Genomic DNA, 144,179 nt, shown 5'->3' with positions numbered 1-144,179 from the left:
AGGCAAGATAGCAAGTGAGTCAAAATCAAAATTAAAGTCAAAATCAATAAAGTAATATCAGAGGCAATGCTATAGCGTTGCCTATAGTAAAGGCCATATGGCTCCAATGCTTTATTATTTATTTTTTTCCCAGAGGCACTTTGTATGGAAGGGGTCGTCACATAAACTTTGGAGGGGCTCATTCGATTGAAAATTGAGAGTTCTAGTGCCCTTTTTAAGGGTAAAAAGTGATTGGAAAGGCAACTAACACCCCTTCCATCCCCACTATTTCTCCAAACACATCGAATCAAAATTTTTGAGATAGCCATTTTGTTCTACATAGTTGATTTCCAGATACAAATTATGTTTTTGAGGAGGACACTGCCCCTACAGCCCTCAGGGCAAGGGTTGTAACTTATGCCCTGGGAGCATATAAGCTTTTTATAGAAAGCTTTGTTGTAGGAAGTTCAAAAAGGGCTCATTGCCCTTTTTAATAGTCAAAAGTGATTAGAGAGCAACTAACCCCTCTCTCACGCCCACTTTTCAAGTATTTTTCCTGCAGCAGAGGTGATACTAATTGGTCTATAGTTTACTGCCTCATCTCTGTTACCACCTTTGTGCACTGGGGTAATATGTGCTAATTTTCATTCTGCAGGTATACACATTAAATCTAGAGGCTTCTGGAAAAGCTGGATAAAAGGAAGAGACAATTCAGCATGTGCATCTTTGAGAAGTCAAGGATAAATGCCATCTTGTTCAACTGATTTATTTGGGTTCAGATCAGAGGCAATGCTATAGCGTTGCCTATAGTAAAGGCCATACGACTCCAATGTTTTATTATTATTATTTGTTTATTTTTTCCCAGAGGCAATTCATATGGAAGGGGTCGTCGTAGAAACTTCAAAGGGAGCTCATTCGATTAGAAATCGAGAGTTCTAGAGCCTTTTTTAATAGTCGAGTGATTTGAGAGCAACTAGCCCCCCCCCCCTCCCAAGCCCATCATTCCCCCAAACACATCCAATCAAAATTTTGAGATAGCCATTTTGTTCAGCATAGTTGACTTCCAGATAGAAAATATATTTTTGAGGAGGACACTCCCCCACAACCCTCAGAGCAAGGGTTTGAGTTATGCCCTGGGGCCATATAAGGTTTTTATAGAAAGCGTTGTTGTAGAAACTTCAAAACAGGCTTATTCGATTGGAAATTCAAAGGGCTAGTGCCCTTTTTAATAGTCAAAAGTGATTGGAGGGTAACTATCCTCCCCACGCCCATCATTCCCCCAAAAACATCCAATCAAAATTTTGAGATAGCCATTTTGTTCAGCGTAGTTGATTTCCAGATAGAAAATATGTTTTTGAGGAGGACACTTCCACACAACCCTCAGGGCAAGGGTTTTAAGTTATACCCTGGGGGCATATATGGTTTTTTATAGAAGGCATTGTTGTAGAAAGTTCAAAAAGGCTCATTTGATTGGAAATTCAAAGCCCTTTTTAATAGTCGAAAGTGATTTGAGGGCAACTAACCCCCCTCTCACGCCCACCTTTTCCCCAAACACATCTAATCAAAATTTTGAGACAGCCATTTTATTAAACGTAGTTTTAAGTTATGGAAATTAGGTCTTTGAGGATGACAACTCCCCCACATCCCTCAGGGCAAGGGTTGTAAGTTATGGCCTGGGGGCATATAAGGTTTTGTATAGACAACGTTGTTGTAGAAACATCAGAAAGGGCTCATTCAATTGGAAATTTAAATGGCTAGTTCCCTTTTTAATAGTCAAAAATGATTCTAAGGCAACTGACACCCTTTCCTGCCCACCATTTCCCCAAACACAAACCCATCCAAGAAGAACTTTGAGATAGTTTTTTTTAAATAGTTCAAAGCCCATATAAGAAAAACTCAGGAGTAAACACAGCACCCCAGGTCCCAAGGGCAGGTGTTGTAAGTTATGCCCTGGGGGGATATATGGTTCTTATTGAAGGGATACTTGTAAAAATTCAGAGATGGCTCATTTGATTGGAAATTGAAAGTTCTAGTTAAGTTGTTTAGAGTCAAAAGAGATTAGAGGGCAAAAAGCCCCCCCACGCCTGTTTTTCCCCAAATATATCCAATAAAATTTTTAAATAGCAATTAAGTTAAAATTTCTCAAAAGTCAGACAGCAAAAACTCAGGTGTCGTCACAACCCCCCAGGGCCTGGGGGAAGGCGTTGTAATTTATGCCCTGGGGCATATATTGTTTGTATGAAAGGGATGCTCGTATAAACTTCAGACAGGGCTCATTTGATTGGATATTGAAAGTTTGAGCTCACTTTTTAAAAAGTTAAAAGAGATGCAAGGGCAGCTAGCCCCCCTCCCACGCCTTCTTTTTCAAAACCCATCTGATGAAAACTTTGAGACAAACATCTTGTTAAAAATAGTTCAAAGGTTGGATAAGAAAAAATCCAGTGTTAATAGAACCCCCCAGGGAACAGGTCAAGGCGTTCTAAGTTATGCCCTAAGGGCGTGTAAGGTTCTTATGAAAGGGATGCATGTATAAACTTCATAGAGGGCTCATTTGATTGGAAATTGAAAGTTCTAGTTAAGTTTTTTAGAGTCAAATGAGATTGGAGGGCAACTAGCCTCCCCCCCCCCGCCCATGCCCCTTTTTCCTAAAATGCATCCAATAAATATTTTGGAATAGCAATTAAGATAAAAATTTCTCAAAAGTCAGATAGAAAAAACTCAGGTGTTGTCACAACCCCCCAGGGCCCGGGGGCAGGCATTGTAAGTTATGTCCTGGGGCATACATTGTTCGTATGAAAGGGATGCTCGTACAAACTTCAGAGAGGGCTCATTTAATTGTATAGTAAAAGTTTGAGCTCACTTTTTATTAGTCAAAAGTGATCCGAGGGCAGCTAGCACCCCCCCCCGCCGTCATTTTAAAAAACCCACTGATGAAAATTTTGAGACAGATATCTTTTTAAAAATAGTTCAAAGGTCGGATAAGAAAAAATCCGGTGTTAGTAGAACCCCCCAGGGCACAGGGGAAGGCATTCTAAGTTATGCCGTAAGGCCATGTGTGGTTCTTATGAAAGGGATGCTTGTATAAAATTTATAGAGGGCTCATTTGATTGGAAATTGAAAGTGCTAGTTCACTTTTTAAGAGTCAAGAGAGTTGAACTAGCCCCCCCCTCCAGGCTCTTTTTTCCCCCAAACCTGTCCACTACAAATTTTGAGATAGCCAGTGTTTTGTAAATTGTTCAAAAATTAGATAACAAAAACGCCCCCATAACCTTCAGAGGGGGCTCATTTGATTGGAAATTGAAAGTTCTAGTTCAATTTTTAAGAGTCAAAAGATATCCAAGGGCACCTATCCCCCCCCCCCCCACACACACGTCCTTTTTTCCCCAAGCCCTCAATAAAATTTTTATAATAGCCATTTCAGTAAAAATTGTTCAAAAGTCAGATAAGAAAAATTCCTGTGTCAACAGAACCCGCCAGGGCCCGGAAGCAGGCATTATGAGTACTGCTCTTGTGGCATATATAGTTCTTATGGAAGGGATGCTTGTATAAACTTCAGAGAGATCTCATTTGATTTGAAAGTTCCTGTTAACTTTTTAAGAGTAAAAAGAGATTGGAGGGCAACTAGCCCCCCTCCTCCATGCCCTAAATGCACCAGATAATACTTTGAGACAGACATCTTGTTAAAAATAGTTCAAAGGCTGGATAAGAAAAAATACGGTGTCAATAGAACCCCCCAGGGCACAGGGGAAGGCATTCTAAGTTATGCCCTAAGGGCATGTATGGTTCTTATGAAAGGGATGCTTGTATAAACTTCATAGAGGGCTCATTTGATTGGAAATTGAAAGTGCTAGTTCACTTTTTAAGAGTCAGGAGAGTTAAACTAGCCCCCCCCTCCATGCTCTTTTTTTTCCCAAACCTGTCCACTACAAATTTTGAGATAGCCAGTGTTTTGTAAATTGTTCAAAATTTAGAAAAAAAAAACGCCCCCATAACCTTCAGAGGGGGCTCATTTGATTGGAAATTGAAGGTTCTAGTTAAATTTTTAAGAGTCAAAAGATATCCAAGGACAACTCCCCCCCCCCCCCCACACACACACACACGTCCTTTTTTCCCAAAGCCCTCAATAAAATTTGTATAATAGCCATTTCAGTAAAAATTGTTCAAAAGTCAGATAAGAAAAATTCCTGTGTCAACAGAACCCGCCAGGGCCCAGAAGCAGGCATTATGAGTACTGCTCTAGTGGCATATATAGTTCTTATGGAAGGGATGCTTGTATAAACTTCAGAGAGATCTCATTTGATTTGAAAGTTCCTGTTAACTTTTTAAGAGTCAAAAGAGATTGGAGGGCAACTAGCCCCCTCCTCCATGCCCTAAATGCACCAGATAATACTTTGAGATAGAAATTTTGTTAAAAATAGTTCAAAGTTCTGATAACAAAAAACTCTGGTGTCAACACAGCCCCTCCAGGGCCAGGGTAGGCATTGTAAGTTATGCCCTGGGGGCATATATGGTTGTTATGGAAGGGATGCTTGTATAAAATTCCTACAGGGCTCATTTTATTGGGAATTGAAAGTTGTAATTCACTTTGTAAGGACAAAAGTGATTGGAGGGCAGCAAGCCTCCCTCCACACTCTATTTATTTTTTTTCCCAGAGGCACTTCTTATAGAAGTGGTTGTCATATAAACTTTAAATGGGGCACATTTGATTGGAAATCAAGAGTTCTAGTGTCCATTTTAAGAGTCAAAAGTGATAAGAGGGCAACTGGCCCCCCAAGCCCTTTTTCCCCAAATACATCTGATAAAAAATTTGAGGTAGCCATTTTGTTAAAAATAGTCCAAAGATCATATGAGAAAAACTCCTTTACGTATGGTTATTTTGTTTAAAATAGTTTAAAGGTCAGATAAGAAAAACTCCAGTGTTGACACCCCCCCCCCCCAGGGCCAGGGCAGGTGTTTTAAGTATTGCTCTGGGGGACTATATAGTTCTTATGGAAGGTATGCATGTATAAACTTCAGAGAGGATTCATTTGAATGGAAATTAAAAGTAGTAGTTCATTTTCTCAGAGTGAAAAAAGATCAGAGGGCAACTAGCCCCTCCTGCCCTCTACACCTTTGGGTGTATCAGATGGATAAACCCATCCAATAAAAATTTCAGGAGACCATTTTGTTAAAAATAGTTCAATCATCAGATATTAAAACCAAAGGGTCAACACAAGACCCCAGGGCCCAGGGATAGGCATTGTAAGTTTTACTCTGGGTATATATATGGTTCTTATATAAAGGATTCTCGTATAAACTTCAGAGAGGGCTCATTTGATTGAAAATAGAAAGTTCTAGTTCACTTTTTAATAGTCAAAACAGACCAAAGCTTAATCTAGTTCCCCCACGCCCTTTTTCCCCAAACCCATCTGATAAAAATTTTGAGATAGCAATTTTCTTAAAAATAGTTCAAATATCAGATAATAAAAACTCAAAAGTTGACACAAACCCATTTTTTCAATTTGATATTGTTACTTTGATATAAGTTTTGATACTTTGATGAATATGTGATTTTTTTTTTTAAGTTTGATTTTGAAATAAGGAATTTTTAAAAACTTGAAATTTTTTGTAATCAAAAACGAACAAAAATTAATTAAAAAAAACTTTCCAAAAAATCAGTTTTTTCAAAGAAAAGTAAAGGCCATTTTAAACTTAAGCTCAGCAGATACAAATAGCTTTTAAAATTCAGACTCAAAACGTCCAGAAATTACTATTAAAGAATAAATGAAACCCAAAACGAACAGATATTAAATAACCAATCATAGCAAAAACATACAACAAGTAATAATATAAATGAATAAATAGATCTTAAAGCAAGTAATGCTTAGATTGAATATGAATATCAAGCTTAAAACAAAAAAAATATTTTCCTATTGAAGTATAAATGAAACTTAAAGCAAACAGAAATAAAATAAACAATCTATGCAAACAGACATACAATAGATATTAATGTAAATTAATAAATAAATCTTAAAACAAGTGAAACTTCAATTGAATATGCATATCAAGCTTGAAACAAACAAAAATCACTACAAACAAGAGTTTGGGTATGACCTCCTTCTCTTACTGTAAAAGTCTAAAACCTACTGCATCATTGGTGCTTTACTGAAAACTATATGCATCTTGACCAGTCTTGGAAAGTATAAACAACAGCAAATTGAATACTTGATGTAGGCCTATAATGATATTAATTGTTGAAAGATCCATCAGTTCCAAGAATTTATTTCACTGTAATTGACTTTTTATTTTCAATACTGTAAGAACTGGAAAAGAAAATATTTGTAATATAATCCATTTTCAGTTAAGTGCCAATGATGCAGTAATCTTTTGGTATTTATTTACAGTTAGGAAAGGAGGCAGTATCTAAATTGCTTGTAGGGAAACTATATTTGTCTTTAACAACTTTTAAAAGAGCTAATAAATTAAACTGAATATTTGATGTATAATGATATTAACTGCTGAAAGATCATCAGTTCAAAATGTTACTATAATTTTAATGTTTATTTTCAATGTTAAGTACAAAAGAAAATATTTGTCATAAAATTGGTTTTCAGTAAAGCGCCAATGACACAGTAGGTTTTCTTGGCAAATTTCAATGACACAGTAGTTATCTTGGCATATTTCAGGACCCACTAGAGAGAGCCTTCTCTCTCTAGAGGGTCCTGAAGTTTGATAAAAAATTTGGTGGAGATAGGTACTTTAAATTACCTTCCTGGGACATAATTTAGCCTGTAGACTCATCTCTGAAAGTTTCATTTTCCTAACCTAACTCGGTAAAATTCTACTTTAGCTACTTTTGGCTATCTTGGAAAGGAGTTTTGTTAGGAAAATGAAACTTTCAGGGATAGATCTACAGGCTAAAGTATGTCCCGGGAAGCACCTAGCTCCACTCCTCCCTCTAGAGGGTCCTGACCTTTAAAAATCTGTGTGTTATAAAAGTGAAACCTTGTAAAATGGATCTTATGCTTAAAATGAAGCTCAACAAAATTGTTTTCAGCCTTGCAACTTTGCTCAATCCTCATTTATAGAGTTTTAAAGATATGCAAATACACTTCATAAATTATTAAAATTAACATTGATATGTCTTAGAATAGTACTCAAATAACAGGAATTGCATTTTCAGTACTAAAGCCAGAGAAAAAGAATCTTATAACTGAAAATTAAGGTAAAATGTTGTTTTGTCAAAATTTCAATAGGTATAGACTTGTCATGTAGGCAAATTTCAGGATCCTCTAGAGGGAGAAGGAAAGGAGATAAGTACTTCAAAATACTTCCCAGGACATATTTTAGCCTGTAGACCCATCCCTGAAAGTTTCATTTTCCTAACCTCACCCCTTTCCAAGATAGGTAAAAGTAACTAAAGTAGAATTTTACCCCTAACTCTTTTCCAAGAGAGCCAAAAGCAGCTAAAGTAGAATTTAACCAAATTTGACCAGCTAGCAGTTGATTCTTAGGGAAAGGCAAATCTAACCTTTATCCTTAAAAAAACTTTAGTTTCTAAATACTAGAACTTTGCCTACATACCAAAGTTTGATTTACTACCACTCTTTTTAAACTATCAAAGGAACTTTGTCTGGAAAGTAATTTGTATCCTAGCCTAGTACAGAATTTCGACAGATTTTTCAATTTTAAAGGACTAATTTAAGGTAAAATATATTCTTAATTGATATTTTACTGACAAGGAAGATAAAGGTTAAACCCGAAAGTTGTGTACCTTCGCAAGAGATAAATTCATTTTGTTTCCAAGTCGGCATGCATTTAATTCGAATTTCCTGCTCAGATGTAGCCATCTATGATTTAATATGTCTGAAGGTCAGATAGCACTAAGAAACTAAATGAGAGCTTTTAAGACTCACTGTGTGCATTTTTAGAACAAGAATTTCTAATTTTCACAGCAGATTTGTTTGGTCAATTTTGAAACCTTAATGTAAATAAATTTTCAGAAGGAACTTAATATTGCAGTTGAAAAGAATAGCCTTGTTAACCCATAAGAGGCAAGACAGCAAGTGAGTCAAAATTAATAAAGTAATATCAGAGGCAACATTATAGCGTTGCCTATAGTAAAGGCAATATGGGTCCAATGTTTTATTATTTATTTTTTTCCCAGAGGCACTTTGTATGGAAGCGGTTGTCACAGAAACTTTGGAGAGGGCTCATTCGATTGGAAATTGAGAGTTCTAGTTCCCTTTTTAAGGATCAAAAGTGATTGGATGGCAACTAACACCCTTCCATCCCCACCATTTCCCCAAACACATTGAAACCAAATTTTTTAGATAGCCATTTTGTTCTACATAGTTGATTTTCAGATATAAATTATGCTATTGAGGAGGACAATGCCCCTACAGCCCTCAGGGCAGGGGTTGTAAGTTATGCCCTGGGAGCATATTAGCCTTTTATAGAAAGTTTTGTTGTAGGAACTTCATTGCCCTTTTTAATAGTCAAAAGTGATTAGAGAGCAACTAACCTCCCTGTCACGTCGATCTTTTCCCCAAGCACATCCAATCAAAATTTTTAGGTAGCCATTTTGTTCAACGTAGTTAAAAGTTTCAGAAATTATGTCTTTCCGGATGATAACCTCCTCAGAGCCCTCAGGACAAGGGTTGTAGGTTATGACCCGGGGGCATATAAAATTTTTAAAGATAGCGATGTTGTAGAAACCTCGAAAAGGGCTCATTTGATTGGAAATTAGAAGGGCTTGCTGCCTTTTTGGGAATTAATAGTTGAAAGTTATTGGAGCATAACTGACACCCCTCTCACACCCATCATTTCCCCAAACACATCCAATCTAAATTTTGAGATAGCCATATTGTTCGAAGTAGTTAAAAAGTCCGGAAATTATGTTTTTCAGGATGGTACTCCCCCGACAGCTCTACGGACAAGGGTTGTAAGGTATGCCCTGGGGGCACATAAGGTTTTTTTTAAAGAAAGTTTTGTCGTAGAAACTTCAAAAGGGCTCATTCGATTGGAAATTGAAAGGGCTAGTGCCCTTTTTAATAGCCAAAAGTAATTGGAGGGCAACTAACACTACTTCCACGCCTCCCATTTCCCCAAACACATCCAGTCAAAATTTTGAGATAGCCATTTCGTTCAACGCAGTTGAAAGATCCGAAGATTATCTCTTTGATCTGGACACTCCCCCACAGTATTCAGGGCAAGGGTTGTAAGTTATGCCCTGGGGGCTTATAAGGTTTTTATAGAAAGCGCTGTCGTAGAAACTTCAAAAATGGATCATTCAGTTGGAAACTGCAAGGGCTAGTGCCTTTTTTAATATTCGAAAGTGATTGGAGGGCAACTAACACCGCTTCCACGCTCACCATTTCCCCAAACACATCCAGTCAAGATTTTGTGATAGCCATTTCGTTCAACGCACTTGAAAGAGCCGAAAATTATATCTTTGATCTGGACACTCTCCCAACAGTCTTCAGGGCAAGGGTTGTAAGTTATGCCCTGGGGGCCTTTAAGGTTCTTATAGAAAGCGTTGTCGTAAAAACATGAAAAAGGGTTCATTCAATTGGATATTCAAAGGGCTAGTACCATTTTTAATAGTTGAAAGTAATTGGAAGGCAACTAAACCCCCTCTCACGCCCACCATTCCTCAAAACATTTTTGGCGGACTTCGTATCGATTTTTTTCCACACCAGGGCACTTCGTATCGAAGGAAGTGTCGTAGAAACTTCGAAAAGCACTCATTCGATTGTAAATTAGAATGGCTAGTGTCATTTTTATTAGTCGAAAGTGATTGGGAGGCAACTAAAACCCCTTCCACGTCCACCATTTCCCCAAACACATCCAATCAAAATTTTGATATAGCTATTTTGTTCAGCGTAGTTGATTTCCAGATAGAAGTTATCTTTTTGAAGAGGAGACTCCCCCCAAAGCCCTCAGGGTAAGGGTTTTAAATTATGCCCTGGGGGCATATAAGGTTTTGATTGAAAGCTTTGCTGTAGAAACTTGAAAAAGGGCTCATTCTATTGGAAATTCAAAGGGCTAGTACCCTTTTTAATAGTCAAAAGGAATTGGAGGGTAACTTACCCCCCTCTCACGCCGACCTTTCCCCATGCACATCCAATCAAAATTCTTAGATAGCCGTTTTGTTCAACGTAGTTAAAAGTTTTAGAAATTAGGTCTTTCAGGATGATAACCTCCTCAGAGCCCTCAGGGTAAGGGTTGTAAGTTATGACCAAGGGGCATATAAAACTTTTATAGATAGCGATGTTTTAGAAACTTCAAAAAGGGCTCGTTTGATTGGACATTAGAAGGGCTTGTGCTCTTTTTAATAGTCGAAAGTTATTGGAGCATAACTAACACCCCTCTTACACCCACCATTTTCCCAAACACATCCAATCAAAATTTCGTGATAGCCATCTTGTTCGAAGTACTTAGAAAGTCCGGACAGTCCACAGTTCTCAGAGCAAGGGTTGTGAGTTATGCCCTGGGGGCACATAAGTTTTTTTTTATAGAAAGTTTCGTCATTGAAACTTCAAAAAGGGCTCATTTGATTGGAACTTGAAAGGGCCAGTGCCCTTTTTAATAGTTGAAAGTAATTGGAGGGCAAGTAAACACCCTCTCAAACCCACCATTTCCCCAAACACATCCAATCAAAATTTTGAAATAGCAATATTGTTCAACATATTAAAAAGGTAAGGAAATTATGTCTTTGAGGATGACACTCTTCCCACAGCGTTCGGGGCAAGGGTTGTAAGTTTTGCCCTGGGGGCATATAAGGTTTTTATGGAAAGCGCTGTCATAGAAACTTCAAAAAGGGCTCATTCAGTTGGAAACTGCAAGGGCTAGTGCCCTTTTTAATAGTCAAAAGTGACTGAAGGGTAACTAACCCTCCTCTCACGCCCACCATTTTACCAAACACATCCAATCAAGATTTTGAGATAGCAATTTTGTTGAGCGTGGTTTAAAGCTCTGGAAATTAGGTCTTTGAGGATGACAACCCCTCCACCCTGCCCAAGGGTTGTAAGTTATGCCTTGGGAGCTCATTAGGTTTTTTTAGAAGGCGTTGTCATAGAAACTTTAAAAGGGCTCATTCAATTAGAAATTGAAAGGGCTAGCGCCTTTCTTAATAGTTGAAAGTGATTGAAGAGCATCTAACGCCCTTCTCACAGCCACTATTTCCCCAAACACATCCAATCAAAATTTTGAGACATCCATTTTGTTTAACGTAGTTGAAAGTTCTGGAAATTAGATCTTTGAGGATGACAACCCCCTCAAAGCCCTCAGGGCAAGGGTTGTAATTTATGCCCTTGGGGCATATAAGATGTTTATAGAAAGCGTTGACATAGAAACTCAAGAAGGGCTCATTCGATTGGAAATTGAAAGGAATACTGCCCTTTTTAATAGTCGAAAAAATTGGAAAGATTGACATTTTTGTAGTAAAGAGTGATGTGGGTACAATGTATGTAGGTACAATAAAAAAATACAAATGAATGTGCATTGTCAGTTTAATATACATATACTGATATTTATTCATCAAAATGTTAAGATTATTTGATTTATAAAAGTTATAAAAGTAAAAACAAGGCCTTCCTCAGGGAGCAGTCCTCAGCTGCCTCCTTTTTGCCCTATATCTCTGGGACATGAACCTCCCCCGCACGAATCTACAATATGCTGATGATCTGGTACTATGGTCATCTGGCAACATCTTTGAAATTGCACAGTCAAAGCTGCAAAAGTCACTTTTCCAATTTGAAAAATTTTCTCAACACTCAGATTTACCCATAGCACCTACAAAGTCAAAAATAATCCAATTTCACCGAAAGCGAAATAATGTTAATGCAAGACTAACTCTAAACGGAACAACTATTCCAGAAGATAATCATATTTATTTTATTTTATTTATTTATTTATTACCCGTCAAAAAAAGGTACAAAATACGGAGTATCACTAAAAAAGAAAAAACGCACACAATAAACAAATTACAACACATTACACATAATCGAACAAATTACAAAGACAAGAAACAAAAACTCAATTATACACTGCACTGCAAGTACATAAGACATTTTACTTTTTAAACTCCCAATTAATGAAGAACCATAAGCAATATGATTGATATCTTCAGTTCAACTAACCTAACCTACAGCAAAATACTTGATAACTTCAATTCATAATCAACGGACTCAATCAACTAGTCTAAATATGACAAGAGACGGTAAAAAGACTAAATATGACAAGAGATCGTGCAAATAAAATTAAATGGACAGCGATTTACTGCCTTAGCAAACGGTACCAAGGGTGGGAAAAGACTTTCTCGTTGTACCGTTTGATTTGTTCAATTATAGCTGCCGTTGAGTCCGCAATTTTAAAATTTTTAACAAGGCGTGAATTTCTTGTCCACGGCGGGAGCCGCAACAAGAACTTCGCATACTTAAAAAACGAGGATCTGAGCTTTCTTTTCTCTGGCTCGTGAGAAATTCTCCAAAACGAGTGTAGATACAGGAAATAGGGAAGGGGTACTGCGTTATAAAGTCGAGTCAGAATTAAACGGTCGTAACGGATTTTAGATGAGACTACTCTACTGTAAGCAAAAGCCAGGTGTTTACGGAGATGATCAATAAGAAGGGAGCGGGTAGTTCTTAGATCCTTTTCAATTGGTAAACCAAGGAAAATAATTTTCGAGACAGGGGCTACAGAGAGTTCTCCCAGCCTCAGAGACGAGGCCTCTTCTTGGCGCCAGTTGAACAGAAGAATATCCGACTTCTGTGGGTTAAATTGAAGGCCAATGCACCTTTAATTTGATTGTAGAGTTAAGAATATGGTCTTTAGGATTACGATATAAAGGCTGGTGCTCAAAATGTCATTGTTAATGGCTGTTATTGCTACATCAATGCCATTAGCTGTGTATATTGTCTTAACAGTTCGCTGTGTTTCACTAATACATGAATCAAATGCACAAGGAGATGTGACTGATCCTTGTCGAGCACCTTTTTTTACTGGGACTACAGGATTCCCTCGGTAGGACAGCATCACGTCTGGTGTATATTCAGTGAGGGCTCGACCATGGTCAGGATGTAGGAGTTCAGCCTGTAGGTGGTCGTACATATCTTTAATGGGTAGTAGGATGCCCTTCTGTACACCTCTCTTTCCCATATCCAGAATGAGTTGGTCATGGAGAAGTGAGTCGTAGGCACGGCAGACGTCATGTAGACCTATAACAATGGACTCTTTTGATTCATCAGCGTCAATCAAGACTGAAGCCAAAGCAGAAATGGCGTGGCCGCAACCAAGATCCCCTGGAACCCAAACTGGGAAGGGGGAGTCCAGTATTTTTCCTGGATTTCATCAATGACCAAAAGTTTGAATACTTTGCAAAGATTTGGTGCCAGTGGGATCGGTTTGAACGAAGCACCCTCCAAATTAAGGTTTCCTTTTTTTGGGACTGGCCTAAGTGACCCAGTGCTGAATGTTAATGGTACGAGTCAAGCAGTGAAGATCATCTGAAAGAGAAGAGTTAGGTGCCCCATGAAAGTTGGGCTGCAATGGCTAAGGTGAAGGGCGGATACACGGTCAATGCCAGCCGACTTCTTCTTTTTCAACTGTCGGACCACGGACGCAACCTGTGATTGGGTAACTATAAAATCTGTATCTGGAATTGATGAGAGGAAGGATGAAAGCTTTTCTTGAACATAAATTTTAAGATCCTGTTTTGGGGCTGCAAATTCATCAAGGTAATACTTTATCCATGTTAAAGATGGGATATCTGACTCGGGACCCGCTGACTCCTTATCAAACATTTTCCATAACAGATTAGGATTTTTAATTACTTTATCGGAAAGCTCCGATTTCAACTGCAAACGGTGACGAGCAAGTTCCTTTGCAAACCTACGCTTAGTTGCAACTCTAGTCTCTTGCACTACTCATGAATGTGGCCTACCACTTTCTTTCCATATCCCACACCAGACAGTAGCTCAGTCACATGCTAATTGTGACAAAGGGTTAGAAGATCATCCTTTTTCTTGAGTTTTTTGTCTGACACGAGACTTGGGTACTCCCTGAGATTCAGTACCTAGGTCTCATGCTTGACCAAAAACTTAATTTCCACCTCCACATTTCAAACACAATAAAAAAATGCTATAGAAAAACAAGAATACTAAAAAGACTTCTTTCCACACCCCAGGGATGTAAGGAGAAAACCTTACTCCAGTTTTATAAATCACATATAAGACCCCATATTGACTATGGGCTCATCGTCTATGGTGCATGTGGAAAGACACAGATGCAAAAATTTGAAACAATACAAAATGATATAATACGCCTCATATTTGGTCTTAGGAAACCCACAAGCATCAAGTTTCTGCTTATGGAGAGTGGATTAACAACAATAAGGGAGAGACGTAGCTTTCTCTTGATAAAACATCTTACAAAAATTGATTCAAATAGCTCACACACTCTACATAATTGGTTAAGAAATCCAGCCATGTATAGCGGCATTGCAGATAAGTATGCCAATATTCAGAAGAAGTTCCCTTTACCCGCTAAGTCTATTGCACCTACTTTCCCCCAATCCCCTCCATGGAATTGGTCAATCCCCATAATAAATACCGATTTCTCAAAGTGGACTAAAGATTTAACCCCCGTTGCTTTTGTACAGAAAAAAATTGCTGAACTTAATACAATTACTTATAAGAACCATGTCCAAATATTTGTTGATGGGTCAACATGAATGAGAAGCTAGCAAGTGGTGCTTTTCTTCCTCACCTGAAAATTGCAATGGGTGAGAGAATGTATAATAATGTATCTATAATGTCTGCAGAGTTAAATGCCATAATCATGGCATTAGAACACCTTATGGAAAACCAACCTTTTATTGCTAATTGTAATAATATTACAGTTTATTCCGACTCTTTATCAAGCCTTGAGTTGCTGTCTTCAGCTCCTCAGTATAAATTGGATATTGACCCTTATCATTGTCTTAGTATTATAGATAATCTTGCTTCAAGTGGCATAAGAACCTATCTTCAGTATATTCCTAGCCACTCTGGTATGAGTGTTAATCATCAGGTTGATGAAATAGCAAAAAATGCTATAAATATTGACCAGCCAAGTGGGAGACCAATCCCCATTAGAGATATTTACCGATGGAGACTATCAGATACTATGTTTATTAAAAATAATATAGCCTTTCCCCCTTTCCCAATAAGTATTTTTCTAAAATTTATCATAGAATTCATTCTGGAACAAATGGACTAAATTTTTTTGCATTCTCGTACCAGTTTCCTAATTCAAGTGGTTCAGTTCCCCTGTCCCCTCTTTGCAGGTATTTTAATATGAATATCGCAGCAATTGACCACTGCCGATTTGAATGTAATATGGTGAGGTCTGCACTACATACCTTGCTTTGTGAACTGTTAAAATGCTTCAAACACCACAAAATCTCACTATCAGCCAAGAGCCTAGCCAACTATACCTGCACACAGAGCATAGAAATCGACATCTATCATCTTATATTTGAACTCCTTGCGTCGAAAGATAGAACATTTTTTATATATATATATATATATATATATATATATATATATATATATATATATATATATATATATATATATATATATATATATATATATATATATATATATATATATATATATATATATATATATATATATATAATTCAAGTGGTTATATATATATATATAGATGTATACATGTTTTTTAGGTTTGTATCACATGTTTATGTATAGCAAATAAATGGCGTAAGTTTATGACCAATCCAATACATAAGGAGACATGATAAGAAAACAATCGTTACTTCATCCAACTTTGCAAAAAAAAAAAATTGAAAAAAGCCACGATTTTGATAAACGTTTTGTCTGTGTTCAAATTCGTGCTGAATAATATTCCATCCTAAAAAAAAAATTATAGGTTGCGTTAATCCTGGCCGTTCCTAGTTTTCAAAGTTTCGTAGTTTTTTTTATTCTTTTTTTTTAAGAAAAAGAAAGGAAGGAAGAGAAAGAAAAAGAACGGAAGAAGTGAAGATAAAGGTTTTCCCTCTGTAAAATATGTTAACTAGGATTATTTTGCATATTATGAAGTAAGAATTGTTTTCTTAACATGTCTCCTTATGTATTGAATTGGAATGCTCATACATATACACCAAATAAATTATTAGCTTTATAAGGTATTGCGTAATCTTCATAAACTGAGTCATGTCGTTTTTCTCCGATTTTGTTTCAGGCTGTCGTCTATGCAAAGCCGTTTTCGTCTATGTACATTGCATACCACATTGTCCAATTCATGAGAAAGGCATTGTGGCCCTTGATTTTTATCCCTGGCTATTTGATAGATCTGGCTATCCGGCTTACCCTATAGTTGAAGGGTAAGCTCCATCATTTGACCATTTTTTAGGAGCCAGTTATTTACGAAAATTATGTGACCACGCGTAGGGCCACACTAGTATCAATGCAAGTTTGATGGAGTGGCGTTGAAACAAACCACTTAGAAAAAAAGAAGCAGGGCTGTTTGTCATATCTCCGTTCTAACAAACTATGATTGGGACAGCGTATACCATATTCTTTTAATTTGATGAAAACATAATAAACGTCAATAATAATAATAATATGTCTAAGCGGATTGTAAAGAAGAGAGCCAATTTTTTTTATCTGATTGTGATTGTTGCTAATTTCCAAGCTGTTTGTGGTAAAGAACTTCAAAATCTCAAGGAAGCGTTTGTCTTGTTCTTGTTTAAAATGAAATTTATTAGCTGTGTAATGATTAGCTTAAGAATATTATATAAACAATGATCCTCTTACCATCTTGTATGCCAAAAATGACTATAAATTAGTAGAACGTAAGAGATTCTACAATCAGTTGATGAACAAATTGGCAATTTTTTAGCTCTGTTTATCTATTGAAGTTGGATCCCCCTTAACGGCAAGTTTAAATATTTAAAAATAATCCTATTAAGAAATCACAGGAAAAATTGAAAACGGCCGAACCTTTTAATCAGCGTTTTATAGCTTTCCACGTGAGTAGCCAATTTATTTAAATTGTTTTTATAATCAGCAGAACAATCCCGTTTCTTTATGAACTGCGTACCTTCAGGGGACAAACATTATCACAAAAATATGCCCCAAGTAATAAAAAAAAAATGTCAAGTCTTGTCGGATATATGAGAAATGAAGTTCATTCTATTGCAAAAAAATCTAGTTTAGTCTAGTTTTATATTCAAGATTTAAGTGTAAAGCCAATAGACATTAAAAAAAGAAAAAAAGTGGCCTTTTCGAGCCTTTTTTCTGGCACATATCCGCCATGCTTTTTGCAGTTCCACCACGCCTAGGGTACGTGTCTCGTCCCACCTGGTGTAAATGATTTCTGAAAAATGAACGCCCCTATTATGAAATGTGGCTTTATTCCACCAACAGGAAATAGGACTTTAACTTTCTGAATTCTGCCTAATATAATGATCCCAAACAATTCATTAAAACTGTCTAAGTTTTATTTTTTTTTACAAAAAAAAAAGCAAGTTCAAAGCACAATTTTTCAGCATTTTCGCCTTTCATTTCCCTTCGTTTGTCATCATAAATATTCACAACTATGCTGAAAACTCTTTTGATTGGGTCAGAAGAAGATGGATATCAGAGATACTTTCAAGCAAGTTGTGTCAGTCTTTTGAAACATTTGCTGTTACTTCGCCAACACTCTAACGGACAGTATTTTTTCCTGTCAATGACATCCTCACTCAGGTACCTTTCCAGTTCCTGATCAATATTATCTGCTGACTCTTCTTCCTCGCTTATTGAAGTTGTAAGTCTGTTATAAAACATGCAGTCAATCAAACCTGCTATGCCTATTCTCCTTCGTTTTGAAATAGGGGTGCAGCTAGGATTATAAGTTTGGAGAAGGGATTTAAAGAATGTTTCGACAAAATCGTCCAACATGCCGACACATTTCGTGTCGGCAGCTAGATTTCCAATGTAAACGGGTAAATTTTTGAAGGTGTTTGTGCCGCAAGCCGAATTTCCCCCCGCCCCCCTTAAGTGCGCCCCTAGCTGTATATCATGGTTTTAATCGGTTAATTCTTGGATCTTTTACCCACGCAAGTGAACATTCATTAAACCGAAACGTATGATTTATTGTATTCTTCTTAGTTGTTTAGGTAGAAGTTGTACGTTCTTGAACTCATGGTCAGACTTAGCTGGTAGCTTCATTTCCAAGGACTGGACAAGCAAAAATAAGCATAATAAATCTAGCACCGTTTTTTTTGATAAGCTGCGCATAAAAAAAATCGGCCGATATCTGTTTTTTTTTGCCCATATCCGCTTATGACATTGACCCCTATATCGGTCGGGCTCTAAACTGTTTAGTAGCATCTACATTCTTCTCAGATATTCGCTTAATTAGCCAACATTGACTCCCAGACATCTGTCTAGTATTCTTCAAACCTCTAGATAAGTGGACTTAAAAAAGACGAACCCTTGTTATCCTGATTGTGTTCTCCACTGATTGTATTGATCCATAATGTAGACTTGCAACTCCTTTTATCTGAAACAGTCTTTTCTGAATTTTCACATTAACTACCTGACCTAAATTACTTCTCAATAGGATATTTATTTGCCTAATACCCTTTCAATTACAATCTTCTACATGATTAGACATCCCTATTAGCGTGCCGACTTGGCGCCCAAATAGACAAGCTCTTCATTAACCTCTGATATTTGTCCTTCAAAATTAGCTCAAGCCCCAGATTAAACCTCTCATTTATCCCGAAATTAAATGAAAAAAACATGTTTTTTCTACTGAAAGTAAGTAGCAACATTAAGATTCAAAATGAACATAAATCATTCCGTATATGAAGGGGGTGCCCCCCCCCCCTCCTCCTTAATACCTTGATCTTTGCGCTAAAGCTCGAATATTTTTTCCTTTTTTTTTTTTAACGACTCCTGAAACACAATGGCAATTTGATTAGAATAGGAAGCTTTTCCAAAGTGCTAAAAACTTTAGCGTAAGGATTGCAAGATGCTGAGGATGGGAGGGGGAGACCCCTTCATATACGGAATAATTTTTGTTCGTTTTGAGTTTTGATGTTGTTCCTTACTTTTTTTCGAAAAAACTTGTTGTTTTTATTATTTAATTGGAACATGGATATACTGCGTCTTGACGCATACCTGAAAAAGTGAATATTATGTTCGAAATATGGCTTCTTAGGCGTGTAGCTTCTATTAATATTTAATTTAAACAACCAAATACTACAATTCAGATAATGATACGCAGGATACTGTTAAATGATATATTTCAAGCATCCAAGAAATGACAGTTTAGCATCAAAATTTCAATTTTGTGACTTTTTACGTTTTAACCACCTCACGATCTTTTTTTTTCTTTTCTTTTTTTTTTGTCTTGAAAAACTTCATTTTTCAGGGTAGCAGGAAAAATCCTTTTAATTTATAGCACGTTTAGGCATAAAAATGTTCTAAGTTTTTCCTGACTATTTTTCTTTATTCCATTGCGCTATTCATGTTAGAACTGTGCTACTAATGATAAAGAGAAAAAAATGCAAAATAACCTGCTGTTTAGACCTATTCTTAAAGCATGTTATCATATCTTTGAGTAGCTGGTTATTATGGTCAATGTAAGGACAATACTTTGAAACTGTTGATGCCTCGTAAGAAATGAAAATAAAACAGACGCTCATGAGTATTATCATTCTAATTGCTGTTTCCTGTATTTATGTTCAAATACTGATTTTTATTTCTTAAATGACTGGTACATTTAAATTACAACCAGTAACATAATTTATTTCTTAATTTTTTAATGGTACCAGTTGTATTGCCCCACCTTATTTTTAGATGATATTTCCTCCCAATCGATTTTCTAATTTCAAATGAAGCTTTTATTTAGAATATCTTTGACCGTAAAGTCTTTTCAAGTTTTTTTTTTTTTACTGAATTAATATCCAAAATCAACAAAAATTAATTTTTAAATAAAATAAATCTAATTCGCAACCAATAACGTACTTAATTTCTTTTTTATTCTTTGAACGATACCATGGGTAACGTTTAAAATTATTCTTAAAATTTTTTCAATGTGGATTTTTATTGTGAATATTGTTTTTATGATACTGATATAAGGTAATGATTTTTATTTGGTAGATGATTGATGCATTTAAAAACCAATGATATACTTTATTTCTTTTTTTTTGCCTGTTTAGAGAATATAGACTCTTCAGTAGTTTGGAATAGAAAGTCAGCAGCCAACATTAAAACTCAAAACGAATAGAAATTATTACGCACATGAGGGGCGCTGCCCCCTCCTTAAAACCTCGCTCTTTACCCCAAAGTTTGGTTTTTGTACCAATAATTTAGGAATAACTCCTTAAGCACGAAGGTCATTTAACAAAAATAATAAGCTTTTTTAAAAGTTCTAAGAAAAACAGCGTAAAGAGTGATGCAATAAGGAGGGGGCTAACTTCATATACATATATTTTCTTTTCGTTTTAAGTTTTAATCTTGCTCCTTACTTTCAGCTGGAAAAAACTTTTTTTTACTTAATTGCTTATTGTTTTAATTTTTTTATAATGCCGGGAAATCCGACTCCCCTGCCATTTAAGTTTCTCTTCCCCCACGAAAAATTCTTCCACATAAATATCCTCCCACGTAACCCCAACCCCCACGTACTCCCCCACCCCCTTAAAAAATGTATATATATGGTCCAATAACCAATACTATATATTAACAGCGTACAAATTTCATACCTTGCAGCCCTTCCCTTGGGACTGTGGGAGGTCAAGTCATCCTCAAATACATAGTTTTTAGAACTCACTTGCCACAAACAATTATGTTCTAAAACACTGATTTTGATGTTTTGAACAAAGTAACAGATGTTATATATACAAAAAAATACATCAAACACCAGTTAAATAAAGTGAATCAGCATGTTCCACAGCTCTGATACAATTAAAAATTAGCAAAACAATTGCCTAATCAAACTTGTGTTGCAAGGGTGTCACTGTAAGATTGATGTTAATGATGTGAAAAAGAACATGCTCGGCTTTTGCCCCTCTGCGTTTCGAAAAATGTAACTGTTTGATAAATGTTATCATTATTTTCTGATAAAATTCAATATCATAGCTCTTCAGATTTTACTGGCTAAAATTATGGGACATAAACATTTGAAGTGGTGATCTCTTGATCTGCAGTCGAATGGTCTATCATGCTCGTTTTGAGTTTAACTCGGTTATTTATTGTAATTTCTGTTCGTTTTGGGTTTTATTTATCGAAGCTGATTTGTGGTAGTTTCATGCTTGGTAGATTATTTCATTTTATTTTTGCTCATTTTTGGTTTAATGGAGGTCTTTACTTTTCTTTGAAAAACTTATTTTGTGGAAAAAGTTGTTTCAATTAATAAGAAAAAAACGTCAAATATTGTCGGATATATATGAAATAAAGTATATTCTACTGGAAAAAATCTAGTTTAACCCAAAGATAATATTTATAAGAAGTAAAAGGTTTGAAGAATACATTTATTAATAAAAGTAGTCTTTCAACAAAAAAGTTTCGAAAGTAAGCAAAGAGAGGTTTCCCTTATTATGTACTCTGCAAAGCCGTAAAGCGTCCTGTATCTCTCACAAGATTTGAAAATTAAAAGTTTCCAAATTTCGTGCTAAATTGAATCACTCTTATATTATTAGAACTAAAAAAGGAAACAAATATAACGGATACAACAAAATTGCTCAAGGAACTATAGAATAAATACTAGAAAAATCTGTGTTATTGCTTATCAACCCAAGAAAAAAAATTGGCTTGACAATTACTAGTTTGTATTTTTTTAACTCCTTGTTATAAATCCAAAAAATGCAAAATTAGAAGTCTAGTTTTTTAAACTTTTATTGTCTTTTTTTGGTTTATTATTTTAAGTTTTGAGTTATTACTAATCATGTTGCATAAGAATTTTAACCTTTTTTGTTAGTTGTCACATATTTTCTTTTACTGCCAGAGGGGTTAATATGATTACCCAGACAGGGTTAAGCAGTGGGTAAAGAATATCAAAGATCGTCAAATCTTGATCTGTGATCTTATTCAACAATCTCTGGGAATTAAAAACATTGGAAAAGTTGTTTTATTCAGGAACTTTGGAAAAGGAATATGACAAACTGACTAATAAATCTTGCTCAAACAGATGAATTTCAGATTGGACTGCCACATCAAATTTTGTTGCCAAGATGGGTTCCATAATAATGAGCATTTTATTTCAAACTTGTATAGACAAAAAGTAATTTTGATTTATTCCCTTCCCTCTAATACCAAAGTCAAACTTTTTGATTAGAAAAGCCAAGATTTTGGTTCAAGAACTTGGGTTCAGTTGGTTTTCCGTCACATTTTTATTACAGAAGCAGATAGTTAAAATGGCAAGGGTAATGGAAAACAATATTTTCTTTCTAATGGTATAAAATTGATTGCTCTGCAATCTCTTACCAAAATATAGGATTTTGATTCTACCCTCCCCCTCTTCCCAAGAATATTTCCATTATTCTTTACCCAACCAGTCCCCATTTAAAAGAAAATAATTATCCAGTAATATTCACCGCTTTTACTTTATCTAACATTTCTACCTAATCTGAAAAATTCAGATTTATCAATAAACTGATCTCAGTGCAAGAATGCATTGAGATCAAGAACTGCTAAGAGTGCAAGTTTCTGATTTCCTATTGTTTGAAATGGGAGCAGCTCATATTGTACTAGCTATAACATGGTTGAATTGATGCTTAACTACTGTAAATTTACTAACTTTAGATTCCTTTAAAAATATAAAATAATCCTTAACTATTTCAATTGTATCCATTTATGATTTTTTGATAGTCAAGGAGAGTCTTCACACAAATTCTGGCATTATGAAATCTTCCCTTGGAGTCCGAAGTCTATGCGTAAAACAATCCCAAGTGGTTCTTTGCTTAGTTATTAGGAGTGAAATGGATAAAAACGTATGAAAAGTAAAAAAAAAATTTAACTTATTAAAGTTTTCTTAAAAAATTTATTTGTGAAAAAAAATTAATTACTCTCTGTTCGTTTTTTATAGCCATAAATTAAAAAAAAAATTCCACAAAACACGTTTTTGATTGAAAACAAAGAACAATTCTCAAGACCATAATATAATTTGCGCTTTACTGAAACAAAAAACAAATGACCGTGGATTGCCAATTTAATTTACATATACTGCTATTTATTCCTTAAAAAATTAATAGTTTTATATTTATTACAGTAAAAAGTTAAAACATTTAAAACGTATTTTGTTTTCAGTTAAGCGCAAATTGTGCTCTGGTCTTGAGAAGGCAGGAGGGTTATCAGCCTTACTCCTGTTAGTATTTGCTCGGTTTGAATTTGACTTGGCTATTTATCGTAATATCTGTGTGTTTTGAGTTTCATTTATTTATTGATAGTGATTTGTGGTAGTTTTACGCTTGGAAGATTATTTGACTTCATGTCTGCTCATTTTTGTCTCAAAGGAGCAGTTTACTTTTTTGGAAAAACATGTTTTGTGGAAAAAGTTTTTTTGGAATTAATTTCTGTTCGTTTTTTATTGACATAGTCTTTTTCATGGAATTTTTTTTATATCTTTTCGGTTTTTTCCATAAGAATCCATAGTTTGGCTTGCTATCTGTGTGCTGGAGAAACTTTTTCAACAATTTTTAATCCTGGCACAAATAGTATTTTTTAGTTTAACTCTATACCTCCTCAAGTTGACTTGAAAAATAAAACTTAATATCATTCCAAAAAATTCTATCTATGCTCTTTGACAACCTGGATACACTTACACTCTTTTTATTTAATTAAATTGTAAGAGCAGAAGTAGTAATAGTAGTAGCCCCAAAAGTTTCAACTTAATACCCCCAGTTGTTCTCAATATATTGATGAGGTAACTTATTCGCAACCACTAACACAATGCGTTTTGATTTGGTTTTAAAGCAACATTTACTTTTAAAGAATATTCGGCCAATTGCATAATCTGGGGAGGTTGACATGCCCAAAATATCCCTAAATACATAGTTGCTGGACCGTTCTACTATGCTGAACAAAATGTCTGTCTCAAAATTTTGACTGAATGGGTTTGAAAAATAAGTGGGCTTGAGAAAAGGACTGCTTGCCCTCCAATTTCTTCTTACTCTTATAAGGAACACTAGAACTTTTAATTTTGAATCGAATTAGCTCCTTTACAAGTTTCAATTATATTTCTAGTAACTATAGAGTGATGCTGTCTTTGATATTGCTTATGTGTCCTTTTGAAAACCTGCATGCATACAGTTTTTTTGTTTAATTGAAACTTCCCCTAAACTTTCCCCAACAGTTTCACCTTAATACCATTTAGTGTCATTAGTTACAGTAACTGTAGTGGTAGTATTAAAAGTATTTACATAGTGCCTCCTGGCTAGTTCGAAATCCCCACAACTTACCTTTAAAGGTCTAACTTAATAATGTAAGCTGTTCTTCAGATATTGTTTTGATACCTTTTGAAAGTCCACATGCTCATAGGTTCTTTTGATTTAGTTCAACATCCACCTAAATATTCATTGAAAGCTCCACCTTAGTACGCTTAGCTTGTGTAGTAGCAGTAGTTGTAGCAGCATTAGCAGCAGTGTACGCATAGCACCTTTGGTTTCTTCAACATACCCTCCAATACACGCTGAAAGTTTCAATACGTCTGCTTGACCACCTGTGTTGGCATAGTGTGTTTAGATTTAGTTTCATATTGTTTCTATATATCCCAAATTTTTTGCCTTAATACCCTTAGTTTTAATAGCAGTAGTAGTAGTAGCAGTAGAATTAACTGTAATAGCCTAAGTTTTAGTAGCAGTAGTAGAAATCGAAGTAGTAATAATAGAAGAAGTAGGAATAGAACAGTTGTAGTAGTATGAGTAGAAGCAGTAGCATGATATTGCTGTTACACCCTTTTGACAACCTGCATACAGACGGCGTTTTGTGATTCAGATCACCTTTCTCCCTCAAACTCCCTTGAAAATTTCAGCTTCATGCCCTTAGGGATAGTGGTAATAGCAGTCAGATTGGTAGTATTGTTGTTACTAGTTGTCAATAGTAATAGTGGTAGTACTAGTTGCAACAGTATTGTTGCTATAGTACCAATTGGTCAGTAGAACATCCCTCTCATCAAGTCTTGAAAGTGTCAATTCAATGCAATCAGCCATTGCTATGACATTGCTAATATGTCCTTTTCATAACCTGTATGTTCATATACTTCCTGAAGTTTTCATCTCAATGTTGTTAGCCTTACAGTAAATGTATTAGTATTTGTAATTAGTATTAGTAAATGTAGCAGTAACAGCAGTACTAGCAGTAGTGTGGACATATCGCCTTTTGGTCAGATGATCTTCCCCTTGAAGCGTTCTCTGAAATTTCTAACTTAATACCCAAATCAATTCTTTAGATACGCTCTTTTGATAATGTGCATCCACATAGCGTCTTTTGATTTAGTTCGAATTTTCGCTCAATATTGTAAATAGAGTAGTGTGCTAGTGGTAGTGGTGGTAGTTGCAGTAGTGTTGGTAGCATGTAAATGTCTCCTAAATCTCCCTTACCATTTCCTGAATTTTCCAAATTAATATACTGTGTAATTCCTGAGTTACGCCATTTTGAAAATCCTTATACACAGAACGTCTTCTAATTTAGTTTAACTCCCCTCAACATTCTCTGAAAGGCTAACCTGAATGCCCTTCGTTTTCTTGGAAAGTAAAGTTAAAAAAAGTATACCTTTCTCTAAAACATATACTATATGTAAACAATGAACGAATTGCTTAACTTACAGTCCTTGCCATTGACTGTGGGGAGGTTGACATCCCCTAAGACATAATGTTTGAACCTTTCAACAATACTGAATTAAATAGGACTCTTAAAACATTGATTGGATGTGTTTTGGGCACAGTTTATAGACAGTAAGCTTATCGCAGATCATTTCTGGTCTTCGGTCTCGGTGCGAACAAAAAGCTCCTCCCACTTATTTCTGCCTTGGCGGATTAGTCTGTTATCGTCAATCACTGAGAAATGGTTACCAAGTGCATTATTCGTAATTGCGAAAGCAGAAAAAAACTTGGTGAGCCAGCCAAGTGGTTTGCAAGTGTCCCATCTCACTTTTATTAATTAATTTATATAAAAATTTTGAATTAATCTTTTATTTACTTGTACTAACCTGATGGGCCTAGGTAGGTTTTTATAAAAACGGGGGCGGGGGGGTGATGAAATTTGTGAAAATAAGGATTTTTTTCTTCTTCTAATAACTGGTGGAGTAGGTGTGATGGTTTCGGGGGTGGATCCAGGATTTTTTTAGGGGTGGGGGCGCAAAATAGGTTGATCCGACAAACTTACGTTAGCAGCAATTTTAATTAATGGAAACTTGCGTTAACTAGGTAAATTAAACTGCTTTAGACTACTCTACGGGATTAACCCTCGCCCCCCCCCCGCGGGATCCGCACCGGGATAGTTTATCATTTTTTTTTCACGTCGGGATATTTATTTTCTCCGATTGTAGTTCCTGTGATATTTGAAAAATCTAGTTACCTGTTTTGGCGGAGAGCCTAGATAAGACTAGTTTTGTTCTATTTAGTCCAAACTAGTTTGGACTAAACTAATTATATAAACTGTGATTATTAATTCTAATTATATAAACTTAATTATATAATCATAAACTGTGATTATAATTATCACATATAATAAGTATTATAATAAGCCCATGTGATTATAATAAGCCCACTATATATACATTCATATAAATTTATATGCAGTGTTACCGCCATACCAATAATTCTCCTTTCCTTTTTTATTCTTTAATAATAATTTCTGGTCGTTTTGAGTTTCAATTATTGTAGGCTTCTATTTCTACTGATCTTAAGTTTAATATGGCCTTTACTTTTCTTAAAAAAAAAAAACTTTCTTTTTCGTAAAGTTTCGTAGTATATATATATATATATATATATATATATATATATATATATATATATATATATATATATATATATATTTATATTTATATTTATATCGGCGCGTACAAACAGCTCCTCTCATTTGGTCTGCCATCAGCGGTCCAAATACCCTGGAACACGTATTTTGGCAGAAACTTTCTCAAAATGCCTTTGAAACCAACTTGAGACTTCGAAACCTATTTTTAATTCCTAAAAACATCTAATAATTACACTACTAACTACTGGTTTTCATGTATGTATTGGAATAAATTAATTTAAAATTAGTTTCTTCAAAATTAGTGTTCCAACGTTGAAGCCAAGTTTCGCGTCCAAGAGAAATCTGACTTGTCTATCCGTGAAAAGATCTGACTTCGCTTATGTTTATATCTGCCAAAACGTTCTCCAGAGCACTCGCACCCCGGTCTGGGTTTTTATAGTGGGTGAGATAGAGAATAATCTTACTGCTAATTATATAAACTGTGGTTTTGGGGAATGATAGCCTGGGGGGGGGGGCTGATTGCCCTCCATTCACTTAATTGACTCTTAAAAAAGGGCACTAAAACTCCCGACTTCCAATCAGATGAGCTCCATCAGATCCAAAGTTTATGCAACTACCCGTTCCATAAGAGCCTCGTATGCCCCGGGCATAACTTACAACCCTTACCCCTGGGCTCTAGGGGGTTGTGTCCACCATGTAGACATTCTTACATGATTTTTTGACTATTAATAAGAAAATGGCTGAGCCACAATTTTAATTGAATGTGTGTCGGGAAAAGAGTGTGTCAGGGAAGGGGGGGCTAGTTGCTCTCCATCACTTTTGACTCTTAAAAGGGAAGTAGAACTATGCATTTCCAATCAAATGAACCTCTTTTAAAGTTTACGTGACCACCCCTTCCATAAATGCCCCTTGGGCATATAAATCCATGGGGCATTTAGTTGCCCTTTAATTACTTTTGACTATTTAAAAGGGCACTAGCCCTGGCAACTTCCAACCGAATGAGCCTCTATAAAATTCATCATTAAGAAATAAGTACTGCTTGTCTTTACTAACTGTTTGTATATTGTGTATATGAGTATGTGATGTTTTTAAATTTAGAAAAAAGGTAAGCTCTCTCTCTCTCTCTCTCTCTCTCTCTCTCTCTCTCTCTCTCTCTCTCTCTCTCTCTCTCTCTCTCTCTCTCTCTCTCTCTCTCTCTCTCTCTCTCTCTCTCTCTCTCTCTCTCTCTCTCTCTCTCTCGTGCCTACTCTGTCTTTATGAAACTTAAAAGAAAAAAAAATCTTTCTTTTATTCTTGAGACCTGTGTAAGTCCTCTGGCATCGATATTTTACGTGGCATGATCCTACCACTGCCGAATCTGTCTTCCTAGAACGTTAAAGAAAAAATGCTAAGTAAAAAAATTGTCTGTCATTTTGGGACAATTTTCTACCCTACGCCACCCCCTCCCCCCATTACATCTACCCCCCAGAATATTTGATTAGTGTCTCATATTTTTTTTATAGTTACAGGAAGCCCAATCAATTTTTCCTCAAGAAGAGAGTTTTTTGGCAGATTTCGAGAGTATTGAGGAGGATGAGACTATTGAAGAGGAGCAGCAGCAGTAACAGGAACAACAACGGAAGAAGAAGAAGAAGTAATTTTTCTTCTTCAAATAGAATTTATCGATATATCAGAGGATACACTGTTTGAATAAAATCACAGTTTTTTATATCTAGAAAATTACATCTAACTATATCATAATAGATTCAATTTACATCATAGAATATTGACAGATAAACGTACTAATAGAACAAACTGTATACACTCCAAGGGAACATATGATAAAAAAAATTCAAGGATTTCTCACGTGTAAAATTGATGTATCGTCACCAACACTTATATTACTGCTAGTCCTTTTGGTTGACATAATTGTTCCCTAACTGAACACAGTTGAACTTAAGAGATTACCATGATCTTAGAAGACTATTTATATCTGCACTCAAGGCCAGAGAAAATCAGTTATGTAAGAGTTCAGTGACTCAAGAGTGCCTTAGGGCTATATCATTGCGCAACTAACAGTCAAAAATAGATAAATCAGTTATGTAAGAGTTCTCAAGGGTGTCTCAGAGCTATATCATTGCGCAACTAACGCTCAAAACCAGAGAAATCAGTTATATAAGGGTTCACAAGAGTGCCTTATTAAATAGCCGTGACAAAGTTCGTTCTTTCAACTACGTTGAAAGAACAAAAGTAGTTGAATGAAAAACTTTCAACTACGTTAATCAAAATGGTATCTAAAAGTTTTGATTGGATGTGTTTAGGGAAAACGTAGGTGGGAGAGGGGAGTGTTTGGATAAATGGTGGGCGTGACAGGGGGGTTAGTTGCCCTCCAATCACTTTTGACTATTAAAAAAGGGCACTAGCCCTTTGAATTTCCATTCAAATGAGCGCTTTTTCAGGTTTCAACGACAAAGCTTTCAATAAAAACATTATATACCCCCAGGGCATAACTTATAACCTTTGCCCTGAGGGCTATGAGGGCGCTATCATCCTCAAAGACCTAATCTCCAGAACTTTAAACTACGTTGAACAAACTGGCTATCTCAAAATTTTGATTGGATGTGTTTGGATAAATGGTGGGCATGAGAGGGGGGTTAGTTGCCCGCCAATCGCTTTCGACTATTATAAAGGGCACTAGCCATTTCAATTTCCAATCGAATGAGCCCTTTTTGAAGTTTCTACGACAACGCTCTCTATGAAAACCCTATGTGCCCCCAGGAAATAACTTAAAGTCCTTACCTTGAGGACTGTGGGGGTTTGTCATCCTAGAAGACCTAATTTCCATAACTTTCAACTACGTTGAACAAAATGGCTATCTCAAAATTTTGATTGTATGTGTTTGGGGAAAAGGTGGGCGTGAGAGGGGGGCTAGTTACCCTCCAATCACTTTTGACTATTATAAAGGGCACTAGCTCTTTGAATTTCCAATAGAATGAGCCATTTTTGAAGTCTCTACGACAACGCTTTCTATAAAAACATTATATGCCCCCAGGGCATAACTTACAACCCTTGCCCTGAGGGCTGTGGGGGGAAGTTGCCATCCTTAAAGACCTTAATTTCCAAAACTGCCCTCTAAACACTTTTGACTATTAGAGAGGGCGCTAGCCTTTTGAATTTCCAATAGAATGAGCCCTTTTTCAAGTTTTTACGACAACGATTTCTATAAAAACCTTATTTGCCCCCAGGGTATAACTCATAACACTTGCCCTGAGGGCTCTAAGGGGGTTATCATCCTCAAAGACCTAATATCCAGAACTTTCAACTACGTTGAACAAAATGGTTATCTCAAAATAACAATTGGATATGTTTGAATGAATTATGAGCGTGAGAGGGGGGTTAGTTGCCCTCCAATTACTTTCGACTAATAAAAAGGGCACTAGCCATTTCAATTTCCAATCGAATGAACCCATTTTGAAGTTTCTACGGCAACGCTTTCTATGAAAACCTTATATGCCCCCAGGGCATAACTTAAACCCTCGCTATGAGGGCTGCGGGGGAGTGTCCTCCTCAAAAACATAATTTCCATCTGGAAATCAACCACGTTGAACAAAATGCCTATCTCAAAATTTTTATTGGATGTTTTATGGGAAATGGTGGGCGTGGAAGGGGTGTTAGTTGACTTCCAATCACTTTCTACTATTAAAAAGAGCACTAGTCATTCCAATTTCCAATCGAATGAGCCCTTTTCGAAGTTTCTACGACAAATCTTTCGATACGAAGTGCCCTGGTCTAGAAAACAAAAAACAATATATTGTGCCAACATCGTTCTTTACTTAGGCAGCGCTATTGCGCTGCCTATGATTCCTATGCATATCTGTGTATATATTTGCAGGAAAGTTGGTGAATCTTTAAGGGGCGGGGGTGGCATTGCCACCAACATAAAAAAGATAGTCATCTAATGTTTGTGGTTTTCTTTTTCTCTGAAAAAAACACTTATTTTCTTCGAAGGATAATTCCAATAAATTATATAAAACATTGATTATCACGGCCTCGGGTACACCATTGGCCACTAAGAATTCCCTCTAGCATAATATGACACTTATCTGTACTATTCTAGTACAAAAATCGTGTACTTATCTTGTACTTATTTATACAAAAATATAGACTAGGACCAAGGAAATTAGGTCCTGTTTAAACCTATATTTATATATATATATATATATATATATATATATATATATATATATATATATATATATATATATATATATATATATATATATATATATATATATATATATATATATATATATATATATATATATATATATATATATATATATATATATATATATATATATATATATATATATATATATAAATATATATATATATATATATATAATTTACCAGCTTTTACAAGTTTTTACGCGAATTGCCATTCTATGGTCAATTTACTTATCTCCTTGTTTTAAGGGGCGGGGGTTTGATATCTTTACGATTGATGATTTTTTCCCCAAATTTATCAAGTTTTGCGTTTATTAAGTTTCTGGATTCTTAAAACACCAATAAATTAGATTTTTTTTTTCTTGTTTTTTTCTTTTTATGTGATATTTTTGTCTCAAATACGCACCAATTACTGTGTTTAAAATTCATAAGTTTCGGCAGTTTCCAGCCTAATTATTACTTTCGATGGAAAATCTAACGTATTTAGCAGAGTCAATGAAAGCGCTTATCCTTACGAAGGAAATACTATTGATAACTTTTGTAAGTATGACGGCACTAGACCCTTAAGGTCTAAACCGGTGGTGCTGATCTCCGTTTCGTGGCCCTTCAGACAGGAAGTGCAGGGGGGGCTGGGGCCATCCATCTTGTGCTTTTGCACACCCTTCCTGCTTACCTTCCCCAGATATCAACAGGTACCCATTTAGAGCTGGGTCGACTCTGGCTAAGCTTAGAGAGTCACATCACTGATCCGAGTCCCAAACCCAAATAACTGGCCACGCCAGGGATCTAAACCATGTCCCTTGGACAAAGAATTCTCAACCCAGCGCACGTCCGCTTAGCCAGGACGGAAAACCAAGGAAAGTAGGCTACTGTTCATTGTCTGTGTGTTTTTCCGTCGTATGGTGTTCTATTTTATTAAAAAAAAAAAAAAAACTGAATATGTTTGGTTTGTGTTATGGTGTCAACGGTTTGGGGTTCAAGTGTTTGAGCCGGCCAAGGAGGAAACTAATTATTTAAACTAGGGATCTCCCGTGTCAGTTCATTTGCTCAAGTTAAAATTATTACCTTGAACTACTGTGGTTTACTTGTGACGATGGGTTTTATTTTTGGCTTATTTTTAAGGGATTTAGTCGTTGGCTATTATCTGTTGGGTAAGCTTTTGGTTATAGCTTATTGGTTTTGGTTTCTTTTAGCTAGCATTTCTTTTGCTTTCTAAAAGTATTATAAGCTTTGGTTGAATTTTTAAAGCGCCAAAATTTTTTTCTCATTTTGTAACTAATAAAAATGTATTATATTAGGCTATAATCAATTATAATAAGACTGCAGCCACCTTGTACATGTAGCGCGCACCTAATTTAAACTTTTGCAGTTCCCATTAATATTAATTTATAATTTTCGTTAAAAAATATTATTTTTTTCATATTCAACTGAAGGTGCTACACCACAAAGTCAAAGATCAATAGATGTATCACATCTACTTAACTTCCAAGACCAGCAGTGATTACCAATATAACTTTATTTTTGCCTTATTTACCGTATATTTACCGTATTACCGTATATTTATTTTTACATCATTTATTTTTGTTCGTTGTGCAGTAATTTTTGTCAATATATTTATCAAACGAATTGTCTTTTAATGCTGATTTTGAATGTATTCAATTTATTTCATTTAACTAAATCCATCTGAAGTTACGAGACAATTATTAATTACTGAAATAGAAACTGTGACGTCACTGTGTGTTTGTTCCCGAGACGAATTTATACTTGGCTCTGGAGACAATATTATTCCTAGGCTAATTAGAATACCCAGGGGCTATTAGCTTCACTCTATCTGATTTTGTTTTTACTAAGGAAATGTGTATTATGAAGAAAACTTTGACTTATTAAAATGTAGATTAAGAAAAGTGTAGGTATTTGTGTAGAGGCATTTTACCCGTTTTTTTTTTAAATTAATATTACTTTATTCGAATATTGGGTGGCTTGGGGCGTGTGTAGTGCTTCCTATCTCCGTTCGTATTTGTTCTCCTGGGTTTTGAATTCCTAACTTTACTTTTTCTTCCTTATAATATTGACAAGCCTTTCCGTGGTCCCTATAGTGTGGTTTACAGGGTTCTGAATTTGAGCGTGGTTTCATTGCTTCATCAAAGCTTTGTAATCTTTGTTTCTTTTGATGTTTTGCCTTCCACATTAACAATTTGGCCACTTGAGCGGCCGAATGTGGAACTTGTTGCCGAATTTTTGTTTTTTTAACCTTTCTCCACAGTTTTTCTCTTAAAGTATTTTTCTTCGAGGGACCAGGCTTAGGCATATCCATTTCTGTAGAAAATAGTCTGTTTCACAGGCTTTTAGCTCTCCCATTGTATTTGGCGTTTGTTCAGAAAGTTATTTCTGGGTCAAGACTGCGGGTGAGTCTAGAGTATGAAATTTAGACAATTCTTGAACCGCTAGGTTGTCTTCGGAATTCTTCTTCGTCACTTCCATTACTGCTGTCAGATAGGCATTGGACCTTACTCATTTTCTCTTGTTTATTGTGGAAAGTTTGCAGCCAGGACCGGGCCAGATACTCTTTCCATTCTTCCCATTTATTTTGGTCGTTAAAAAGGTCATAGAATTGACATGGCCTTCTTATATAGACTGGTGCAATTTGCAAGCAAAAATTGGCGAAAATATTCGGTACAAACTACAACTTCCAGGCATTTTCTTTCAAGTGTTGAATATTTTATTTCTGCATCTGTCATAGAATGGCTGGCATATTGAACAATTGATTCATCCCCCTCAGAATTTATATTCAATAGTACCGCTCCAGTTCCGTGCTCTGACGCATCTGTTTGCAAACAGATTTCTTGTGACAAATCTGGCAATTTAAGTACGGGAGCCTTTACTAATTCCCTTTCTAATGCATTCAGTGTTTCTATAGCATCTGGTGGACATTCAAATTTACATGCTTTTTTTAAAGGTTTGTCAAAGGCTGAGCTATTGCTGCATAATGTCTATTATATCGTCTGAAATACCTCAGCAACCCGCATACTGATCTAGAGCTTTTCTGATCCTTTGGCAGTTTTAATTGCTCTATCACTGTGAATTTTACTCAAATGGTCAAATGGTCTTCTAAATTTTCAATAGATAATATTAAATCATCTAAATAAGCTAATGTATCCCTTTTTCTTCCTTGTTCGCAGTCTTTTAATACTAAATTCATTAGTCGGCTACAACAGTTTGGGCTAAATGATAAGCCAAAAGGCAAACATTCAAACGTGAACGTTCTTCCATTGTCTAAAATTACTGTTGCCTTGTACGTTGTTTCTCGGTCTAAGGCTGTTTGAAAATATCCTGCTCTCAGGTCAAAACTAGTGTAGTATTTGGATCCTCCCAGTGAATCCAATACTGTATCTATTCGTGGCAATTTCATAAAATCTTTTACCATGACTGCATTTAGCGCCCTAAAATTTTTCTTCTTCTTCTATTCATCAGCAGGCGGGCTTTTCAGTGATACTATTTAGCCCTTTTCCTTTTGCTTCACTCTGTGGGCTACAGAGCTACTGGCTTGATTGCCTCATGATTATTAGATATTTTCAGATATCTTTCAGTAGATCTTTCGACTCTAGGAGTTTAATTATGAGTTGATAGATGTCGATTTCTATGCTCAGTGTGCAGGTATAGTTGGCTAGGCTCTTGGCTGATAGTAAGATTTTGTGGTATTTGAAGCATTTTAACAGTTTGCAAAGCAAGGTATGTTGTGCAGACGTCAGCATATTACATTCAAATAGGCAATGGTCAATTGTTTCATTATTCATATTACAATGCCTGCAAAGAGGGGACAGGAGAATTGAACCACTTGAATTAGAAAACTTATAAGAGAATGCAAGACAATTTTGTCCATTTGTTTCAGAACGAATTCTATGATAAATTTTAGAAAGATACTTATTGTGAAAGGGGGAAAGGATAGGATTAATCTTATTAAAATTAATATCTGATAGTCTCCATCGGTAAGTATCTCTAATCGGGATTGGTCTTCCACTTGGCTGATCAATATTTATAGCATTTTTTTCTATTTCACCAACTTGATGGTTACCACTTATGCCAGAGTGGCTAGGAATATACTGAAAATACGTTTTTATGCCACTTGAAGCAAGATTATCTATAATACTGAGACAATGATAAGTGTCAATGTCCAACTTATACTGAGGAGCTGAGGCCAGCAACTCAAGGCTGGATAAAGAGTCGGAATAAACAATAATATTATTTGGATTTGCAATCAAAGGTTGGTTTTCCTTAATGTGTTCTAATGCCATGATTATGGCATTTAACTCAGCTGACATTATAGATAAATTATTATATAATCTCTCACCCATTGCAATTTTCAGGTAAGGAAGGAAAGCACCACTTGCTACCTTCTCATTTACTTTTGACCCATCAACAAATATTTGGAAGTGATTTTTATCGGTAATTGTATTAAGTTCAGTAAATTACTTCTAGACAATAGCGATGGGGGTTAAATCTTTAGTCCACTTTGAGAAATCAGTATTTATTATGGGACTTGACCAATTCTATGGAGATGATTGTGGGAAAATGGGTGCAATAGACTTTTCTGTTTCGGGGAACTTCTTCTGAATGTTGGCATACTCATCTGCAATGCCTCTATACATGGCTGGATTTCTTAACCAATTATGTAGGGTGTGTGAGCTATTTGATTCAATTTTTGTAAGATGTTTTGTCAAGAGCTACGTCTCTCCCTTATTGTTGTTAATCCACTCTCAATAAGCAGAAACTTGGTGCTTGTGGGTTTCCTAAGACCGAATATGAGGCATATTATATCATTTTGTGTTGTTTCAATTTTTTGTATCTGGGTCTTTGCACATGCACCGTATACGATGAGCCCATAGTCAATATGGAGTCTTATATATGATTTATAAAACTGGAGTAAGGTTTTCTCCTTACAGCCCCAGGGTGTGGAAAGAAGTCTTTTTAGTATTTTTGTTTTTCTATATCATTTTTTTATTGTGTTTGAAATGTGGAGGTGGAAATTAAGTTTTTGGTCAAGCATGAGACCTAGGTAATTAATATGATTATCTTCTGGAATAGTTGTTTTATTTAGAGTTAGTTTTGCATTAACATGGTTTCGCTTCCGATGAAATTAGATTATTTTTGACTTGGTAGGTGTAATGGGTAAATCTGAATGTTCAGAGAATTTTTCAAATTGGAAAAGTGACTTTTGCAGATTTAACTGTGCTATCTCAAAGGTATTGCCAAATGACCATAGCACCAGATCGTCAGCATATTGTAGATTCGTGTGGGGTAGGTTCATGTCCCAGAGATATAGGGCAAACAGGAGGCAACTGAGGACTGCTCCCTGAGGTAGGCCTTTGGTTGTTGTCTTTTGGGGTGACGAGGCTGAACCAACACAAACAATGAAACCTCGCACTTCTATGAAGAATTTTATAAAAGATACTAGCTTGGGGGGTAGTCCAAGGTTTGCAAGTTTGTTTAAAAGAATTTTACTGGTTCACATTGTCATATGCCCCTTCAAAATCTAGGAAAGCTGCAACTAGGACATTATTTTTTGAGAATGATTCATTTATTGCATTTGTTAGCAAAATGAAAGCATCTATTGAGGAGTGGTGTCTCCTGAATCCAGTTTGAGTGTGAGGGATCATATTGTTTTTTTCAACAAACCAGAGGAGTCTGTGATAGATCGTTTTCTCCATTATTTTCCCCATCACAGGAGTAATCATTATGGGCCTATAGGACTCAGGGTTATCTTTGGGTTTATTTTTCTTTAAGATTGGTAGGAGGGACGAACATTTCCATATATTGGGGAACATAGAAGATGCCCAAGCATGATTATAACAATTTAGCAGTTCTTGTTTGTATGAAGGGTTGAGATTCTTTATCCATATAGTGTATATTGTCATAGCTGCTGCTAGTTTTGTTCCTAATATGATGTATAGCATTATTCATTTCCTGGATTGAAAATGGACTACTTATATACTCGGATCTTGGGCGTGGTTGGTAACTTGGGTTCATAGGAATTGGGGACATTTTGTTTCGATTATTTGGTGTTAGCTTATTAACAAAAAGAGTTGCAAATAGCTTAGCTTTTTAATTATCATTGTCATAATGGGTATTATTATGTATAAGCTCATACAGTAGTGGGTTGGGGGAAATGTTTTTCCCACAGATGTGGCTTATGACTTTATGTATAATTGGCTCATGTGTTTCTCGCGAGAGATTATCTGAAAAATTATTCCACTAATTATATTTAGCATCTATTATAGTCCTTTTTAGGTTAGATTTTACTTGTAATTTTTCTAAATATGTAGTATTTGATGGTTTTTTTTATCAAATCGGTCCTAGCCCCCTTTTTTATTCTCCATTTATTTTGGCACTCATTTGTCTACCATGCTTTAGGAATGTGTTTAGGGTAGGTGTTCTTAGGTGTTCTCCTGGGGATAGCATGATTATCTGTATTTATTAGTAAAGATGTCAATACTTCAGCATGTGTGTCAACTGTTGTGTTTGAAATGTATGAATTTTGGGTGAAACTTGTGATTTCATCATTTAGCTTATTTTGGAACATAAACCAATTTGCTTTAGTGTTGATATATTTGGAGGTATGTGGTAGAGTTTCAGCAGGTTCATTTAGGGAGCACACTATAGCAAAGTGGTCAGTACACAGACTATCAATTTTATTTATATAAATTTTATTCAAAATATTTAATGACACAATTTGTAGGTCAATTTTGGAGAATCTGCCACTTTTTGGGTTGAAATAAGTATTCAGGTTTGGAGGGGTAGCAACAGCTAATTCATTATTATTTGAAGTCATATACTCAATCAATTTACCAGCTTTATTTGCTGGTTTATTCCCCCACAAAAGGCTCTGGGCATTGAAATCTCCACAAATATTGATATTTTTTAACATATTAGAATTATTTATATAATTAAAGAAATCCATGGCGTCTGTAGTTTGGCCATTAGGGTTATAAAAGCTTATTATGTAGGTTTTTATATTATTCAGCCAAACACTGATACCAATTGCATCAACATCATTAGCAAAATCTGGAAAATTGATGTCACAGAATTTTATATTATTTTTAACTAATAGAGCTACACCACCTCCTTTTCTCTCTGATGATCTATCCTTTCTCATTAATTTGTTGATTTTGGGTTAAATGAGTTTCCTGGAGGCAAGCAATATCTATGGAATTATTATTCATAAAAGATATTAGTTCATTTAGCTTATTTTCTTTGAGTGATCTTATGTTCCACTGGAGTATTGATGTGTGTTGGGTTGTTGATTTATTTTTCATATGACTGTGTATCAATGTTCAGCTTTGTTAAAAGTAAAGCAAGATCTTTTTTTTTGCTTGAATGAGCATATCATCGGGGATGTAGATTTTTGCCAATTCTGCAATGATTTTTGTTTTCTGTAATTGATGTATGTTCATGGCGTGAACTGCATTACTGTTTAGAATGAATAAGCATATATTTGGGGATTGCATGTTTGGTTGTGCATCCTGTTTGTCAGTTAAGGAAATAATTCCTGGTAGTGTTTCTGGTTTGTTTGTTCTTGGGAGGGGAGGCCAGGCTGACTTCATCTCATCGGACAAGGAGGCTTGTTGACTTGGTGATTCCTTCTGAAAGGGATGTGACCTAGGGGGCTTAGAAGATGGTGTTTTATATGGGGTACTGGATGCATTGGGGGCGTTTGACTTGGAGGTTTTGGTTGGTTTTATTATGGGCTTTATTTGGTATTGTTGGGCAGCATTTGCTTCCATTGCTGCAAAGGGGTATGGGATGGCCTTCTCTGTTACTATTTGGAGTGTTAGAGCTCTTTTCTTATGTGCAGGGCATAGTGATTTATTTGTAGATTCATGTGGGCCTTTGCAATTAATACATGTAGGCTGAGTGTTGTTGCAAGTTGTCAACTCTTTAGGATGGAATGCTTTACAATTACTACACTCTAGGAGAATTTCATTGCATTTGTTTGTTGTGTGTCCCAGTTTGAGACCCTTCTGACACTGGATTGGCTTAGGTTTGTATTCCTTGTGTGGTTTGATTTGCCCAAATAGGAATAACTTTTCTGGGATACTAATCTTTTCCTCCAGTGTGAATAAGAAGGATCTACTAGTTTTTAGGCCATTAGAGTTAGGTTTGCCAAGTTGGGTAACATCTTCAACTGGGATTGTGTTGCCAGCCCTATCTGAGAGCCCTTCTTTTAACTCCTGAATGGATATCTCTGGGGGAACATTAAACTACTATTTTTGTTGGCGATTGTTTTGGGTTCCATTTAGATGCATTACTTGGGGTATTCAGAAGGGATTTTAGGTTAATTATTGTGTCCGCTGATTTCTGATCTTGGACAGCTATTAGCAGAGATCCATCACGGTTAATATTAAGAGAGAACATTGATTTTATCAATTTGAAAATTGTAACTCTTATTGCAGTAATCTTTATTATTTCAAAGGGGGTAATAGGAGAAATTTTAAGGTAAATTCCTAAGTTTTTGGAGGGAGGATCTTGGGCAGGGAGAGGGGAAATGCTTTTGATTGGGGAGATTTTTTTCCTTTTTTTTAGAGCTTCTAGAAAGGACCTCTTGAAACCCATTATCATCATTTATAGTGACATTGGCCACTACTCTGATCATTGTCCTATTCTCAGAATTGGAGCTATCATTTGAACTTTGAGATTATGTGCTTGACCAGCAAAGATGGGTATCACTTTCACTGGCATTTGATGTGGGATCTGGGAGGAATTTTTTTTTTGGAGGACTTATAATCATTGCCTATTGGAAAGAGCTTTAAAAAAACAAAACTAAAACTAGAAGGGATAAAAGAATGATATCAAACCATCTGCACTATACTATTGGGAGGAGAAACACCACAGTACAGCCCTGAGGATGAATTGAGCAGGATTGGTTCGGTACAACTGCTGATTAAATGCGATAATATTTCACAAGAAAATTTATTTTAAATTTCTTATAAAGTTGCTGCTGTTGTGAGCCTAAAATCTATGCATAGTCTCCAGGTATTGTCTTTCTTCCTGACTATTACTAATCAAAAACACCACTCGCTAACACCCTCTTTAATTATACCCTGTTCTTCCATTTCTTTTATTTGGCTATCTAGGTATGATCTCAAATGATTTTATACGGTGATTTTTTAATTGGAGGTCCTTGTGATGGTATTTTGTGCGTAATCAGGTGAGTTAAACAATAATCAGATTTGTGTCTTGCAATCGTCCATTTATAATCCTATGGGATATTTCCCATCTGGGTTTTAGTATTCTCTGGTAAATTTCCAAAATTAAATTGCTTAAAAAAAATCAGTTTTTGCCATTCCGTAATTTTTTTCCGGTTGTGATTTTGGCGAAATTTTTTCTTGACTTATAAAATTTATGCGTAATTTTGGACTGCGTAATGATTTTATATCTTTATTTGAAATCTCTTCTGCTGATCCTAGGGTTGCCTGGTTTAGCTTTACATAATCACTGCTTAGATTTGATAATTTTAAATATGTGATACCTTTCTCGATTTGAGTGATTTGATTTTTCACGAAAATTTTGGAATACTCCTCGATTCTGTATCCTCCTGTTATTGCCTCAATTGTTTTGCTGTTACCGTTCTTTGTACTTGATGTCTCTATGACATGAACTTTTGCTCTTACTTCAATTGTTATTTTTTGGTTGAATTTTAAATTACGTTTCGGATCGTCGCTATTATTATCCGTTGTTACACAAACTTGTCTATCAGTTTTGTTTGGCTGGGCTGAAGGTATATTATTGGTTAGGGGCTCCCACACGATCCCATACTTTCTTATAGCGTCCACTCTTAGAATACAAGGGAGTTGTTTACATATTATCACTTTTACTGTTATTTCTGTGTTTCCTGTGCTAAATTTTATGAACATTCACCCAAAATTGTCAGTTGGTGATCTATTACTGATGACAGGGAATTGTGGCATCTGATTACGCGATTTTGTACACTAGAAGGAAATCTTTTAATAACTTCCTCTCTAATTTAGGATCTTAACGTGCCTGTATCAAGTAAACACGGTAAATTTTGCAAAAATTATATTTTAAAACAACGCAAAATCGGTAAATTATTATTTATTTCTGTATCACAACATTCTAAACTATAAAATGGTCTTTGAAAAGGTACAGCTCTGTCGACCCTCATAGGCTGATTCCTCCGTTTAAATGCCCACTAACATTTGTCCAAAAGTTTTCGGGGTTTACCCAATTTTCTTCAGTGTTGCTCGCTTGACCTTGGGTGTTGTTTATCGTTTGATTTCTAGGGATAAATTCAGGAATATTATTTGGTGCTTGCCAAGTATTTTTTGTTCCCTGCCTTCTTAAATTTTTGCCCCCCTGTAATCCTGTAATCTGAACTGGTGTCTTGTTTTGTATGTTGGGCCTTCTATATGCATCCTATGCCAACAATCTGCCACATAGTGATTTGATTTGCCACAATAATAGCAATTGAATCTTTTTCTATATTAATTGGTGATCTGTCGTTCCATCTGGGGTCTATAACTATTTCTGTATATTCTTCACCTGTCACTATTTGCTCTACTATTGTCTTCAGGGGCGGGAAGTGGGTGTCAATAATGCTTGGTATTCCAAGACTTTAAGGATCTAATACCATGGGATGGGTCATCAAATGGGAAGGGGTCAGTCCATGGTGAGAGATTTTGGTCTTCCTCGTGCCTTTTTGGTTCACGATCTGGCTCCTCAAAGCTCACACGCTTTTGTCTCCTTCCATAGTTTACATTTTCTTGGTCTACTATATACTGACTAGTCTACTATAGTCTACTATATACTGACATCTGATCAAGCTTTTTCATAGCCTCGTCAATCTTTACCTCTGTTTCTACTAGGATTATAGCCTGCTCGAGATTTTCAGGTTTCCGTGAAATATTAGCCTTAGTAGTTTTTTTGGCAACCCTTGTGTAAAAGAATGCAATTTTACTTTTTGTACTGTGTCGTCACTTCCGCTTTTGCCAAACTGTAAGCATAAAGACCGACATATTTTGTCTGCATACTAGTTGAGGCATTGAACGAAACTACCTCTGTTCTTAGCCTCTCGGAAACACTTGTTTCTATGAACCAAAGATTCTATTAGAGTGCTAATTTCCATTGGCTATTTTTCTTTAATTCATTCAAAATTTTTAAGCGCACTTCCCTTTAATCTGGCTGCAACGCATTGCTTTTGGACCGCTCTGTCAAATGTATCTGTTAATTCGTCAAACATTTTCAATTTTTCGATGAACTCATCGACATCCAAAATTCCCGCCTACTCTGGTATAATTTTGGCAATTTCAAGCACCGTTCATAGCCATTTTGTCAGCTGGTAAAGCCATTTTTCTTTTAATATACAATTTTTATTTAGTCTTCTCGACTCAGTTTTCAATAATGCCACCAGCTGTAGTAAAGTAAGGTTAAGGTTGCCCTCCCAGCTGTCACGAAATGGTATAACGTAGGTTTTTGGTTGGTGTGTTAATCTACTTTTTGTACAGGGGTATAATTACGGTCCTAAGGTGAGTGAACTTTGGTAGTCTGTCCTTAGAATTTGGTCCTACAAATTACCTTGAGCGTACCGACTGGGAATTACTCGAGAAGCTAAATAAGCTTAATTACACTTGTAACATTCCAGTAATATTCCGAAGTATTTCTAAAGTAAAACGGACAGAGGTTACCCCGCAAATAGTTTTTTGTGTCCTTGGTCCAAAAAATCTTAGCTGGTATATTAAATCTCAACCGCATCAATCCGGCCAATTTACGTACTTAAACAGGAAAGTGGTTATTTAGCAATTCCCTTTCAAGCCTCAAAACAGGATGTTTTCTCTTATCTTAGTAAACAGTAGTGTTTCCAAACTTTGCATCTTGTATTTTTTTGCGTTATTAATATTTTATTTCATATTTAATTATTTCTGCTTAATTGGAGAGGTTACCATAAGTGGTGGGCTTGCAATAGCAATATTCACATTCTTCATCAGTACTTTCTTAATGTATTTGCCGGTTCTATTTGATTTTTCGCTTCCCCAAAGCTGTTATGGGCTTTCATATCCCCTACCACAATAGTTAGCTCATTTCATATTTATAATAAGGTATCTTTGAAGTAATTTTGAATCATAAACGTACTATTGGGGTGGCACATGGAGATCATTATGAGAGGTTGTCTATCCCGTAGCCCAATTTTGACTCCAGTTGCATCAACTTTATTCTCCTGCCTTTTTGCTGTTGTCGTTGCTTTTTGTTCAAATTTTCTTTCAGCAAAGACATGCGCTGGAAATTTAGAAGATTCATTCAAGCACCTATGACAATATACAAACAAAAATAGCTCATATTATGAAAATTAGAAATAAAAAAAAATCCTACAGATAGCAACTCAGAGTAAACTTGGTAACTAGAATGATCAAATAATTTTAAATGCTCTTAACACAGTTCTGAAACATTTCAGGTTTTATAGAAAACTTGCACGTAACCTGAAACTGAAAAGATAATGAAAAGAATCGTGAGGGTTAACTTAACGAGACACAAAAAAGTGTTTTCTGAAGGGAAGTTTTACGCAATTTGCAATTTCGTGGTAGAATATTTACAACAATAATAACAAAAAGCATTACTTTATGTTTTTGTATAAGACAAATACAATACTTTTGATGTCCTTCAATTTCCTGAAAACTCACTAAAAATTTCAGGAAAAACAGTTCTTAACAGACGTTTGGTATTTTACTGGATAGGGCTATTCCACCAGTTATTAGATTTAAAAGAGAAAAAATTCAAGGAAATACTTTTCCTTACCAAGAAAAAAAAAAGTTTTTACACTCCAAGGTGGAATATTACTATTTAAAACCACAGATTATTTTGAAACCTAATAGATAAACTGTGTTAAACTATTAGGCTGCCCCATTGTGGTATAACATTTTGCGGTATATTTTAAATAGTCTCGCCACATCGTAGATCCCTTCCCCACTATTTTATGGTATTCCGGCTATTTTTATGTTGTAGTGTTACTACTACTACTACTAACAACTCATCGCAGCACCATGCCGCCTGAGCCCAACACAGCTACGCACGCTCCTCCTCCACCCCAATCTATTCAAAGCCTCCCTTTTTACACCCACCCACAAGGTTCCTATTTCCTTTAAATCTTTCTTTATGACGTCCTCCCACCCCAGACAGGGAAGACCTGGTTTCCGTTTAGCCCTAGATGGTTGGTCGAAAAGAACAATCTTTGGCATTCTGTCATCCTTCATCCGCACAACATACCCTAACCACATCAACCTTTCTTTCATTATAGACCTAGAAAGCGGTATTGAACCACATTTTTCGAATAGCTTATTGTTTGAAATACGGTCAGTCAGCCAGGTACCCAGAACAATCCTTAAGCAATTTCTCTGGAAAACATCTAGCAAATCTTCATCCGCTTTTCGGAGCGTCCATGCTTCAGAGCCATATTTGACCACTGTCATCACTGTAGCTTTAATCCAAAACCCCCTTATAGAAATCCTGGATAGGCCACTCAGTTACGTCATATCTGTGAGATGAGACAGTAGCGAACCACTCCGCCGGCTTACCACATTTCTTTCTACTTTCGCAATTATGAATAATAGAAATACTCACCATTATTCAGTGACTGACAAATATACACTGGATATGGGAGGAGCCTCTTATACGCGTAGACAAATATTATTGAGTATGATTTTACTGCCTAATCCACTCCTGTATCCACTCCTGTATGAGCTTATACATAATAATACCCATTATGACAATGATAATGAAAAGGCTAACCTATTTGCAACTCTTTTTGTTAATAAGCTAACATCAAATAATCAAATCAAACTGCCCACAATTCCTATGATTCCAAGTTACCAACCACGCCCAGGATCTGAGTACATAACTAACCCATTTTCAATCCAGGAATTGAATAATGCAATACATCATATTAGAACCAAATACATCAGCAGCTATGACAATATTCTCCCTACATGGATGAAGAATCTCACATGTTCAGACAAACAAGAACCGCCGAAATGTTATAATCACACTTAGGCATCTTTTGTGTTCCCCAATATATGGAAATTTTTATCCCTCCTACCAATCCTAAAAAAAAATGAACCAAAAGATAACCCTGAGTCTTATAGGCCCATAATGATTACACCTGTGATGGGGAAAATAATGGAGAAAATGATTTATCACAGACTCCTCTGGTTTCGTGAAAAAAATAATATGATCCCACACACTCAAACTGGATTCAGGAAATACCACTCCTCAACAGATGCTTTCATTTTGCTAACAAATGCAATAAATGAATCTTTCTCAAAAAATAAAATAATAGTGGCAGCTTTCCTAGATTTTGAAGGGGCATATGACAATGTGAACCACCAAATCCTTTTGAATAAACTTGCAAACCTTGGAGTATCCCCTAAGCTAGTATCTTTTATTAAATCCTTCATAGAAGTGCGAAGTTTCATTGTTTGTGTCGGTTCAGCCTCTTCACCCCAAAAGACAATATCCAAAGGCCTACCTCAGGGAGCAGTCCTCAGTTGCCTCCTATTTGCCCTATATCTCTGGGACATGAACCTACCCTACACGAATCTACAATATGCTGATGATCTGGTGCTATGGTCATCTGGCAACACCTTTCAGATAGCACAGTCAAATCTGCAAAAGTCACTTTTCCAGTTTGAAAAATTCTCTCAACATTCAGATTTACCCATTGCACCCACCAAGTCAAAAATAATCCAATTTCACCAGAAGTGAAACCAAGTTAATGCAAAACTAACTCTAAATAAAACAACTATTCCAGAAGAAAATCATATTAATTATCTAGGTCTCATGCTTGACCAAAAACTTAATTTCCACCTCCACATTTCAAACACAATAAAAAAATGCTATAAAAAAGCAAATATACTAAAAAGACTTCTTTCCACACCCTGGGGTTGTAAGGAGAAAACCATACTCCAGTTTTATAATTCACATATAAGACCCCATATTGACTATGGGCTCATCGTTTATGGCGCATGTGCAAAGACCCAGGTGCAAAAAATTGAGACAACACAGAATGATACAATACGTCTCATATTTGGTCTTAGGAAACCCACAAGCAAGAAGTTTCTGCTTATGGAGAGTGGATTAACAACAATAAGGGAGAGACTTAGCTTTCTTTTGACAAAACATCTTACAAAAATTAAATAAAATAGCTCACACACATTACATAATTGGTTAAGAAATCCAGCCATGTATAGAGGTATTGCAGATGAGTATGCCAATACTCAAAAGAAATTCCCTGTACCAGCAAAGTCTATTGTACATTCTTTCCCCCAATTCCCTCCATGGATTTGGTTATTTCCCATAATAAATACTGACTTTTCAAATTGGAATAAAGATTAACCCCCATTGCTTTTGTCCAGAAAAAATTTGCAGAACTTAATACACTTACCTATAAAAATCACTTCCAAATATTTGTTGATGGGTCAAAAATGAATGAGAAGGTTGCAAGTGGTGTTTTCTTTCCTCACCTGAAAATTGCAATGGGCGAGAGATTATTTAATAATTTACCTATAATGTCTGCTGAGTTAAATGCCATAATCATGGCATTGGAACACCTTAAGCAAAACCAACCTTTGATTGCAAATTTGAATAATATCATCATCTATTCCGACTCTTTATCAAGCCTTGAATTTCTGGCCTCAGCTACTCAATATAAGTTGGACATTGACACTTATCATTGTCTCAGTATTATTGATAATCTTGCTTCAAGTGGCATAAAAACTAATTTTCAGTACATTCCTAGCCACTCTGGCATAAGTGGTAATCATCAGGTTGATGAAATAGCAAAAAATGCTATAAATATTGACCAGCCAAGTGGGAGACCAATCCCAATTAGAGATATTTACCGATGGAGGATATCAGATATTAATTTTAATAAGATTAATCCTATCCTTTCCCCCTTTCCCAATAAGTATCTTTCTAAAATTTATCATGGAATTCGTTCTGGAACAAATGGACTAAATTTCCTTGCATTCTCATATAAGCTTTCTAATTCAAGTGGTTCAATTCCCCTGTCCCCTGTTTGCAGGCATTGTAATATGAATAATGAAACAATTGACCATTGCCTATTTGAATGTAATATGCTGACGTCTGCACAACATACCTTGCTTTGTAAACTGTTAAAATACTTCAAACGCCACAAAATTTCACCATCAGCCAAGAGCCTAACCAACTATACCTGCACACAGAGCACAGAAATCGATATCTATCATCTTATATTTGAACTCCTTGAGTCAAAAGATCTACTGAAATATATCTGAGAATATCTAAAAAATAAAAGACAACCAGGACAGTAGCTCTGTAGCCCACAGAGTGAAGCAAAAAGAAGAGGGCTAAATAGTACCAACTGAATAGCCCGCCTGCTGTGAATTAGAAGAAGAAATTTAATTAAGAAATTGGTCATCAAATTGTATAATCTGACTTAGGAACGAATTGGTTTGTTTTAAATAAATTCTTTCAGTAAAGGTACAGATATGTGGCTCTTCATAAGGTAAAATCTTAATGAAAATGCTAGGCCTAATCTGGCCAACCATTAGATTCCACAGTCTAGGCCTATGCCTCTTTTAACACAATAGTCCTTACACAGTCAATGCACCCCTTTCCTCCTGATATTTCTCTTTGTTGATGTAACCATTGGGTAAATTATGGTGGGCCACATAATTTAGCTAAGATGAAAGTGAAAACATAATTTGATGCCTTTCTTAAGTGGTGTTCACAAGTGTGTCTAGCTAGAATCCCATGTCTAGCCAGAATCCAATGTCTAGGCAACAACCATTCACAAGTAAAATTCAGCGCTTAGCTTGACATGCTAGACAAGGCACTTGGCTAGATATTGAGTTCTAGCCTCTAGAACTCAATGTCTAGGATTTTTGATTACAGCCAATCAGAATGGGTCAAGATTCACTATTTTCATCGTTTTTGTTTACATTTGTAAACTGAAATTAAATTTTTGTTTTCTCGTTAATTGTTTTTTTCATTTTAGGCAAATATACAACACCAGACATAATAATGAAGCACACTAAGGCAATTGTTTTACTTATCTCATCCATTAGCTTGTGACAGTAAAAATAGGGATTATAATATTTGAAAGTTTTGCCTGCATAAGCTAAATAATGGTATTAAGATAATGGTAATGGTATTTGTTTAGAATTTACATTAAGAATTGCATCTTGTATTTTTTTGCGTTATTAATATTTTATTTCATATTTAATTATTTCTGCTTAATTGGACAGGTTACCATAAGTGGTTGGCTTGCAATGGCAATATTCACATTCTTCATCAGTACTTTCTTAATGTATTTGCCGGTTCTATTTGATTTTTCGCTTCCCCAAAGCTGTTATGGGCTTTCATATCCCCTACCACAATAGTTAGCTCATTTCATATTTATAATAAGGTATCTTTGAAGTAATTTTGAATCATAAACGTACTATTGGGGTGGCACATGGAGATCATTATGAGAGATTGTCCATCCCGTAGCCCAATTTTGACTCCAGTTGCATCAACTTTATTCTCCTGCCTTTTTGCTGTTGTCGTTGCTTTTTGTTCAAATTTTATTTCAGCAAAGACATGCGCTGGACATTTAGAAGATTCATTCAAGCACGGTATCTCTAGGTCAAATTGTTAGGTTTCACATAAACCAATACTATTTGAAAATCTTAACTATCCCTAATGATCTTGTGTAAAATATATTTTTGAAAACCTTTCCAATTTTTCGGATGTGACTTGTCAAATATGATTTATAGAAATCAAACTATCTTGAAACTTTACCTTAATCAATAGAATTTTCAGATAGATATGACAAAATAGGCATATTGCCTATAAAGACTCCAAAACTTCTTTGCCTCAATTTTAAAATAAAATTAGCTTAGTGGAGCACATTACATGGCTTACATGAGTAATGAATTAAGAGAAGGGATGCAATTAGTTCATTTTTAGCGCTTATTAAGCAGAAAAGCTATTTAAAAAATATCTCCATATTATAGCCTCGTCTATAGGCACCTTGCCTTCACTTGAATTGCTAATCGCAATAAAATTGGAAAGGGCTTTCATAGAGCAGAGTTAATATACAAGTTGAATAAATTTTTAAAGAGAAAGATGTTTTTCAAAAGACGATAGTGAAATATTTAGGTGAGAATTTGATAGGTGGTTTAAAATGTGGCTTTTCTAAAAGTTTGAATGCCCAAATTGGGGATTTGGATCATTCATTTCAATTCCAAGTCCTGCTCACAGCATAGGTATTCAACAATGAAGAAAATTGACCCAAAATCTGCAAACGGTCACTAACAAAAGCAAAGGAAAGTGAAAGTGATCCCCATATTGGACTTCTAGAATATAGAAAGAGCCCTTTTGACGGTCATGCCTCACCCCTCCAACTGCTAATGAGTTCAGAAAAAAACGAACAACGCTTGGACAAAAGCAAAAATCATATTCCATCATGGAAACCCCAGATCATACGTAGTTGAGACAGAAGACGATTCCAGACTACGACGAAACAGAGTCCACATCTCCCAGCGTCCCTTTGCCCCAGCCAAGGACACAGTGAGGATCCCACCAAGGACAGGGGACGAAAGTAGCTATACCTCCGTCATCCACCTAACCAAATTACATCAACCTAACCCTGCAGACATCAGAACTCCGCCAAGATGTCTCTCAATCCCAGGAGAAAAAGGAAAGCCATCTTCCCCACCCTTCCCATCACCAACTATATGGTCTATATTCTAAAACGCAGCCACTACCTGCCCAGCGTCAAGGACCCAACCACCACACCAAAGGTCATGCCGCATACCTGCAGTGGTAGAGTGATTAGACCACCTTTAAGGCTGAACATGTAAGCAGACATTTGGAAATGAACGGAAGGGAGATGCAGCATTGTGAACTAATCTGCTGGCTTGTCCTATTGTACTAGTGCTCATATTATGAAAATTAGAAATAAAAAAAAATCCTACAGATAGCAACTCAGAGTTAACTTGGTAACTAGAATGATCAAATAATTTTAAATGCTCTTAACACAGTTCTGAAACATTTCAGGTTTTATAGAAAACTTGCACGTAACCTGAAACTGAAAAGATAATGAAAAGAATCGTGAGGGTTAACTTAACGAGACACAAAAAAGTGTTTTCTGAAGGGAAGTTTTACGCAATTTGCAATTTCGTGGTAGAATATTTACAACAATAATAACAAAAAGCATTACTTTATGTTTTTGTATAAGACAAATACAATACTTTTGATGTCCTTCAATTTCCTGAAAACTCACTAAAAATTTCATGAAAAACAGTTCTTAACAGACGTTTGGTATTTTACTGGATAGGGCTATTCCACCAGTTATTAGATTTAAAAGAGAAAAAATTCAAGGAAATACTTTTCCTTACCAAGAAAAAAAAAAGTTTTTACACTCCAAGGTGGAATATTACTATTTAAAACCACAGATTATTTTGAAACCTAATAGATAAACTGTGTTAAACTATTAGGCTGCCCCATTGTGGTATAAAATTTTGCGGTATATTTTAAATAGTCTCGCCACATCGTAGATCCCTTTCCCACTATTTTATGGTATTCTGGCTATTTTTATGTTGTAGTGTTACTACTACTACTACTAACAACTCATCGCACCACCATGCCGCCTGAGCCCAACACAGTTACGCAGGCTCCTCCTCCATCCCACTCTATTCAAAATCTCCCTTTTTACACCCGCCAAAGAAGTTCCCAGTTCCTTTAAATCTTTCTTTATGACGTTCTCCCACCCCAAACGAGGACGGCCTGGTTTCCGTTTAGCCCTAGACGGTTGGCCGAAAAGAACAATCTTCGGCAATCTGTCATCCTTCATCCGCACAACATACCCTAACCACATCAACCTTTCTTTCATTATAGACCTAGAAAGCGGTATTGAACCACATTTTTCGTATAGCCTATTGTTTGAAATACGGTCAGTCAGCCAGGTACCCAGAACAATCCTTAAGCAATTTCTCTGGAAAACATCTAGCAAATCTTCATCCGCTTTTCGGAGCATCCATGCTTCAGAGCCATATTTGACCACTGTCATCACTGTAGCTTTAATCCAAAACCCCCTTATAGAAATCCTGGATAGGCCACTCAGTTACGTCATATCTGTGAGATGAGACAGTAGCGAACCACTCCGCCGGCTTACCACATTTCTTTCTACTTTCGCAATTATGAATAATAGAAATACTCACCATTATTCAGTGACTGACAAATATACACTGGATATGGGAGGAGCCTCTTATACGCGTAGACAAATATTATTGAGTATGATTCTACTGCCTAAAGTTATCTAAAGTGGTCTTGGTGCAAAATTTTCAGAATATAGCTCTGTATTTTTTCTCTTTTTATGGCTCTAGATGAGGCACAATCACGATGATCATTCTAGATGGCGATGTTTAATCGCAATTCCTTTTGATATTGAAGAAACAGAAAAATTCTAAAATACTCTAATTTTTTAATTAAGAAATTGGTCATCAACTTGTATAATCTGACTTAGGAACGAATTGGTTTGTTTAAAATAAATTCTTTCAGTAAAGGTACAGATAAGTGGCTCTTCATGAGGAAAAATATTAATGAAAATGCTAGGCCTAATCTGGCCAACCATTAGATTCCACAGTCTAGGCCTATGCCTCTTTTAACACAATAGTCCTTACACAGTCAATGCACCCCTTTCCTCCTGATATTTCTCTTTGTTGATGTAACCATTGGGTAAATTATGGTGGGCCACATAATTTAGCTAAGATGAAAGTGAAAACATAATTTGATGCCTTTCTTAAGTGGTGTTCACAAGTGTGTCTAGCTAGAATCCCATTTCTAGCCAGAATCCAATGTCTAGGCAACAACCATTCACAAGTAAAATTCAGCGCTTAGCTTGACATGCTAGACAAGGCACTTGGCTAGATATTGAGTTCTAGCCTCTAGAACTCAATGTCTAGGATTTTTGATTACAGCCAATCAGAATGGGTCAAGATTCACTATTTTCATCGTTTTTGTTTACATTTTTAAACTGAAATTAAATTTTTGTTTTCTTGTTAGGCAATTGTTTATTTTCATTTTAGGCAAATATACAACACCAGACATAATAATGAAGCACACTAAGGCAATTGTTTTGCTTATCTCATCCATTAGCTTGTGACAGTAAAAATAGGGATTATAATATTTGAAAGTTTTGCCTGCATAAGGTAAATTTGGTATTTGTTTAGCCTTGGGACACCTGATAAGGAGACATGTTAAGAAAACAATTCTTACTTTAAAATATGTATAATGATCCTAGTTCTTATATTATCCAAGAGTAGAACCTTTATCATCAAGTCTTTCCTCTAAAAATCCTCAAAAGAGAAAAAGTTTCCAAATATTACAATGTTGAAAATTTAATGCTTAAGTCTTTTGAAATTGCCGCTGTAAACTGCTGCCAAATAAGTTGTTTTATAGATAGCATTTAGCACGTGTGTCAAAAAACGTGTTTAAAGAAAAAGTAGTGGTAAATTGAAATTATAGAAATTCTGTGCATCTTTTGTAACCTAACCTGATAACTTCAATTCAAAATCAACGGATTTTTTATATAATTTTTTTTATGTTATTTCATTTCTTTTCAATGCCGTGCATATTTTGTATTTTCGGTTTTTTGCCGAAAATACAACATTTTGATTTTCGCCACTGCTATTAATATTTTGTATTTACTCCACTGCTGTTCGCCCTTTGCCACTACTCTTTAAAAAAAAAAATATTAAAAAGACCAGCATGAACGCTATCTATAAAAGAACTAATTAGGTAGCAATTTAAAAAGACTTAAGCATTGAATTTTCAACGTGGTGATATTTGGAAACTTTTTCTCTTTTGAGGATTTTTAGAGGAAAGACTTGATGATAAAGGTTCGTCCGTTGGATAATATAAGAACTAGGATCATTATACATATTTTAAAGTAAGAATTGTTTTCTTAACATGTCTCCTTATCAGGTGTCACAAGGCTAAACAAATACCCTAAATTTGTAGTTTTAGCTAAGCACCAAATTTTACATGTGAATGGTCATTGCCTAGACATGGGATTCTAGCTAGACATGCTTGTGAACCCTACTTTATGTTCTTTCATAATTCAAGAATTGCTTCTGGGGCTAGTTGCATCTTCAGCCCTTAAAGGGGCCTCAAAGGTATTTCATTTTTGTAACCACATAAAGAAGTTATCAACACTAGTTAAGTTATTGAAAAGTGGTTGAAAACATATCACTAGTTTATAAATAAGTTGTTCAAGAGTAATTTAGGTAATATTCTACTTTAGTTACTTTTGGCTATCATAGAAAGGGGCTAGGTTAGGAAAATAGGTAAAATTCTGCTTTAGCTACTTTTGGCTATCTTGGAAAAGGATTAAATTAGGAAAAAGAAACTTTCAAAGATATTTTGAAGTACCTACCTCCACTCCTTCTTCCTCTGGGAGTATACCCAATAGATAATATCTAAAAAACTCTTATTCTATAGAATTTAAAAATAATATCCAACCATACTTAGTTATTGCTAAAATTATCCAACTAGTTAGCTATCTGAAAAATCCTTTTAAGCAAATAAGAAATTAGGCTATCCAACTAGGAAAATAATTAAAATTTAAAAGAAAAATAGTTTTATCTTGCTAGCCAAATACAATAAAGCACAAGAGCCAACTTAGTGTCTCTAACTAGGTGGATAATACTTTAACTTAATGCTTCTGATATATATCTAACTAGACATATAAGTAAATTCTTCATGCAAACTAGCAATAATATCCAACTAGTCAGGCAATTTTTTCTCTTAGACATAGCATGGACATCTAACTTGGTGGATAACACTTTGTCCTAGCCCTTCTGATATTAATCAAACTAGGTAGTTAAGTAACTTCCTGCCTAATTAAATATATATCAGAAGATCTAAGACTCGGCATTATCCACATAGTTAGATATTCTTGTTGTGCCTAAGAGAAACAATTTATCTGGCTAGTTGGATATTATCCCAAAACTGCATAGCCTAATGGAATTTACTTATCCTCTTAATTGGATATATATCAGGAGTGTTAAGACTTGGTATTATCCACCTAGTTAGATGTTCATGCTGGGCCTAAGAGAAATGAGTTATCTGGCTAGTTGGATATTAACCAAAACCTGCTTAGAGAATCTTCTTATCTGCCTAGTTGGATTTATATCAGAAACACTAAGTGACATTATTATCCAACTAGGTAGATATTCTCTCTGCCTAAGAAAAATAATTTATCTGGCTAGTTGGATATATATCAGAAAAACTAAGCTACATTATTATCCAACTAGGTAGATATTCTTGCTGTGCCTAAGAGAAACAATTTATCTGGCTAGTTTGATATTATCCCAAAACTGCCTAAGAGAATTTACTTATCTTCCTAGTTGGATATATATCAGGAGTGTTAAGACTTGGTATTATCCACCTAGTTAGATGTTCATGCTGTGTCTAAGAGAAATGAATTATCTGGCTAGTTGGATATTAACCCCAAACTGCGTAGAGAATCTTCTTATCTGCCTAGTTGGATATATATATCTGAAACACTAAGCTACATTATTATCCAACTAGGTAGATATTCTTTCTGTGCCTCTCCCTACTATAAGATGGATGTGAAAGTCCTTGAGAGTGTCTAAAGAAGAGCAACTAAGCTAATCTCTGCATTGCAAGACAAATCCTATGAGGAACATCTCACCTCACTCAAACTCCCTTCCTTAGTATACTGTAGGAAAAGAGGAGACATAATAACAACTTGTAAGTTGCTAGAAAATGACCTATTAAGTCATGTCTTTTCCCTGTCCCTCTCAACTACCTCAAGAGGACACACCAAGCAGCTGCAGGCCCCCCATTGCAACAAGCAAGAGCACCAACAGTTCTTCTCAGTCTGTTCTGTCCCACTCTGGAACAGCCTGTCCGAAGCCACTGTCCATTCTAAAACTCTAGATGCCTTCAAGAAAGGAGTTGATCAAGACTGGGCCAACTCTGAATGGAGGCTGAACTGGGATGTCAAATCATAACCTTGAAACATGCCTATTTAGATATATATCCAAAACACTAAGCTATGTTATTATCCAATTAGGTAGATATTCTGTATATTGCATAGACAGTCAAATATTCAGCTAGGTAGGTAAAGGTGTAAGAGTCTTAAAAATGTTATTATCTGTCTAGCATGATATTTTATCTTGATACTAAGTGTAGTTGGATATTATTTTTACATTCTATAGAATGTATTTTTTTAAGAATATCCATTGGGCACCTTCCCTCTCCCAGGACATACTTTAGCCTGTAGACCCATCTCTGAAAGTTTCATTTTCTTAACCTAACTCCTTTCCAAGACAGCCAAAAGTTGCTAAAGTAGAGTTTTACCAAAAATTTAATGTCTGCTTATCTGGATATATATAAGAAAGACTTTGATAGGCTACTTCATTATCCACCTAGTTAAATGTCAATGCTTATTTTAAGAGAATTAATTATCTAGCTAGTTGGATATTATCATCTGATTGCATTGAGATTTTACTTATCTACCTAGTTAAATATATATCAGAAGATCTAAGACTCAGCATTATCCACCTACTTAGATATTCTTGCTGTGCCTAAGAGTAAAAATTTATCTGGCTAGTTGGATGTTATCCCAAAACTGCATAATAGAATTTACTTATCCTTCTAGTTGGATATATATCAGGAGTGTTAAGACTTGGTATTATCCACCTAGTTAGATGTTCATGCTGTGCCTAAGAGAAATGAATTATCTGGCTAGTTGGATATTAACCCCAAACTGCTTAGAGAATCTTCTTATCTGCATAGTTGGATATATATCAGAAACACTAAGCTACATTATTATCCAACTAGGTAGATATTCTTGCTGTGCCTAAGAGAAACAATTTATCTGGCTAGTTGGATATTAGCCCCAAACTTCTTAGAGAATCTTCTTATCTGCCTAGTTGGATAAATATCAGAAACACTAAGCTACATAGACAGTCAAATATTCAGCTAGGTAGGTAAAGGTGTAAGAGCCTTAAAGATGTTATTATCTGTATAGCATGATATTTTATCTTGATACTGAGTGTAGCTGGATATTATTTTTACATTCTATAGAATTTAATTTTTTAAGAATAGCCATTGGGCACCTTCCCTCTCCCTCTAGAGAGTCCTGACCTTTGATGACCTTTAAAAATCTGTGTGTTATAAAAGTGAAACCTTGCAAAATAGATCTTCTGCTTAAATGAAGTACAACAAACTTATTTGCAGCTTCACAACTTTTCTCAATCCCAATTTATAAGGTTTTAAATATATGCAAGTATGTTTCCTAAATTTGAAAAAAGAAATATTGATATGGCTTAAAATTCTACTCATATAACAGGAATTCTATTTTCAGAACAAAAGCCAGAGAAAAAGAAATATATAACTGAAAATTAAGGTAAAATATTGTTTTGTTAAAATTTCAATAGGTGTGACACCTGTGATATAGGCAAATTTCAGGACCCTCTAGAGAGAGATAGAGTTGAGATAAGTACTTCAAAATACCTTCCCAGGACATACTTTAGCCTGTAGACCCATCCCTGAAAGTTTCATTTTCCTAACCTAACCCCTTTCCAAGATAGCCAAAAGTAGCTAAAGTAGAATTTTACTGTAACATATTCCAAAAATACTTATTTATGACAATTTATTAGGCAACTCAAATATAAAAAATTCTCCTACCATTTCAACTTTTTCAAATGGTGTCAAAAAAAAAGTGCTGAATTTTGTGATTTGAAACTGCCATCAAAAATTGATGGTATATTCCAATTCAGGGTATATATTAGCACATTAGAGTGGTGAAAGTGTGTAAATTTGCAGTTGGCCATATAATTTAGCTAGGATGAAAGTGAAAACATCATTTGATGCTTTTTTAATGCTCTTTCATTATTCATATAAAATACCTTTGGGGCCCCTTTAAGGGCTCAAGATGCAACTAGCCCCAGAAGCAATTCTTAAATTATGAAAGAGCATAAAAAAAGACATCAAATGATGTTTTGACTTTCATCTTAGCTAAATTATGTGGCCCACTGGAAATTTACCAACCATTGTTTGATCTATTGTATAACTGATAGCATAGGCCATAAGATCCCCAGCACTTGAACAGTGCCCAATCTTTGCTGCATATTATCTTAAATTGCATTTAAAAGCAATCTAAGGATTTTTTCTTGTAGAGCTCCAGAATAATGACCTGAGTTGCCAAAAACACACTCTGGGGAGGTATTACCAAGCTACTTTGTTAACCCTCTTGTGATTTCTAAGTCTTAGAAATTTGCCTACTTACAGGTCTATACCTATTGAAATTTTGACAAAACAACATTATATCTCAATTTTTTGTTTCTTTTTTTTCTGCTTTTAGTTTTGAAATGTAGGTCCTTTGGTAACCTTCTATATGAAATGCTTTTTGCTACACAGGTGAATGAAGCTTTAAAGGATAGGATCAGAGCCCAAATTGTATTATAAGACTATCTTTTAGGGTAACTTTAGTTGTTTTTTTTTTTGCTTGCCTTGTTAGAAGGTGAACATACCACTGAATGTATCTTTCCATGTTCTTTTCAAATAGGCTATACTAATCACTTTCTTTGCAAGTCATATTTTGAGCCTTTAAAGGAACCATAAAGTGATACCTCATTTGATACCATTCCCAATTAGGGCTCCTCACAATAAAATGAATATGGTTTTTAGTTTCTATTTTATTATTTGCAAATATTGTTGGCTATGCATTTTTTGCATTCCCACCTGATATTTGTACCCCTTTGGATATTTGCACCTCTGCTAAAAATAAACACAAATTACAGAAGTCCTTACTTTTTTATATGCTGGAATTTCCTATTTTTCATATTATCATCTTCCCATCCATTTTGTTCTTTTATAATATATATTTTTTTTATCATAATAAAAAGAATTTTACAAAAATGACCTTTTATGAAACAATATAAATTAATACACTTATGTTGATACACAATGGTATTTAGAATCATTTAATTAATATGATTAATTGCTGAATATAGTATATTATTAAACAATATACTTTTTAAATGTTATAAAATTCCAAGAGAGATAAAGCAATTAAAACACTTATTTAGTTTTCAGCAAACAATTTCCAAAAATAAATATTTTTTTGACTTTTGATTTATTTTTTTATTTTTTTTTTTAAATGACACATTTTTTTTATTCACAACTCAATTAAGGATTCTCAATACATTTGGTGGGAAAAACACAGATGAATATTTGTTTCATATTATTCAAATGGAATAAACTTGAGTGTTTCAAAAACTAGTTACATTGTACTACATTTAGTGATATATGTATAGAAAAAAGAGTTCCTAGCTGGAATTTTTTTTGAATTTTAACACAAAGAAAAAAAAATGTTCAAAATATAGGCTACTTGCACTCAGTGATCCACATAAGAAAGCATAGACTTTAGTTGGTTGAAGTAGGGCAGTACTGTCACTTTGTGGTGTCACTTGTGGTGAATTATGTTTGTTTTATGTCTGAACTGATTTTGTACTCAAATTCCAGTTCGTTTAAGGTTCAGTTTGTGTCTTCATTTATTCAGTCATAGTTTTTCATTTAATTTAAATTTGACTTATTATACCTGTATATCTTTACTTTTGCTTGTTTTGGATTTTAAGAGCACTTTTTGTAAAACTCTCTCAAACTTACTGTTATTTTTTATTATACTTTTATTATTTGTTAATTATATTAATATCTGTGCAGTTTTTTAAATTATTTTTTGCTTTAGAACTAAAATGTTGAATTGTATTTAAAGTCCCAGAAAAAGCTGAATATTCAGTCAAATTTTTAGATTAACCATAGTCCTGTGGAAATATTTTTCAATAGTCTTTTTGGCAAAAAATTTGGGGTAGATGGGGATGGGATTTTTCAAAGATTTGCATTAATTTTGGTCCTAAAATCTGACTGAATCTATCCTGATCCTCATGCCCTAGAAATCCTTGATTATTCATGCACCTTATTCCACTTTATTATTCAAAGAATGTTTTCATGTTCTATTTTGCTGTAACTGTTAATGTCACCAAGTAAAGGCTTATCTATGTGTCTTATGAAAAAAATTCTATCTTGAATAATTTCTGTAAAATTTTTGTATTCGCATAAAATTAAGCATTGATGCAACTAGATTACATAATAATAAAAAAGTGTACTGATATGCTAATAAATTGAGAGGGAGTAGTCAATCTGGACTTGTCCCAGTTAAAGATAGGAATGGTGCCACAATTAGTGACAAGGAAAGTGAGATGAACAGAACATTCTGAAAATGGGCTAAACCGTGATAGAGTTACTGGAAAAAATATAGAGGAGAATGATAAAGTTTGTGACACTTTGGATGTGAAGGAAGATTTATTTCATAAGGAAGAATTAGTGATGGTACTAAAAAGATAAAAAAAGATAATGCCCTTGGTGCTGATAATATGGTAAATGAGTTTTATAAATATGGTGGTTATGAGGTTAGAAATAAGCTACTGAAGATAATTAATAGGATTTTTGAAAAAAGGAAGTAGCCTACCTAGCAATTTTAGAAAAACCTCTAAAATAATAAAGGTAATAAGAGTAAGTGTGGTAATTATAGAGGCATTAGCTTGGTTTCTGTAGGTAGCAAATTACTTAGTTTGATGATACTTTTTAGACTTAAGAGATGCTGTATACAAAGCCTTATGAGACAAGCAGTGCAGTTTTAGGAAGGGGTAGAGCATGTGTTGACCAAATTTTCACTCTTAGATTAATAATTGAGAAGTGCCTGAGTCATTAAACTTCTTTAGTCCACAGTTTTATAGATCATTTGATTCAGCTCATAGAAGAGCTTTTGCAAAGGTTCTATCCTTGTATGATATGCCAGATAAATACATTAAAGGGATTTATTCTATGTACAAGAATAACATTGCTCCAGTTAAGGTAGGGAATGAGGTTAGCAACTGGTTTCATACTAAATCAGGATTTAAGCAGGGTTTTGTTCTATCACCATTTATCTGGATCACTTTGATGGACTTTGTCTTAAGGAGCACACCAAAGGCAATAGGAGAATGCAAAATCAAATGGGCAAATAAAACTTTCCTGGACTTAGATCATGCTGATGATTTAAGCATCTTAGATGAAAAGTTGCTAAGGCTAAGAATAAGCGAAGATGAAGAGTAGACATTGGTTAGCAAAAAGATCAATCAAGTGGGCAGCTTCACATACCTTGGTAGTATTATTAGTAAAGACCATGGGTGCAGTGAAGATGTTAAAGTAAAATAGCCAAGGGCTGGTGTGGTTTTTCACAGTTGAAAAAAGTTTTAAAAATAGGAAGATAAGTGCAAACCAAGATAAGGATATTGGAAGCTACAGTGATAACAGTGGTCGAGTATGGTTCTGAAGCATGGGTGCTCCAAAAAGTGGAGGAAGATTTGCTATATGTTTTCCAAAGAATTTGCCTACTAATTATTTTGGGTCCCCAACTGACTGACCATATTTCAAACAGTTGTTGTATGAAAAGTATGATTCTTTCTAAGGCTATAATGAGAAAAGGTTGTGATGGCTATGGTGTGTTGTGCAGACAAATGATGACAGATTATCCTTTTTGTCCCACTGTGTAGGGCTAGACAAAAAGCAGGTTATCCTTGGTTGGGATGGGAACATGTTGTGACAAAATATTTAAAGGAAATGATTAATGGGAACTTCTTGGGAGGGTGTAAAAGAGGGAAGCTTTGAATAGATTGGGACGGAGGAGGAGTGTGCATGGTTGTGGTGGCCTTAGGTGGTTTGGTGCTGTGGTGAGTTGTTAGTAGTAAATGTTTATTTTTAATATCCTTACCCCTATCATCAGCACAAACAATTTCTATTTCAAAATAAAAAAAATATTATTGCAGACTTAGTCATGAAAAAACACGTTTTAAGTCCTAGGATGTGGTAAGGGATGACTTGTTGCAATCATAGACCTTCTTTATAGCCCTAATCATGCAATAAAATCACATGAGGTCTTATTATAAGGATGTACAAGGGCTACCAAGGTCTGGTAACCATCTAATTAAGTAGAAATAATTTAATATGAAATAAAATATTTCTAACGCAAAAAAATTAAATACAAATTTCTAAGTTTCAAAATACCACTGTTTTACTAAGATAAGAGAAAATATCCTTTTCTAAGGCTTGAAAGGAAATTGATAAATAACCACTTTCCTGGCTAAGTATGTAATTGGCCAGATTGATGTGGTTGAGATTTGATATATAAACTATGATTTTTGGAACCAAGGACATGCTAAACTATTTGCTGGGGTAACCACTGTAAGTTTGATTTTTACAAATACCTTGGATTATTGTTGGAATATTGTAAGTGTTCAAGTATTTTATTATATTATACTTTATTGTAGATTGCTTATAATTGTTAATTACCTAGGACCAGGAGTCCCCATGACATAGAGATATATCCAGACTGTGTAATTTGGTGGCATTAATAAAGGTTATTATATTATACCAAACCTCTCTACAACATTGTTTAAGCTTCTTGATAAGCTCCCAGTCAGTATGCTCAAGGTAATTAGTAGGACCATAGTCTAAGGACACGCTACCAAAGTTTACTCACCTTAGGACCATAATTATATCCGCTACAAGGGACTTAATAACATACCAACCAAAACCTACGTTATAACAGCTGGAGGGCAACCATAACCTTAATTTACAACAAAGGCATAGCTTTGGGCCTAGGTGCATGTCAATGGGTGCCAAACTGCAATGCAATAGATGTGGCTTGTATCTTGAATTATCTTTGTTTGATTTGTCTGTTATTTATCACCTAAAATAAGTAACTTACATGACCTAAAGCTGGTGAAATTGAAATGCTGATATTTGCCTGAAATTTGACAAGCAGATTCTTTGGAAAGTACTTGGCTTTTAGAACTTTAAAGGCTGCTTGTGTTTTGAGAACTAACTGGATCTGGTAATCTGGATGCTACTTTTAGGCAACAAATGTAAATTTGGTGTACTATTTTCTTGGTCTATAGTCAGAATGTCTGCTCCAAGTAATAGACCTAAACAAAGTTTTTTAAATATGCATTTTAAATAGCCTGATGAAGCTTGGTAATTTTTTGAGTAGAACCTAAGTATACAATTGAAAGTACTGTACAAGGCTAGTTCTCCCTGAGTCCCATCACCCTGTTAAAATCATACAATTTTGTCTAGTTTTCTCCAAAGTCCTTATTTATCTCCAATCTATACCCACACAGAAAGATAGCAGACCAGTCTGTTGTTCTGTATTGCTCAGCTCATCAATAGTTGATTCCTCCCATTTCTTATGTTCATTCTTTTATTGCATTACAATCATATCATATTTTAAACTGCATTTTTTCTATCCACTTTGTCTATATTTCGTTTTTGACCAGTTTTGTTTCTCTAGTTTTATTCTTATTCTACCCTTATTTCACAGCCTAGACCACTAATAGCCTTTAATTTATTTTATAATATGACTGTTTTTTTAGTGTTTTTGACTGCATTTTGATTATATGCCTGCTTTGTTTGCTTTAAAGCACTTAAACCACCTACTTTCAATACAAATTATATTTAGCAATTCCTTTAGTGTTGAAAGCTATACTTTTTGTCAGCAACCATGTGGCAATTATAGCTTGTGGAAATCTCAAAATACCTCCTCCTGTAAAGCAAAAGCAAATCATCAGGCAGTATCACTGCACAGACTGGGATGGTCTGCAAAACTTCTTATTGGCAAAGCTTTGGAGCAAATTTTTAAAAGAAGCCCCACATAAAGCACCAGCACTTTACAAAAAAGCAATTACAGAGGCTATTGAGCAATTCGTCCCATCAAAAACAGTAAAAGTGTCATCTCGAGATAAGCCATGGTTCAATGCTGGTTGTAAAAAGGCAATCAGGGCCAGAAAGGAGGCTCCAAAGAAATTGCGTTCAACTGAATCTGACAAGGACCGGGCTGCTTTTATTAGCGCTCAAAACGAGTTTGTTAAAGCTGCATGTCAAGCTAGAGCCGATTACAAGCACAAGTTTGTAGACAAACTGAAAAGTGCCCCTACAAAGCAGTGGTGGAGGGTTGTCAAAGAAGCCTTACCATCATCTAAATCAACATCAATTCCCTTGCTTGATGTTGAAGGATCAATGATCCAGTCAGGCCAGGAAAAGGCAGATGCTCTTGCACAAGCCTTTTCAAAGGTGTCCCAACTTGTTGAGGACAGAGTCTCCCCTCCCCCCTTTTTACCACAAACAGATGCAAAAGTCACCAGTGTTAACGTAACTATTAGGAAGGTGCTCAGAATATTACACCAGCTGGATGTCACCAAAGCTTCAGGATCTGACAATATTCCCAATCTCATCCTTAAAAGATGTGCCCCTGAACTTGCTGGTCCTATTGTCTCTCTCTATAGAAAATGCTTGGCAGCTGGATTATTCCCAAAAGCCTGGAAAACTGCTCATGTGGTCCCTGTTCCAAAGGCAGAGTCTGACCTTACTAATGTAGGATCATATTGTCCAATAAGTCTGCTGTCCTGAGTAGGTAAAGTTTATGAAAGCGCCATTAATAAGACCCTTTACCAATACCTTGAGTCACATCTGTTGTTGGCACACACGCAATGCGGTTTTTGCAGAAAACAGTATAAGTTAGACTGTCTGATTGCACAGTATCAAGAGTGGGTCAAACTCCTTTATCAGGGGGCACGATATTCACCTGAATTGACCCGCTCGAAATCCTAACCCACATTTTGGATGAAGCTAAGAACCCAAATATGAAAGTAAATTCCACCAAATCAAATATAGTGACGATAAATTTTTTTTGAAATCCACTCCTGCTTTCCTTGACCCTATCCCACCCGAAATGCTTGTGAAACATGTTAAACTCCTTGGTGTCACAATTTCAAATAATCTTAAATGGGACATGCATGTTTCTAATATTGTTAAACAAGCAAACGTTTCATTATCTAAAGATTTTAAACAAATTTACTTGCCCTAAGATGACGTCCTTCCGTGTTTATTTATCATTTATCATGCCGCTATTAGAATATGCATGTCCAGCCTGGCATTCACATCTTTCAAGCGAGCCTAGTGACAAAATTGAGTCGGTCCAAAAGCGTTCGTTCAGGATCATCTACATAGAGAGTAAAATTCCATACTCATTCCTCCTTAAATCCGCAGGTATTACCACGTTAAAAGAAAGGAGAGTACAAATTTGTTTGCGTTTTGCTAAATCCGCAATATCTAATCCTCGTACTGAGGACATCTTTCCTTATTTACATGACCCCATTCAACCCCGTCTCCCCCGCTTAGCTTCCTTGGCAATTCCAGCATATTCACCTATCCATACCGTTACTGAGAGGTTCCGGAAAAGTTTTATCCTCTTTATTTTGGCGCACCTAAATAATCCCTGAACTATGCTCTCTACCAAAATTAACTCCTCCCTCCCTTATTTTAGTTGTTGTGTATGTTCACATTAATCATGCTTCATTTTTTTTCTCTTTATCTTTGTCGCTTTTATTTTCCCTTTTGTTGATACTTATTTATGTTAAATTTCTTTTCTGACCTTTAATTTTAAATTTTTTTTCCTTTAATTGTATTCATTTCTTTAATTGTAAATATTTCTTTTGACAACTAATTTGGCTTGATTTTAAGTTTTTTTTTTTTTTTATTTTATGTATTTGACCTTGAGCACGATTTCGGCAATGTTTTCTTCTTAACTGTGATTTTCTTTTATCCCCCACCCCTTCTTCTATTTTTCTGTTTCTATCCCAGCCATTCGTTAAATTCTTATCGACCATGTTTATGCTTCATTAACATTCCTTTTCTTTCTACATTATTTATTTCTATATTTTGCTTTGTCTTTATGTTCTTGACATATGAAGCAAATTCAGCTCTATTAGAGCTTGTGATGCCCTTTGGAAAATATATATTGTCTTAACTTACCTTCTCTCCTTTGACATCGCAAAAACCTTTGATTGTGTATGGCACAAGGAACTTCTTTGTAAACTGAAAGCCTATGGAATTCATGATTGACTATTTGACATGCTTGTTTACTTTCTTTGTCAACAATTGTTGCAAGTTCTCCTTGATGGCTTCATATCAAAAGAACACCCAGTTTTATCAGGAGCACCACAAGGAAGTATTCTTGGGCCAACTCCTTTCTTGGTGTTCATAAACTACCTAGGAGACAACCTTATGAAAAAACCTCACCACTTTGTGGATGACACAATAACAAAAATATCATATCACAAAAGACGAAGGTCCCAGTGAATCCCACAAGGAGATTTAGGCTGACCTGGAGAAAATTGAGGCATGGGCAGATGCATGGCTTGTAAGTTTTAACACATCGAAAATGAAAGAGCTTCTAATTTCTAAGGCGTGTTATATGATCGCTCATCCTGATTTTGTCTCCAAAGGAGAGGTAATAACGTGAGTTGATACACTGCGCCTACTTGGAGATAATTTCTCTTTGGATCTCTCATGGACTGAGCATCTCAGTAAAATTTGATCCTCTTGCAACAAGAAGTTAGGAGTTATCCTAAGACGCAAGTCGCTTTTCAATTCGTGCATCAGACCTGTCATGGAATATTGCTCTTTGCTAGTGCACCAAAAACCCACATTGCTCCGCTCCAACATATTCAAAATAGAGCAGTGCGTGTAGAAACCTCTAGCAACACGAAAGCTAAAACCCCACAGTTGATCCAGGAACGTCTCGATGTGGCGTCCATGTCGGTTTTCTACAAGTACTTGTATAACCCTCCATCAGAGGAGCTATCGAAGCTCGTTCCTGATAAAACAAAGCCCTTGCAATCAACTCACCGAAGTACAGCTCGTCAGGACTACCTTGAGCAGGGTACTCCGCGCCAAGAATATCTGAAAACGAGTTTCGCCCGGCGATCGGTTGCTACATAAAATAGATCGTTGGCAGAGGCAATCCTGGAAAATCCTTCCCTTGACGCGTTGAAGAGAAGGTATAACAAGTACCTCAGTTTTAGAAAATGAGGTAACTACCGGGACTAGCGGCAAATCATCATCTGTGATGGAGCTATGAAACCTGTAATAAAAAAAATTGATCAAGTGATGCATCAAACATTTGGGCTAAGAAACCGTAAGTTATGAACAAACTTTCCAAATTGTAATCAAAACTCGAAAAACCAAAATTTAGAATCCAAGTACAGAAAATTATTATACTTAATGTGAGACATTAAACAAATTACAAGACTGAGAAGTTTGCATGATTTTAGAAAGAGGGGATAAATATCTCCTAAAAGGGTTGCAGCCTTGAGAAAGTTGTACCATTATTTTCAGTAAGCTCACCAACCCACATTTCTTGAAAGACATGCAAAAGGGTTCCCACACATTTACAATAATGCGGTATCAATATAGTTACATGACAAGTTGAGATCAAGCAATAATAAGCGGGTTAATAAGTTGAGCATTAGTATATTAAGGGTTGGAAAAATAAGACCAAGCATGCCATCCTTTTCAACTAAAATGTATCTAAGAAGTTTTTAATGGAATCCTAGTCTATGGGATGTGCATTAAATATATATGTATATATAGCCTACACACACACACATATATATATATATATATATATATATATATATATATATATATATATATATATATATATATATATATATATATATATATATATATATATATATATATATATATATATATATATATATATATAGTTGCTAAAAAAAATTGGGTGGAAAAGTATATATTAACAGATTATTCAGATAGCCAAGAAGCACACTTATCTTTATAGATATAATTTCATCCTGAATCCAAATGCAATATTCATTTACATCTCAAATTCAATTATAACCTAACCTTTCTAACCTTACCCAAATATAGAGTCTGTATTATATATTTTCCATTCATTTATTGATTCTTGATGTTGTTGCTGTTGATTCAAATTATGGGTAAACCAGTTTTGACAAGATTTACACTAAGACAGGTAGGCTATATGTGCTGTATCTAAAATAAGACAAATTGTATCATCTTTGAGGGTTCGTAAAGGACTGAAAATGAATTTGCAACGGAAAAGAATGTCATATTTGGATTTAGAATGAAATTCTGATTATAGAGGTTAGTTTGTTTCTTGGTTATTTGAATACTCTGTTAATATATACCTTTACCAAAATTGAAACTTGTTGTTTTTTTCTTCTTGAGAATGATAAGTGAATGGAACTATCAGTTTTAGTTAAACAAGGTTAAATGTATATTTTCCCCATAAGCTTTAGAATGTATCAAAACTGAATGTTGAGAATGCTTGCAGAAGTATGGACATTTATGTTTATGTTGATCATTATATTGATCAAAGTAAACATAATATTTTATTCATTTTATTCGTCACCGTGGGTGACGAATAAAATTTTGGAAAAAATTAGTGAACGGAACAGACTTTATCGGTTGTACCTTGATTCTCCAAGGCAACAAAACTTTGAAGAATTTAGGAAAATTCGGAACAACGTGAATTCCCTCAGAAGGTCATCAATGAAACATTATTATTCAGAGAAGTTTCGTGATAAAAACGGTGATGTTAAGGGAACTGGGCAAGTGATAAATGAGGTACTACGTGGTAACAACACTATAGACCCAGGGCACGAACTTGTAGTTGGTGAAAAACAAGTTAAAGGTAAGAAAGGCGTATGTGATGAGTTTTGTAAATATTTTTCAAATGTGGGAATTGATGTTAAAAATGATGTTGCTGACCATGGGTATAAAAATGAGCTGTTTATTGATGACCGTGGGGAAGGTCGTTCCATGAAATTCGTAAAGTGCAATCATTCTGATCTCGAGGATGCACTGAAAACAATAAAATCGAATTCAGTAGGAATTGACGGTCTTAGCCTTAAGGCATTTAAGGCTGTCGCCGCTTACCTTTTGCCTTGTCTTCTGCACTTGGTGAACCTATCTATGGAAAAAGGTCAGTTCCCAGATACTTTAAAACAAGCAAAAATTATACCTTTACATAAAGGTCGTGACAAAAGAGAAATGTCAAACTGGAGACCTATATCGATTCTGCCACTGTTCTCAAAAATATTTGAAAAGGTTGTTCATAAGAAACTATGTTCCTACCTTAATTCTCTTGGGTTTTTATGTGACACGCAATTTGTATTCCAGGAATCTCGTTCTACTAGTCATGCAGTGCCCATCTTCTTGATTTTTTAAAAAATGTATTCGAGAGCGGCTCTATTTCTTTAACTATTTTAATTGATTTTAAGAAAGCTTTCGATACTGTTAATTTTGAGCTGTTGTTAGCTAGGATTTCACATTTAGGCATAAAATGAAATTCGATTGTTTGGTTTCGTTCGTATTTGTATGGTAGATCAATGCGTGTAGTAGTGGGGGTTTTGTCAGTTCACCTCGTCCTGTACTATGTGGAGTACCGCAAGGTTCTAGTTTAGGTCCGCTTTTATATTTAATTTATATTGACACATTACGGTTCCACATTCCTGATGCTGCCATAACATCCTTTGCAGATGACACAGCTATAACAATTGCTGGTAAGGCTTTCAGTGAGCTCGTTTCAAAAGCAAATAAAAGCGCTACTTGACCTGCATATTTTTACTAGTCTTAGTTGCTTAGCAGTGAATGTGAGTAAAACTAATTACATGATTTTTAGTCGTACTGGAGTTATTGATAATGTTTTAGGTTTGGTTAATTTTAATGGTACAGAGATTAAGCAGATATTTGATACAAGGTATCTTGGTTTTCAGATTGATTGTAATTTAAATTGGAAAAGACATAGTGAAATTGTATCGGTGAAAGTTGCGCGGGCCTTAGGGCTGATTCGTAGATTTAAACATGTTTTCCTGTTTCAGTTTTGAAAATTTTATATAATTCACTTATTCATCCTTACATTGTATACGGTTGTTCTGTGTGGGCTAGTAATTTTGTTGTAAATTTTAAACGGATACAAATTGTGCAGAATAAAGCACTGCGCCTGCTCGATGATTTTGAAAATTGTGAAAGTACAATGGATTGTTATCACCATTTTAATATTTTAAATGTTGGGCAGTTGAGGGAATATCAGACAGGTGTTTTTGTGTATCAGTTTTGAAATAAATTAGCACCTAATTATTTTTCTGATGTTTTATCATTGAATTCTGCGTACCATTCTTATGATACAAGGAATTCTGCGGACCTAGTACATGAGAGACGACACACTGCTAGGTCTAGTTTTGTATTTAGGCATGTGGATGTTTCGGTATGGAACAGTCCTCCGGAAAGCACTAGGATGGCTGAGAGTGTGTCCTCTTTTAAAAATAGGTTAAAGAATTTCTTAATGAATAGGGATGGCTGAGGGGGGGGGGCTGTATTCTGTCTTCTGTCTGGTGTAGGGATTGGTTTGCGGTTCCCATGAGGTTTATTTCTTATTTATTTATATGATTGCATTATTATTATTATTTTTTTTTCCATTATATATGTGAGTAAGGTTTTTGCAATATATATATGAGTGAGTAAAATAGTGAGTCCTGCCACAAACAAATCTGTATAGATTTTCACGTGGTAGGTCTGTTTGATTTGTTTTTTTTTGTGAATATTGATATTTAATAAAAATGAATTTTCTCTCTCATTTTTCTCTCTCATTGTAGGCTAGTTGGGATTTTTTGTACCTGCTATGGATTTCTCTGAAGATTTTCTAGTGTTAAATCTAAAATACATTAGGAACACCTGGTATCTTTTCACAATTATGTTTTCTGCTACAACATCCAGGCATTCAAAATTTGAAAAACACCTTATTGTTGATTGTTGAACCCAAACTTTAACTCTTCATGGTGAACTCAAAAATACTATGAAATTGTATCAATCACCCACAGTTTTCTTGCAATAATTTTTGTTTGTCCAAGACACTAGTAAAAAATAGTATCCACAAAGTTTGAGTGCTTGAGAAGGTGTAAAATTTTGTGATACTAAGCTTCTTCCTAAAATTCTATCTTTCTGCTTCCATGTTCTTTTTTTTAGAGGAAGACTGGAGGTTTGGCTTGGTTCAGAAGAAAAAACTGGCTTCTAGACACTCGAAAATTGGATCGTAGCTTGGTTTGCTAAAATATGAATTAAAGTTTTATTTATTAACTTCTTGAAAAACTTTCCCTTGTCTCAGTAGTGCTAATTTTCTTAAATGTTTGGAGGAGGTCAAAATTTATGCTACTTTTGAAATATCTAGGGGGGCAATTTGTTTTGTTTATTTATTTGTTTTCCTCCAATGAAATAGCAAAAAATAGTATTTCTAAATGAAAATACCCAAAAAAGGTATGTTTTGAAATCTGTAGGGGTGTCCCCCTCCAGTTGTCACCATTACCTCCTGCTTCCTGAGCAGGTTTCTCTCTTGTAATCTTAAAGATGTATAGTGCTTTGAATTTTTTGTAGGTGTTGTAATTGTGAAAATGAATGATGATTCACCGAAAAATATTGAGTCTTCTGATGATTCTAGTAGTGACAGCAGTGAAGATGAAATAGATTCAAAATCTGAAAAGCAAGTTGAAATAAGTTCACCAGAATCAGGAAATGAAAGCAAATCAGATGAACCTCCAAGCCCGGAAATTCACAAGGTAAATTAGTTGCTTTGGTGTTCACAAAGCCCATTTCTATGATATTATGTATATGGTGGGTCGAGCATGTATAGAAAAATATATTTAGAGGGAAATCTGGTCAAATTTCGAAAAACATGTAAAAAAAAAAATGCAAATTGTATTATGTAATTTTTCACTTTGACAAAGCTTGATTTTAAGGTGGTACTTGGCAATAGACATTAAAAGATATTAATTAAAATAAACTTTCTAAAAAAGAAGTTTTTCAAAGAAATGTAAAGGCCATTTTAAACTTAAAATCAACAGATACAAATACCTGTTAGAATTCAAACTCAAAACGAACAGAAATTACTATTAAAGAATAAATGAAACCCACAACGAACAGAAATTAAACAAACAATCATAGCAAAAAGACATGCAACAAATAATAATATAAATGAATAAATAAATCTTAAAGCAAGTAATGCTTAAATTGAATATGCAAATCAAGCTTAAAATGGAAAAAAAATATTTTGCTTTTGAAGTATAAATGAAACCCAAAACGAACCGAAAGTAAATAAACAAACAATTAATAGATAATAATATAAATGAATAAATAAATCTTAAAACGAGTGAAACTTACATTGAATATGTAAATCAAGCTTGAAATAAACAAAAATCACTACAAACAAGAGTTTGGGTATCGCCTCCTTCTTTCACTGTAACAGTCTTGGAAAGTATAAACAAAATCAAATTGAGTATTTGATATATAATGATATTAATTATTGAAAGATCCATCAGCTCAAGATTTTATGTCACTGTAATTTTATTTTTATTTTCGATTCTGTAAAAGCTGGGAAAGAAAGTATTTGTAATATAATTCGTTTTCAGTGAAGTGCCAATGATGCAATAAGCTTTAGCTTTTTACAGTTAAGGAAGGGGACAGTATCCAAACTCTTGTTTGTATTCAAACTATATTCGTCTTGAATACTCTTAGAAAGAACTAATAGAATAAATTGAATATTTGATACATAATGATATTAATTGCTGAAAGCTCATCAGTTCAAAATTTTACTGTAATTTTAATGTTTATTTTCAATATTAAGTACAAAAACAAATATTTTTATATAATTTGTTTTCAGTAAAGCGCCATGATGCAGTAGGTTTTAGACTTTTACAGTGAGAGAAGGAGGCGATACCCAAACTCTTGTTTGTGGTGGGTTTTGTTTGTTTCAAGCTTGATTTACATATTCACTCGTTTTAAGATTTATTTATTCATTTATATTAGTATATATCGTATAATGTTTTAGAGGTGATTACTTGGCTAAAAAAAAGAAAAAAAGGGGGGGGGGAGGAAGAGAGAAGAATAAGAAAAGAACTGTCATCCTAATCCAGCAATTGAGATAAATGAGCACTTGATCAAGGTCTTAACCTTACTTTTCTATCCAATTACCTAGGACAAAACAGTATAACCAAACCGTCAACCAAATCGAAATGTCCAAATCCATGCAAAGTCATCATTCATAAATGGAAGCCATTGTAAATTTACAAGCAAAAGCACCTTAAAACTAACGAAATATTTCCAAGTAGTTACTTTTGATTAGGGCTCATCAGAGGAAATACCACCTGCCTAAATGGGTTTTGACACTTTACTTTCCTTACCTGGCATGGTGCAGCGTCTACCATGAAGCTCTTTTATGGTATCCCTATGTTAGGTAAAACTGAAATACAAGTAAAATTGTTAAAAAAAAATACATATTCAATAAGATTAGTTCTATCCATAATGGAATTCTATAGGTCAGTGAAACTTAAAAACAAATCTGCAACAATTAAAGACTCTATGGGCCAGATGTGAGCTATAAAATATAGTGGTTTATTGGTTTCTGGAACCAATTATAGATTTAAAGTCCTTCAAGCTGGTCTGGAAACATTGTATAAATAAAAAAATATCAAAAGAAAAATGAAAGAGAAATTACATTAAAATATCCCTCAGTAGTTCTTTGTAATTTTTTTGTGTATTCACCTAAAATTTCATTATACGGAAAACTAAATTTTTTAAATTGCCAAATAGTTTCATTGGCAGAAAAATCTCTTAAGATCAAATTTTGGCTAGTTTGTTTACATTGATTGTTTATTTAATTTCTGTTTGTTTTGGGTTTCAGTTATACTTCAATAGCAAAATATTTTTTTCTGTTTTAAGCTTGATTTTCATAGTCAATTTAAGCATTACTCGCTTTAAGATCTATTTATTCATTTATATTATTACTTGTTGTATGTTATTTGCTATGATTGTTTATTTGATTTCTTTTCATTTTGTGTTTCATTTATTCTTTAATAGTAATTTCTGGTCGTTTTGGGTTTGAATTTTAACAGGTATTTGTATCTGCTGGTTTAAAGTTTAAAATGGCCTTTACTTTTCATTTAAAAACTTCTTTTTCAGAAAGTTTTTTTAATTAATTTTTGTTTGTTTTTGATTGCAAAAAGTTTCAAGTTTTAAAATTTCTTATTTTAAAATCAAACTTTTTTTTTTCGAAATCAAATGTTCATCAAAGTATCAAAACCAGTATCAAAGTAACAATGTCAAAGTAAAAATAATAATAACAAAGTAAAGAAAGCATCAAAGTAAACAAGTTATCAAAGCAGCAATAAGCAACTTGCATAACTTACAGCTCTTGAGTGTAAACCGAAGTTGCAACGTAAATAACTAAAATCAAGCATTGAGGTAAACAACGGGTCAAAGTAACAACAGGCAAGTACTATAGCTCAGAGCCATTTCCCCGGGGTTGGGGGCCGGAGGTTCAACCCTGGAAGCATAGTTATTTGGCCTTTGAACTTTTAGAACAAAATAGCAATCTAAAAATTTTGACTGGATACCCTTTGAAAAAGTGGGGCTAGTTTTTGTTGTTGGGCTAGTTTAGTTGGACTAAAGTTGGGCTAGTTTAAAATTTTGTTTGATGCATTTAGGGAAAAAAGGGCGTGGAGGGGTGGGGGATAGTTACCTTCTGATCTCTTTTGACTCTTAAAAAGAACTAGAAGTTTCAATTTCTGATCAAATGAGCCCCCTCTAAAGTTAATCTGACCACCCCTTCCACAAAAACCTTATACTCTATAAACTAATCTTTATATGTTAATGATGAGCTGCTAGTATAACTTTCAGCCTTTTCCCCCAGGGCTGGGGGAAAGATCCAAACCCGGAAACGTAGCTGTTTGATATTTGGACGATTTTGAATAAAATAGCTAACTCCTCCAATAGCCCTCCGATCACTTTTGACTCTAAAGAGTGAACTACAACTTTTAGTTTCCAATCAAATGAGCCCTCTCTGAAGTTTATACGAGCATGCTTCCATAAGAATCATATATGCCCCAGGGGCATAACTTGCAATGCCTGTCTGGGCTAGTTGCCCTTGGACCTCTTTTGACTCTTAAAATGGGAACTAGAACTTTCAATTGCCAATCACATTAGCCCTCTCTGAAGTTTAAACAAGCATCCCTTCCATAAGAACTATATATGCCCCCAGGGCATAACTTACATCATCTAGCCCCGGGCCCTGGGGGGTTGTTTTGACACCAGAGCTTTTGTTATCTAACCTTTTAACTATTTTTAACAAAATCACTATCTCAAAATTTTTATTTCATACATTTGGGGGAAAAAGAGTGTGGAGGGGGGCCTAGTTGCCCTCCAATCTCTTTTGACGTTCACTTTACAAACAAATGGACCCTCTCTGAAGTTTATATGAACATTCCTTCCATAAGAAGCATATATACTCCCAGGGCATAATTTACAACGCCTGCCCCCGGGCCCTGGGGGGTTGTATTGTCACAGGAAATTTTATTATCTGACCCTTGAACTATTTTTAACAAAATGGCTATCTCAAAATTTTTATCTGATGCATTTGGGGGAAAAAATCGGTGGGGGGAGGGAGGCTAACTGCCCTCCAATCAATTTTGACTCTTAAAAAGTGATCTACAACTGTCAATTTCCAATCAAATGAGCCCTCTCTGAAGTTTATATGAGCATCCCTTCCATATGAACCATATATGCCCCCAGGGGATAACTTACAACACCTGCCCACGGACCCTGGGGGGGGGGGCTGTGTTGACACCGGAGTCTTTATTATCTCAACTGTGAACTATTTTTAACAAAATGTCTGTCTCAAAATTTGTATCTGCATTTAGGGAAAAAAGGATGGGGGGGGGGGGGCGAGCTGCCCTCTGTTCACTTTTGATTTAGAAAAGTGAGCCAGAACTTTCAATTTCCAATCAAATGAGCCCTCTTTGAAGTTTATACGAGCATCCCTTCCATAAGAACCTTATATGCCTCCAGTGCATAACTTACAACGCCTGTCCCCAGGCCATCGGGGGGTTGTGTTGACATCAGAGTTCTGTTATCTGACTTTTGAACTATTTTTAACAGAATGGCTATCTCAAATTTTTTATTTGATGCAATTCGGGAAAAAGGGCGTGAGGGAGGGGGGCTAGTTGTCCTCCAATCTCTTTTGACTCTAAAAACGTGAACTAGAACTTTTAATTTCCAATCAAGTGAGCCCACTCTGAAGTTTTTACGAGCCTCCCTTCTATAAGAACCATATTTGCCCCCAGGGCATAACTTTCAACGCCTGCCCACGGGCCCTAGGGGCTTGTGTCTACCCCGGTGTTTTGTTATATGATCTTTGGACTATTTTTAACAAAATGGCTACCTCAAAATTTTTTATCAGAAATATTTGGGAAAAAGGGTGGGGGGGCTAGTCGCCCTCCCATCATTTTTTACTCTTAAAAAGGGAACTAGAACTGTCAATTTCCAATCAAATAAGCCCCCTTTGAAGTTTATACGACGATCCCTTCCATATGGAGTGCCTTTGGGGAAAAAATTTAATAATAAATAATAAAACAGTGGAGCCATACGGCCTTTACTATAGGCAGCGCTCTAGCATTGCCTCTGATCTTAAAAAATTGATAATTTTTATTAATGACTATAAGAGTGTCCTATAATGGGGCTACAAATGTGTCCTACAACAGGATTAGTGTTTGTATATTGCATAATTACTGATACTACTACTAACAGCTCACTGCAGCACCAAGCCACCTGAGTCCAACACAGCTATGCACAGTCTTCATCCTTCTTTACACCCTCGCAAAAATACCAGTTGATTATTCCTAGAATGTTTCCTAGCCACAGTAACCTTTCTTACATTATAGCCCTAGCAAGCGGAATAGTGCCACATTTCGTACATAGCTTACTGTTTGAAATATGTCATTCAGGTGGGTAACCAAAACAATCTGTAGACAGCTCCTGTCGAAAACATCTAGCAAATCTTCCTCCGTCTTTTGGAGTGCCTATGTTGCAGTGCCTCCGTCTTTTGGAGTGCCTATGTTGCAGAACCATACTGACCATTGTGATCACTGTAGCTTCCAATATTCTAATTTTGGTTTGCAGACTTCTAGCCGTCTGCTAATAATACTGCCTCGGCAAGTAAAGCTGTTGCCCGACGTCACCTCTTCACCTTTGCATATTCCCAGTCTTATTGACTTAGCTTTCTTAACACTAACTTCAGCCTATTCTTGCAGCCTGAACTCTCAACACCTCCAAAAAATCATTAATTTTGCTATTATTTTCATCTAGGACACTCAAATCATCCACCTATTTTAAGTCTAGGAGACTTTCTTTCCCATTTGAATCCATGCTCTCCCATAACCTTTGCATTGCTTCTTAGGACAAAGCCCATCAAAATGATCTATATAAATGGAGATAGAACGCAACCCCCTAACTTTCAATACAAAAACAACTACTAACCTTTTTTCTTACCTTAACCGCAGCAATGTTATTCTCACACACAGCACTAACAGCTTAATTTATTTATCTGGTATACCATACAAAGATAGGAACTCAACTAAAGTTCATCTGTTGGTTGAACCAAACGCATGCTCATAATCTGTAAAACTAAGAACTAAAGAAATCTGATGACTCGGGGGGTTCTCAAATATGATTTCAAGAGTGAAAATTGGTCAACTTATTGCAATAAACTTGTCGTATCTAGATTCGGACACCATTGTGTGTCTCACGTAGCTAAATATTAGATGTAAATTTTATTGATTTTGTTAGATCGTCCTCATAGTATTTGCAGTTCTTAAGATTTACCTGAGGTCTAGAACGTACGTGGGGGGGGGGCTCCGGGCCTGGCCCCCCAAAATCTCATGATTTTTTTCCCATAATATTTTGATAGTTTTCGCAGAATTGCTGCACAGACGTGCCTGTCTGAGGTAATCAGTTAAGTTGCGGATTAGACAATAATTGATACTAGTGGTGGTATTTGTCTCAGTCTAGATTATAGTTTAAATTTCGATGAATTACATTCCACTTGAATTAGTTATTTACAATTTTTCAAGGTTTTACTGAGATTGTTGTTTATCTACTCATATTAAACTGAGCTTGTATGTGCTGTTTGTTTCAGTAGTGCAAATGCTAGATTTTTTTATTTATTATTTACAGTGCTGTATACAGTTTTTTTTTGGGGGGGGGGGGTACACAAAAAATATTAAAAAACACATCAAAAATTGTTTATAAACACTGTTGTTACGTTTTTAAAAGTCGGAGAACTATTTCGGGGGGGGGGGGGTTCAAACCCCTAACCCCTCCATGGATACAATCCTTATTATTTATCACATTATCCATACTATGAGGTGACTGTTAACTGGATACTGGGTAAAGATTAATTGTAATAGATATTTCTATTTAATATTCATAATCTAAGAGATTTTTACTAAGATTACCAGTTGAACTTTATACCAATTTTGATAGAAACTTGATTTTGCAAATAGATATCTGATTATAGCCGACCCATTTAGCTTGTTGTAGAAGTTAACATAAATTCAATAATTTATTTACTTTAATTTTAAAGTATAATTTAATATTTCCTCAGATTACTGAGATTACTCATTACATATTGCACTATTTTTACATTAAACTTCAGTTGTTGTAAGAGTAGATGTAAATTTAAGGGTATCTTTGCCGTAATATTCTTCATTCTAAGTTTAATCACACTGAATTGGATATGGATTTCATGTCTGTCTTAGCGATCTAATTATTATAATACATTTTTTTAGTTTGATGGATTTTCAAACATAATATTCGCAATTTTTAAATTGAATATTAGAATGAAAATGACAATTTATGAAAGTGAATAAAGGCTTACCTCTAGTGGCTTCTATGATGACACAAGCAAAAATTTTGATGGATTTTCAACCATACTATTCGTAGTTTTGAAGATAAGATCAAAGAGTACGGGTAGCTTATAAGTGTGGAAACTGGCACTAGTGTCGACAAAAGAATCTATCAACGCCGTCTAGTGTTTGGCGATACTTGGCATTTTTTTAGTATATTAATACGAATAATTAATTTAACTAGTATTATTTATTAAAAATAAGTGTCTGATCTTAGTTCGTAAGTTTTGGTTTTAATGTTCAACTGCTAATATTAAACTTTAATAAAAAGCTTTAAGCTGTTAATGTTGTTAATATAGCTTTTAAATATGTGGCTTTTCTGCTGTATTTTTATAAGAAAAAATTATTTGTGGCTTTAATTTTAAATTTTAAGGTGTTAAAATTAAGTTATGGCTTTGTCAGCTGTATTTTTTACTTTAAGGATCAGGAACAGCTTGATTTTGAAGCAGAGGAAAAAGAGCCATCTGAGAGTGGTGAAGCCAGTGAAGGGCAGGAATCTGATAAAGAAGAAGGAGAAGAGGTGGAAAAAGAAGAATTGGAAGAAGGAGAAGTGACAGATGATGATGATTTTGGGAAAACTGCAAGAATGGAGCCACGGGCTTTGTGCAAGTTTTTTACAAAAGGACAGTGTACATGGGGCATCAACTGTAGGCTAGTACTCTGTTATTTTATGTTTTTAAACGTAGTTTTTCTCTAAAAAAAAGGCTGGTCATGTAACTTACAAAGATACATTACAAGCAGGCTCATGCACGCCTAAAGGAAATGCAAGAAATCTTGCAAGAAAAAAATACAAGAAATAATGCGCGCCTAAAGGAAATGCAAGAAATCATGCGCGCCTAAAGGAATGTAAGAAATATCTGGTATATACGCATAATATAAGAAATTATTAGAGAATTAGTATGAATCTTATGATTATTCGTATAAATCTTGGGAGGGTGGGGATGAACCAGAAGAAGTTCACTCACTCCGCTATGCGAATTGCCCTATAGTAATTTCAAGATGCCTAAGTCCTTGTTATCGTTAAATGGAAAGATGAAATTTTCTTTTGTCTGAGCGCAGTTAAAAATTGTTTGCGTTCGTATAAGATAAAGGCTAGTGGAACCAAGGTTGCCACTTGGGTATTATTCCTACCAAAATTGTATTTTTAGACGCTTCCTATTTCTAGTGTTTATCTTTTCCACTTGTTATTAAAATTATAATCAAGGCTGGATTGTAAACCCTGTATAAATTCGAGGACTGTTTGAGAGTTCTTTGTCCATGGAGCACGGGTTCGATCCCAGGTGCAGCCAGTTATTTGCTTGGGACGGGAGTCAGGGACGTGACTCTGTAAGCTCAGCCAGAGTCAACCCAGCTCTAAATGGGTACCTGGAGAAATCTGGGGAAGGTAAGCAGAAAGGGTTTGCGAAAGCACAGGATGGTTGCCCCCAACCCCCATTGCATTTCTTGGATGAAGGGCAACGAAACGAAGATCAGCACCGCCTGTTTGGACCTAGAGGGTCTAGTGCCGTCTTACTTACTTTTACTTACTTTTTACTGTTTATAAATCTGATACGCATATTATCCAAATAGGTCGTTCGTGGTGTTCTGGTCTAACCTTAGTAAGTTTTTTTTTTTTGACTTATAATAACTTGTCAAGTCAGTAATATGCAATAAGTGTTTATTGCCTACTTAAACTTCGCTAATTTTGATAATAACTGCAAAAATAATTTACAAATAACACTACTTACTTGTAAAAAAAATAATCATAGTTTGATTTTGTTTTTCTTCTGCTCACTTGTCATCTAAGAAGGTTTTTCTGACGCTATGTTTATCATAAAATACGCAATTGACAATGCTATTTGAAATGATATTACCTGACTAATATTGATCCGCACAGATGTGAGCCCAGGGGAGGGGGGTGTAAAAACAAATTTTGCTTACTGGGAGAGGGAATCCTAAGAACAAAAAAAAAAATGCATTCTTAGGTACCAGTTTTTGAAATTCTATTGGGAGGAGGTCTATGGGTAGCCTATATTCCTCTATACAGGCCTACTATCTGTCATTTATAAACCCATATGCAGAAAGGTTTAGTGATTGTCAGAGGGTGGACTTGTCAGGGTTTTTTTTTTCGGAGGGGGGGGGGGGAAAGTAAATATGTATTTTAAGCTTTTCAAGTGTTCTGGGTATTTGTTGAACCAATCTATGGTTGTGGGTATTTCTCCCGTCTTATATTAAGGCTTGTTAATATACTATAAATTGCATTGTTTGGCTACTAAAATACTTAAGTATAGATGAGTTTTAATAAAGATTGGACTAAAGAATTATATCCTAAGTTTTTCTGAAAATTGGTATATTTTAAGCGTAACCGTATTTATACATTTCTGGAAACTTAGTAATTTTTCCAGTAACCATATCAGTAAAGTCTTAAAAAGAACATGATACATAAAATATACCTAGGAAATGGAACCTAGTATGCTAGGAAATATACCTAGGGTGCTAGGAAAGAGACAACGCTTTCCCCCGAGCGAAAGGTCATTTACATATCCCTTCCACCTCTGAGTATATCTGATGAGACGGAGTTTTCTCCTGCAAAGATCTTTCATGAACTATTCACATGAAATATATAAACATGTTTTGGGGTATTTTTAGAGATTTTGTTTCTTTTGACACTGAGCTAAATAGAAATGTTTTTTCCCGATTCTTTCTATAACTTCAGATTTTTTCTACTATCTCGAAGAATCCCCCCCCCCTGAGATAAATTCTAATACTCGTAATGTGTATGACCTAGGCTTCTTCACTTACTCACATAGTAAAGCAAATGCTGGAGAGAGTGTTGGCCCTCTCTCCCTACTAAAGAAATTGTAAAGTGTTTCTCTGCTATTTTATACAAATCCTCTCTTTTTGCTGTGGTTTGTTGATGAAGTTGTTTCTTTTTACAGGTTTTTGCATCCTGGTGTTTCTGATAAAGGTAATTATAGTATGTTTTCAACAACAGTTAAACCTGTTGCTGTACCTGGATCAAAACCTTTGTCTGAAATGGCACCAGTTTGGGAGGACGCGATGCCACCCCCGCCCCCGGTACTTCCGGTTGAAGAGTCTCCATGGGAAAAGGCAATGCGGGAGGCTAAAGAAAGATTAAAAAAAGCTCATATTAGGAGAGAAACGGATGAAGAGTTTGAAGAGAAGAAATTCAATCTTGGATTGGGGGACTTGGAATTGGAAAAAGAGGCTGATTATTATGCACGAGTTCCATCACCTCCAAGAAATGATTTTGACGATCTAAGGTAAATTTAACTCTTCGTTAAGTTTTAAAATACCGTTGTCCCTTACTATACCTAACAGTATTGTGGACATAAAAAAAAAACATTTTAAATTCAATGACATCTAGGGGTTAAACATTTCAAAAAATTGGATGTTTGTATTCTATATATTTTCAGAAATTTGTTGTCTAATCGCAGTAATTGATTGAACTTGTAACCAAGTTCGTGACTACGTTGTGACTAAAGACCTTACATTACTAGGCTCTTAAAGTTGGTAAAATTACGTGTTGATGTTTCACATCAGCTCTTTTCTGCTCACAAAGAAAAGACATGGCTATTTCTTAATATATCAGTATTTGAACTTACTTGTATTTGTATTTGATTACACTCGTCTTTTTTTCCACTGAAAATCCCAATTGGGTCAGACTGATTGACAATTGGTGCCCACCCAAACAAATAAGTAAAAGAGTGCTTTCAAGCCCTTGCCCTCCCACCCCAAAATCTTGATATTCTTGTAACTTTTCTGTAATTTTCTATAGTTTCGTTGTAATTTGCTAGTTATTACTATTATTTTTTTAGGTTTCCCCCTGTTCTCCCCCTATAAAGCCCATCCCTTTAGATTCATTACACTTCATTGAGTGGTCCAAATTTTTAGCTTGTATCTTACTCGGTTCTTAAGGTATTTTTTTTTTTATTCTTTCAAAAAATAATTAATTTTGAGTTTTCTCACTCTCGCCCAAGAAGCAAAATCACCAATTATATGATTCATCCATTTCTCAGGCAAATTTTCTGTATAACCAAGCTATTATCTTATTCCAGCGATTTTTAGTCATATTATTAACCCTTACACAGCAATATGGACCACAATGAGAAATGTCATTAATAAACAACAGGAAAGGAATTAAGCCTAGAATAGATACCTGTGGAACTCCAGAAACCACTGGACTTAGTCTAGATTGTTTGGAATTTATCTGCTTAAACTGTTACCGGATGCTAAAAAAGCTCTTTATAATACCAATAGCTTTACCATGGATCCCATATATCTCAAATTTTTTCTTCTGGACAGGGAAAAACTGAATTTAATTAAATTTCTAGTTAAGGAGCTTTTTTATGACAGAAAAGAGGCAAGGGACAAAAAGACCAAGAATCCCAATATTTTTGGTTGCATACGACGCTCTAAATATATAATAATATTGATAACATAAAATTTTCCAATGATGTTTAAAGATGGTACATGGGTTCATAGAAAAAATAAAAAATAATCACACTTAAACTGGCTAAAGGATCTGATTAAATAGACAGAATGATTTATTCATTCATTTACCTTTGATTAATAAGTAGGAGCAGAAGGAGGTCGACATATGATACTAAATATGTATTAATTTTATTTAATTGAATTTGTAAACCAATGTTTCGCTTACCATTTGTGTATACCCATGGGCGTACGGTGGAGGGGGCAGCTGCCCCCCCCCCCTAGAACATCAAATTTATACTAGATATGGGTGAAAAAGCAGATGGTTGAAAAAGCAGTTGTAAAAAGGTAGATGGCTAAAAAAGCAGTTGATAGAAGGCAGATGGTTGAAAAAGCTGGAATAACAGAATAAAAGTCTAACAGGAAGCAATTATCCATAATGTCTTGGAAAGATTTATGTCTAATCCGAGAAGATTAATACTGAAGCTTGTTGATGATTTATGATTTTTGGTGATTACTTATTAATAAAGGTTTCATAGGTATGATAGAACTTTCTGGCAATGTAAGGTTTTGTGAACTGCCAATATATCTTCAACTCCCCCAGCCCTTTATCCCAAAATTGGGTGCCCCCCCCCCTAGAGAATAAGCTGCATACGCCCATGCGTATACCTACTTAGATTATCTCGAACCCTCAGATGCAGATCGTCTCACACGCAAGTTGCTAAACTCCAGGGCTGACGTAGCTTTCGATTCCTTGTTAAAGAAGTAAATTTTGGTATATCCAAAAGAGGAGAGTAATCGCCTCTAAGCCAAGTCTATTCCAAAGCACGCACCTGGCTCCTACTACGCAGGCCCATTGCCTCCATACAAAACAAATGAATATAATAAGTTGCACTAATAACTGCTGGGCTGTTGTTCCCCGCATGGGTGTGGTATTTTGAGATAAGGTTTAAATACTTTTTTTTTTTTACCCCTTTGTTGAGGAACCCTCCCTTTTTGTATTGTTTCAGATTAACAGGGCTTCTTGACTACTAAGGTCCTTGCGTCGGCTTTGAGGTGCGTTGCTACTGCCAGATTCCAACTCTGGTTCCAAGCTGAACCAGTTTCCAAGTGGTTCGAAGCTCTCGTATTACCAAGTTGAGACCAAACTCACTGCGCCACCACAGGACAAGGTACCCTCCTTGGAAGTGTCAAGGTGTTTACTATTGTTGACAGTATTGGTGTCTACAGTGCGTTGGACTCTCAGTGGTAGAAGGAGGTTCCTAATTACTCTTTACTGGAGATTTAATAAGTACGTGGTTTCGAATAGGAGGCACACTAATCACAATTAAATATATCACAGTTAAATATAAACTCCCAAAGTAGTACGTAGTGTAAAAACGCTAAAAAAAACACAACAGGAATAAAAAAAAAAAAAAAACAATAATTGTGAATTAAAGCTCACAAAAAAAATCATTGTCACTAGCTATATAACAGACAACTGAACCATAACATAAAGGTGCTTATTTTTAATATGTAGTATCAGATATCAAATATCACGAGTATAGTAAGATAATCACAACAAATATAATCTATTTTTAGTAACTTAGAGACAAAACAAAATCCTCAATTCAGTTTTCATATTAAAGGACTATTGGTAATATATAATACTAAATGATATATAATGATTACTGGAATCATTGGTTGAGAATGTTAATGATTAAACTAATGAACTTAATTATCTCCTTAACTTCATTATCTCCGGGAAGAATTTTCAAGACCTTAACATTTGTTGTCAAGTTTATTGTGTTGTATTTATCTCTCTTTTATTTAGGTATCGTATTTTGTTTTGTATGTATTTCGTTGCAAAACATTATGTGTTTTCACTTGTCGAACTAGGTTTTTTCTTGTTATAAAGAAAAAAGACAGAATAAAGAAATAAAGAATACAGAAAAAAGATAATCGAAAAAAAGGTTTAGTGTTTTATTTTGACATTAAACAAAGAAAAGCAAAACTGGATCTTTTGCCCCCCCCCCCCCTCTTCTGGAGTGCCAACAGCTACCGGGAAACAAAATACATGATGCTCGCATAAAAATAAAAATGACATCAGGGAACTTAAAAAAAAACACATAGAAAACAATAAACCTTTTCACTTTTAAAGTAGTCTTTTGAAATCATCGAAATATCGCAAGGAAGAAAAAGCAACGTCACAAAATTAAAAGTCGAATTTTAAATCGAGAATAATATACTGAAATCATGGTAAATGAATTGAAAGTTGAAATTTCAGTTCGGAAGACTTTACTACAATCATGGATACTCATCTTAATTCATTCCCGATGATAATTTCAATTTTTGTGAAAATTTGATTAAATTTTAACTTAAGAAGCAAATTAAATTTTTAGTGAAAAGACCTCTATAGGAATTTGCGGTTTTTGGTAGTAGCGGCATCTTATAAAAAAAGTGGATTAAAATGAGCAAAATACATATCACCCAACAGCTTAAGAAGGCGTAGCTTTTTTTGAAGGCGTAATTTTCTTTGGGATTTAACTAAATGTTAGTGTTTAAAATTTCACGGATGAAAACCTTAGTCAAATTTATTTAATTAGTTTTGCTCATACACAGGGTTCAGACTCGCCTATAAATTCCAATAAATTCCTATATTTTAATGCACTCCTATAAAATCCCTATATTTTGGCTAAAATCCTATTATTCCTATATTTTCGGCTGAAGAGCACCAAGGACTCCATTGCTCATGATTTTGCATTGCTCATGATTTGCATTGCTCATGATTGCAAATTCCATTGCTCATGGTTAGCAATTTTGACTGCTCGTTAAGTAAGACAAGTTGTGCTTTTCTTTGCTTTTGACTCTGCTTGTAGACTGTGCTGTCTTTCGGTGTAGATCGATAAGTAATAACAATTGTTGAGCTGTTTGAACTTAACTAATGCTTTGTGTTGGGATTAGTAAGTTGCTTCTGCCTGGGCTATGCCGTTGTGCTGACTTAGTAGCCTATGTTTTGTTTTTTGTCATGTTGGGCCTGTCCAAAATGAGCAAAGATCAGTATATAGGCTCTACTTAATGAGACTGTGAGTTCTTGCGACTTGTGTATTTTCTGGCTGAATTCTACTAGAGACTAATACAAATGCGGCCCAGTTTTAGACATACCCACATTTTTTCTTTTTGTGGACTTTTAATTGTGGGATGCTATTTTGCAGACGATGCTTGGTAATTAAGTAAAGGGCCTACCAAGTTCAATAGTTCATGGCTTGCTAAGATGATTTGCAACGGTAGAAAGATTGGCGAATGGTGTAAGACTGGGAATGACCAGCACTCGTTCTTTTGCAAACTCTACTTGAAAAATCTTGGTTGCACAGCTGGGGCTGCTCAGCTAAACCAACATTTGCAATCTGCAGAACACAAAGCCGCAGTTACTGCTCAACTACATCCACTACAGCTTCACCTGACCAGACAATCTTGAGTTGATGAAACAACCAAGGATAAACAATTAGTTTGTACAAACATGTTTTGTGAGTGTGATGCCGCTTATAGAGCTGAGTTAAAATGGGCACTTCAGATGGTACAGAGTTCCATGTCTGCTAACTCTTCAGATCATATTGTCGCAACTTTCCATGCGATGTTCCCCGGTAAGATATGTCCCTATGTGCAAAGAAACTCATGTATCTGATCACCGATGCACTGCATCCTTACTGTAAGCAAATGCTTGTGAAGGACATTCAGTCATATTTTGTAATAGAATATGACAAGATAAACAACAACTCTGGTATGAAAGATTTACAGATACCTGTTTGATATTGGTCCTCATACGGAAACGAAACCCAGAGCAGATATTTATGTAGAAGTTTTATGGGTCACACGACAAGTGATGACCTGTATAGGAAGATTATGTCAGCCATTGAGGAGAATCAGCTGCCGCTTGAAAAACTGATCACGCTTGGAAGAGACAGACCAAACGTCAACAAAAGCATTTGGAACAAGTTCAATGCCAAAAAAAAGAAAGTGACAGGAAAGGGAATGTTGAACATTGGTACTTGCAACATCCATATAATTCATAATGCTTTCTTGAAAGGTCTTCTGGTGTTTGGAGAAGAAAGTTCCGGCTTCGTTATTCTTGTGCATCCGTTTTTTGACGGCTGGCCTGCACGTTGTGAAGAATATTGAAAGTGCCAAAAGAAAGTGGGAGTGCCAGAAAATGTTTTCATGAAGCATGTCCCAAGCCACTGGCTGACGATCGGGCGTGCCCTCGCTAGAATCATGCAGCAGTGGCCGGCAATTTTAGAGTACTTCCTGAACTTCGTACCGAGAGAGAAAAAACTAAAGAATCTTTTGTCCACTCCCAAATTTCTGAAAATTTTGGCTTATATCAAAAGTGCGACGATGAAAGCCCAACTCGAGATTGTTCTAGCCTCAGCAGAACTGTTCATGAGTTTCACCCAACTGTTCCAGAAAGAAGAGCCTCTCATTCATGTTCTGCACTCAGAGATCAAAAGACTAGTTGTGACGCTTTGCAGATGGGTCTTACTCCAGATTTCGTGACTGAGACTGAAAATTTCTCACCAGAAATATTGAACCTTGCTGAAAAATTTGCAGAAAAGCCCATAGTTTCCGAAAATGTGGAATGAGCTTTTGGTGAGAAAGCAACACTGAAAGACAAGGCCATTTTCTATGTCAATGTGCGAAAATATTTTATTGCGGGTATTCCCCATATTTTGAACAAATGTCCTCTGGAAAAGAATGATTTTCTAGAGGCTTTACGCTGTTTGAGTCCCATCAACATGAAGGATTCGAGAAGCATTGCAGACATAGCGGTTGTGGCACGTGAGATTGCGATTGGAATAAGCTGAGACGTCGCCCAGGCTGAGTGGCTGCTTTTGTGAATGGAAACTGGACCCCGTGAGGACATTACTCGGATCGATCATTTTTGAAGCCTTTATTTTGGACTGGTGAATGAGCGTGGGGACACTAAGTACCCGGAACTTACCAAGCTTATCAAAGCGGTGCTGACGTTCTCGCATGGCAGCGCAGATGTTGAGCGTGGGTTCTCACGTTCTGGTAGGATTCTTGGCCTTGATGTCTGAACGCGTTCTGGATGCGAGACTCATGGTATATGCCACGTTGAGGCTTTATGGACGAAAAACAGAACATTTTGTTATTACAAAAGAGCTGTTGAATCTTGCACGTTCTGCATGGTCTTGGTATCAACTGGATGAAAAGAAAAAAGAAGAGCTATCCGAGAAGAAGAAATCAGCTTTTGAAGAGGACAGCAAGCAGAAGTTGCAGGAGGTCCACGACAAAAAGAAAGAAATAGAAGACCTGAAAAGCAAAAAAAAAAACTTAGAGCATCAGAGCAAGAAAAGAGAACAGTAGCAGATGCTCTACTTCAGGAAGCGACCGACAGAATGAAGAAGGCTGCTGAGTCCAAGAGTTCCATAGACATTGCCCTAGCTGTTTCTTTGCTCGAATGAGCTGTGAAGTCCAGAACAAGGGAAAGAGAGCGGATGGTGGAATCTGGGAGAATGGAGCAGTCTCTTGCAAAGAGAAAAACTGACCTTACATCAAAATTGATGCCCAAGAAGCAGCAAGAGTGATTCCAAATATTTTACCTGTATCAGTCAATCGTTGGCACAGCATGTGTATCTGATTTTTTACTGTTTTTTACTATTTGTACAGTTTGTATTTGAAATAAAAAAAATAAAATAAATAAATAAATGCAAAAACTCGGAAAATGACGAATTTATGTGACCGGGCATCCTACGCCATCTACCACAGATCTGATCCTGAGGACTTCCGAATCCTATATTTGGCCTATATTTGGGCCCGGGAAATCCTATAAAAAAGGACAGAGCCTATAATTTGAAACGAACCAACCTGTCCGAACCCTGCATACATTTTCACGATTCAAAGTGACAACACTGACCAAAATGTAATGCTGCCCTAAAACTTCATAATTGTGAAACACCCAAAGGAAAACCTTAGAAGTACCAGGGATAGTGAAAACAAAATCTGGCTGTTTGAACTGGTTAACTGGAAACTTACACATATATTAAAAAATTACGAAAAACTAGAAATCCCATTTCATAGGCAACGCAATAGCGCTGCCTAAGTAAAGAACGATGATGGCACAAAGTGTTATTTTTTTATTTTTTTCTCCATACCCGGTCGCTTCGTATTGAAGGAGATGTCGTAGAAACTTCGAAAAGGGCTCATTCGATTGGAAATTGGAGTGACTAGTGCCCTTTTTAATAGTCGCAAGTGATTGGAGGCCAGCTCGCCCCCCCCCATGCCCATCATTCCCCCAAATACATCCAATCAAAATTTTGAGATAGCCTATTTTGTTCAGCCTAGTTGATTTCCAGATAGAAAATATGTCTTTGAGTAGGACACTCCTCCCCAACCCTCGGGAAAGGGTTTTGAGTTATACCCTGAGGGCATATAAGAACAATGTTGGCACAATGTATTATTTATTTTTTTTCCTTTAGAGCAGGGCACTTTGTATTTAAAAAGTTATCGTAGAAACTTCGAAAAGGGCTCATTCAATCGAAAATTTGGTTGGCATGTGCCCTTTTGAATAGTCGAAAGTGATTGGAAGGGAACTAACACCCGTTCCACGCCCACCATTTACCGAAATACATCCAATCAAAATTTTGAGATAGCCATTTTGTTCAGCGTAGTTGATTTCCAGATAGAAATTATGTTTTTGAGGAGGACACTCCCCAGGGCAAGGGTTGTAAGTTATGACCTGGGGGCATCTAAGGTTTTTGTAGAAGGCGTTGTCGTAGAAACTTTAAAAAAGGCTCATTCGATTGGAAATTCGAAGGGCTAGTGCCATTTTTAATAGTCGAAAGTGATTTGAGGGCAACTAGCCCCCCTCTCACGCCCACCTTTTCCCCAAACACGTCCATTTAAATTTTTTAGATAGCCATTTTATTCAACGTAGTTGAAAGTTTTGGAAATTTGGTCTTTAAGGATGACAGCCCCTCCCCCCACAGCCCTCAGGGCAAGGGGTGTAAGTTATGCCCTGGGGGCATATAAAGTGTTTAGTGAAACCGTTGTCGTAGAAACTTCAAAAGGGCTCATTCAATTGGAAATTGAAAGGGCTAGTGCCTCTTTAATAGTTGAAAGTGATTGGATAGCGACTAACAACCCTCTCACGCCCACCATTTTCCCAAACACATCCAATGAAAATTTTGAGATATCCATTTTGTTCAACGTAGTTGAAAGTTCTGAAAATTAGGGTCTTTTAGGATGATAACCCCCCCACTCACAGTCCTCAGCGCAAGGGTTGTAAGGTATGCCCTGGGGCATATAAGGTTTTTATTGAAAGCGTTGTCATAGAAACTTCAAAAGGGCTCATTCAATTTGAAATTGAAAGGGCTAGTGCCTTTTTAAACACAAACACATCCAATCAAAATTTTCAGATTGCCATTTTTTTCAACGTAGTAGGAAGTTCTGAAAATTAGGTCTTTGAGAATGACAGCCCCCCCCCCCAGCACTCAGGGCAAGGGTTGTAAGTTATGCTCTGGGGCTATATAAGATTCTTATTGAACGTTTTGTCGTAGAAACCTCAAAAGGGCTCTTTTGATTGGAAACTGAAGGGGCTAGGGCCATTTTTAATAGTTGAAAGTGATTGGAGAGCCACTACCGCCCCTCTCACACCCACCATCTCCCCAAACGTATCCAATCAAAATTTTGACATGGCCATTTTGTTTAACGTAGTTGAAAGTTACGGACATTTGGTCTTACAGGACTACAACCACACCAATAACCCTTAGGGTAAGGTTTGTAATTTATGCCCTGGGGGCGTATAAGATGCTTATAGAAAGCGTTGCCATTTCCAAAAGGGCTAATTCGATTGGAAATCGAAAGGCCTAGTGCCCTTTTTAATAGTCGAAAGTGATTGGAGGGCAACTAATTCCCCTCCCAATCCCACCCTCCCATTTGCCCATTATGTGTAAAAACTAAATGTTGCCTTAAGATTTAATCAAAATGCACAGTGTTAATGCTAATTTCCAATAAGTCATCTCCAGCAGTATCCCGAGAGCGACTGAGGGTATTATGTTCAAACTTTCGGGGCTACTTCTGCTCTTAAAATTTAACCTAATCAAAATAGCGTAAGTGTATCCAAGCTGTCAAAGAAAGTAAACAGATTTTTTTGCCAATGGTATCAAGTTTTCCACTTCAGGTCAACTAGAGGAGGTATGAAACTAAGATGAACAGTACTATTTGTGTCCAGATTTTTAAAAGGGTGTATGTTGTTAAAAATTGTTGAAAATTTTTCTCCAGCATACAAATAGCAGGCCAAACTATAAAGTCTAAAAAAAAACGAAAACATTTAAAGTATTATTTTCTTTTTCCCTGAAAAGATTATGTCAATATAAAACGAACAGCAATTAGTTAAAAAAAGATTTTCCACAAAATAAGTTTTTCAAAGAAAAGTAAAGAACTTCATTAAACAAAAAATGAGCAAAAAGTAAAATTATATAAACTACCAAGCGTGAAACTACCACAAATCAGCATCGATAAATAAACGAAACCCAAAACGAGCAGAAATTAAAATAAATAACCGAATCAAACTCAGAACGAGCAGAAAATAACATACGTTGGGCGCAAAAGCCCTATGCCTTCCCAAGGCCAGAACGAAATTTGCACTTTACTGAAAAAATACAAATGAATGTGCATTGTCAGTTTAATATACATGTACTGATATTTAGTAATCAAAGTGGTAATATTATTTGATTTATTAAAGTTATAAAAGTAAAAACATTTATATTTTTTCAGTAAAGTGCAAATTATGTTCTGGCCTTGGGAGGGCATAGGTAGATTTTGTTTTGGAGTTTAAAAGTGTATTATTGAATAAACAATGACTGTAACAGTAACAGAAAGGACTCGCCACAGAACAAACACGAAAAACGTCAAACAATATGAAATCGAAGAACGACGGCATTTTGGAATATTTTTAACTTTTCATTTGAATCTATTATTTGAGGTACTCTTATCTCTAATATTGCATGTTTTCTACCACATTTCTGCTAGCCGTTCCTTTTATAATAGTAAAGTATTCATTTATAGTTTGACTCAGGCCGTGCCATATGTGGTTTGATTATTTATCATTATATGAATAATAATTTTATTGAAATAATATATAAACCTTTATCGTTTTCATATATTGAGAGATAAGATTATATTGATTTTCCAAAAACTGACACAAGCTCTAATTGAGCCGAATTCGTTTCTTATGTTAAAGTAAAAGAAAACAAAACAGAAAAAACCAAGCCAGCAATACAAATCTTCAAAATTAGTCAAACAAGAAATTTATCAAACATAAAAATGATCAATAAAAAATTAAACCAAATTAGCCTTAAATAACATTCGAAAATTGTATGTCCAAAAACTAATAATGAACTTTTACAATTAATGGCAAAAAACTAAAGAGGGGGTGGGAGTGGGGGTGATAAAATCATTCTATATTGACAATCAGTAGATATTAAAAAATAGTCAAATAATGCAAAAATCAAAATATTTGGATCCAAAAACATAATAGAAGTCAAAATCATTAAGGATAAGAGAAAACATCAGAACTATTGATAACTAAAGAAAGATTGTTTAAATACTGGATTAATAATAGAGCCCAAAAATCGAAACGCACTCACACACGCACAAAAAAAGTGGAGCCAGTTTTTTAAACTGAAAGTAAGGAGCGACATTAAATCTTAAAACGAACAGAAATTATTCCGTATATGAAAGAGGCTGTGCCCTCCTCAACGCCTCGCTCTTTACGCTAAAGTTCGACTTTCTCACAACTCTTTTTTTAAACAATAAAAACTTTAGCGTAAAGAGCGAGGCGTTGAGGAGGGCACAGCCTCTTTCATATACGGAATAATTTCTGTTCGTTTTAAGATTTAATGTCGCTCCTTACTTTCAGTTTAAAAAACTTTTTTTTATTTAAAGGCTGGGAAAGCGGGGGTTGGGGGGCGGCAGCCCCCCAACTGTGCCTCCTAATCCCTGTACGTTTTAAGGTTCGACCTTGTAACTCAGCCTCTTTAACTCTTTAGAAAACGTAGTTTTTTTCAAATAATCAAATATAAGGAATTATAATAAATGTGTTAATCCGGGTTGCAGTCGTACCTAGAAACTTAGTAAGAGACGATCACGTCCAAAACTTAGAAATATAATAGCTTATAACTCCTAAAACTAGAGTCAGATATAAACAAGTAATGCACAATTAGAACCGTCTTGTCCGAAAGGCTGCGAAAGCGGGGGTTTGGGGGCGGCAGCCCCCAACTGTGCGTCCTAATCCCTGTACGTTTTAAGGTTCGACCTTGTAACTCAGCCTGTTTAACTCTATAGAAAACGTAGTTTTTTTCAAATAATTTCTGCACGTTTTTGTACAGTTTATTACTTATTATTGCTTGACTAACTGTTAGCTGATCGTGTCAGGAGTTAAAGTTGGGGGCTGCCGCCCCCAAACCCCCGCTCTTGAACATTCTTGTGTTAAGGCTTTTAATTCATGAATACTCAAATCACGTCGTACAGGGTGCCTCCTAATCCCTGTACGTTTTAAGGTTCGAACTTGTGACTCAGCCTCTTTAACAGCCCCCCAACTGTGCCTCCTCATCCCTGTACGTTTTAAGGGTTGACCTTACATTTTAAAGTTCGAACTTGTGACTCAGCCTCTTTAACAGCTCCCCAACTGTGCATCCTAATTCCTGTACGTTTTAAGGGTCGACCTTGTAACCCAGCCTCTTTAACTCTTTAGAAAAGATATTTTTTTCAAATAATTTAAAAAAGAAACCGAGTTTCTTTTTAAACTTTAAATTCAGTATATAAAAAATTTGCTCTGACGGTGAATCGAACCCGGGTTTTCCGCCTGACAGTCTGGAGTATCAACCGCTGGACTAAAGAGACACAATTGTAATTGTTTTTTAGTAAATGAAACCTATTTTCGACGCAAGCAAATTCCCACAAAACTTGATATTTGGTTTTTGGAAAACAGGAAAGGAGTGATCAGATTGAGCTGAAATTTCGAGGATAAGCTCCCAGGCCCCAGGAAAGCTTATCCTCTAAATTTCAACCCGATCAGACAACGTTAAAGGGGGGGTGTGGTGGGAAAAATTAACATGGGCTATTATAGGAAAACGAGGTTTTTCGTAAATGTAAATTCGGGGGATAATTTTTTCGGTCTGAAAATATCAAAAGGCCGTAACAGGTCGAATTCTGCTTCGAATGAGTCCTCATTCACCCGGATCAGTTGCCAACTGTGGCCTGTAGGCGTGGATAAGAAAAAAAAGAAATGATGAATTTTAAGTGGCTATATTTGGTTTTTTGAAAACAGGGAAGGAGTGATCGGATTGAGCTGAAATTTCGAGGATAAGCTCCCGGGCCTTAGGAAAGCTTAACCTCTAAATTTCAGCCCAATCGGACAACGTTAAAGGGGGGCTGTAGTGGGAGGGTCGAAACTTCCGGCCCAGTTTACCCCATGAAGATAAAGTCGGAGGAGGATGAAATTTTGCAAGTTTCTTAGTTTGAGCTTGGGCCACAAAATGCGATTACTGTCGTCTCTCTGCGACCTCTAGGACCTGAAATCGCTTAACATTGTGGTGGGTCGCCTCTTTATAGAGGCACAAGTGTGCCTCCTTGATAATGTTTGAAACATGCATTATTTGATTATTTGATCACTTAAAATTATTTGAACTTACGACAGCAAGGAGTTTAATTTGTTTCACTGGTATTTTGGATGGTAAAACGGTAAAAACGGTAAAAAACTGGTAAAAACGGGAGTAGATTTCAAGAACTTTATCGTTATTATATTTGATTTGGTGGTATTTCCTTTCATATTTGGATTCTTAGCTTCGTCCAAAACATGGGTTCGGTTTACAAAGTGGGCATTTTTAATATTCCTATGACATACACCAAGGATCGACAAGTCATCCACATATTTGGGTCTTTGAGAGACCTCTTTACCAATTTTATTAACCATTAGGACCAAAATTGGTCCTGAACTAGTCCCCCCGCACTGACGCCTGGATATAGCCTTAGGCTATCTACAAAATATTGCTGGTTTTGTACCCTTTTTTCGAATTGTCATTGTTTGGGATTGTGAACCGATTGTTGATGAGAAATAAGTCAAAAATATTTTGAACCAACAAAGTGATCAAACTTTCTTATGTAGCTTAGGCTCTACTTAGGCATTAGAGGTGCGGGGTTAGAGGGGGCTGGGATGTAGTTAAGTTGAAAATAATTCTTATAATCTAAAAAATATAAATTTTGTCAACATAATGCAGTTAGAACTTTGTTATTATTGTTTCTTTAGAAGAGGAGACAACTGCACTGTTACCGAAAAAATACGAAAAAGAATACAAAACAACAAGCGGAGCAAAGTTAGTGATCGATATAGTGTTTGCTATATATAGTGCTTGCTATATCTGTGTTTGCTATACGTATGTTTGGTATAGTGTTTGCTATATATAGCGTTTGATATTTAGTATTTGCTATAGGAGACTGGCATTAGGAGATTATAGGCATCAAGGCATTAGGAGAAAGGCTGGGCTTAGACGTAATTAAACAGAAAGCGAATATAGGAATTGGTAATCTTGCTGCAAGATTTCCCCTATTATGTCACTATTAAAGCAACTTCATTATTTACTTTCTTTCAGAGTGATTATTCAAGAGGAGGAAGAAGAAGAAGAAGATCGAGATCGATTACGTCGACCTCCCCTCCCCTCCAAACCCTTATGAGGATTATGACTTCAAACCGACTACAGGATTGGTAGAAATTGGGAGATACGAAGATCCTAGAAGATTTAGACACAGAGGACATTATGATGGAGGAGGGTAAGTTGGGGTTGTATTTTAAGGGTTCAAACGAACTAAGGTTTTGTGTCTGTTATTCCCGGGCTGCCATTTCACTGGCATATCGTATCGCCCTTTTTTAATGAGTGGATTTTTGGGGTTGCCGTAGTTGGTTCATGGAGGATGTCTTCTTTGGGCAGTTAAAGATTAGATTGCAATGCTGTCTATAAACGGTAAATTTTCAGGATGTATAGTGCTTGTACTTTATAGTGGTATATCTTTCTCGAATTTTATTAGACTGTTAATGAACTGGCAATTAATCTCTTCTTAGTAAATAAAATTTTTTGACTTGAAAGGAAATAGTGACACTAAAAGTTAAAATGAACGCCGGGTATCCTAAATTTGAAAAATTAAGATTGAGTTATCTAATACTCACTACTCTATACGCAAAAGTTTTAACTTGCATTTTAAAGAAAATAATTCCTATCTTCAATCAGTTACTCTATCACAATGCTTTGAGGATGACTGTACTGAGCTTAGTCTATCGGCTTCAAAATATATAGTTGACATTAAGACTAAAAAGGGCGGACATTTTCATTGAAGTTTTGGGAAAGATTTGGTAGATCAAATCACCAAAAGGGTATATTTGTTGCATTTTTACAAGTTGTCAGTAAAACACATTGTAGATATTAGGGTAAGGGGCAGAGGCTTGAGGTGCCCCTCCCCCATGTGTTTGGAATTTTACCGTTGGTCATGGAATTTTACGCGGGTTGTAACGTATACGAGAAAGCTTTGGTAAGGCTTTTTGATGCCTAAAATAGAATGACTATCACGTAATTTTTGTTCTTTTGGCTTTTGGTCCGATTTGGGCTAAAATTGTATTTTGTGGCACACTGGGGGGGGGGCGGCCTGTTTATTGAACGCTCGATTATTTTTTTGCTTATGTAAAGGGCACTAGAATTTTAAGGATATTCCGTTAAAATGCCCTTTCTCTATTTTTCACAACCATCGGTTCGATACAATCAAGCCATATCTGCATGCAACCCCCAAAAATGGAATCTCGAAAATGCAAAGAATAAACTTTGTATCCTTGGCTACCGTTTTTTCGAGGGGATGGATTTTGTCGTGGGTGAACCTTGTTGTTGGAGGATGCTCTTCTCTCTCTGAACTCAAAATCTGCTTTCAAAGTGAGGGGATCTAGCCCCCTTAGGATTATGTTAAATCTTATTAGGTGATTAATTACCCTTTACCCTTCCGAATTGATCTGGAAGACTTAAAAAGATTCTAAAGTTTAACAAAATAGTTTATTGAGGCTTGTTGTACTTCACCTCTCTTAACAGTTGACTTTTAACACTGTAGGGTACATATGTAAGACTATAAATAATTTAAGGAGATCTCAAAAGAAATCTTAATGGAGTCCGCTAAATGAAGCCGTGGAATAATTGTCTAATAAATGTCTAATAAATGTTTATTTTGTATTGACTGCAAATATATTGACAGACGTATATGAAATGAACGGAGGTATATCATTAGAAACCAAAATACTCCTTGCATTGTTTTTTGATCGAAACCAAATATTTACTTCGGGTTTTTGCTGGATAGTATTTTTTCCAAAATTAATCTTTGGGGCGTAAAAAGACAAGAGCGGTCCTATATCAAGGACGTTTCAGGTCGCTATGTCCTAATTTAATAGTGGTCTTTTATTAACGTTTGTTCTGAAATGAACTCTTCGTACTTTTGCAGTTTCTCTATTATTGAATAAAAAATGTATTTAGGTTAAAAAAAAGTCTCCTAGGGTCAACACAGCTAGGCACACTCCTCCTCCATCCCAATCTGTTCAAAGCCCGGCTCTTTACACCCTCGCAGGAAGCTCCTATTTCTCTTAAATCCTTCCTTACGACATTCTCCCACCCCAACCGAGGACGACCTGCTTTCTGTTTAGCCCTAGACAGTTGGCCGAAAAGGACAATATTTGGCGATCTGTCATCCGCAGAACGTGCCTTAGCCATCTCAACCTTTCTCTTATTATAGCCCTAGAAAGCAGGATGGAACCACACTTTTCGCACAGCCTATTGTTTGAAATACGTCTGTCGGTTACCCGAAGCAATCCATAGAAAATTTCTCTGGAAAATCTTCATCCGCTACTCGAAACAATCCATAGAAAATTTCTCTGGAAAATCGTGATCCGCTTTTAGGAGTGCATATCCTTCGGAACCATATATGACCACTGTCATCATTGTAACTTATCTTATTCTATTCTTGGTTTGCTGACTTATCTTCCTATTATTCCAACCTTTTTTCAACTGTGAAAAAAACACCCCGGGCCTTGGCAGTTCTACTTTTGACATTTCCACTCCACCCACCGTTTTTACTAATAATACCCTTTACAACAGTAAAAAAAAAGCTAAGTCTCCAACTAATATGACACCGAAAAATTGTTATGCCCTAAAAATAATTTTGCACTTAAAATACCTTCGCAATAATACCTAAAAATACCTTCACAAAGACCCTTCTGTTATAATAACCAAAGCAGACAAAAGCAATTCACTAGTTGTCATGGATATGAGAGATTATGACAACAAAATTTAGTCACATTTAAATGACCAAACCATACATGTAACTATAACTCATGATCATACTGATCAGTTTGCTGATAGAGTTATATAAATAAGTTAAAAACAAAAACATAGAATCACTTCACAATTGCATAATAAATTTTTCCTCGTGGGAGCTTTTCTCCGAAAATTTATGGATTACCAAAATTACACAAACAAAGTATTCTTTTAAGGCCTATCGTAGCATATACAAAAGCCTCTGTTTCCAATATTGTAAAAAAAATCTATGTACAGATTCCAAACTTCCAAACTCCATTCCCAAAAATCCTACATAAATAACTCCATAAATTTAGTAGAAGAACTTAAAAATGCGAATATATCAGAAAAAAACACTAGTAAATAGCTTTAACATTGTTTTCGTATATAAATATTGAGCAATTGTTTCGTATATAGCAATTGTTTCGTAATAGTGAGCAATTATTTCGTAATTGTTAGCGTATATAAATATTGAGCATTGTTTCCGTGTAATAACTGAGCAATTGTTAAAAACAAAATTGAACAAAATTATCATTTAATCGAATATTGGGAAACAGGGATAGATTGTGACGTTTTAATGGCCTTGGTTAAACTTTGTAACAAGTATTAGAGTCTTGGTTGAACCTTTTTGAAGTAATGATTCTGGGACGGTTTTAATTTTTAATTTTAGTTTCCAGTCAATCAATTATTTTATTAATACTAAAAAAACTATTACAAACGTAAAGAGGTTATCGTAAAGAGGTCCAAGAAGCTTGGCTTGTAATGGACCGCACAAAACAAAAAATAAAACGCTTTTATAAAACGCATACAATAAGAAAACACTTGGAACAAGACAAGGACATTTAACAGATAGGATATTCTAAGATCGGATTTTATTGTCTTATTTTATTTATAAGTGTTTTGCTGAAGACGGTTCTTGGATATAGAGCCGAAATATCCATTTAAGGTTTGAACGACTATAACTGTCTTGGAAATTCCCTATTGTTTTGCCTGTTGTTTGTTTTTATGATGGAAAGGCAGTTTGGTCTTCGTCCTTATTCTGTACTTGCTTCTTATTTAAAGTTACTTGATTTGTACAGAACAGTAAAGTCTATAATAAAAGGCTATTGGTCCAGGGTTAGAATTTCTGGTTAGTCACCAGGGAATCTTGAGTTCAATTCCCGTGCCAGCAGCAATTTTTTTAAGAAACTGAGCAGTTTTTTTCAGGAATTTGAACAGTTTAAAGTAAAAACTCTTATTTCTAGTAATTTTTGTTGTTTTTAAGCTTTATTTGCATATTCAATTTAAGTTTTACCTGTTTTAAGATTTATTTATTCATTTTCATGTAATTTTTTCTTTACCTGAACAATACAAAATTGTGTAATTTCTTTGGAATGACGGTAACGAATCAGTTAGTTTTTTTGTTTTTTTTCTTATTGGTAATAGTACCGAGGAAGTGATTGTTGAGTATTGGTTGAGAATCTATTCGAAAGGAAGTTTTATTGGCTTTGAATTATCTTATTCGCTTGACTTTTAATTAACTTTCACGAACTCGGAGAAAAGGCTCTGGCCAGTTTGGTCTGGAAGTGTCGTACCAGGGTTGGAAGGTCTACCGAGTCTCTGGGGAATCTTGGGTTCAACTTTCATCCGATTTTCGCGAAGCAATTATCTTTCTTTAATTTGATCCAAGAGATGCGAGATTGTGTGTTTTCTTTGGAAGGACAATTGTGTCAAACCACCGGTCGTTAATTATTGGGAGAGGGCTTATTTGAACGCAATCTCTAGTGCCTTTTAAGTAACAATAGTCGCGTCAAAGAACGGTGCCGCTCATGCTGCGCGAACAACAGTTTACGAAACTAAGAGAGGAAAGGAAATAGTAAATGAAAAATAAAATAAAAAAAGGTGAGAAAACGAGGATTTTATGGCTGACAAAATCCTTGTTTTCTCACCTCTTTTTATTACAATTTTCATTTATTATCTCCTTTCCTCTCTTAGTTTCATATGTAATGTATAGCCAGTGTGGTCTTAGAATTTATTTAAAATTATGTTTACATTACTAAAGTATTATCTATTGTCAAAAACTCTTGGTGTCACAAAAGAAGAAATAGAGCCTCACGTATTTGGCCCTTTATGTATATTTGATATGGTTGTCGGCTACAAAGACGAATATTAGAATCAGAATCATTATTCCCCGTGTTCAAAAAGTATTCATAAACGTTCATTCTTTCTTGTGTATTTTTACTTACATCAGATTCCTTTCAGAAACAAATGTGCCATCGAATTCTACCCACTTTTTTGCCATAATTACATCCTTCTACAACTCACTGCTTATTGTAAATTAAAAGTTGCATTCCGATTGGAGTTATAAAAACATTCAATTTCTTACTATTTTCCCAGCCTTAAAACAGACTGTTGGTTGTGTAAACGTCAAAATTCCCAATTTTTTTCCAAACTTTAAATTAAAATCAATTATTCATGAGGCTTAGTTTCTGTATTTTGACTTACCGTAGCACTTGTGTAAATATAACTAAATAAATATAGATAGAAGAATCGTAAAAAGTCCCGTGATGGCACAATGGGATTGACCTCTGCATGGTAATACGGGACCCGGAATTCGACCATAGTGCAGCAACCCTTCATATGGCCCGGAATTGGATTTTGGTCATGAGATTAAGCAAATCGTCCACATAATAATCGAAACAAAAAAAGGATTGTAATGCGGTAACGTATATTTGTTTATACTAATGAAAAAAGCAACTCCCCCTTCCCCCCCCCCCAAAAAAAAGAAACAGCGAATAATTCTTGGACATGATTTATGTTAGGATTATTAATTACGTTAAAGGACATAGTTTCCTGGAAGATAATTTAAGAACATCTTTCACTTAATTGACCGTGGTGTGTTGGATACGGTATATAAAACATTTGGCGAGAAACTTGCTACTTGTCTTGTAAAAAGACCCAGCAACCAAAACGTCTGACTCGACGCCCTATGCACCAGCAATGGATCTGGAGGATTTTTATCCTTTTATTTATTTGTATAAAATGCCATGTCGCCTATACTTAAATTATTCCCATAATTATAGTCCAATTTTAATTAGGTACAGAGGATACCGTCATCGAGGTGACATGCGGAATCGAGGGTCAAGATATAGCCCAGGCAGGGATCGAAATCGTCGGGACAGATCTTACACTCCAAGAAAATCAGAACGACGGCGAAGTTATTCATCTGGGTCCTCATACTCATCCTCGTAAGTATAGTACATTTTTTTTATGGGATTCCTCGTGAAAGATAGAAAACAGTGCTACCTTTAGGAGCTTAATCAGATAGTAATCTTGCATCAACTAAAGCTAGGTTCTCACAGAAGTTGGATTTTGCTTCAGTGGCTGGTTTTTTTTTTACGTCGGCTGATTAATATAATATCTTCTTGCACGTGAAGTTTTGTTCACCTTTGTTTTGTAGCAGCTTAATCAGGGTTTCACAAGGGTCTGATAGAAATAAAATCTCGGCAGCCGGTTTTCACGTCGGTTGATTGATTAAATGTCTTCTTCAGGGCAAATATCTGCTTCACTTTTTTTAGATGTGCAGTAGCTTGTGCATAGAGTTATCTTACATCAAAAATACCGAAGCTGGGCTCTGCAAAGAATTGAATTTTGTTTCGACTGCCAGATCTCAAGGATGCCAGACCCGGGATTTTTTTCGGAGGGGGTTTTACTGAAAGAAAATTTTTTGGGGGGATTTTACACAAAAAACCTAAAAAAACACATAAAAATTTGTTTATGTTCATGTTTGTTACGTTTTTACGAGTCAGACAAACATTTTGGGGGGGGGGAGGGGGTCCGAACCCCTCCCCCCTCCCCCCCCCCGGATAGGGCCTTGCCAGATCTCTTATCGCCAAAATAATAAAATGCCTTCTTCTGGATGAACTTATGCTTGATTCTGTAGCAACTTGGTGAGAGGAATACATCATACAGAGTTGCTGAAGTTTGGCTCAGAATTTTGTCAAATTTCGCTCTAGTAGCTCGACGTCTTGTTGGCTGAGAAAAAAAAAAATGCTTTTTGCATGTTAGTATTTGCCTTGGTTCAGTGTAAACGTGGTGGCATAATCGGAGGAACATTATCTTACGTGACTATGCATCAACAGAAGTTGAATCTCGCTTTGGTGCACGGATTTCACTTGGCCCAGTGAATTAAATGTCTTCAGTGCAGCGAATATTTTGTTTGCTCCTGTTTAACCTGTGCCACAATGAAAAGATTGTCTTTTATCAGTGGCACAGAAGCTAGGGTTGGACTGGATCCGAATTTAGCTTTGCAGACCAAATTTCACATCGCAAAGTGAAAAAAAAGTCTTCTTTCGGGCAGATATTCGCTTTGTCTCTGTCTAAATCAGTAGCAGCATTGTAGCTAAGATTTTATTATGTGAAGATACTAAAGCTAGGTTATTACTGGGCTCAAATTTTCATTTGCTTGCAGGATTTCATGCCACCGGTGAAGAAATCTTCTTGTGTGTAAATTTTTGGCTAGCTTTTGTTTGAGCATGTAGTATATCATTATACGAGAAGGATTGCATTAGGTAATTCTAATAGGAGTCGAATTTTTCTTTGACAGCCGGATTTCGTGTCACCATGAAAAATAAAATCTACTTTCGGGTGAGCATTTAATTAGATTCTGTTTAAATATAGTTTAGCGTAATCTTACTTTTCTTACTTTTCTTCCTTTTTTTTTTTTTTTTTTTTTTTTTTTTTTTTTCCTGCTCAGAAGGTGAAACACTAAATAGTGGAATACTTTTTTTTCTCCACTGAAGATCAATCTACAAAATGTTCACAAAATAATTTGCATCTCCAAAGCTGTCTCTTTAGTAAAAAAGTTGAAAACCTAACCCAAATCGGTGGGTATATATAAAGGAAAAGTCGATAAATATTGTAGCTTTAACCTTGCTACCGCTTTATTCCTGTTGAATGAGGCAATCTGTATATTATACATTATTCCAGATCTGCGTAGTTTGTTTTGGACACTGTTTTCATCCTTATTCTTCGACTCTTAACCCTATTCTTCGACTCTTAACCCTAATCTTTGACTTTGCTATAAAGTAAACTCTGCGGAAGGTTGTTTCAAATGGACCAAAAACAAATGAGCCTTGCCAGTCGTTTTAAAACTGAAAGCTGACCTTGAAGATGTGCCGTGGTTTTTTAAAACCTGTGGTTTTTTGTGCACGTTTTAAATTAATTTTATTTGACTTTCTAAAGACAAAAAAGGAAGAAGACATGACACATTGTTTCAAAGCATAGCAGCAGATTGTTCTGTAGTTTTTAGTTTCGCCAATGAAGCAAATTTGGAATCCTTTATTTGTGATATATCTATTTCAAAGCATGATTTTATAAGTTTTCTTTTGGTTATTTCAGAATCAAAAACATTTTAGGAAATTATCACATTTTCGTTAGTGTTGCCACGTTGAACCATGGAAATATATAAGCGAAACTAATTCACTAAATTAGACAGCGCTTTTAGTCTTTAAAAATTCAAACATTAACAATCTGTTGATACCCGAAAACGAATACACCTTCAAAGAAAGCTGCAGCTTTTCCGGCTGTCTGGTGCCATCTATTTTTAGCTTATTGTTTCCTGATTTTTCATCCATATTTTTTTTGGGGGGGGGGGGGCTGTAACCAAAAACTGGATAACTGCATATGGAGGTCATATGGAGTTCAAAATTTTGAGTGGTTTATCCACTTATCACATGGATATCTGTTGCCAAGTTTTTAGATGGTGGTTTCCTGTGATTACTTCAGCTTCAGCCACAATTTTTTTGGATCCAATTTTATGAGACGCTATCTAAAATAGTCATTTTTAAGATTGGAAACATCAGGTCTAAGGCAACCGTGTCCAAAAACTGGAAAACCCCTGTGACCTTGAATGGTAGTCAAAACGAGGACGTTCCATCATTCAGTCATAATTTGGCTAAGAGATGAACGGAGCTTGGGATTTCTCAGAGGAGATCGGGAGTCGTATGAAACGTCTCTGAACAGCTCAAGAACTTCCTTTGGAGTTTCAGCGAAATCTCTCCACGCACAAAGCTCCGAGTTTACGAAGCCATGGTACTCTTTGTTCCTCTACGAAGTCATGTTACTATGGGTGTAAAACCTGGTCCCTGCATGCAGCGGTAGCGTCAAATTTCCAAAAAAATCTCTAGGCAATTTTCCGGAGATTTAGGACATTATCTAGGAGATTCACAGTTACGTTCGAAACTGGCGAAGATCAGTTCCTAGGCTAGCCAAATTTCCCTCTTGAAATCAGTCTTCTTCTTTTTTAAATTTTACTAACACTTTTTTAGGGTTCGATTCTTTTATATCTTTTATTATTTTGGTATATATATATATATATATTTTTCAAGGAAGTGATCGTTGGGGGGTAGATTTGACCCCTACTAAGTATCTCAGCTTCTAACTTTACTGTGGTTCACTTTCGTTGAATGCAGCATTTGTAATTATTAGGACTGTAATAATTATCAGATTTCTTTCCCTTATTAATTATCAAAGCTTACAAGTCTTTTAAAAAGTTATCATTTGAGGGCTAGACTTAGTTTTGCATTGTGAGATTAAAGTGTCTGACAGTTTCTGAACTGCTACTTTCTCTTAATATTCTCTGTCTACTTTTGTTCAGCCGAGTAATTCTTCTCTATTAATTCTTCCTTTCTTTGTTTTTTTTCTTGAATATATGTATTGTGTTATTTTTCAGTTCTTCACGGTCAAGGTCTAGCTCATATAGTGGTAGTTCAAGTAGAAGCTCTAGTAGAAGTAGAACAAGGTCCCCGAGTCCTAGAAGAAGAAGAGGGCCAGCCGTTCGTGGTGGGCGTGGAGGAAGAGGGGGACGATTTAGTCCACGTAAGCTAAATTTTTATATTCATGATATTATAAATGCTCGTTTAGGTTGGTCCTCCATTTTAACCTTCCTTGACAAATACAACGTCCTTAAAGACCACATTTCTTGACATTTTCTTCTAATTTCTCTGATAACGCTGAAGAATTGAGTCGATTTGCCTCCCAAAATATTTAGTCCACGTAAGCGGAATTTTTATATTCATGAGATTATAAATGCTCATTTTTATAGATTGATCGTACATCACCAGACTTTAAATGTCGGTAAAATTACGTTGATCAGAATAACGCTGGCCCATGATAATTTTTGAATTCTCGTGGGTAGAAAGAAGATTGTTTCCACTCGTGGAGCTTAGTGGCATTTACTTAGTGGCATTGCTTAGTGGCATGTTAAACCAACCGATTTTTATAAGTTGGTTGTATGCATAGAGTATAGAAATTTATAAGAGTAGAAAGTGGCACTAGTGTCTAAAAATAAATCACTAATGCCATCTAACATCTAGTGACTTTGCTCCATTTTAACCTTCCTTGACAAAAACAACGTCCTTAACGACCACATTTTTCGACATTTTCTTATAATTTCTCTGATAGCGCTGAAGAATTGAGTCGATTTGCCTCCCAAAATATTTAGTCCACGTAAGCTGAATTTTTATATTCATGAGATTATAAATGCTCATTTTTATAGATTGATCGTACATCACCAGACTTTAAATGTCGGTAAAATTACGTTGATCAGAATAACGTTGGCCCATGATAATTTTTGAATTCCTGTGGGTAGAAAGAAGATTGTTTCCACTCGTGGAGCTTAGTGGCATTGCTTAGTGGCATGTTAAACCAACTGATTTTTATAAGTTGGTTGTATGCATAGAGTATAGAAATTTATAAGAGTAGAAAGTGGCACTAGTGTCTAAAAATAAATCACTAATGCCATCTAACATCTAGTGACTTTGCTCCATTTTAACCTTCCTTGACAAAAACAACGTCCTTAACGACCACATTTTTCGACATTTTCTTCTAATTTCTCTGATAGCGCTGAAGAATTGAGTCGATTTGCCTCCCAAAATATTTAGTCCACGTAAGCTGAATTTTTATATTCATGAGATTATAAATGCTCATTTTTATAGATTGATCGCACATCACCAGACTTTAAATGTCGGTAAAATTACGTTGATCAGAATAACGTTGGCCCATGATAATTTTTGAATTCCTGTGGGTAGAAAGGAGATTGTTTCCACTCGTGGAGCTTAGTGGCATTTACTTAGTGGCATGTTAAATCAACTGATTTTTATAAGTTGGTTGTATGCATAGAGTATAGAAATTTATAAGAGTAGAAAGTGGCACTAGTGTCTAAAAATAAATCACTAATGCCATCTAACATCTAGTGACTTTGCTCCATTTTAACCTTCCTTGACAAAAACAACGTCCTTAACGACCACATTCTTCGACATTTTCTTCTAATTTCTATGATAGCGCTGAAGAATTGAGTCGATTTGTCTCCCAAAATATTCGTTTGGATCGTCCAGTATTTTCATTAGCTTTAAAAGGGCGTTTTTGATCCTTATTTCTTCAAATTTGAATTTGTTATGGTAGATTAATGTAGAAAGGTAAAGATTACGGCATTGAATTTTACAATCTCTACCGGCGATGCTAATCTCCGCTTCATGGCTCTTCGGTCATGAAATGCATTAGGGGGTTGGGGTGAGCCATCCTTTGCTTTCATCCTTTGCTTTTCATTTATAAGAGTAGAAAGTGGCACTAGTGTCTAAAAATAAATCACTAATGCCATCTAACATCTAGTGACTTTGCTCCATTTTAACCTTCCTTGACAAAAACAACGTCCTTAACGACCACATTTTTCGACATTTTCTTCTAATTTCTCTGATAGCGCTGAAGAATTGAGTCGATTTGCCTCCCAAAATATTTAGTCCACGTAAGCTGAATTTTTATATTCATGAGATTATAAATGCTCATTTTTATAGATTGATCGTACATCACCAGACTTTAAATGTCGGTAAAATTACGTTGATCAGAATAACGTTGGCCCATGATAATTTTTGAATTCCTGTGGGTAGAAAGAAGATTGTTTCCACTCGTGGAGCTTAGTGGCATGTTAAACCAACTGATTTTTATAAGTTGGTTGTATGCATAGAGTATAGAAATTTATAAGAGTAGAAAGTGGCACTAGTGTCTAAAAATAAATCACTAATGCCATCTAACATCTAGTGACTTTGCTCCATTTTAACCTTCCTTGACAAAAACAACGTCCTTAACGACCACATTTTTCGACATTTTCTTCTAATTTCTCTGATAGCGCTGAAGAATTGAGTCGATTTGCCTCCCAAAATATTTAGTCCACGTAAGCTGAATTTTTATATTCATGAGATTATAAATGCTCATTTTTATAGATTGATCGCACATCACCAGACTTTAAATGTCGGTAAAATTACGTTGATCAGAATAACGTTGGCCCATGATAATTTTTGAATTCCTGTGGGTAGAAAGGAGATTGTTTCCACTCGTGGAGCTTAGTGGCATTTACTTAGTGGCATTGCTTAGTGGCATGTTAAATCAACTGATTTTTATAAGTTGGTTGTATGCATAGAGTATAGAAATTTATAAGAGTAGAAAGTGGCACTAGTGTCTAAAAATAAATCACTAATGCCATCTAACATCTAGTGACTTTGCTCCATTTTAACCTTCCTTGACAAAAACAACGTCCTTAACGACCACATTCTTCGACATTTTCTTCTAAGTTCTATGATAGCGCTGAAGAATTGAGTCGATTTGCCTCCCAAAATATTCGTTTGGATCGTCCAGTATTTTCATTAGCCTTAAAAGGGCGTTTTTGATCCTTATTTCTTCAAATTTGAATTTGTTATGGTAGATTAATGTAGAAAGGTAAAGATTACGGCATTGAATTTTACAATCTCTGCCGGCGATGCTAATCTCCGCTTCATGGCTCTTCGGTCATGAAATGCATTAGGGGGTTGGGGTGAGCCATCCTTTGCTTTCATCCTGTGCAGATCGATATAGTTAACGAAGTTGTTTTAGCCTACCTCAACTGATTAAGTGATTGTCTTTTCGAATATTTTAAAAAGTAATTCGAGGAAAAGAAACTCAAGTATTGGCACTAGCAGACTTAATAGCTTAAAGTTAACTAGCCTAATTTACCGGCTAAGATGTCCTTAACCTAACAGGCTTTCCGCAGACCATATTTTGACTAAAAACTATACTTGAAAGCAAAAGACATGGGTCAAAAACCATTTTCAGAATTATTTCAGCTTTAATCCTTTTCTTTTCAGATTATCCTTGCTTTAATTTCCTACTCTTTTAATGAGGCTGCCAGACGCTATGCGGCACTGCTATTCCTAAATTCCTTAACATCTCCTGTTAAATTGCGAAATATCCAACTCTTATATATTTAGTTATATACTTTAGTTATATAGTTATTTAGTTATATAGTTATAGTTATATATTTAGCTATATATTTAGTTTGCTTGTTTAGTTGGAAATAGAAATCTTTGGGTGTTACGCAAAAACTTAGTTACTACTTGATTCCATTGTCAGTGATTGAAAAGGCTATTTTGGCTATATATGGCTATATTGCTATTTGGTATTTTTGATGTCCCTTTTGAATGTATGTACCTAACAGAAAGATGAATTAATTGGCAAATTATTATCACAGTAAAGTTAACTTTACTATACTTTACAGTATATTTTTTATTTTACTTTACTGATTTTTACTTATTATTTGTTATTATTTATTATTTTAGTTATTATTTTACTTATTTTTACTTATTTACTTATTTCACTTTATAATTATTTTACTTATTTAATAATATACTTTACAGTATATTTTTTACAGTATATTAATATACTTTACAGTAAAGTTAACTTCCCCCAATAGAGAGGTTGAGAGCTCATAGGGCAGGAAATAAACTAATGAATGCACTCGAAAACACCATTGAAAAAAAAAACAAAAAAAATGTATTTCCATCAGTGGAGAACACTCCCGCCTACGGAGGTCAAATTCTTACGGCATTACTGAGACTGTGCTATTTCTTGCATAAGAATTTCAAGGCTCAAGATCTTATGCCACTAGATACCAAATATTAGTGAAATTTCATTGAAAAATACAGGACTTTTTTAGATGTTCTGTTACAACTTCTAAGGCGCTAAATTGAAAAATCATAAGACGTACATACAAAAGATGTGAAGAATCGACAAAAAAAACAACAAATTATGCCAAGAAAAAAAAAGATTTGAACAAAAAGCAAAAAAAAAAAAACGGCAAAAAAAACATCCACCTCTGCTTCATAGCTACGATTTATTATTTGTATCTTTAATAACATTAAGATAAGATAAGATTTATTGCTGAAAAACGGCTATCACAAGCTCAAAAGGGCCGAATCTATATTTTAGCGTCTAATAAAGCGGAAAAAGAACAACGAAAACAAAGAATAAAACAACAAAAGGAAATTATAAAAGGCTAAGTATCAAATACATAGAAATGTTCAGAACAAAAAAAGAATAAACTCGAAGAATTAGCAGGCCAATTTCAATTCAGCGAAAACGCCAAAAAAAACGAAAACTCGTAAAATTAACAAGGGCATAAAGTAAAATTAAAACAAAAACATAATTTAGTTGGTGACTAACAAGCATAAATAAAAAACCTCCAAATTTGCAAAATAGGCATTAAAATTAATAACTATGAGGTAAACAGTGAGTGGGGGGGGGGCGGACATTCACTGGTTGAAAATGTCAGCTATGTAAGGGATAAAAGTTCTTCTATATCTTTCAATGCAAACTCTTATTGGGGCAAGAACGGGGATTTTTGTTGACACAGAACGCGGAAGGCGGGGTCGAAGGGGTGAATATTGACCAGGGAAAAGGGGAGTTGTTCGAGGGCATTAGCATTACAATGAGTGTCAAACAGTATATATACCTTAAGCCAACAGAGTACTAGTTAAATTCCTCTTATAGAAGTATTTAGCTCGTGGAGTTTGGAGACACGTTTCTAAATGAAGTCAAATCATTGCTGGAAAAAAAAATTGAAACTGAAGAGAAAAAAATCGCTTCTAAACGCGCAAATTGCTCCTGTTGATGGGGTTAAATTCTTACGGCATTTTGTCGTTTTGGGCAAAAGAGGTTGGAAAAAAACAGTAGCCTTTTCCAACCTCTGTCGTACTTTCCTAGTCCAACCTCTTTGTCGAAGTATTCAAGAAAAGATGTATGAAATTGGTTAAATTGTCGGGATTTAGTGTCTACGTCATTTTAATGTCGTTGGGCTGCTTATCATGTTATTCTTCAAAAGTAGATCTCCCAAGGGCTGTATTTTGCCCTAGGAACACAAGCCTAAGAGCTTGACTTCAACTTTGTGTTAGTCTTATTCTTTCGCATGGAAATCGCCTAAAATGCCCAATTAGTGTCTATATTAGCATTATTATTTGTTCTAGTTCTATTTGATTTATTTTATTATACATTTTTTTATTCTCTATTATTAATTTGTTATTGTTTTATTCTTCTTTTCACTTTTATTTGTTATTTTATTTATTTTGCCATTTATTTATTCACTTTACATTATCTATTTATTTATGTTGGTCGGTGTCTATACTATTTTAGTGTCCTTGGTTGTATATAATAGCATTCTCTAAAAGTAAATCTCCCAAGGGTTGCCTTTTGTCCTATAGACACAAGCCTAAGGGCTTGGCATTAGACTTTTGTTAGCCTTCATTTTTTATCAAACATTTGAAGAAAAGACATATGAAAATCCCTTAAAATGCCGAATTAGTGATTATATTAGTATTATATTTTATTTTAATTCTAATTTTTTTTTATTCTCTATTTTGGTTTTATTATTGTTTTTATTATCCTATTCTATTTATTATTTTATTTATTTTATCATTAATTTGTTTCATATTAGCTATTTATTTATACGTTTGATGTCTACATTATTTTAATATCCTTGGTATTAAATAATGGCATTCTTCAGAAATAAATCTTCTAAGGGCTGTCTTTTGCCCTAGGTGGGCAAGCCCAAGGGCTTGACTTTAGCTCTTCCAATTATGCAAGTTGAAACTGCTTCCGTTGCGTGATTTGAATTTCAATAACGTGTAGCGATCCGTTCATTTGATAAATATTACTTTTTTTTATTTTGGCAGTCTTTGTCAAAATTATACTCTTAGATTTGTAATCAGAAGAGCCGATCAGGGTACAAACAATACTCTGCTCATGTGAAAAAAATGTACTTTTTAGGTTTTCTGAGAAATCTGCTCTGAAAAATCTGATTTACTATTCTCCCTTTTTGAGGCAATCAATGGAGACAGACAACTGAACAGAAGAAAATTTTTATCTTTAGAAAATTTTAAATTTAAAATTTTAAGAACGATGTGGGCACAATGTGTTGTTTTTTGGTTCTCCATACCCGGGCACTTCGTATCGAAGGAGTCTTCGTAGAAACTACGAAAAGGCCTCATTCGATTGGAAATTGGAGTGGCTAGTGCCCTTTTTAATAGTCGAAAGTGATTGGAGGGCAACTATTTTTGAATTTTTTAATTTTAAATTTTTAGCCCTAGGCCTATATCATGGGTGCAGAGCCGTTCATAGGGGAGGCGGTCGGGACAGCAAATTATTACTTAATATTTGCAGTGATTTTCTATTAATCAGAGTACCTTGCTTCCTTCCGTTGTTACCCATATGGGCTATATTGGAATATATTCAAATAATATTTGGTACTTACATGTTATAAAGACCACACCAAAGAAGTGAAGTTAGGTTTATCATAATGAAACATACCAAAATGTGAATGAAAATATAATACTTTAGTAACAAAATTATGAAAAATACAACATAGAATTAAGGGAAGCAGGCCGGCCAGAACACATTATATTTAATGCCTAAATTAGCCGCCTCTATATATTAAATATTTAATTAAAATATACCCCCAAAGTAGTTTCTCTCGCTCAGGCTAAGCTGATTATCTCCGAGTAAAGACAAAGAACCGATTTCATTACAAATCAAGAACAAAGTGTGGTCGCTATATCACGTAAGTACATAATATACTAATCTAGTAATTATATTGAAATCTTAGCGGAAATTGTTTCATCAGGTCAAGAATGTGACACTAAATTTAATGATTTCACTTTTGTTGGTTTGAAATTACGAACAAACTGTTGATGAAAAATAAGTGACAAAAAAAATCAAACAAACAATATCTAGAAAGGTAGTTTCTCAACTGGGACTGTAACCAGTCTAGGCATTTGATCCCATTTTAACAGTAGTGATTATTATACTGGAAAAGGGGTGAATGGCAAATGTATGAGTATATTTATTTTTTTGCTAACTAGCTTTCAAAAGATTGCCCGTGATTCGGTATAATTTCAAAATAAATGAATTAAGAAGATTCTATCGTTTCCATGCTACATTTTCATTACTTTGTGCGGATTGGTAATAAATGCACATAGATAAATTAATTAAACGAAAATAAATAAATTATACTCGGATTTGTTAAACAACTTTGAACAAAACAATATTCAAAGACATAATTTCTATTTTTCTGTAACCAAAATACATCGAATGGGACATCCAAGATTAGATACTTTAGAATCGTCTTGAGTTTCGCTTTATTTTCTTCTTCCGTTTTTATTTCCCGTGATAAAATTGTTTAAATCACAGAGTCTGATAAATTGCAGAGAAGAATATTCCAAAGTAGTCTAGTAAAGAACTTTGCCTTATCTTTTTGTCAGACCGTAACTGTAAGACAACTGCATTTTGTTAAACCACCCATAACCACCTACTCTAAAGGCATTACATTCACCCTTCATGACGGATCCGCCTTTATTTCTTTAAATGATTAAATAAAAAAAAACAAGTTTTTTAAACTGAAAGTAAGGAGCGACATTAAAACTTAAAATGAACAGAAATTATTCCGTATATGAAAGGGGCTGTCCCCTCCTCAACGCCTCGCTCTTTTCGCTAAAGTTTGACTCTTTCACAACTTTATTTTTTAAAACAATAAAAAACTTTCATAAACGGAATAATTTATGTTCTTTTTAAGTTTTAATGTCGCTCCTTACTTTCAGTTTAAAAAACCTGTTTTTTTTATTTAATTTCTGATCTTTTTTAGTTAATGCAGCTTTTATTTTGGCTCACCGTCATTGAATAAGTAAAGAAAATTTGCATAAAAATTTTAATTTTCTTTTGCTAAATGGATGTCTTTACAAATTAACTTACGTAACTAACTTCTATATTCGTATATTTTTCTTCTGGCAAAAAATACAAAGTTGCAGATTTTTGTAGATATGAGCTTGAAACCTTTGTATTTGGGTCTTATGATGAGCTGAATCTGGCGGTGTGTTTTTCATTAAAATTCTTTCACTTGCAGGGGATGTTTCCCCCCTCTTTAAGAGATCGGGTAAATATTCTCAGGCTCGTAGCCTATGATGAGTAATACTAAACTTAATAAAAATTTATATTTAGAATCAGCATTATAAACACATTCTTTTGATACATTTATTGACATCAAAATTGCTGTTTTTAAAAGTTTCGATTACTATTGAGCCGTATCGCTTATTTTTTTTTATTGTTTTTGTATTACGTATATGTTATTACGTATTTAAGGGGGTTCTCCCCTTAGTCAATACCACGCTCTTTACGTCAAAAGTAAAAAAAATTGATTCACAAACCCCTGAATCACAAAGTCCGTTGAATTAGAAAAGAGAGCTCTTTTGAAAACACTAAAAAAACTATAACGAAAAGAGCGAGGTAATGACTTGGGGTAGAACCCCCTCATATACATAATAATTTTTGGTTGTTTTAAGTTCTAATGTTGCTTCTTACTTTCAGTTGAAAAAACTAGTTTTTTTTATTTAATTTCTGATCGTTTTTTAAATAATGCTTTGAAATCCGCCGCCCCCTTCATAGAAATGTCCCTTATCCCAAAGAAACATCCTCCACGGAAATATTCTCCAGAGTAACCCCCTCCCCTAGCCCCCCCCCTCCAGAAAAAAATCCTTCCTGAAAATGTCTGTATACTTCCCAATAACCAATAAATAATGCTGGCAAGTCCGGCGCCCCCTTCATGGCAATTTCCCTTCCCCCATGACCACTTCCTTCATGGCCAGAGCCTCCAACATAACCCCCAACCCACACTTCCCTCCCACTACACAGAAAAAAAATCTCCTGAAAACTTCTGTATACTTCCCAATAACCAATACTATATGTTAACATTGGGTAAAGTTCATAACTTTTAGCCCTCCCCCTGGGGGCTTCGGGGGATTAAGTCATCCTAAAAGACATATTTATCATATTTTCGACCATGCTGAACAAAATGGATATCTCAAAATTTTGATCGGGTGACTTTGGGAAAAAAATAAGCGTGGGAGGGGGCCTAGTTGCCCTCCATTTTTTTTGGTACTAGAACATTTAATTTCCGTTCCAATGAGCCCTCCCACGATATTATAGGACCACCGGGTGGTTGCGATCACCCCTGGGAAAAAAACAAATAAACACGTATCCGTAATCTTTCTTCTGGCAAAAAATGCAAAATTCAACATTTTTGTAGATAAGTACTTGAAACCTCTACAGTAAGGTTCTCTAATACGCTGAATATGATGGTGTGATTTTCATTAAGGTTCTATAACATTTAGGGGGTCTTTCCCCCTTTTTTTGAAAATCAGCCAAATTTTCTCAGGCGCGTAACTTTTGATGGGTAGCTCTAAACTTGACGAAAGTTATATATTTGAAATCAGCATTGAAATCTGATTCTTTTGATGTATCTATTGGTATCAAAAACCCGTTTTCTAGAGTTTCGGTTACCATTGAGCCGGGTCGCTCCTTACTTACAGTTCGTTACCACGAACTGTTTGAGAAATAGCGAAGTAGAGTCCATCTAGCGGTAACAATTAATGCTTTTTCAAGCAAGTTTACATTATTTTTTACAGAAAATTCAAAGCAATTTAAAAAATTTGGCACGGTGAATAAAAAGATCTGAAGCTAATGAACAATATGGTATAAAAATCTTGTCTATTCGGTTGAAATAGTAGCTTCAACTTAGTCGCAAAATTCAATATTTTAAAAAATATATTTTTCTTAAAAAAAACTGAAGCAAATTTAAAAAAAGTAATGTGGTGAATTTATAAAGTTAAATCTCAGCTATCGAATAATACCAAAATTTTTACCTTTCGTCGAAACTTGAAGACGGTACGCGATCTATTTAAAATCGGCCAAAAACATGCATGGTAAGCATAAACCTTAATACTAAAGAATAACACGAAGATCATCCTAATGCGTGATTAGAGAATCAAATATATACAAGCCTGCCGGGGTCCGGAGGAAGCCCGGGCTCCTTGTATTTTAATATATTTTAATATATTACTCTATAAAGATTATTCAAAAATCTTCTTAATTCGTTTACAATGTTAATATGGGTATCTTTTAACATAACAATTCTGTATGTATATCGATAGCGAAATGGTATTGAGATCTTTCTTTAGGCCTTCCTTTTGTTTATAATAAACTTAAAAGTCGAGCTTAATTTTATCTGCTGTTCTATAATTTTGCAATTAATGCAATTTTATGATTTAATACGATTTTGATTTAAAGCTGCAATAATCCTGCGAATATAAATTCAAAATGTCCATTTGTAAAGTAATCTGATTTCTTATTATTACTAAAGTCCGGAAAATCATCTTTTGATTGGAGTAATGTATTGGTACACTTAAATTGACTTAGAAACTGGAATTCTTATTTATTTTGTAGGCGGGAGATTGGATAGACGTAGCATCTCACCCAGACCACCGATTTCTCGACGTCCTAGAAGCCGGAGTGCCTCATCAAGAAGCTCATCAAGGTCCAGATCGCGTTCAAGGTCCAGATCTGTCTCCAGGTCTAAATCTAGAAGCAGGTCACGATCCATTTCAAGGTATGGCCTTATGGCAATCATTTTCTTATCTGTACATAGGCGGGAAGAATAGGGATCTTTCCCTGAGGTGATATTTTTCTGATTACTGTGTCCCCCTCTCTTAACCTCGATAATTGTTTTAATGATGTCCCAAAAAATCATTTCTGTATTTTAAACATAAACAATAGTATATTCCACCCCACAGTTTACTATATTCACCATATAATATATATAATACGTAATAATACAATATAATACATTTAGTATATTTACCATAATCCTCTTTCTGCATAAATGCTAACTACTTATTTACAAAACTGTGCAAGCCTTATCGGGGTGTGTGGCGGGGGGTTGGGGTCTCAGATGATTTTTAAAGTGAGACGGAAAGAGTAATTGTCAGACCGAGACAAAGTTTTTGCCCAGACTACTTGTGCCTAGACGTCCTAGAAGACTGAGTGTTTCGTCGAGGACCTTATTATAGTAGTCAAACTAATAGTAGTAGTAGGTCCATCAATAGTAGTAGGGTCCATCTCCAGATATCTGATTGCAAATTTTGCGTCAGTTTTCCTTTGTTTGTGAGTCTTAAGCTTTACGTTTTTCAAAAATTCGTGTCACTGAGAATGTGTTTTTTACATTGCACTATTCAATAAGATGAATAGTGCAATCCGTTGCGATAGTTTCCAATTTTTAACTGTTATAATGACCTGACAAAAGCTAAAAAATATTGAATAAAATTGGTATCCATACAATATTTAAGGATACATTTTAACGTTTTTGATCAATGGTTTATTCTCGGACTTTAAAAGAACTTGTACTTACCCTTTACTGTATATATTTCTGTAATTTCTAAATTTTTTTCTTATATTTGTTGGGGTTTTTTTTTTCCTCGCACACTCGTCTGCAATTATTCTTACTTTTTGTTTTGCTATTACTTCATTTTTTCTGATTCTACTTACTTCTAGATCCTATTCACCACGAGTTCCTTCCCGGCGATTACCATCATCTTCTGGACACAGCAAGTTATCGGCGCAGGCTGCTGCAAATCAAGCAAACTTAGCGGCTGCTGCCGCCGCTGCAATCTCTAAAAAGGGTGCGCCACTGCCAAAACCAGCCAAAACAATAGCTGTAAGTTCTTTTTGTGGAATTATTTAAACGATAGGCAGGTTTCTGAAAGCAAATTTACAGAACGCTAATAAGGTAAAACATTACTGAAATGGCGTACGGTAGTTGAGGTTTTTGAATTTATTTTGTGCTCATCTCCTGCTTACTCTAAATAAAGCAGCAACTTTAAAAGTTAGTAGCGAAGCTTTGTTTCCCTGATTGTTATTTTCCTTATATCATTATTTTATTCATTACATATGTCATAATAAATTTATAAAAGATCTAATTGATAAATTTAAATAGAGAGGAAGTTACTATCAAATAGTGACATAGTTTCGTAAATTAACCTAGTTTTCAGTGAAGCTGTACATGATAGGTCTTACTTGTTTTGCATGTTTTTTAGTTTCAGAACTAAGATACAGTAATGAATTTGAAACTGAAATTCTGGATCTTTGATTAAATTATTTGAGCAAAACTTTGGACTTGCGTTATATTTAGGCTGGAAGAGCGAAGTTATCTATGAACCAATTTTGCTATCTTACAGTACTATCTACTATCGTACAACATAGGCTTTTGCTAAACAGGTTCTTGAACCTCATCATTTTAAAAAGTGATTTAAAATCCACCTTGAAATAATTGCCATGATTATTTGACATATACTCCATTCCACACTTAAATCCTGAGCATGCGGCCCAGAACTTGCAAGTCTTACTAATCCATTAAATGGATTAAATCTTAATAATCCGTTGCACACTTAAATCCTTAACATGCGGCCCAGAACTTGCAAGTCTTACTAATCCATTAAATGGATTAAATCTTACTAATCCGTTGCACACTTAAATCCTTAACATGTGGCCCAGAACTTGCAAGTCTTACTAATCCATTAAATGGATTAAATCTTACTAATCCGTTGCACACTTAAATCCTTAACATGCGGCCCAGAACTTGCAAGTCTTACTAATCCATTAAATGGATTAAATCTTACTAATCCGTTGCACACTTAAATCCTTAACATGCGGCCCAGAACTTGCAAGTCTTACTAATCCATTAAATGGATTAAATCTTACTACTCCGTTGCACACTTAAATCCTTAACATGCGGCCCAGAACTTGCAAGTCTTACTAATCCATTAAATGGATTAAATCTTACTAATCCGTTGCACACTTAAATCCTTAACATGCGGCCCAGAACTTGCAAGTCTTACTAATCCATTAAATGGATTAAATCTTATTAATCCGTTGCACACTTAAATCCTTAACATGCGGCCCAGAACTTGCAAGTCTTACTAATCCATTAAATGGATTAAATCTTACTAATCCGTTGCACACTTAAATCCTTAACATGCGACCCAAAACTTGCAAGTTTTATTAATCCATTAAATGGATTAGTAAGAAGGGATTGAATCTTACTAATCCATTGCACACTTAAGACCTTACCATGGGGCCCAAAACGTGTGAGTCTAACTAATCCATTAAATGAGTTTATTTAATCCATTAATCCAATTAATAGCTCTATGGGGTAATAAAATTATCTTTGGAATCGTGAAGTTTTTGCAATTTCATAAATTACGAACATCGAGCTTCTTATGCATTAAGTTTCAGCTGAGCATAATGAGCACACAGAATAGCGTAAAACATTAGAGACGAAAAGTCTAAACGGAAGATTTTTACCTTATTTTACATCACTGTCATCATTTAAGGATATTGCAAAAGGATAATGTGAGCGCCATAGCGTATAAGGGTATTTCAGATACCTCCCGATCAGCAATTACCAATTTAAGATGAATAAAAATTTGAAATTATTTTGATAGTCCATCTGAGGCCGAAAAGAGCGGGGCTCAAAATCATGCAGAGGTCTATAATAGTTTTGTGTTAGAACCAAACGTAGGTAGTAGCATTCTGATTTTGGAAATTGCGCACGTATCAGGTATTTTGTACATATCAGGAAAACTATTTCCTATTTTATTTTGCAGTTTTTGAAGATGTCCGTTATAGATAGATAAATAGATGGATAGATATCTATTCATATAAATAAACAAACTATAATAGAAGCATATTCTTAATCATATACCCCCAAGGCAACGTTCTACGTCCTTGCAGGGACCTTACCTTTGACCTTAGTTCATTCAGTTCCCTTAGAGGCACGCAGGGTGTCAGTGAGAAGCCTGTAATTTTTTTTTAGGTAAACTGCTGCGTAGATGTTCTCCCACTTTGGAATGAGACTCTTCTGGAGAGCTATTCTGTCTCGTTCATGTTTCATATACAGCGTAATCATTGTTCTTATTTTGTCAGCTGGGTGTTTCCCAGCTGCCAGCAGAGGAGCATTTTGGGAAGTTTGTAGTCTGATATGGTGGACGATATACCCAGAAAACGCCATCTTCTTCGTCTCACAACTGAGGCAGTGTCCGGTTAACCTGTGTGGTGACGGATTTTATTGTTGCGGACATGGTCATTTGGATCTGGGCAAAAGTGATTATTCTCAATGGCAGTAAGCTTCTACTTCTTAACTACAGTAGAGTAGCTTAGAACGGACAAACTGTTGCTCTTGAAATGCCTAAGTAATAGCTTTTGTCAGTAAAGTGAGGATTATCAGGAATGAGTGGGTGAAATGCTGCGTTGGTTAAGTCTATTCTGGTATGTAGCTCTTTTGGGCACCCATTGGAAGTGATTTTTCTCTCTTAAGTACATGAAGTCTGTCACTTGTTCAGTCTCTTCACCTCATACATAGATTCCAGTGGACGGACCGCTAATTGACATAGCTATAGTCTTTAGGGCATTGATATGTAGTTTGAATTGTTCAAATTTCTTTGAGAGCTTGTTTAGGAATGTTTGGAAAACCTCACCTTAAATTTTGATTCTGTATTTATTTATTTGTCTAAAGACGTAATATACAACACGGGCGAAGAGAAGAGGTGACACGAAACAGCCTTGCTTGACGCCAGTTGTGACTTGCGCGCGTTGCCATTACAGGTTTGAACAAAGCATTCAGTCTCTTCGCACATAATAGTTATCACGCAAACTAACTTTTTGGGAATGCCATAGAACCATAGGACCCTTTATAGGGCTTGTCGAATTAATTAATCAAACGCTTTCTTGAAGTCCACGAAGAGTATGTACAAACCTAGTTCCCCTTGATTAGATTTACACAGCATCATGTCCAGATAAGGTTGGCATAGGAATATTTTGGTCGACATTCATGCTATGATTCACGTAGGTGGAGTTTTAAGGATATCTTGAAATCTCCCTACATTATAGTCGAGAAGAACTTCTCCGGGATCGAGAGAAGATTGATGCCTCTGTCGTTGGGATATTTTGTTGCATATCCTTTCTTGAAGAGTGTGACTATAGCTTCTGTTCACATACTTTTGGTTAACTTTCAGTGTGCCACAGAAGCGAGAAGAAGGATAACCAGATGGCCGAGTTTCGTCAATGGTTGGTCTTAGTCATTTTAGCTGAAACATGGTATGTGCCAGCGGGCTTACCATTTTTCAGTTTGTTGGCTGCTGAGAGCAACCCGTAGGGTGTCGGCTCACCGTCACTGATCAAGAGATTTAGAAGGGGTTGGTGGAAGTTGAGAGAAGTTGGTATATCAGGAGAGACTAAAGGTGTGTCTTGATTTAAGAGAGTTTTGAAATAACTAGCCCATTCTTTATTTTTCCGCCAGAGGAAAGAAGAAAAAACTACAAACAACCGCACTAAAATGGATAACCTCCCTCCACTTACTACCCGTCGAAAATCAAGCTGGAGCAAAGCGCCATGCGCTGTAAACAATACAACAGATTATTTCTATTGGGCCTAGAGAAATGAATCGCTCGGGCCCATTAAAAAAAAGTATTTAAAAAAATTATTTAGAAATAAAGCATATTTTGCGATCCTTGTAAAAGTACTTAACGGAAGAGGTTTTTTTTAAGTTAATATAAAATACGAGGAAATATCTTTGTTTGAAAATAAAACTTTCAGCTTCGTTGACGAAGCTGAAGAATTGGGATAGTGAAGAACATTATAAGTATCAAGACCTGACTTCAAATATGGTGTACAAAGCGAATTTGGTATGACAATATTTAGCCCAAAATTTAAAATTTTTCAACTTGTACCTCTCTTCATCAGCAGTTTATAATAGAAAAACTTATTTTTCTACACACTTTAGAGGATTGAATTGCTGTTCAATTGCCAGGTTGATGCTCTCAATCACACGTCTTCAGCTGGGCCACAAATTATAACTTCTGGGGTATTAATATGCCAAATGAGGTATTTAGGAGGTTTTGTTCTGAAATGGGATTTTACTTTTATTTTATAAATTTCCACCCCTACGTCCTACTGATTGCTGCCTATTGAGGGTTACTACTGAATTTTTTTCACGTGTTTTTTTTTCACATGTGTGAACCAATCTGTTTCAATACGTTTTTTTTTAGCACAAAGTCAGGCTCTGTTGAAAAGGTATTATTTGCTACCAGGGATCGGGTTTTTTATTATCTTTTCTAGTTTTTTAGTTTTTTCTTTTAGTTCTTTCTTGTACCAGTTTTTCTTCTCTTTTTTTCTTTTCCTTTTTTTCTTTTTTTTTTATTCTAATGCAAAAATCCTGGTTTGCTGCTCGTGTTTTATGTTTCCCGATTTGAAACATTTCTGAACCATATTTTATAAATTGAATAAATTTGGGCCGATAAGAATTGTCATATCTTTCATTAATTGATACTGGGATCATCTGAAGTCGAGCAATGTGAGTTATTCTGTCAGTGGAGCTGGGATTGTTGTGAGTGTACCAAGCTTATGTATAGGGAGAAAGGGGGCTTCAGACTATAGACATTTTAACAAGAGGTGTGGTGTGAAATAGCTTATTGAAACTTGGCTGCTTCATGCTGTTGGAGAAATAATTCCTTTTTGTAATGCCACCAGCTTTATTACTATAGGAATTTTTCCGAGTTCGAAATTTTAGACTTCTTCGCATGGTGTATACGAGATAGGTTCTTTTGCGAATTTAAATGGTTTGTCAATTTAGCGTTTATTTATAAAGGGAGCTAACCACCCCCTTCAACCTTATTCTGGAAACACCTCAGAATAACTTGCCTCTATTGAAGCCATAAGATGACAAAATATACAACATCTGTTTTAAATTTACCCTTGAAGTACCAAGGACATCAAAATAAAGTACTTAAATAAAGTAAATGAAATAATATAAAGTAAAGGACTGTAAAATAAATAAGTTTAAAAAATAAATGAAATATAATAAATAGTTATAATATTAATATATATAATATAATATTTATATATATACATATATATATATATATATATATATATATATATATATATATATATATATATATATATATATATATATATATATATATATATATATATATATATATATATATATATATATATATATATATATATATATATATATATATATATATATACATATATATACTACTACTACTAACAACTCATCGCAGCACCAAGCCGCCTGAGGCCAACACAGCTACGCACGCTCCTCCTCCACCCCAATCTATTCAAAGCCTCCCTTTTTACACCCGCCCACGAAGTTCCCATTTCCTTTAAATCTTTCTTTATGACGTCCTCCCAACCCAGACGGGGACGACCTGCTTTCCGTTTAGCCCTAGATGGTTGGCCGAAAAGAACAATCTTCGGCAATCTGTCATCCTTCATCCGAACAACATGCCCTAACCACCTCAACCTTTCTTTCATTATAGACCTAGAAAGCGGTATTGAACCACATTTTTCGTATAGCCTATTGTTTGAAATACGGTCAGTCAGCCGGGTACCCAGAACAATCCTTAAGCAATTTCTCTGGAAAACATCTAGCAAATCTTCATCCGCTTTTCGGAGCGTCCATGCTTCAGAGCCATATTTGACCACTGTCATCACTGTAGCTTCTAAGATTCTAATCTTGGTTTGCAGACCTATCTTCCCATTCTTCCAAACATTTTTTAACTGTGAAAAAACACCCTGAGCCTTGGCTATTCTATTTTTAACATCTTCACTGCTCCCACCATCTTTACTAATAATACTACCAAGGTAAGTGAAACTGTCCACCTGATCAATCTTTTCATTACTCAACGTCACCTTTTCATCTTCACTTATTCCTAGCCTTAGTGACTTGGTCTTTCTAACATTAATTTTCAAACCAATTCTAGCACCCTGAACTCGCAAAACCTCTAAAACTTCATTGATTTTGCTCACACTTTCATCTAGTATGCTTAAATCATCAGCATAATCCAAGTCCAGGAGACTTTTTCCTCCACATTTGATTCTGTGGTCTTCCATTGCCTTTTCTCTGCTCCTTAAAACAAAGTCCATCAAAATAATCCATATAAAGGGGGATAGAACACAACCCTGCTTAACTCCTGATTTAATACAAAACCAGCTGCTAGCCTCATTTCCTACCTTAACCGCAGCAGTGTTATTCTCGTACATAGCACTAATCACTTTAATGTATTTGTCTGGTATACCATACAAGGATAAAACCTTTACTAAAGCTCCTCTATCAACAGAATCGAACGCTTGCTCATAATCTATAAAACTGAGGACCAAAGGTGTTTGAAAAATTAGGCACTCAATTATTAACCTAAGAGTGAAAATTTGGTCAACACATCCTCTACCTTTTCTAAAACCGCACTGCTCTTCTCTTAAAACTTTGTCTACATCATCTCTCAGTCTAAAAAGTATCATATTACTAAGTAATTTGCTATCTACAGAGACCAGACTAATGCCTCGATAATTAACAAACTCACTTTTATCACCTTTCTTATAAAGTGGCTTAATTAAGGTTTTCCTAAAATCATTAGGTACTTCCCCTTTTTCAAAAATCATATTCATAATCTCCAATAACTTATTTCTAACCTCAGAGCCACCATATTTGAGAAACTCATTTACTACCCTATCAGGACCTGGAGCCTTATTATTCTTTAATCCTTTTAGTACTGTTTCTAATTCCTCCTCACAAAACAAATCTTCCTTCACATCCAAGGTATCACAAACTTATTCATTTCCCTCTATATTTGTTCCTGCAACTCTATCACGGTTAAGCAAATTCTCAAAATGTTCGGCCCATCTCGCTTTAGCTTTTGTCTTATCGCTAATTGCCACCCCATTCCTATCTTTAACTGGGACAAGTCCGGATTGACTACTACCTCTCAATTTGTTAACGTGCCAGTACAATATTTTACTATTATGCCGTCTAGCTGCATCTTCTAAATCCTCGGCAATTTTATCCATGGCCTCCACTTCACACCTCCTTAGTTCATATTTCAATGCTTTCTCCACTTTCTTTACATTTCTTTTCTTTTCATGTGATCTATCACTCAGATAATTCTTGTACAAGTCCTTTCTCCTGTCTATTAAACTTAAAGCTTTTTCACTAATATTCTTAGCTGCAGTTCTAGCTTTCTTCCCTAAGACACCTTCAGCAACTTCACAAATTATTTTTCTAAAATTATTCCAACCATCTTCCACATTATCAAATTTTAAACTCTCAAGTTTAGTATTCAACCGTTCCTGGAAAGTTTCTCTCAAATTCTCATCCTGGAGTCTACTAACATCATAACTTCCCGGGAGGTAATTACCCTTCCGATATTTCAGCTTTAAATTAAGCCTTGACACTACTAGATGGTGATCTTTACTTTTAACATCAATAACAGCACTCCTATATACCCTAGTATCTTGTATTGATCCAGCCAGTCTTCGATTTACTATAAAATAATCAATAAGGTTTGCTGTCTTACCCTCACGTGAATACCATGTTAGCTTATGAGCCATTTTATGACCAAACACCGTATTGGTTATAACTAGATTGTTATACCTACAAAATTGCAAAAGTCTGTATCCATTACTGTTTTCTTTTCCTACACCAAATTTACCCAAGCCGGGATACCATCTATGCTTATTTCTACCAACCTGGGCGTTAAAATCTCCCAGCAATAACATCATATTTCTACGTGAGACCTTGTCTATTTGCTCCTGTAACTGTAAGTAGAATTCATCTGAGTCACTAGTATATCCATCAGTCGGTTCTACAGGGGCGTATACTACTCTAACTGATACCTTGAACTTTCTAGTCATAAAATGAGCAATTAGTATTCTATTATTAATACCTTCCCAGCCTAAACAAGACTTAGCAGCTTCCTTATTCATCATGAGCTCTACTCCCTGTCTATGTACCCCATCCTTCCTGCTTGAGTAAACAAATTTTATATCACCTAATTTCACTCTTTCTACCACTGGTATATGAGTTTCTGAAATTCCTAAAAAATCCAGTTCGAATCGTCTGAATTTATCAGTCAAATTGTACATACGGTAGTCATTTTTTAATGTTGTAATATTCAAAGTTCCAATTTTCATGTTCTTTAAATCATTGAATTTTTTTTCGCCTCAGGAAAAGCAATGATCCCGGATACCAGTGCAGGACGGGGATCACATATTTTTTCAAGTCTACACCGAAGTGCTTAAACCGGCGTAGAACCGGACAGCAAGAAGTCCCTGCGACCTCCATGAATGGAGGCTTTGTGCAATCCTGGGCCCATTTTGGTCACAACATGGTTTTCAGCGCTTGGCGATGCTCTTCTATCAACAAGAGTCGAAATCCTGCACAGACAATCTCAAGCCTATTACCTCCGACTCATTGTATATTCATGCTTACAAATATTATACTACTACAGGGAGGCAACCCTTAATAGATAAATTAGCTAGGAAGAGGTTTTTCAGCCACAGGACGCCCATCGAAACATACCAATCCCAGAAGAATTGTCCATTAGTCAGAATCCCGTGCGAATACTGTGTCGTTTACTAGGCTATAATTTCCTTGAGGGGCGCCACTCCTCAAGTGGGAATAGAGTTGACCGCAAGGTCCCCAGTCTTACTGGTACCCCGAAAAGGTCGAGGCAGCCCTTTGCAGAGGCCGTTGTCCATAGATCTGGATCTTACGCCCTGCCACAGTTGTCCTCCTATAGAGGATCCTCCCGCGATGGTGTTCTGCATCACCATGCAATTTAACCCATTGCTGGGAGAAGGTTTGAAACTCATGAATCTTGTGGATAAACAAGTGGGCCCTGTTGAGTGTACATTTGAGGGGACTTCTTCCCCCTCCGCCTGTATTTATGACCCCGGGCAAGGGTGCCCCAGATTCTATTATGGACCCCCAGGGACAAGGTCCCCCCTTGGTCCATGCCTCCTATGGAGGTACCCTACATATCTGTAGAGCGTTCCCCTATCGCCACCTGGGGACATGCTGAATGGCCTGGGGGAGGCCAGACAAACGGATCACTTTTGTTTTGCAAAGGCAATAACTCAGTGACATATTTAACCTACGACTTATAAATATACATAACTCACTGACTAGGCCTATATACGTTATATACAGAAATATATAACTCAGTGACATATTTAGCATACTACTTAAAATATGTGTAACTCACTGACTAGGCCTATATAAGTTATATACAGAAATATATAACTCAGTGACACATTAAACCTACTACTTATAAATATCTAGCCTAATTTAATGATTCACTTCAACTAATATCTAATATCTTCAACTAATAAACTAATATCTATCCTAATTTATTGATTTACTTCAACATTAGCTTGCAAAACTAATGTAAAACCTATATCTAGCCTAATTTATTGATTCACTTCAACTAATATCTAATATCTTAAACTAATAAACTAATATCTAGCCTAGATTCACTTCAACATTAGCTTGCAAAACTAATGTAAAACCAATATCTAGCCTAATTTAATGATTCACTTCAACTAAGATTTAATATCTTCAAATAATAAACTAATATCTAGACTAATTTATTGATTCACTTCGACATTAGATTGCAAAACTACTGTAAAACTAATATCTAGGTTAATTTAATTATTCACATCAAGATTAGCTTGCAAAACTAATTTAAAACTAATATCTATGCTATTTTATTAATTTACTTTAACATTAGCTTGCAAAACCAATTTAAATCAAATATCTAGGCTAATTTATTAATTTACTTAAACATTAGCTTGCAGAACTAATGTAAAACTAATATCTAGGCTAATTTAATGATTCACTTCAACTAATATCTAATATCTTCAACTAATAAACTAAAATCTAGCCTAATTTATTGATTCACTTCAACATTAGCTTGCAAAACTAATATAAAACCAATATCTAGCCTAATTTAATGATTCACTTCAACTAATATCTAATATCTTCAACTAATAAACTAATATCTAACCTAATTTATTGATTCACTTCAACATTAGCTTGCAAAACTAATTTAAAACAAATATCTAGCCTAATTTAATGAGTCACTTCAAATAATCTATAATATCTTCAACTAATATCTAGCCTAATTTATTGATTCATTTCAACATTAGCTTGCAGAACTAATGTAAAACTAATATCTAGGCTAATTTAATGATTCACTTCAACTAATATCTAATATCTTCAACTAATAAACTAATATCTAGCCTAATTTATTGATTCACTTCAACATTAGCTTGCAGAACTAATTTAAAACTAATATCTAGGCTACTTTATTCATTTACTTAAACATTAGCTTGCAAAACTAATGTAAAACCAATATCTAGCCTAATTTAATGATTCACTTCAACTAATATCTAATATCTTCAACTAAAAAACTAATATCTAGCCTAATTTATTGATTAATTGCAACATTAGCTTGCAGAACTAATGTAAAACTGAAATCTAGGCTAATTTAATGATTCACTTCAACTAATATATAATATCTTCAACTAATAAACTAAAATCTAGCCTAATTTATTAGCCTATATATATATATATATATATATATATATATATATATATATATATATATATATATATATATATATATATATATATTATGTATATATATATAATAAATATAAATATATAATATGACAAAGAAATAAGTATAAATAAAATTAAGTAAAGGACATTAAGTGCCGAGGGCATCAAAATAAAAGCATTCTTTGCCTCCTGTGCCCATCTTAGATCTATTCTCACCCGAAAATTGCGATTTTCTAATATTTCTCTTTTGTTTATTTCAAAAATATAAAGTTAAAAGGTAGAGAATACGGCATTGGACTTTACAGCCCCTACCGGCGGTGCTGATCTTTGTTTCGTGGCTCTTCAGCCAGGAAGTGCAATGGAGGGCTGGGGGCCAGCCATCCTCTGCTTTCGCACACCCTTTCTGTATACCTTCCCGAGATTTCTCGAGGCATTCTTTAGAGCTGAGTCGACTTTAGTACATGAAAGCTACGCATTTTAAAGCTTTTTATTGTTGTATGTTTAGCTTGTTTTTGCTGATTTCTTACCCACGTTTTTTTTTTTAACTGCGTATGGAGGGGCAATTTTTGGGGAGAGCAATGAAGGAAAATAAATGGCACTTTAATCCTGATGAGGCTTAAAGGGTGGTAGCCCCCTCTTATTTAGGGTATTTGTAAACCATGATTATAGTGATTCGCTTAAAATTTAAGCTTAAAATTTACATTATTTCAAGTTTCCGAATGCAGTTTTTCGATATTTGTGGTCTACTAATTTACAGTTTTTGCATAAAACCAGAAATTCGGCATGCGAATCAAGGATGCCAGAAAGAAAAAAAATTAAGGCGAATCAGAAAATTTATGATTTCATCCGTGTATGTCCTCCATGTATGAATAATACATCAGTAGAACGATTTGTTACCAAACTCACGGGGCATTTCTGTGATTCAAGCCACCACCACCACCACCACACCCCCCCCCCCCCTAGACTAAGATCCCTTGAAAATGTCTCATTATGCCTGGAACTTTTCACCTGAGTCAACTGGGGCCTTCAGAAAAATTTTATAAACATTTTTGAATCCTGAATATTTTTTTTCTGTATCCCCGTCCGGTGGATGTCTCTGAGTCAAAAGACGAATGCCTCTGGCAGGGCTGCCAGATTTGTTTTATAATCCTGGGTAAAACAAATCCAGGATTTGTTTTATAATCCTGGGTCACAAAAAAAAATTAACGCATGAGAAACTTGTTTGTATTAATTTTTATTACGTTTTTTACGAGTCGGCCAGACATTGCTCCATTGTTACAAAAACTGCAATTTTTATTTCATTAAAAATTGGATTCCTCTTTTTTGGAATTTCTTGGAATAGACATACTTTACACTGTCTATGGTACCTTAATTAAATCGTGCGTATTTTACTAATTATATCGATTTAAATCGATATATTCGATTTAATTCGATTTAAATCAAATAATTGCTTATTTTGAACTTACGTTGGTGCATCTCAGGCAAATTATGTTGTATTTAAAATCTGTGCAAAATTGTGCTCAGAATTTCACGCAAAGCCAACTAAACCTCCTCTGTCTACTCCTAAGTTTCTTATCAGAATTTTGTCGTTTTTTTTTAATTTCTAAAAATTGTTAAATTTCTCTTAAAATTTTGATAAGATATCAATACATCTCAGAAGTTAATGGTCCTGAAACTAATTCTAGGAACGATTATCACTTAGGTTGTTTCAGATTTAATTTGTAATATTTATTTCTGGTAAATAATTTTTTGAATCAAAAATTTTAGGCTGGTGCTTTGCCAACAGAGGCTCCAAAGGTGCCTGTACGATTGAAATTAAACGCTGCTAAAACTAATCTTGTTGCCAAGCCAGGAAAATTTGTTGAAGATTCATCGGAAGAAGAAGAAGATATTGAAGCATTGAAAGGTAGGCATCAGAAATTTTTTTTGGGGAAAGGTGTTGGAAACCCAACCAATCGTGCACCAAACCACGCTCTGGAATATGCTGAAGTGTTTTTTTTTTTTTTTTTTTTTTTTGTGGATGGTGAAGACCTCTCTTCACAAGAGTGCAGACGGTCTGGTATTGTAATTTCCTTTTGTTGGCATTAAAGCTTGTTCAAATAGGCAATGCTTAAAACACCCCCAAAGGTCCCCCCAGACCCTACCCCAAATATTCCCAAAAAACTTCGACATTCGCCCCCATCGTGACTGGTCAAGTCTATCGCAAAGCTCACACGATGGGTCAATTTCAATGAATAAGACAATGTTGAGTGTGGGGGCAAATGTCATTATCCATGATGAAAAAGAAAATGACTTTCAAGTGGTCCTTTCCAGGAGCTCCCAAAAAAGGAAAAAAATCCTCCCTATCAAAATTATTTCCCCTCTCCCTGCCCAAACTCCTGCTTCTCAAAACTTAGGAATATACTTAAAAATTTCTTCTGATACCCCCTTTGAGATAAATAAGATTACTCCAGTAAGGATTGCTATCTTAAAATTGTTAAAATCAATGTTTTCTCTAAACATTAACCGTGATGGATCTTTACTAATAGCTCTCCAAGATTCTAAATCAGCAGACATTATACTCAATTTAAATTCCCTGCTTAATATCCCAATTAAGTCTGCTCCATGGAACCCAAACAAATACCCAACTAAAATAGTTGTGTACAACGTCCCTCCAGAAATACCAATTCAGAAGCTAAAACAAGGGCTCTCTGAAACAGCTGCCAACCCTATCCCAGTTGCAGATGTCACCCAACTGGGCAAACCAGACGCTAATGGCCCAAAATCAAGCAAATCTTTCGTATTCACACTGAGAGAAAAAAAAACAATATCCCAGACAAGATATATATTCTTTGGGCAAATGAAGCCACACAAGCCCTACAGGCCAAACCAATCTAGGTCGCACAACAAACAAATGCAGTGAAATCCTCCAAGCCTGAAGTAAATGTAAAAGTTCCCATCCTAAAGGAATAGCAAACAGTAAAAATAATCAGCCTACATGTATAAACTGTAAAGGCCCCCATAATTCTTCCAATAGAACACTATGCCCTGCATATAGAAAATAAGCACTAAGACTCCGAATAGCAACAGAGAAAGCTATATTGTACCCATTTGCAGCTCCGGAAGCAAACGCAGCCCAATCACACCAAAGAAAACCCTTAATGAAATCAACCAATACTATCACTCACAAAAGACCCAAGCTCAACATACCCAATGCAACAAGAACCCCCACAAGACCATCAGCAAAAGACCCCAGATCATATCCCTATCGGGGAGAATCGCCAAGCCAACGAGCCTCCTCATCCAGTGAGATGAGGTTTGCCTGGCCACCCCTCCAGAAAAGTGTAAAGGAAAAGTAATTCTAATATGCTAAAAAACATCATTATTTGTGGAGATTTTAATGACCACAGCCTTTTGTGGGGGGATTTTTGAGCCAGCAAAGGGAAGCCAGCAAATAAAGCCAGCAAAGGGAAGCCAGCAAATAAAGCTGGTAAGTTTATTGAAAACTTGATTTCAAATAATTATGAATTAGCAGTTATTGCTCCTCCAAATCTAAATGCAAATTTTAATCCCAAAAGTGGCAATTTTTCCACAATTGACCTACAAATTGTGTCAATAAATAACTTTGAATAAAATTTATATAAAGAAAATTGATATCCTCTGCATGGACCACTTTGCCATAGTTTCTTCTCTAAATGAACCAGTTAAAATTCTGACACATATTCCCAAATATATTAACAGTAAAGCAAATTGGACTATGTTCCAAAATAAGCTTAATAATGAAATTACAAGTCTCACCCAAAAATCATATTTTTCAATTTTAACAGCCGACACAAATGCTGAAGTTTTGGCATCCATACTAATAAATACAGCTAACCATGCTATCCCCAAGACAACACCCAGGGAAACGATCCCCAAACACATACCTAAAGCATGATGGACAAATGAGTGCCAAAATAACTGGAGAACAAAAAAGGCAGCTAGGAGAACATATATCTAAAAAAAAACCGTCTCCTATTACATGTTTAAGGGAATTACAAGCAGAGGCTAATCTTAAAAGGACTATATTAAATGCTAAATATAATTACTGGAATAATTTTGCAAATAGTCTTTCCAGAGAAACACGTGAGCCAATTATACATACACTCATAAGCCATATATGTGGGATATATATATATATAAGCCACATATGTATATATATATATATATATATATATATATATATATATATATATGTATATGAGATAAGATAAGATATTTATTTCGAGAAATTACTATCACAAGCCCTGAAGGGCCGAATTCGAATTTCGAAGTCCATAAAAAAACAAACAAGCAAGAAAATCATAACAAAAGCACAACAATTTACAGATTGGCAACCAATAAAAAAAAAAAAAAAAAAAAAATTAAAATAAAATAAATGAATAATCAAATATCGGAATGTTGTATGATTCCTTTGTCACTTATAATAAAAAACTTCAAAATGGCAACTAGTTAATAAGATAAAAACTAATAAAACTGAAAAAAAATAAATAATATACACATTAACAAATATTTAAAAAACAACATAAAAAGGGGATAGGGAACAAAAAAAAGAGTATAGAGAAAACCGAGCTGTTTCTTTTATTATATAAGAGAAACGACAAAATTTATGCACAAATTAACCACTATTTATTATATCAGTAAAAAAAAAGGATAAAAGATTCCTTATACCGCGAGGTAGTACAGAGAATGGGAGACAAGGTGGGAATAGGCTGTGATACAGTATATGGAGGACGACTTGTATCAGGTACATGGTGTTCAAGGAAAGGGTTTGCATTACGGGGGTTCAAAAGTGCCAACTTACCAAAACGGAGGCACAAATTATTTCTTCGTCTCTCGGGGGTCTCTAGGTTTGAAATATTTAACAAATACAGATAGGGTATCTTGCCCTCTTTAAAAATAATTCTTAGAGCTCTCTTTTGGACATTTTCAATTTTTTGCGTTGCTTCATTAGAGAGGCCAGGGTGCCACACAGGACAAGCGTACTCCAATATGGGACGCACAAAAGAAATGTATACTTGTAGTAAATGTGATTGGGGGCAACTGAATTTATTTAAAAGTTTAAGGAGGGAAAGCGAGGAGTTTGCTTGTCGTAGGATATTATTTATATGGGCATCCCATTTCAAATTAGAAGAAATTGCAACACCAAGGAGTTCAAGAGATGTGACAGAGGTTTCAGGAGGAATAGGAGTAAGAAAAAGGGGAGGGGATTTAAGGAAGCTTACTGAGACTATTGCGGATTTAGAAGGGCTAACTGTCATGTCAAGGGAAGAGGCCTCACAGACAATATCTTGGAGTATGCCCATTGGGTTGCTAAAGATGTTTTTATGACATATCTCTAAAACTGTCAAGTCATTGACAAATTTCCATCTATTGTCATAAAGGGTTGAAAGGCTGTTAATCATAAGAGAAAAAAGGAGAGGGCCTAGAACAGTCCCCTGAGGAATTCCATTAAATATGGGGAGGTGATCTGAGAAACAATTTAGATATTTAACTGCTTGAGATCTATTAGAAAGAAAAGAGACAACGAGCTTAACAAGGAAAGTTTCAATGTGGAATTCATTTATAAGTTTATCTATGAGTAAATTGTGGTTAATTAAATCGAAGGCTTTTTGAAGATCAATAGAAATTAGATTAAGCCAAGTGTTTGGTTTTTCAAGTAATTTCCCCATGGTATCAACAAGATGGATCAGGTAATGAGAGGTTGACGTGGATTTAAGATTACCAAACTATCTAAGATCAATGAGGGGGAGGACTCTCATCTTAAGCCAGTCTGCGAAAAAACTTTCATACAATTTTAAAAAAATTGAGGTGAGGGTAATGGGACGAATGCCATCAAAGCCAGGCTTCCCATTTTTCTTTTTGATTGGGGTAATAAAGCCTTGTTTCCAATATTGAGGGAACTGTCCAGATTCGGTAATTTCATTGAACAGGGTGGAGAGGGGTTTTGAGAGGTAATCACTGAAAGCTTTAATCAGAGGAACAGGAATAACTAAAGGGCAAATGCTTGATCGTTTTAGTTTTTCAATTTTTTTTACAACATCAAGTGGAGAAATATGTGGGAGTGAGAAAGGAACAGGAATATCTGGAAATTCGTAAGATAGTGGTGGGAGACTCTGGACAATAGAAGCCAGAAACTTATTGAGGTTATTAGCTGTGGTCATTGGAGGTTCATTTATATTAAAATATATATATATATATACATATATATATATATATATATATATATATATATATATATATATATATATATATATATATATATATATATATATATATATATATATATATTGCGTTTAAACTTTTTAATTTCCTTCTTTTAAAGCTAAGGTTATTTCTTTGTTCACGGTTTTCAACTTTTTAAACTATGACTATTTGACAAATTCTTACCTAGCAGCAGTTTAACCTTTGATTTGTCCATAAACGTTGCATTTTTTTCTAATTAATTTATTATGCTTTGCCTATTTTTTAATAATCAAGCTTCTCTTAGATATACTCCGTAGTTTTCAGTATTCTCCTACTTCTTTTACTTACATCTCTACTAAAACCTTTAAATTATACTTTAATTTATTTTATATTTTAATTTATTTGAAATTTTACAGCTACAGCAGCTCAGAAACGTCAGCGTCCTCCGTCGCCAAGCGGAGTTAGTAGGGTTGATGAAATTACTAGAAAGGATCAAGTTGCAGCAAAGAAAAGGGTGGCTCAATCACCCCCACCAAGCCAGCCAAAAGAGAAGGTGTGTGATTTTTTTCTGTACTGCTTAGTAAATAGCTAAACGCCCTCCCCCCTGGCTTTCTTATTGCTTATCTCATTCATATAATGCTAGGCAGTTATGTTGGTGAGACAGAGGACAAATTGCGTCATGACACAGTTTGCGGCTTGAAATTTCCTGAAAATTGTCCTCCCTCCCTTTCTTCCCTTATAGTTTGTTATTGACATAACTTCAAAAAGTTTTTCACAGTGGTTTTACTGTGATTAACTAAAGTTCCTCTATTGGTTTTTTGTCCAAATTGTAAGATCTGTATCAAGCCCGTTGGTGTATAGAGGGGGGGGGGGTTCAATTGCACAAGGGGTCAAGCAGTTGTGTTGGTTAGACTGAAAGACGAGGTTTGAGAGTGCTAATTTTTGTATATGGAATATCAGGACAAATTGGGGAATTTATATCACTTCCACCTTGCCAACGAATAGAAAAGGTGCGCAAAATTTTATTTTGTCTGACTACGTTGAGACCAAAGACATAGACTCCAAATAACGTTACTTTCTCCACAGTCCTCTCTTCGGATCTTCTTAAGTCCAATTTAAAACAACCTGTCTACATATCTAATGAAAATCGAAAGTTGCAGAATGGCGAAATCTATTGCCAGGAAAAAAAATACTTGTTCAATTCAATTGGTGAATTTTCTTTCATTTGTCTGGCTGGTTTTTTTTATTCAGTATCTATTCTGCTCTTGCTAGGTTCACCTCGAAAGGTTAGATTTTGTTTGTTTTTTGTTGTTGTTGTTTTTTTGTTTTTTTTTATTTGCACTGAGGACGATTTGGCGGAGGTCCTTGTCGAAATGTTTGCTTGTTCTTCGTCTTCATATTTTGCTACTGGCTGACAAAATCCTCGTTTTCTAGCCTATTTGATTTTATTTTTCATTTATTATATCCTTTCCTATCTTGGTTTCATACATCTCAATACTGCAGATGAATCAACATGCAATGCGTCCGTTCTCTAACAGGGAACGCTCCCGATCATTTTCACTCATTTAAAAAAAAAAATTCTTTGGTCTCCTCATTAGATGTTTTAGCCATAGCTCATATATTGTGGGTACAAAAGACCTATACGCGTTGTAAGGACGGAACATTTAATTATATCAGGTAATTATCGATATAATTAGCAGGTAAATGATCAATGCAAATTTACTGATGTTTGTGCAGTGGCCGATCCAGGTGGGGTGCGACCCCCCCCCTAACGAAGTGGCGGATTTGGGGTTGGCACCGCTTGCTCTGGTTGAGGTCCGTTTCTTTTTCCAAACAAGTTTGAAACAAGGTTTCAGTTGCTTTGTGTGGTCTCTGTTATATTTTGCTGATGCTGCATATTGCCTAAAACGGTTTAATTAAATTTAGATTTATCTCGAGAATCTGTCCGTATTACCACAAAAGCAAACCACAAAAGGCTGTCGAAATAATAATTTAAAGGTTCAGCTGTCACAATGGGGCTGAAAACATAATATTTAAACTTCTTTTTACTGTCAAAGATTTGTTTTCGAGTCCTGCTATGGCGCAGAGGCGAAGAAATTGCTATCATCACTTTTTTTGGCCGTCATAAAATTTAAGTTCGCTTTTTTTGCGAAGCGGGGTGGTTTTTACAACATTGTTGTTTTTGGGGGGATTTGTATGATAGCACGTAAATGCATGAGAAGTGCAAAGATATTATTGATTTACATTTAGGATTTCGATTAGCAGAAAGCGGCCACTTTACTGCCTATTTTCATCTAATTAAAGCTCTGGGTTATATGACATATCACCGTCTCTGTTCATCCTAAAACATTAAAATAAAGCCCAACTCTTCAGACATGGGCGCCCATAAGCTGAATTCTAGGGGGGGGGGGCAAACCTCGTGTAATTGGTACTTTTAATGCTACATAGTAGACAGATCAGAAAAAAAAATTATAATTACCGCAACAATATTAATCCAGGGGGGGGAGCCCCCCCCCCATATGGGCGCCCATGTCTTCAGAAGTATCTGAATTTCAATAAAGGTTTGTATAAGTATGCACTTGAAACTAAGTATGATTCAAAACTCCTATTTCAAAGGTCGGAGTAATAATTAAATAAAAATAGATTTTAAAAATTGTTTATAAAAGAAGGCAAATATTATGAATTTTTTTATTTTTTTTTATAGTTAGTATAGATGGGTCTCTGAATTCCCAGCTTAAATCAGCGGAATGACATCAATCTTTTTTAAACACATACTAGTGAAATGTTGAAAAAAACGTGGAAATTCACCACTTGAGTTCACCACGGAAACGGAATGCAACTACAATATCACTTCAGAATTTCTCACCTTCTCAATACCAACCAGTCAAAAAATACAGTTATGTTTATGTATAAGGACTGCCTATATTTGTCCATAAAATTGTATATACTGCTATACAGCTGATGATTTCTATACTTATTTTTATACGTGCTATCTTATCATATTTCAACGATCAGTTGTCTATAAATCAAAATTTTTTCAGGACAATTCTCTTACTTAATGCTCAGTTTGAACCGAATATTTTGTGCTGCTCAACAGACATATCGAGATTTAAACGTTTGAATTGAGTACCTGAAAATTTCAAATTTAAAACAAAATCTAATTAAAAATCTACCCCAGCTTGAAACCCTGAGAATTTAAATCACTAATCTATACCTATCAAATACAAAAATAACAAACACATAATTTATTTCTTTTTTGAGGAGTATTTCGAATCATATACTTAGTTTGAAACGCATACTTACATGCCTCTTTATCAGAGTTCATATTTTTCTGGATGAATAGATGAATAGATCTGGATATATTTTAGGATGAATAGTGGAGGAAATACTAACGAAGAGCTCTAAACTAACAGGGCTCTAGACTGATAGGACTAGCCATTATAAACTTTGCCGAAATATTGAGGTAGACATCGACCATATAATATATAGATGTGGCGGGACTAGAAAGAGAAAAATATACTTTTTTTTTATAAAATTGTAAATTCTATAATTTAAACAAAATTAATCGAACTTTAAAAAGTGGAAAGATGCGCAATATTGTTATGAAAAGCGAAATTTTGATCAGTAGATTTTTGAGATTTTGCCAAAGTTGACACTGTTTATTAAAACACTATTTTTAAAAAGAAATAGTGATTAGTTAATGTTTTATTGCCAATGTTTAAAACCCTCGTTTTAAATGTTTTCTATGTATTTCTATCTCTTTGTTCAATGTTTCTTTTTACACCCCTAAATGAAGGGATATTTACTGTTTAATATTTCACTCATATACGATTGTATCTTAATTCTCATTTCTTACTCTTCATTGTCATCATAATTACTAAGCGATGTCATATAGTTAGGCGACATACTAGATGGTTTGACCTATATAGTCACAAAGAATGCACGACTCCAAAAGATGGTTCAAGACCAATTTTTTGACTATACAAAGCTTAAATCACTCGCTATAGTGGTCAGAAGTACAAAGACTAAAAATTATGTAGAAAACATTAAATATCAATCTTTTTTGTACATGGTGAACAGCATTTTGTTTTTTAGGGCAAGGGGTTTTTTATAACTTACTACTTTTTGTATCAATATTTCTATATCGTTTTAACTTCAACTGAATTATTAGAACTTTAAATAAATTATTCTTTAATTAAATTATTATTCAATTAAATTAAATTATTAGATTTCAGATTAAATTTACGACCATTTTCACTACGTACGACGTATAATTGTTGAGGTACGCTTTAAATTACTGATATTTCTTTGTTCGCAAGTTTATCGGAGCAACCTATTATGCCCCCCCCCCCAAGGAAAATCCTGGATCTGTCCCTGTGTTTGTCGTATAAGGTCGTTGACTTCGCAGAAAAGGAAGCTCTTTTAAATTGACTGCCTTGTAGCACCCGGATCTCTGCCTGTGATATAAGTTACTGAGGCCTTCCCAATGGATCCCGTGAACTTCTAACTAAACTTTGTATCTCCTGGATCTCCTATGGTTTTTTTTTTGTTAAATGCACAACTTTGCTCTGAAAGTTCTTTTTGAGCCTCGAAATTTTAGACTGAACCAAATTACGTCACAACTAACTCTATGGGTCATTTTAATATAGAATTGGCAAGCTGTAATTACAGGTTCCCAAAGGGGGAGGGGGTTATTACCTCCCGTCCTAATAAAAGTGTGAAATCGTGTCATATTGGGTAAAGTTTAACCAAATATTATAAAAATTTTCATTTCTTTATAAAACTATTATGTTAAGAAAGTTCACCTGTCTCTTTTAACAAGGGGCTTACAAAGTGGTCTAGCCAAGGGGGAGGGGAAGGGGTTACGACCAATAAAAAAGTATTTGAGGGTAAGGGAGGTTTTTAATGGGCTCCTATCGTCAAGCTGTAATTATAGGTGCCCAAAGGGGAGGGGGGGGGTATTACCTCCCGTCCTAATAAAAGTGTGAAATCGGGTCATATTTGGTAAAGTTTAACCAAATTTTATAAAATTTTAATTTTTTTATAAAACTGTTATGTTAAGGAAGTTCACCTGTCTCTTTTAACAAGAGGTTAAGGGAGAGTTTTAATGGGCTCCTATCGGCAAGCTGTAATTATAGGTGCCCAAAGGGGGGGGGGGTATTACCTCCCGTCCTAATAAAAGTGTGAAATCGAGTCATATTGGGTAAAATTTAACGCTTCGAGCAAAAAGAAATTTGCAAAGTTTCGCTCAAAAAAAGTATTTAAGGGTGAGGGAGAGTTTTAATGGGCTCCTATCGGCAAGCTTTAATTATAGGTGCCCAAAGGGGGGGGGGGGGCATTACCTCTAGTCCTAATAAAAGTGTGAAATCGGGTCATATTCGGTAAAATTTAACACTTCGAGCAAAAGGAAATTTGCAAAGTTTCGCTCAAAAAAGTATTTAAGGGTGAGGGAGAGTTTTAATAGGCTCCCTACAGATAGAACAATCAAATACTGGCGGTGAATAGATTTGATCTTTAAAAAAATGTTATAAATCGAAGTCAAGATTGGAATTAACTCAGGACATTGAGGAAGGAACTTGACAGATTAAAAAGAATTGCAATAAGAAAAGAAGCGGAAAGCTTCATGAATAGAATTAAGGAGAATCAGACAAAAGGTTTATAAAACTCGGATATCAATAGTATATATTAGGTTAGTTTTCTACGCATATTGATCGAAAGTTACACCTTCATAGATGGTGTTGTGTATTATTCTAGTTCCGTCCCCGCAAAGGTGAATTTACTCTTATCTTTTTTTAGGTGGCCAAGGAATCTGTAAAAGAGAAAGAAAAGGATAGAAGACGAGATGAATTGATGCGACAGTTGAAAGCTGTTGAAGAAGCAATTGCAAAGAAAAGGACTAAAATCACCTAATACTTTTTTTTCTTTTATGTTTATATTTTGACTTTCATTACCATCCTAGGATTTTTCATCAAATGCAAGCGCTGTTTATTATCTAGTGAAACAATTGTTCTAAGTGCAGTAAACCATCAAACTGTTTTATCTTGACCTAAGTCTACGAATTGTATTGTTAGGAAAATTTCTAAGACCTTGTCTCCTGTAATAATTAAGAATTAAAAAATTATCTTCGTTTATAGCAGTTCTTGAAAAGGAGAAGAAATATCAGACCAAAGATAAAATTCGTATTAAACGATAGTTGCACACAACCGCAATTTTATTGAGCGGGGAATACCAATCGACTTTGTAAATGGTCTGACAGTGGCGTCAACTCACAAAAGTTTAGGAACAGAGGGGGGGGATAATCTTTTTTTTCAAAATCTAGGGATGTTTTTTGCTTCTTTCAGTTGTTGCAGTGAAAATACCAAAAAAGAACATTTTCCAATGAAAATACCTCGAAAAAGGTATTTTCAAGATATGAGGGGGGGGGGGGGTAGGCGAGTAAAATGTCCTACCCCTTAATTGATGCCCTGTAAAGTGAGCTTCTGTTCCCAGATCAGCCAAAGAGCCTGTGGGACTACAGGTATAAAAAAGAAAAAAAGCCGTAGCGAACACTGTTTTTGAGGACTGGAAGAAACAATAGATTGCTCGCTTCTCCCTATATTTAAAGCCCCTCCCTTTCAAAAGCAAACTTCTTGAAATTTCCACATCGATCCTCAAGCCGTGCAACAAAATAAGGTCTGCATACCAGACTCCGTCTAAATATCCTCACTTTTAATAAAACCTGTTGACAAGCTGCTGAGGAAAGTTCTAAGAAATGCATTTATCGCGCGTTACTCTCTTGTCTGAAGAGACAAGTTGTAACAAAGTTGGTGGCCCGGAAGGCCCGCCTTGAAAGAGTGGAGGGAGTTTTAATAAACATCTTACACTAAGAAAATACTCTGTAGAGAGCTCCCCTCTCCATAAGAAGACATATTCGCTTACCTTTAGAAAGAACAAGAAGAAGAAAAAATGCAAGATGTTCTGAGCATTCAAAATCAACTAATTGATGATTTACGCACACTGATGAAACCACCTGTTCTTTTGATTCTATAGCATCATATCAGAGGTGTTAAAATCAGTTATTGGCTGGGGATAATCTCGCCAATGTGTTCTTTTATATAAAGTAAGATTACCAAAAGGCACTTGAGCGCTGACTACTTGAGACCAACTTCAGTGAAAGGAGGACCTTTCCCTCTTGTGTGTAGGTACGATATTTGACTGTTTCACTGCAAACAAAATTGTGTGGCATATCTGAGGGGGAAAGATGTACTATTAGTCCCAATATAGCATGTGAATAGCTTTAAATCCTGTTCTGGGAAGTACAAAGTTCCAAGTCGTGCAAATCAATTTCTCAGGGGGTCAGATTCTCAACTTTTCTTGGCACCATAGAAATAGTCAAACAAAGATGGAATCACCTTTCCAATCTCCACAAAAATTTCTGCGTTTACCTCAATATGACCTAGTCTTGGCAATGTATTGACGATTTTGGGCGAGGATTTAGATTATCCAGGTCCTCCCTTCGCTCTATTGCTGATGATTGTGTTTCAAACCTGTGCTTTAGTTCTTCAGTCCTTTTGGCTGATGGGATTTGGGGAATTTGTTGCTGCGGTCAGCAGGTGTATAATTCTAAATAACTATACACACACTTAAAAAAGTTTTGTTATAAATTATATCTCTCTTTCAATTTGTCTTTCTTTTGAAAAGGAATGGCTTCTCTAAGCCAACTGTATAAAGGATAACTATGTTATAGCCACTTTGATGCAAATGCTGATGGCACCTGAATATGAAAAGATGCAAAGCATATGGATCCTCGCAAAAATCTTATTTTTGAATGTAATTAATTTGTATGGATAATTTATATGAGGCTAATTAGACGCATTAACCACATGAAGATAAAATCTAAAGTCCAGCCGCTTTGACATAGATTTTGATGGCACTTTAATATTGAGAGATGACAAAAATCTGAATCTTCAAATAAATCATGTTTTTGTTTTTGTTTTTTTATCCTTCATACCGCAACTGTATGAAGGATAAGATTTGTCGTTCAGCTCTTGTGAAGTAATTATTAGTATTTCATATTTGATGCACGTCAAGTATTATCGAGGAAACTTTCCTACCTACCCAGGGGCGTCAGGGGCCCTTTGAATTTCTCATCGATTGAGTCCTTTTTCAAGTTTCTACGACAAAGCTTTAAATAAAAACCTTATATGCCCCCAGGGCATAACTTACAACCCTTGCCCTGAGGGCTGTTGGGGAATTTCATCCTCAAAAATATAATTTCCGGACCTTTCAACTACTTTGAACAAAATGGTTATCTAAAAATTCTGATTGGATGTAATTGGAGAAAGGGTGGGCGTGAAAGGAAAGTTAGTTGCCCTCCAATCACTTTTGACTATTAAAAAGGGCACTAGCCCTTTCAATTTCCAATCGAACGAGTCCTTTTTGAAGTTTCTACAAAAGAGCCTTCTATAAAAAACCTTATATGCCCCCAGGGCATAACTTACAAGCCTTGTATGGGGGAATGTCCTCCTCCAAAACATAATTTGAATCTGGAAATCAACTACGCTGAACAAAATGGCTAACTCAAAATTTTGATTGATGATTTTGGGGAAATGGTGGGCTTGGAAGGGGTGTTAGTTGCCTTCTAATCACTTTCGACTATTAAAAAGGGCACAAGCCACTCCAATCGAATGAGCCCTTTTCGAAGTTTCTACGACAACTCCTTCGATACGAAGTGCCCTGGTCTAAAGAAAAAATAAATAAATAATACATTGAGCCAACATCGTTCTTTACTTAGGTGGCGCGATTGCCTAAGTAAATGATTTATCTTCAAATAAATCATGTTTTTTTGTTCGTTTTTTTACCCTTCATACCGCAACTGTATGAAGCATAAAATTTATCGCTCAGCTCTTTTCAAGTAGCTATTAGTACTTCATATTTGATGCACAAGTCAAGTACTATTGAGGAAACTTTCATGCCTACCCAGGGGCGTCAGTTGAGGAAGGGGAGGGAACAATTGCTCCCCCTTTATTTTTTCGCCATTATTTATTTAAAAGAAACCTTTTTTGATATTTTCATTGAAAAATGGAAAAATAAAATCGGCCCTCCTAGATCTTAAAGAATATATTTTGGCCTCCACCTTAAATTTTCGTGAATGGGCATTGCCCTACCTACTGTTTAAGATCTCACGCTCAACTGATAAACATTCATGCTCCTACTACCACCGGTTCCGCGAAAATGCTGGTGAAAAAAATCCAGAAAGCAACGCTCTTTTTATCTTGATTTGTAAAAAAATGACTCGGGCTCAGGTACTTCAAATTATACGCCATGAAACATGTTAAATTTCAGAACTGTATTTTCTATGGAAAATAAAGAGCGAGTTCAAAACTTAAAACAAGCAGAAATTATCCTGTAAATTAAGGGAGGCACCACCCATTAGCCCCCCCCCCCCTCTTTACGCTAAAGTATTAATGATGGTTAACTTAAAGCTTTTCTGAGTGGAAATAAAATTTGGTAATTGTGTAACAATGTTTTACTTAATGTTTGTTTCTAGACATCAATACATTGAAGCAAATAATTTATTCAACATTAGCTTGCTGTTTGTAACTAAATAAGCCTCACTTTTTGAATTTAAGATCTTTTCAATCAATTACAAGGCATGTCCTGTTTGAGTTGAACAAGGAATGCTTGAGTAATTAATTCTTGTGCACCAATTTTAACATAGTCACGAGTGTACCAGAACTAAGATACAATGTCGAATTTGGTCCACAAAATACTCAAGACCCTCTCTGACCTTTGAAAAAGAGCGCTGATACTGGATTTTTAGGATTGAAGAACAGTAAACGGAAGTAACCAAGGAGGTAGGCTCTCAATCACTTTGGACTTTGTCTGTGGACTTTTCCATCCATTTACATTTTTTTAACCAAAATTTTTAGATTCTAGAAAGAAGTCAATGCTGTGGAATTTACACTTCTTTTTTATCTTTGACTGTATGAAATATGTGGTTTATACATGAAACATGAACCAAACTTTTCAAGAGTTTAGTGTCAAACTCAATTGTCGGCTCTTAATTGTTGTTGTTTCTAATAATAAGGGTGCATTATTAGCAGATGGGCTTATTTTCTTTAAAATCAAATTGTTCGTTCGTCCAAGCAAAGTTTGAACGGATACATTAGACCTATTCTTAATTATAGATGAAGGATTAGTGCTATCATTTTTTTATACGTGTGGCAATTAAAAATGTCAAGAAACCTCACGTTTTCACCATCTGAATTGTTTCAGTTAATATTATACGGATGCCAATAAGTGACATTATAACCAAAACATCTGATATCCAATGTATGCTGGTATCAAAGAAAAATTTATTATAAAAAGGTCCAACGAAGATTACTGTGCTGTGATACCATTATGTAAAAGATCAACATTCAGTAGCTATTATGGGTCAGACGTGTGAAGGAGATGAATTCCCGGTGAATTTCTAGAAACATTTTGGAAAGCTTTCTACAAAGAACGTGATCGCGTAGATAAGTAGAGAAGAGATGAGGGGAGGATTGTTACCATGAACTCCGCCTTGTTAAAAAAAATTGTCGAATCTGGGTGTAGGAAGCTGAAAATAAAGGACCCCAATATGTCCCATAACGAGAAG

General features: G+C 35.3%; 3 protein-coding genes across 3 annotated transcripts in view; 2 read left to right on the top strand and 1 right to left on the bottom strand.

Annotated features, from left to right (window-relative positions):
• Positions 1-7,773, bottom strand: part of LOC148945855 (uncharacterized) — a 30,828-nt gene extending 23,055 nt beyond the window's left edge. The window contains exon 1 of the mRNA XM_089097529.1: positions 7,733-7,773. Coding sequence (XP_088953655.1) covers positions 7,733-7,753 — 21 coding nt within the window. The 5' untranslated portion in view covers positions 7,754-7,773. The remainder of the gene's footprint in view (positions 1-7,732) is intronic.
• Positions 7,774-48,642: 40,869 nt separating this feature from the next.
• On the top strand, positions 48,643-63,698 carry LOC148945854 (uncharacterized). The gene is made up of 2 exons (XM_089097528.1): positions 48,643-48,790; positions 62,764-63,698. The coding sequence occupies exons 1-2, from the start codon at positions 48,643-48,645 to the stop codon at positions 63,696-63,698; spliced, it is 1,083 nt and encodes a 360-aa protein (XP_088953654.1).
• Positions 63,699-87,346: 23,648 nt separating this feature from the next.
• LOC148945853 (uncharacterized) lies at positions 87,347-139,685 on the top strand. The gene is made up of 9 exons (XM_089097527.1): positions 87,347-87,616; positions 95,001-95,164; positions 100,791-100,940; positions 104,426-104,571; positions 115,324-115,486; positions 116,428-116,590; positions 129,122-129,260; positions 133,975-134,111; positions 139,355-139,685. Exons 1-9 carry the CDS (start codon positions 87,347-87,349, stop codon positions 139,466-139,468), a joined length of 1,446 nt encoding a protein of 481 aa, XP_088953653.1. The 3' UTR covers positions 139,469-139,685.
• The last annotated feature ends 4,494 nt before the right edge of the window (positions 139,686-144,179 follow it).

This window comes from Artemia sp. Qi Xiang Cuo, chromosome 12 (assembly GCF_049724085.1).
Source record: "Artemia sp. Qi Xiang Cuo chromosome 12, ASM4972408v1, whole genome shotgun sequence".
NCBI lineage: Eukaryota > Metazoa > Arthropoda > Branchiopoda > Anostraca > Artemiidae > Artemia > Artemia sp. Qi Xiang Cuo.
The sequence above is the reverse complement of the archived record's forward strand: the minus strand, read 5'-3'. Positions and strand labels throughout refer to the sequence as shown.

Coding starts and splice junctions, on each gene's coding strand:
- LOC148945854 (XM_089097528.1), top strand. CDS start 48,643: ATGAGAGATTGTCCATCCCGTAGCCCAATTTTGACTCCAGTTGCATCA. Junction 48,791..62,763: donor AGAAGATTCATTCAAGCACG/GTATCTCTAGGT, acceptor CAATTCCTTTAG/TGTTGAAAGCTATACTTTTT.
- LOC148945853 (XM_089097527.1), top strand. CDS start 87,347: ATGGCAGCGCAGATGTTGAGCGTGGGTTCTCACGTTCTGGTAGGATTC. Junction 115,487..116,427: donor AGGTCACGATCCATTTCAAG/GTATGGCCTTAT, acceptor ACTTACTTCTAG/ATCCTATTCACCACGAGTTC. Junction 134,112..139,354: donor CAAGCCAGCCAAAAGAGAAG/GTGTGTGATTTT, acceptor ATCTTTTTTTAG/GTGGCCAAGGAATCTGTAAA.